Source organism: Sorex fumeus, unplaced genomic scaffold (genome assembly GCF_029834395.1).
Source record: "Sorex fumeus unplaced genomic scaffold, SorFum_2.1 ptg000047l, whole genome shotgun sequence".
NCBI classification, from domain to species: Eukaryota; Metazoa; Chordata; class Mammalia; order Eulipotyphla; family Soricidae; genus Sorex; species Sorex fumeus.
In genome coordinates, this window is record NW_026606104.1 from 43,677,384 (window position 1) to 43,817,275 (window position 139,892).

The 139,892-nt window shown below is 56.6% G+C and overlaps 2 protein-coding genes across 5 annotated transcripts; both read right to left on the bottom strand.

The window, feature by feature from the left end:
- Positions 1-18,813: 18,813 nt before the first annotated feature.
- AHDC1 (AT-hook DNA binding motif containing 1) lies at positions 18,814-84,236 on the bottom strand. 3 transcript variants are annotated; one of them, XM_056122580.1, is made up of 6 exons: positions 83,816-84,236; positions 83,412-83,578; positions 41,051-41,228; positions 35,502-35,610; positions 30,009-34,916; positions 18,814-18,943 (listed from the first exon to the last, which is right to left on the bottom strand). In XM_056122580.1, the coding sequence occupies exon 5, from the start codon at positions 34,840-34,842 to the stop codon at positions 30,052-30,054; it is 4,791 nt and encodes a 1,596-aa protein (XP_055978555.1). In that variant the 5' UTR covers positions 34,843-34,916; positions 35,502-35,610; positions 41,051-41,228; positions 83,412-83,578; positions 83,816-84,236; the 3' UTR covers positions 18,814-18,943; positions 30,009-30,051. The 3 variants fall into 3 exon arrangements, with proteins under 3 accessions (XP_055978555.1, XP_055978553.1, XP_055978552.1); XM_056122578.1 differs by having other exon boundaries at positions 83,412-83,581; XM_056122577.1 differs by lacking the exon at positions 83,816-84,236 and having other exon boundaries at positions 83,412-83,751.
- Positions 84,237-91,584: 7,348 nt separating this feature from the next.
- On the bottom strand, positions 91,585-112,360 carry FGR (FGR proto-oncogene, Src family tyrosine kinase). 2 transcript variants are annotated; one of them, XM_056122583.1, is made up of 13 exons: positions 112,301-112,360; positions 104,470-104,532; positions 102,930-103,159; positions 102,143-102,245; positions 100,991-101,089; positions 96,041-96,144; positions 95,669-95,818; positions 94,895-95,050; positions 94,626-94,805; positions 94,232-94,308; positions 93,888-94,041; positions 93,074-93,205; positions 91,585-92,983 (listed from the first exon to the last, which is right to left on the bottom strand). In XM_056122583.1, exons 3-13 carry the CDS (start codon positions 103,147-103,149, stop codon positions 92,775-92,777), a joined length of 1,584 nt encoding a protein of 527 aa, XP_055978558.1. In that variant the 5' UTR covers positions 103,150-103,159; positions 104,470-104,532; positions 112,301-112,360; the 3' UTR covers positions 91,585-92,774. The 2 variants fall into 2 exon arrangements, with proteins under 2 accessions (XP_055978558.1, XP_055978557.1); XM_056122582.1 differs by lacking the exon at positions 112,301-112,360 and adding an exon at positions 105,215-105,300.
- Positions 112,361-139,892: the final 27,532 nt, after the last annotated feature.

Here is a 139,892-nt window from a genome sequence, read left to right on the forward strand (position 1 = left end):
GCCTGGCGTTTGCTGCTACAGCTCCCACATACCTGTTTTTTTTCATTGAGTTCTGGAAGATGGAGGCTGCCGGGTTCCTAGGGGGCAGGTTGAGGGACAGCACCTGCTTCCGTCTGGAGTAGCCTGGTGAAAATGGCCTACTGCAAAGTCTGGAGGCATCTCTGCAGCAAACTTCTCTGTTCTGAGATTCTTTTGTGTGTCTATAGGACTCTTGCCTTGCACGAGGCCTTCTGGGTTATGATTCTTGGCATCCCATATGGTTCCCCAAACCTGCCAGGAGTGGTTCCTGACTGCAGAACCAGGATTAACCCCTGAATACCACCAGGTGAGTCCCAAAAATCCCAAACAAATAAACAAAAGAACTGTCAGATGTGACCCAAAGGCAAAAAATGTCTCAGGGCCAGGGAGACTGTTCAATGGTTAGAGGTGTATATCTTACAAGTGCAAAGACCTGAGTTTAGTCCCTGGTGCCACATAGCACCCCAGAACCTTTGGGTATGATCCTGATGGCCCTAACACTTCCAGATCCAAGCAGTATCACATTGCTGGGCTGAAGCATGTGGCCTGATTGGTGTTGACAGGCGTGGCCCCTGGGCCAACCCTCTGAACACTGCTTGTGAGGCTCCACTCTCTCCCCCGTCGCGTCCCCGTTCCCATCCCAAATTCTCAAAGCCAAGTGTGTATCTCTATCAAAAATTGCTTCCTTGGAGCTGGAGTGATAGCACAGCGGGTAGGGTGTTTGCCTTGAACGTGGCCGACCCGGGTTCGATTCCCAGCATCCCATATGGTCCCCTGAACACCGCCAGGAGTAATTCCTGAGTGCATGAGCCAAGAGTAACCCCTGTGCATTGCTGGGTGCGACCCCTCCCCCCCAAAATTGCCCTAGGTCAGCTTCCTCTATCCATAAATAACTCTGCGCCAGCTCCCCTTCCAGTTCCTTTCCAGCCTGTCAGGACTGAAATCTTGTACCCATTGCTCTGGGGTTTGTTTATAGCATCTCTTCCTGCTGGAGGGAAAGTTCTACCAAGGCAGACATCAGACTGGTTTCATTGACCGTATATACCTGGCAGCCTCCCTGAACACAGAAGAGGCTCAAGAAAAGATTCGTTGTTTGCTGCAAGGCCTGGAACCCACCCTCAGGAATTCCACTCAGCCTCAAAGGGATGGGGGGCCGCAGAGAGTGGCACAGGCATGCAGTGGAAGGGCTGCCGGCTTCTCCGCACACTCCCCCCGGGGCTGTGCAGAAGATGGATTGGGAAGGGAAGCAGGAGAACTGAGGAACTATTCCGGGAGACAAAGACACAGCACCTGGGGCCCTGCCTGGGAGCCCCCCTGCCAGTGGGGGCCCCGGAACCCCCTCCCTGCCCTTCCCCACCCCCAGCCAGGCCTGTTGTCTCCGAGCCCAGCAGCGGGCGCGGTGGGAAGAGCAGGGCTGGCAAAGCTGACACTCACTAATCACGGCCCTCACCCCGGAGCCGCACTGACTGTCTGGTCTCCATGGAGACACGGCAACCTCCGGCCACTTGTTAATGGCAGCTCAACAAGGCTGCAGCGACAGGGATGGCCTGACCAGTGGGCCCGGCCCTCCACCACCTGTCCCAGCTCCAGCCTCTGCGGCAAACCCCAGGGTTGGGGGAGACAGGCTTGGAGGTCTGCTGGCTGGGAGGCTCTTCCCCATCGCCACCCCGTGGCCCCACCCCCCTTGGCACTGCCAAGCCCTGAGAGGGCAGGGGCGGCTCTGCCCGGGCTGACTCCTCCGCGGGGCTGCTGGGAAGCTGAGCTCATGCGGGTCACCCAGGCAGGGCCAAAGGGCTGCGGGGGGATGGTGGGAGAGAGTGGAGGGGGCCGCCTGCATCCCACACAGGAGAGCAGGGGCGGGGGTGTGGGGCGCTCCGCCTGTCCTGACAACCCTCTGCTCTGCTAGCCTGAGGCAGGGCCCGGTTGGGAACCATCTGTCCAGAACCTCTTCTCTGTTTGCTGTCACTGCATTGGGAAGCTGAAATGCCACCATTAGTAATTCGCTCCTCGGGGAGGCAACGGGATGGAGCACAGAAACACGGGCGTGCTGGCGGCCTGGGTGGGAGGCTGGCTCCCTCGCTTTTCCTCTGGGCATTGATTTCCCCATCTGTAAAATGGGGGACTAATTGCGCCCCCGCAGACACATTCTGAGCACACCTCCCTAGGCTGCTTCCTCTGACTCACCTGGAGCCTGAGCTCAGTACCGAAGCCTCCTCCTCCCCGAGGCCTTTCTTCACCCCCACAGATGAGCTGGGGGCCTCCTACAGTGTCCCCAGGATGCCCTCTCCCTGCTCCTGCCTTCACTGCCCTCCCCACCCACTGCCCCGCACAGGCAGCTCAGAGAGGTCCGTGGCATCACCCAGAGGTGGGCAAGCAGAGATTCTCCTCCTGCCTTCTGTATCCTTCCTCCTCTTGGAGGCTGTGAACAAGAGCACTGACCAAGGAGTCTCTTTCCTGCTCGCCTTCACATTACTGTCTGTCCATCTGTCTGTCTATCCTTCCTATGAGCATTTGCAAGTGGGAACCCAGAGGGGGTCCAGAAGGAACCCCAACAGGTGAGGCAGGGGCCAGGGTGCCAGGGGGGGCTTCCAGCTGCTGTGGCACGGCTGTCCAGTCCACTGGGCTTGTGGGACAGCTGCCTCCCGCCCCGCATTTCTCCCTGGTCACTCCCTAGGCAACTGTCCAAGCTGAAAGGCCCTTGGAAATTGTCTAGTTCAATCTACTGCAGCCAGATGAAAACAACCCAGGCCCAGAGAGGACTGTGGCTGGCCCGAGATCCCCCAGCAGCCCCATTTGGAGCTGACAATGTACCAATTATGTGGTCCTGCTTGGGAGGCCGCTTGAGTTCTCTTGGCCCCGGTGACAGCTGTGTTCCCGGTGGCAGCTGGAATGCTAGTGGGAAGCCTGTCTGGCCTTTGCACCCTGACTCCCTGGGGCAGAACCAGGTGGCTCTGGGAGGGTCTGGGGTGGGGGTGGGGGTGGCGGGGAACTTCAGGGTGCAGCCAGGCTCCAAGTGTGGTCCTGGAAGAGCCAGGAGAGGAGCGAGGGCACATTGATTGGCGAGTCCCAATCAGAAGTCCTGAGCTCCTGGCACAGCTCCTGCCTTGGCTTGGCCACTTACTTGCTGGGTAACCTCGGGGCACCATTTGACCTCTCTGAACCTTTGTTTTCTCATCTCTAAAATGGGGCTAACGGTGCTCCCTTGGATGACTCTGGTTTGTGTGCTGGCTGCTGCTGGACAAAGGAGACGTTTCGCCAGTGGCCTGAAGGGGAAGGGCTGAGCCCAAGGCCACGGGGTGAGCCGCTGCTCCTGCCCACCCGCTCTTTGCCCAGAACTGGATACAGGTTTTAGATCTGGAAAGAGAAACCCGTCCGGACAACTCACTGACTGCAGGACGATAGAGGACCAGAGATGGGGAGCAAGTAGCCCAAGGTCACCCAGTGAATCTGGGCCCAGCGCCCAGGCTGGGCACAAGGTCCCCCTGCCCAGCTGCCTTGCTTGCTCATCCAGCCCTCTTGGTTTTGTCTCCCCCAGTGAGTGGGCGCAGAATGGGCCCAGCTTCCTTCCTGCCTCCCTGCCCGCCGTCTGCCACGTTGGCAGCCGCCTGCAGCCTTCTCGCCCCTGCTGCTGCTGCTGCTGCTGATGCGGCATCAGCCGAGACCAACCCGCCGAGAGCTTGCCCAGAACAGCCAGGGCTGCCGGAGCTGGGGCCCCGGCTGGGCCAGCTGGCTCTGCCGGGGTGGAGGGAGCAAGCCAGCCAACAGAGGGAGAGAACAAGGGCTGAGCCAGCCTCCAGCCTTTCTAGCTCTCCCCCCCCCCCCCCCCCCCCCCCGCCCCACCAGCCAAGCCAAGGCAGGGAGGTGGGGGCTGGTCCGGAGGCAAGGGGGTCAGGTTCAGATGGCTGGAGGAAGTGCCCTGGGAGCCCTTTGTGAGTCTGCGTTTGCCTCCACGTGCATGGGTGGTGCTACATAGTTAAGCGTGTGCTTGTGGACATGCAAGAGCAGGCTGGGTGTATTCTGAGCTTCACACGTGCCTGTGTGCCGTGTCTGGCCGCGGGTACACATGGGAAGGAAGCTGACTGTTGGAGACAAGGCAGCTACGCAGGCACAACAGGGTCAGTCTGCGCGGCTCTTTGTGTATGTCAGGTCTGGGCGCCTGGAGGCCCCTGGGAATCAGTCACTGTGCACAAGAGAATAACCCCAGCACTGTGTGTTTGAGCTCATCTGCGCGTGCCCCAGAGACCGTCACCGGGCTTGCCTGTGTGGTACGCGGTGTGCAGGAAGACACTGAGCAGCCACTCAGGCTGGTCCAAATGGCCAGGGAGTGGGTGTCTGTGCGCCCGGGGGGCCGTAGCTGTGGTTATCTGTGGCAATGCACAACCTCACCGCGTGTGGCTGCATCTGCTTGGCTGTGCGAAGAGGGGAACAGGCGGCATCGGCAGTGTGTGCCCGTGGCTGCCACGGCACGGGGTGGGGGGGAGCGGCGCAGGGAGACAATATGGTATGGGTTTGCACTTGTTTCTCTGCACGGCTAGGCCCTGTGTGTGACCATGTTTGTGCGTGTCTGTGAGCACCACGCACTGGAAACCGTGCTTCTGAGTCTGTGGTGAGCGGCTTGCAGGAGGGGGGGTACATGGCCCTGTTTGTACTTGTCTGCGAGCCCGGGGTCAGATGCGCTCCATGTGCTACCGCCTGTGTGCACAGGTGGCCGCTGTGTCCAACCGCGCCTTTGTGTGTTTCGGGTCGTCTGAATGTGCACGGGAGGAAGATGTGAAGGGGGGATTTGAGTGCGTGCCTGTGCAGGCCTCTTTAACGTGGCAAGTCTAAGAAATGTCGGCCTTCTTGGCAGCAAATCTGGGCTTGGTTCCACTGGGGGTGTCTGCAGAGAGGGGCTCTTAGAAGGGATGTGCTTGAGCGAGAGAGACAGGAAGGGAAGGGGGGGGCAGCCCCAGCTCGGGGTTTCCAGGAGGGAAAGCCAGACATTGGAACTTGTCAACGCTACCTCCTTCCCCACCCCCACCCCCCCTCCCCAACTGCTGGCTCCCCTCCTGGCGCCTGAAGGCTGCTGGCAGCCAGACAGACAGACAGACAGAGCACACATAGACTGGCTCACCGGCACAGAGCCCGAATGTGAGCCCCTAAATACACAAGCCTGGATGCCAAAGGTCCCCAGAGGGCAAAAAACATGCCTGAAGCTTGGGGAGGATGTGTGTTTATATATGTTGGGGAAGCAGCCGCTCTTGGGCGCTGCTATTTTAACCCAGACTAGAGTCCAGGCTTAGAAAGGGGAGCCGCTTGGGGGAGATCTCTGAGGAAGGGGCTCTTATTTCTCTGATCAGACTCCCAAGGTTCCCAGACCATCTCCCTGTTTATACAACTGCTGCAGTGTACTTGAGTGTCTCCCAGGCTCAGGGTTCACCCATGGCAACATCCTCTTTGTTCGAAAGCAGAAGTTCGATCCAGAGAGGGGCAGCAACACGTCCGGAGTCACACAGCAGAGCCAGGACTGGATCCCAGTCTGTTCTGCAGTCCTCGCCTCCCCTTGACCTGGTTCACTCTCTCTCCCACTCTGAGCGTGTCAGGATATGACAATGACCTCTGGGTTTTTATTGTTGCTGTATTTCTATTCGCCTTTGTCCGCAGTAATGTATCTGTCTGCTTGGATGTCTGTTTCAAGGGCTCCAGTGCCATTTCTGGCAGTAGACCCTGGAGGAAAAGAGGAGAGTTTAGTTCTGGGTCAGGGGCTACTGCGGTGGTGTGGGTGGATGGGGAGATGGAAGAGAGGGAAGGAAGGAGGGGAGGAGAGCAAAGGAAAGGAGCGGAACTCTCCTTTTTGTCCACCGCTAGCCTGGACACCAGGGAAAAGCTCTGAGCAGGAGAGAGGCTGCCCCAAGGATGGGACTCCATTTCTCAGGCAGTGGGAGCAATCCCCCAAGCCCCAGAGCAGCAAGACAGGGCTGGAGTCTTGGGGGCAGCTTTCTGGGTGCTTGGGGGTGGGTGTACCCCATTCACCCAATGAACAAAGGAGGCAGGGGTGTGCGTGGGAGGAGTGGAAATTGATTCAGGGTGCTGAGCCTCTTAGAGCATGGCAGTTGGTTGTGTACGTGAAGCTGTGTGTTAGGGCTGTACATACACATGATGTGTGACAACCAGGCTTGGACTTGACTGGGTTGGCTGTGGGGGAAAAGACTGTATAAGTGTGTGTGTGTAAGAGAGAGATTTTCTATTGAGGGGACCACTGTGTGCATGCGTGTGGGAGCAGGTTTATATGCTCTGTGTAGGTTGTGTAGGCTGGATTCTGTGGATGGAGGAAGACCAAATGTATAGCTCTGCACGTGTGTCTATGTGTATGAGAAGCTCTGCTCTGCACTGTGTGTGTGTGTGTGTGTGTGTGTGTGTGTGTATGGTGCTTGGATTGCACAAGTGCTTAGAGGTAACGAGTAGAATTGCAGGTGTTCGATGCATATACATGTCTGATTGCTTTTAGGAACACGGTGGAGCTGTCTGAATTTGGTTTGGGACTGTGGACAGTTGTGTATGTATGCGGGACAGAGAATGTTAGGAAGCTGTTCATATGTGTAGTATAGATTTTGAGGGACTGATTATATGTGTGGTTTTTGAAGGCAGACTTTGTTTATATTCTGTTTATTGTCAAACTTCCCTCACCAGAATGAATATAAGCTCCACAAAGGCTGGATTTTTGTCTCTTTGCGGGGAGGGCGTTCACACCGGCAGTACTTAAGACCTACTCCTGTGTTCTGAGATCACTCCTGGTGATACTCAAGAGACCATTTGTGGTGCCAAGGACTGAACGAAGGTCATCCAGGTGCAAGACAACTGTCTAGATCCCTGTCCTGTCTCTCCAGCCCCTGTGTATTTGTCTGTTTGTTCCCACAAATGCTAGTGTTTAGAACAATGTCCAACGCAGCAGGCACTAAATCAGATTTCTTGAATGAATGTGAATGAGTACACACATGAGCACACTTGGCCAGTTGTGGGAAGTATGCTACGTGTATGAATTCCACGTGATAAATGCTGGGTGTGTAAATGGATCCGTTTTGCGTGTACCTGTGTGGTGTGTGGTTTGTCATGAGATGCACGTGAACCAACTGAGTGCCCAGGTGTGTGTCTGAGTTTAGGTGTGTGACTGTGGACCTGAAGCTGTGTCACCTATGTGAGAATTGGGAGTGTTGGGGCCTGGCTGTGTGCGTGCACAGTTGTGTGTGCATGTGCACGGGGGCGGGAAGGCGCTGTCGGCTTCTCCCAGCCTTCAGCACTCACTCAGCTTCACCCCAGGTCGCCTGCTGCGAAATGTCAGTGGCAGAGAAGCTAAAAATACCCACTCTCCTCCTCCTGCTCTCTGCTTGGGCTGATGGGGCTGTGGGGCCCCAGCAGGCCCCTTGGGCCCTGGGGGGAGGAGGAACTGCTGGATAGGGGCGGGGTGTGGGGTAGGAAAAGAGGCCCCTTCAGCGCACTCCCTCTTCCCCTTTCTCTGGAGCTCCAAAGCCAGGCCCTAGGCTCACCTCTAGTCAGTCCTAGAGAACCCTAGGAGCTGTCATGGGTGTGTGTGTGTGTGTGTGTGTGTGTGTGTGTGTGTGTGTGTGTTGTACGCGTGCACATGTGTGCGTGTGTGCATGTGTGTATCTGTGTCTACTGGTCTGTGGTGTTCACAGTTGCTGTTTGGGTTTGAGGGCGGTGCTCCGGACTTAGTCCTGGCTCTGGGCTCAGAGATCACTCACTCCTGGAGGATCTTGGGAGACAATATGAGGTGTCAGGGATTGAACCGGGGTCAGACGTGTGCAAGGCAAGTGACTTAGCCCCAGTTCTGTCTCTCCAGCCCTGTCAGAGTTGCTGGGGAGACAAGCTCTGTGGACTGGGGCTCCTTGGGGCAGGACTGTGCCTGCTCTGTCCTTTGGGAGACTCCAGGGAACAGTCTCAGCCAGAGGGTGGGCTCCTGGCCATGGGTCTTTCCTCTCAGCCTGGGGGCTCCCAAGGAGAGTTGGTGGGGAGAAGCCTGGCAGGAGAAGTTTTACCTGGTACTGATATGGGCCCTCTGACTTCAGGGCTGCAGCTCAGGGCTTGTGGGGTAGGAGGTGCCTTGCCGGTGCCCACACCCAAGGCCACATGTGATTGTGTTACTGGTATTTGTGTGGGTGCTGGGGGGACATGTCAGGGCCCGTGGTCCTTTGGGACCTGAGCCTCTTCACACGTTGGGCTCCAGGGCGTGTCTCTTGCCTGTGTCAGTGGTGTTGGCTGCAGCCTGCCTCGAGCAGTGTGGGCCAGCACCCCAAGTGGAGGTTGTCACGTGCCACTCCGCAAGCATGCGGGCGACTCCGTGTGTGGGTGTGGGTTTCTCCCTCTCATAGGGCAGACCCGCACAGGCGGGCTGGCTTGGACTGCGCTGGTGTGGGGGTGCCCGTCCGTGGGCCCATGTGCTGGAGCACGGCTCTGTCAGCTGCTCTGCGCCTACTTGTCCTCTGTATGGAGATGTCTGTGGGTTGGGGTTTCCTCTCTCCAGCACTGTGCCTGTGTGTTTGTGTGTCTGTCTGCCCAGATGTCGTGAGGTCAGTGGGCACTGTGGTGCCTGTTTGCTTTGGAGGGTGTGTATGCTGTGTCCTTGTGAGTGTTGGTGTTCTGTGTGGACTAAAATCAGCACAAACTGGGCACCCCCTACTCGGCCATTTTTTTTTTGTTTTGTTTTTCAGTCATACCAGGTGGTGTTCAGGGGCTACACCCACCTCAGTGCTGGGGGGGAGCATGCAGTGCTGGGGATGGAACCCAGGCCTCTTGGCCTCCCATGTGCTTTGCCCAGCCCTTCGAGCCATCTCCCTGGCCCCCACCTCTGGAGTCTCCATGTCTGTTCCTGAAGTCTCAGGGAGGATGTGAGCACCCCCCCCCCCCCCAATCCCCTCAGCGGCCACATCAACTTTTTGTCAGCGCCAGCGCCTCCAGCTCTGAGATCTGTCCTCCTCCTCTCCCTGGGACTGGAGGTGCAAGCTACAGTGAAGAGGGCAGGCACAGAGCCCGCCACAGCCGGGGGGCACGGGCCAGGCTGCCACGAGGGCCCTGCCTCAGCTTTCCTCCAAGCAAGCGCTAAGCCAGAGCCTCGGTTACATGTAAACACCAGCTGTGTCAAGACGGCGCAGCTTCTTCTAGGTCAACAGACAGCTGTGGGGTTGCTAGGCAACCGCCTGGCTCCCCCCCACTGCCTCTACCTGCAAACCCGGGGCTGGCTCCCCCACCCCCACCCCAGGGTACCACCACGCCCCTCCATGCCAATTAAAACAGCAGGGATGAGGGGTAGGGGGTCAAGGCTGTGAAAGGGGGCCAAGGATCAAGGTATGTGGAGTTTTTAACCCTTCCCCTGCCGCTGCCCCCCCCCCTTCGCCGGCCCCCAGGCATCAGTGTACTTTCCACACCCCTACTTTCTGGGCTGGAGGTCAGGACTGACGCCCTCCCACCCAGGCCCCGCAGGTCAGAGAGGACTGGGGAGAAGCAGGAAGCAGACGGAGAGACCAGGGCCAGGGCGCGGACTGCATCGTGCTAGGTCCAATCTTCTGCTCCCCAGCCAAGTCTGGGGAGACAAGCTGGAGGGTCTCCCCGCAACCAAAGGGTTAAGTCCCCCCTTCAGCGGCCCCCTCCCAGGACCGCCACCCCCATTTCCAAGGCAGCACCTGCGCGCGCGCTCCCAGCTGCAGTGCCCCCTCGATGCCCGCGCCCAGGCCGGGCAGCCCCATGTGGCGCCCCAGACCCTCTGACCGCCAGGTCCCGGGGAAGGGGGGCGGGAAGTGCGTGGGGTCCGCGACCTCCGGCCGCCCTCGGGCTCAGACCCCTCGAGACGGGCCGGGGTGACTTGGAGAAGCGGCAGGAAAGAGTGGGAGGAGAGCGCGGCCGGCGGGGGGCCGCGCCCGTGGCCGCCCCATTAGTATGCGGCCGCCCTCCGCGCTCCATGGCAACGGCTCCCCCCGCGCCGGCCGCAGCCCGGGGCGCCGCGCGCTTCTCCTCCCACAGGTGGCGGCGCGGGGCGGGCACGCACGCTCGGGCACGCACCGGGGGCGCCCTTCCCGCCGCCCGTGGGCGTGTCCGGGTGCTGGGGGAGCCCCCGCCGGGGCCCCCGGTGGGCCCCTGGCACGCCGCGCGCGCGTCTGTCTGTCTCTGGTTGTCCTCGATGGGCTCGGCCTGTCTGTGCTCATCGGCCTCATCCCCGAATGTGTGACTCGAGGTCCCTGCCGCGGGGCAACAAGAGTGTCCTAGGGACCCCGCAGGATTATGCCTGGACCTCGAGATTGGGAACGCTGTCGAGTGCCGGTGTGTGCCCAGGGGTCCTTTACCACGCTCAAGGCCCTGGGGTTCCACTGGAGGAATGACTTGCGTGGGTCTGTGACTCTGTGTGTGTGTGTGTGTGTGTGTGTGTGTGTGTGTGTGAGAGAGAGAGAGAGAGAGAGAGAGAGAGAGAGAGAGAGAGAAGAGATCCCCTGCTATCTGCATGTGATTCTGCGTCTAGCATCCCAGTGTTGTCATCGGTGCTCAGCTGTGTGCAGAACTGTGTACCTGTGTGGATGTCCCTGTGTGTGTCTCTAGAAACCAAGCCTCAGTGATGGCACCGTGTGTTCCTGTGAGCGCCTGAACTGTGTGTCCTGGAGTGTGGCTGTGTGTCCAGGGGCTGCTGGCTCCGTGCCCTCCTCAGCTTCACTCCCTGCTGCCTGAGTGAGCTGACACCTGCTCCCTGAGCACTGGGCCCCTCCCCCCACCTGGCAAGGACAAGGAAGGACACGGAGATAGAGGCAGACATGATAGAGGCAGAGACAGAGACTTGGCTGGGGGGGGGGGACACAGAGAGCCAAGTGAGCTGGAGAGGTGGCGACCCAGAGTCATGTGACCGGCATCAGAGTCAGGGACCCAGAAGAGATGCCGAGGTTATCTGGACATTAGAGAGGAAGACCCAGAGTCACACAGAGCCCCAGAGCACAAGTCCGGAACTGCTGAAACAGACGGAGATCAAGGATGTGACTCCCCAGTCTCCCTCCCTCCCACTCCAGAGTTCCTAGCTCCAGCTGTGCCTCCCCCACACTCCCCCACATCCCCAAAGCAGAGTTCTGGGCCAGGCTCTGCCCTGGGAGTGGAAGCCCACCGCCTCCTCCAGGGCCTCTGTGTGTGTGTGTGTGCGCGCGCGCGCGCTGCATGTCAATGTATGTCTGTGTCTGTGTGACTACTCTGTGTGGGTGTGCCCCTGTGTGTGCGTGTATGACTGTGTGCCTGCAGAGCCACACACTACAATGTGTGTGTGTCTCTGTGTGTCAGCATGAGGGGATATGTTTGTGTGAGTGTGAGTGTGTTTGCCAGAGTTTGTTTGTGTATGCCTCTGTTACGTACGTCAGCATGTGGGTGTGTGTCTGTGTGTGAAAGTGTGAGACAGTGTGTGTGAGACAGTGTGAGATTGTGTTTGTGTGTCTTCTTTGCTTCTTTGTGACTGTGTGCGTCTCGGTGAGTCTGTGTGTGAGTGTGTATGCCTGTGTGTGAGTTTGTGTCAGTGTGTGCCTGTGTGTGTGTGTGTGTGTGTGTCTGGGCCACCATCTGTGAAATGTTGGGGCCCCCCTACCTGGCACACTGCCTACTCACCCTCACTTGTCCTCATTTTCACAGGCCCGGATTTTGCACAGTACCCCTTTACACTAACATGCTGCACAGCCCGTCACTCTCATCCAAACCGACCCTGGGGCTCCCGTCACACACACATGCACACAGAACCAGCAGCTCTGGCTTACCACCAAGTTAGTCTCACCTTCCTCAGCTCCTCAGGATCACTTGCCCTCAGAAAGTCCTTCCTCCCACCAGGAAACACAGGGACCAAACTTGTCAGTTTCGTCAGCCTATACCCAGGAGGACAGGAGAACCCTGCCTGTCTTCTTTTTCTTCTTCTTCATCTTTTTCTTTTCGGGTCACACCCTGCTACACCAGGGGTTACTCCTGGCTCTGCACTCAGGAATTATTCCTGGCAGTGGTTGGGGGTCCATATGGGATACCGAGGATGGAATCCAGTTCAGATGTGTGCAAGGCACCCTACCCTCTGTACTATTGCTCCAGCCTGACTCTGCGCCTGTCTTGTTCACTATTGTATCCCCAAGTGCCTAAGACAGTGCCTGGAATCTGTTGGTGCTTAAAAATATTGGTCAAAGAGGCCAGAGAGCTAGAACAGGGGTTAAGGTTGACCCAGATTCTAACCCCAGCACCGCATTTGGGTCCCTTAGTACCTCCAGGAGTGATCCCTGAGCACAAAGCCAGGGCTAAGTTCTGAGCACAGCTGAATGTGGTCCAAAACCCAAAAAAAAACAAAGAACAACAACAAAGTTGTTGAAGGCCAGAGCAATAGCACAGGGGGTTGGACGTTAAGCCTTGCAAACTGTGTCCCAGGATTCGATTGCTAGCACTGCATATAGTCCCCCAAAGTCACCAGGAGTGATCCCTGAGCGCAGCAGAAACAGGAGTAAGCCCTGAGCACTGCTAGGTGTGGCCCAAAAGAGAAAAAAAAATCTTGTTGAAGGCTAAGTACAGACTTTGATGCAGGAGCCCTGGGTCTACCAGGCACACTGAGAGTAGCCTCTGAGCACTTCCAGAAGAGTGCCCCCCCAAAAAAAATCCCTAAGAGAAATATTTGGGATTTGAGAGATATAATACAGGGGTTTAAGCACTTACCTTGCATGCAGGTGACCCTGGTTTAATTCCTAGCACCAAAGATTGTCCCCTGAGCACTGTTGGATATGGCCCCAAAGCAAAACAAAACAAAAAAAATACTTGTTGAATGTGGGGGAGGGGGCAGATAGTACAGCGACTACGGAGCTTACCTCGCACGCCCCAGGTCTGATCCCTGGCACCCCATATGGTCCCCTGAGTTCTCAAGGAGTGATCCCTCATACAAAGCCAGGGGTAAGCCTTGATCACCCCTGGGTGTGGCCCCCCCCCAACGAAACAAAACACCAAAACCAAACATGCTGAATTAATGTGTTTACACGGTGTCTCAGTTAAAGACTTAGAGAACTCATGGTCATTTTCAGCCACCAGCATAAAAAACACCAATGGAAACCACTCTGAACACAAAAGATGGCATCTGGCAAACACCTTGGACAAGGGTCAGAGAGTACAGATGCTTACCTTGCATGCAGTGACCTGGGTTCAATCCCTGGCACTATATATGGTCCCCCTAATCCCACCAGGAGTAAACCCTGAGCACAGAGCTAGGAGTAAGCCCAGGGCACCGACAAGTGAGGCTCAAAAACCAAATTAAGAACAAAGCAAAAGGGGGCTGGAGCGATAGCACAGCGGGTAGGGTATTTGCCTTGCACGCGGCCGACCTGGGTTCGATCCTGGGCATCCCAAGCACCACCAGGAGTAATTCCTGAGTGCAGAGCCAGGAATAACCCCTGAGCATCGCTGGGTATGACCCAAAAAAGCAAAAAAAAAAAAAAATAGAACAAAGCAAAAAACAGAAAACACCATGAACGACACATTAAACATAGGTATGTGTACATGTGGCTGCTTGTGTGTAAGCTGTCCATACAGTGACCAGATTAGTGATTCTCATTTGGTTGCGTGTTGGAACCAACCAGCTCTTGTTGTTTGTCATTGGGATCACATGTATTGGTGTTCAGGGGGCTACTCCTGGCTCTGTGCTCAGGGGGTTGCTCGTGGAGTGGTGGGGTCCAAAGTCAGGCCTTCTGCATACAAAGCATATGCTTTGTTATCCAGGGAGTTGTTTTTTTTTTTCGGTTGTTGTTCTTGAGTCCTACCTGGTGGGGTGCTCAGGGTTTACTGCTGGCTCTGTGCTCAGGGGTAACTCCTGGCGGGACTTGGGAGACCATCTGTGGTACTGGAAATCGAACTCTGGTCAGCCTCATGCAAGACTAGAGCCCTCCCTGCTGTACTATCTCTCCAGCTCCCTATCTGAGCAGTTTTGGTTTCTGTTAAATCCTGATCCACAGGCCCCACCAACCCAACATGATCAGAGTCTCTTGGTTGCTAACTACTGATCTAGAGGACTAGACTTGGAAATGTCGACCCTCAGGGCCTACCAGGAGTGATCCCTGAGTGAAGAGCCAGGAGTAAATCTTGAGCACTGCCGTGTGACCCAAAAATTAAAAAAAAAGGAAACCCCATAAAAATAGAAAATGTCAACCCAGGGGTGATTACAAGGGTGCATTTGGAATGTCATTGTTTCCTGGTGTAAGGGAGCAAACGAACGGTGTGTGAGGCAGGTGCTCTCCCATGGAGCTAGAGCCACAGTCCTGATTTTCACTTTTTGTATCGTTGATGGGTCACTCCTGAGTGCTCAGGGTCTTTCATGTGCCATGGGGACCACATGTGATGCTGGAGACAGAACCAGTCAGCCACTTGGAAGACAGACGATCTATACCCTGTACTCTCTCTCCAGACTTAGGTTGTCTGTGTGTGTAAACTGTACTGTGAAGTCCACTGGAACCAGATTATTCTGATTTAGACCTTGCCTCCATTTACTCAATGTTCCTAGGCAAAGACCTTTTCTTTATTAGTTTGTCTGTAAAATGGGGATAATGTTGGGGGCCAGAGAGATAGTACAGCGGGTAGGGCATTTGCTTGGCATGTGGCTGACCCAGGTTTGATTTCTGGCATCCATATGGTCTCCTGAGCACTGAAAGGAGCGATTCCTGAGAGCAGAACCAGGAGTAAACCCTGAACATCATCCCTGGGTGTGGCCCAAAAACAAAACAAAAAATGGGGATAATGTTACAACAAAGCCTTCAAGGATTGTGGAGACTGTTACTGTATATGTAGTGTTTAAGAGCCCTAGCTGGTAGTGTTATATAATTATTTTGGATCTTATCATTAAATTTTGCTTTGTTGTTTTGAGCCATACCTAGTGATGCACGGGGGCTACTCCTGGCTCAGTGCTCATGCAGTGCTGGGCATTGAAACCAGGACTCTTGCATGCCAAGCAAGTGCTGCAGCTCTCTTGGGCCCTCATTAAGCTTTCTTCTCCTTTTTTTCCCCTGTTGTTCTTGGGCCTATCGAATGTAGCCTGCCCACAGGGCAGAGTCTGGCAAACTCCCTGTGGCGTACCAAATATGCCAAATACCAGTAACAATGATGGGTCTCATTCTCCTAAAGAGCCGTGAATATAATCTCAGGGCTAGGATGAAAGAGACGTTACTGGGGCCTGCTCGAGGCAATCGACGATTAACAGGATGATGAAATGAAATGAAATGTTCTTGGGCCACACCCGGCAGTGATCAAAATCACGTGGCTCTGTGCTCAGGGGACCAAATGCAGTATCAGGGATTGAACCCGGGTCAGCTGTGTGCTAGGAAAATGCCTACCTGCTGTACTATCTCTCTGGCTCAGTTTTCTTCTTTTTTGGCTTTTTGGGTCACACCCTGGTGATGCTTAGGGGTTACTCCTGGCTCTGCACTCAGGGATCACTCCTGGTGGTGCTCGGGGGACCATATAGGATGCTGGGAATTGACCATGTGCAACGCAAGCACACTGGATTGTTTCTTACTTGGAGTCCCTAAACCTATCTTCTCATCTGTAAATGAGCTATCTTCCTCCAACTCAAGAACTGTTCTGAGGAATAAACACCTCAGGGAAGTGTTTCCTAAGAGGTGGCAATATTCAAACACCTAGGAGCCATGTTTGATGCATTCTGGGACTCGGTGTGTGAGTGTGGCGAAGCACCCATTTCTTCAAAGATTTCTTTTTACTAAAGATTTTACTTTTTACCTACTGGTGCTCAGGTCTTACTCTTGGCTCTGTGCTCAGGGATCACTCCTGGCAGTGCCTGAGGGACCTTATATGGTGCTGGGAATCCAAACCGGGTCTGTTACATGCAAAGTGAGCAACCTACCCACCAGCACCAATTCTTGAAAAGCCAGATCACCCACTCGGGCAGCGTCTCTGCTGCTTTCCATCTCAACACCCTAGGACACAGAGCATCTAGAACCTTCCAATCCAAAGACTGGGGCCCTCTGAGTCTCCTCTCTAAAACAGAGCCTGGGCCTCCTCCCCCAGTCTCAGGACTCTAGGCTGCTTCCTGGACAAAGTCTCATTCTCTTGCTGCTGACTCCTTCCTTTCCTCCCCAAGGAGCCCGTTCTCACTGAGCTTTCTTCCCCCCACGCCCCCCAAACTGCAGGCCTTCTATGGGCTCCCATCCTGCCCTCAGCAGGTACCCCATCCAGGTTGTCCCCATCCCTCGGATAAAGCCCTTTGCAAGACAGCAACCCTAATCACCCTCTAAACTCCCACTTCCTTCCTGGGTTGCCCCCATCCTTTCATTGTCTTTCGGCGCCTTTTCATGCAGTCCTAATCCCTTCTACTCCACAGCCGCCAGTGCCTCACTTCCACACTTAACTGTCTCCCCTTGCCCTCATTTCCATCTGCTAGTGGGGACCATGTCCCCAAGTCTCTTCTGCTTCCTCAGCCTCTTAAGTAAACTAATTTTCTCTCTGCAGGATTCAGATTTATTTTGGGAGCAGGGGTAGGGGTCACTACTCCCAGCACTAGGGTACCTTGTGGTGGCGGGATGGAATCCTGCACCCTGCATGCAAAGGGCCTGCTCCTGCCTTTTGAGCATCTCCCAGGATTCCTGGGGTCCCTCCCACCCCAGCCTCCTCCTCTATATTGTCTCTCCCCAACACACCTCCCCCACTGAGGGTCTGTGCACAAGTCTCTTCTCCAGGATCACCCCAGTTTTCTGCCTCGCACCCCAGCCCAGGCACCTGAAATGCTCTTTGGAAAGCCCTCTCCCAGGCTCTCCAAGGCTCCGGCTGCTGTGACACCATGTCACCTCCTTGTTCACTGTGTGGGTTTCGAGGGCAGTGTCTTCATTTGAATCTTGGGAACACACGGAGCAGGCTTGGTGAGTGATGGAGACTTCTCTTCCAACAACAGAGATTTCAGATGGTTTCTTTTCGGTCACACTTAGCAGAGTTCAGGGCTACTCCCAGCCCAGTGCTTGGGGGAACCATGTGGTGCTGGGAATCAGACCCAGGGCTCCGGCATAAGAAGCCTGCACTTAGCCTGTAAATTCAGGGCTCTGGTCCTTTTGGTTGTTTTTGCAGTGCCAGGGCCAAAACTTAGGACCTGACACACAAGGCCTGCACTACTGCTACACTCCACACCCACCACAGATGGCAGCTTTCAGGACTGTTACCGGCCAACCGTGAGGTCTCCTATTTCCGACAGGGTGGCCAGAGGCAGAGTCTGTCTCTCCTCTGGCCAACGGTTCCTTTGATTCTCCCTCGGCGTAAGCAGGTCTGAGTTCCGCGGGAGGAATGGGAGATGCATCTCTATACCTCTGACAAGGCTTTAACATGGCTGTGCATGCTGAGCTGGGGAAGGCGCTTGCTGAAGACCAGGGGGCCCAAAGTGTGCATGTGAGTAAGGGAGGGGCTCCCCAGCGTCAGGGAAGGGGAAACAACTTAAGTCATTCCAGGACCACCAGAAGGGAACACAGGACTAGGAGTTTCTTTTTTTCAGAGTTTATGAAAGCTGGGAAGAAACAGGCTTGGCATGTAGGGGGTCATGTGGTAAGCAAGGGAAGACAGAATCCATGGATGACTGGTCCAGCCACAGCCGGGGCTTTGCACAAGCAGTTGTGGGGGACACACCAAGCCAGAGGGTCAACAGAAGCTGCACACAAAGGGGAGACTCCGATCCCTGTGGGAAGGGAATGGGAGGGCCCCACAGGGTTCTTGGGAACTCAGGAGGGAAGGAGCATCTCAGAGACAGCTGTCCTTGAACCAGAGTCGAACTGTGGGGCCCAACGTCCAGGGAAGACCCAAATCTCATGGGGATTCCCGGGAAAAACTTACGGGAAACTGGCCACCGCTACAGTTTGGTTTGGAGACAACACCTGGAGAAGCTCAGAGGTTACTCCCAGCTCAGTGCTTGGGGAACCAGGTGGTGGTCGGGGGCTAAGCCTCGTCTGGGGTCCTGCATGCAAAACACATATTCCAGCCCCCTCCCCAGCCTGCACCATTACACCTCAGAAACAATGGTGGGGTCCAGGCAACAAAGACTGGGAACATATAAAAGAGGACCTGGGCTGAGGGCAAGATGAAGATGTGAAGGACAAAATCCCTGGACGGGGATCTTCAGGACCTTGGGGTAGAATAGGGCACCCAGCTGCAAAGGCAATTCAAATCTCGGGCATGTGGGACAGGACCAAGGGCTGGTGACAAAATCCTGAACCCGAACCCATCCGAGTCCCCTGCCACCACCACTCCACCCTCCCTCCCTCACAAGACACAGGTGGGTGTTTTTTTTTTTTTTTGCTTTTTTTCATTTCTTTTTAATACAAACTTGGATCTTTGGGTGTGTCCTGCCAACAGAAAACAACAACAACAACAGAAGAGAAAACCCAAGAGTGAAAAATAAAGGAAAAAAAAAAAAAGCTCCCGCAAGAGGTTCTTCTTCCCCCCACCCCCACCATGCGAATTTGCACACCACGGGACCACAGCAGGTTTACAGAATGCAATATACAATCCACGATTTATAATAAAACAGTATATACAATAAATAGGATATTGTTCATTTTTGTCAAACAACCTGTAGATAAATTTCTCAGTGCACACTTGCAGGGGCTCTGGACGCCGTGGGCCCCGCTCGCGACCTCTTGCACACGCTCTCTCGCTCGCTCTTTTTTTTTTTTTGTCTTTTCTAAAACTGTTTTGTTTTTAAGTTTTGTACATTTTTAAAAAGTATTTACAATTGCTGGTTTTGTGCAGAAAGGGCTCACCTTCGGCTTCTGCGTGGAGGAGATGGGCGGGTGGGGGGGAGGGGAGCCTGGGCTGGGGAGGGGGGTGCAGGTGGGGCGGGGGAAGAGGCAGAGGCAGGCGCTCCTGCCAGAGGATGGTGTGGACGCTGGGAGGGGTCTTGGCGTTGGTTTTCTGAAAGCTGCAAAGAAACACAAGAGAAGAGACAGCAGGGTCAGTGGCAGGCTCTGACCATGGGGAGACCTAGACCATGGCCCCCCCTTCCGCTCACTCGAAGTTCCGTCCCCCAGGAAGCTCCATGCAGCCCCTCAGACCTGGCCTGCCTCTGGCCTTCTCTGGGTGCAGCTCCCCCATCTGTAAAGTAGGTGTGAGCCCCAGCTCCGCGCCCCTCTACCCCTTGGTCTGCCCTGAGTGAAGAGCTGGAATTCTGGGACTCTAGGATTCAGGGGGGTGCTAAGAACCTGGGCTCCCATCAGACGCAGCTGGGTTCATATGCCAACATGACCAACCATTTTATCACTATGACCTTGGGCAAGTGAGGGGAACTTCTGCGAGCCTCAGTTTACTCAGCTGTAAAGAGAGCACAGAACTATCCCACAGGCTTGTTGGGAGGATTCTGAGGTTTAAGGCAGATTAAGCCTGGCACATAATGCATAATAAATTATACTAATTACTATTCGTTCTTTTCCCGGGGTCTGAGCCAGTCGGGCCCTCCGAGCAGAGCCTCGGTTTCCTCCTACAACAATGAGTTTCAGTAATTCACCCAACCCGGGCCGTTCTGGGAAATGACACAAAGGGGAAGAGATCGCCCCAGCACAACACAGGTGCGGATTGCTGCTTTCATTCCTTCTAAATCCACCCTCTGCCTGTCCCCACCACGCCATTCTGCTCCTCAGAGAGGTGAGATGAGGAGGAAGCCTGTCTGCATAAAGGAAGAAAGAAACAGCCGAACACAATACCATCTGTGTCTGCCTGCACCCCCTGCCTTCCTGGAGCTCAGACACTCCCCAGTCCCCCATCCCTGCGGTCACCAGGCACTGGAGAGCTGCAGAACCCCTTCCCGGTCCCAGTCCCGACTGCAGGGCCCCAGGCATCCCTCTCCAGAGCCTCTGCTTTGCTGGGGTGAGCAGGAAGGTGCTCAAGAGGACCGGGTGGGCTGGGCTGGCTCTCCGGACCTCACATCCAGTCAGGTCCTTCTGGAAGCTGACACGCAGCAACCTCCCACCCCTGGCAAGTGGCCACCCCAGCAAGACTGTGGGGGCACGGGGTGCCTTCCAAGGCCCCGGGCAGGCTCCCCACGCCACGGAGCCAGTGGCGGCCCAGACATCCCTTCCTCCCTGGTCCGTTCTTGGCTCCCCTTCCCGCAGGGCCACATTGAAATTCTGCTCAGCCCCACCGTGTCTGCTGGGCACTCCGCCCCGGGGAAGATTCTGGCCTGAGGCCGGCCTCGCCAAGACTCCCCCGGGGCCAGGGCACCCCACTCCGTGTCGGACCAGGTGGTGGGCGCAGGTGTGCTGGGAGGTGGGGATGCATCTCTGCCCAGTGTTGGGCATCCTGCAGGTGAGAGGACTGGGCAGAGTATGACGTGAGGGTGGCAGCTGGGCTGCCACAGGGGTGTGCTAGAAAAACAGCTTCTGGACAGCGGGTGTTGCTGGGGATGAGCCTCAATGCTCCCGGTTTGGGCAGGGCTGGAGGGCGCGCTTGCCACGTGTGGCTCGATCCCCAGCACACAGAGCTTGGAGCAGCCCCTCGAACGCCGCAAAACCCCCAAAGCCGAAACATCTGATCTGTGGGGGAGCAAATAGGAACAATGGCTGAGGCAAGAGGGGTGTTTGTTACGGCAAGGACGATTTTCCTGGGGTTCAGCTGGAGGTAGGGCAGCTTCACTGCAGCTGAGGAAAGCTGCCAAGCTAAGGAACCTCTGCTGGGCGACAGGTAAAGTTGTGCTGGGAGGACGAGCGAGGGAGCAATTTGGGAGGGTGTTCCAAAGCACCAGACAGACCAGCTGTGCCAACCCCCAGGCTCCCCTGCTCTAAGGGCCTCGGGGCAGGCTGGGAGCCTCTGCACAAATCCCTGTCCCCCACCCCCTCCAGCTCTTAGCCACTGCCAGTGACCCTCTCCAAGCCAGGTCTCCATGGTGATCGCAGCCCAGCAGGCAGCTCCTGGCAGTGGCCAGGCAGCAGGGCGGCTTTCTCAGCTCGGCTAAGCCAGGCCGGCTCACCTTCCTCCTCCCACCGCCCTCCCAGCGGCGTTCATAACTTGGCCAGAATCTGGGGGCTGCTGGGGGATGGGGAGGGAATCAAAACCAGAGGTTCTTGAGCCCGGGAGCGGGAAGGAAGCCGCCGCCACTCAGCACCCCTAGGCTCACCAGGCTGGACTCTCCACCACACAGGAGCAGCGCCGCATGGCCTGAGCCCCGTGCTGGGCACTGCAGACAAAGCTGAGGACACAGGAGCGGGTGCCACTCCCGAGGGGCTCACAGTGCAAACCCCCGGGCAGGCCATGGTGGCTGCATGGCGGGGAGGGACAGCAGCTCTTGGGCTCACTGCGGAGCACCGTGCCCTACGCCTGCTCAGGTCAAGGATGTGTGCGAGTGAGCGATGACTGCGTCCAGTTCTGGCCCTGCGAGGCTGGCAGATCCCTCCTTAGCCCACCTCGGGTTACCATAGCTACTGTGGTACTTGTCATTCCCTTCCATGCTCCTCCAGGGCAGAGACCTATGTGTGGTACCTCTGTCTCCCCAACGCCAGCAGGCGCCTGGGCCCCAGGACACAGGGTCGTTGTTCCTGAGACTTAACCTTTTCGTGCCTCTCTAATGAGGAACCACAGTCCCAGCCTGCCCATCCTTCCGTTCCCTGAGCCCTCGCCTCCAGCAGTTTGACATTCTCAGGTGCCAGGGCATTAAGGGGGCTCTTCCTGTCTGGGGCGCTGGCACCGGAAGCACCGAGATGGCTGCAGGTCATAGAAAAGCTCATCCAGAGAGAGCCGCATTCACCAAAGCCGCCAGCGAGCGTGTCTGTCCCCCGCATCTGTACCCAGCTAAACCTGAATCCCCACTGCAGTCTCTGCCCTCTGCAGGGGTGGTGGGGTGGGGTTTGCTCCCTATCAACCAACCTTGAGCGGGAGGCGCCCACTGAAGAGGCTGCCCATTCCACCCGCACACACTCCCAGGCAGGGCTGCCAGTTCAATGCAGCAGATGTGGCTTCCAGCTGGAGACACCCCAGTGGGCAGGACCTGCAGGTCACTGAGGGGAGATGGGGAGCTGCAGGGGTGTGTGTGGGGGTCTTCAACTCCAGAATTGTCTGTTCCACACCCAGCAGTGCTCAGGGCTTACTTCTGACTCTGTGCTCATTCTTGGAGGTGCTTGGGGGACTCTATGAGGTGCCGGGAATTGAACCAAGGTCAGCTAATATGCAAGGTATATTAGCATAACACATGTACTATTTTTTTGGTGGGGGCACACCTGGCAATGCTCAGGGGTTACTCCAGCCTCTGCACACAGAAATTCCTCTCTAGTGGTATTTGGGGGACCACATGGGATACAGGGGATCAAACCTGGTTGCTGGTGTGCAAGGCCAGCGGCTTAGGGCTTACTCCTGGCTCTGTGCTCAGGGACCACTCCCTGTGGTGCTTGGGGGACCATATGGGAATCAAACCCAGGTCAGCTATGTACAAGACAGGTATCTTATCTGTACAACTTCTGAACCTGTTTACCCAAGTACCACAGTTCTGCAGCCCCTAACTCCAGAATTTTTCAAACTGTGCACCAGTGCCCAGAGGTGCTGCTTAAACTCTTGCTCTCGGTCATTCCTTCTCAGGGAACTGGCCCGCCTCCCCCAAAGGGACGTTACTGGGACCAAAAAAAAAAAAAACTAAAAGGAACTGAGTGACCCCCCAGTCCCTACACAAGTCCTTCTTCTCAGTACACAGAACTCAGAGAGCCCAGTTAGCCCTGAGTGCTTCCATTTTACTTTATTTTTTGGTTGGATGGTTTCTGAGCTTCTCCTGGCCCCATTCTCAGTGGGGGGAGGGGAACCATCTCTGACCCATTCCCTAGCGCTGAACCTTCCCCCTCACTGTCCTCCCGAGCCCACATGCTCTTCTTTGACTCAGGGAACAAAATAAACCCTCAGCCCTGGCAGCTTCCAGGCAGATGCGACAGTGGGGAGGGAGACGGGGAGAGCAGAGACATGAGTAACCGGCCGAAAGGGGCTGACGGCCTGTGGAAAGGACATTCCCAGAAAGGGCTGTCATGGATGCATAAAGGGTTGAGAGATTAATTGGGCCTGGGAAGGATCCTGGAACACTTCTTGGAGGAGGTGCTGTCTGAGCGAAAAGATAGAAGCTGACAGGTGGGAGATGGATGCAGGAAGAGGCAGGGAAGGGCTAAAGGCACAGGGCTCGGGGGTGAGGGGAATGGGGATGACACAGCCCCTAGGCCAGAGCTGGGGAGGGAGGGTGGAGGCAGAGTCAGAGGTGCAAAGCAATCCTTAACACCCAGAATGCCAGGCTTCAAGGCAGGCCTCTCTTTCGTGGGCAAGAAGATATTCAGGATGGAGCCAGGGGAGTAGATGGGTTTTAATCCACCCAGCAAACCCCCCCCTTTTTTTTTTTTGCTTTTTTGGGTCATACCAGGCCTTGCTCAGGCTAACTCCTGGCTTTGCACTCAGAAATTACCCCTGGCGGTGCTCGGGGGACCATATGGGATGCTGGGAATCGAACCCGGGTCAGCCGCGTGCAAGGCAAACGCCCCATTTGCTGTTCTATCACTCCAGCCTCCCCGCCCCCCCCCCCCCCCCCGCCCAGCAAACTCTTGGGGGGCTTTAGCATGGTAAAAGCAGAGCGTGCTCCCTGGTGACAACAGCTGGGGGAACGGACTTGGGGAGGAGTAGATGGGGCCGTCCCAGCAGGGGTGCTGATGGAGGGAGGCTGCGGAAGGGCTAAGCTTTGGAAACCTCCAACATGCTTCATGCCTTTCCTGCACAGAATGCTCCCTGAGATTTCTGCTGTGAACATGTCAGTCTACTCCTGGGTCCTGCTGCCCACCAGGCTTGGGGTTGCCTGGGTGTGGCCAAAGGGACTGAGAAGGCCTCGGAGCCCCTCAGGGAGCAATCAGCCCAGCGTGGAAGAAAAGGAAGAGGCAGCTCTTCCCAGTGTCCTGGTCAAGGTCTCACCCCGCCCAGGAGGAGCAGTGGCTCCTCGCTGAGGCCGGCAGGGTAGGGCAGGGTTGCTCCAGAGCCCTGAGCATTGGGAGAGGGTCTGAGCCCCTCAAATCTTGGCTGTGTGGAAGTACTTTCTCATCTGCTTACTATGTGCCGGGGACTGCTGGGCGAGGTGCACCACGGAAATCACAATGAACTCTCGGGGGAGACCCAGCAAGGTGACATGACTCACCGGCTCACAAGGCTGCACCAAGGCCTCCCGGCACACAGGCCGGTTCTGGGCCACACCTCAACCAGGGCCAAGGTCCTCTGCCGTCCTCCGGCTCCACAAGTGTGTGCGGGGGAAGTTGGGAGAGCAGCATGAGCAGGCGTGTACGGGGAGAGATGCAGGCTCAGAACAAGGCCTGGCCTGAAAATGGCCACGGGACAGGCAAGAGACTGGCCGGGGGAGGTGCGCCCAGGAGAGGCAGGGCAGGGCGGGCTGACCCCTGACTGGAGGGCCCCTCACTCGGAGCCAGAGGCGAGATCAAGTGACCTCTCGAGGTTTCGAGACACGGAGAGACAAAGCCCAGAGCAGCCAGGGCTGGCCCAGGTCTGAACATGCCTGCTGACCCTGGCTGGCTGGTGGCCTTGGAAACCGCTTCCTGCTCCCGGCAGGCCCCAGCTGGCGTAACCTTGCAGGACCTGTGACATTTCTCTTGGCCTCGGGTCCAGGCCTGAGGGGGAACAGGGAAGTGGGGAGGGACTGGAGAGTCTCGGAGCCCTCAGAGGGTCCTTCCTCCCCTCCCAGACTGTCGTGCATTCTGGAAGGGCTGATCTTCAGTCCTGGGGTCCAGTTCTGGCTGGTTCTGCTCCACATCTATGCAGCCAGAGGAGTCTGCCTGGCCCCAGCACCCTACCCCACCCTCAACCATGGACCTCACACGGACTAGATTCCGTGTTTGCTGCTCTGGCTCCTCTGAGTGGCCCTTGTCTTCCTCTCACTGGGACGTGACCTGCCCTTGCCCACAGCCCACAGCCGCCTAGCCTGGAATGAGCAACCCCCGCCGCCTTCCCCCCACCCGCCTGACTCCTGCCCCTGTCAGTGTGTCCAAATCGTGCCTATTCAAGGTCAAGCTCAAAAGCAGCTTCTCCCACAGAACCTCAAAACCCACTTAGAATGTCAGCCTCTGAGAGCAGTTGGTGGAGGCTGTGTCCAACCAACCCATCATTAGGGGGATGGGAAACTGGGGTAGGGATGGAAAGAGAACCCGGGCTTGGGGCTGGGGGAGTGGACAGGGAGAGGAGGAGGCACCTTTGAACTCAGTCCCACCAAGGACTAACTATGGACATGCCTCACCCCTCCAGGCAGGGCCTGTCTTCCCATTTCTACGGTTCCCCGCTCCTCCCCCGGCTCACCTGGCAGTGGGGGTGTAGGCAGGGAAGCAAGACGGGAGATGGAGTTGGATGACCGCTGGAATGCAGCACCCAGGGCTCGCCAACCCCCCCGCCCCCCCCTCCCCCCCGCCTGGGTGAGTGAGCTGGTCACTGTCCTCTCCCAGTGCCTCTGTGTATGACACCCTCAGCTACTCTTCTTCTTCCGGTCACCTTCCCTGAGTCCTTCCTTGCCCAGAGTCCTTGGGGGTAAAGACCCCGCCTTCCCTGGGACCAAGCAGCTCACCCCCGACCTCCACCTAGCCCTGTCCCACTGGGACTGGGCTGGGCATTCTTAGTGGTTCCCGAAGACCTAAACTCCTTCTAGTGCTCTTCATGGCCTGTCCTGCCTATGTTCATGGGTTCGTGTGTGTGTGCGTGTGTGCGTGTGTGCGTGTGTATGTGTATGCATGTGTGCACAGGCGTGGTGGGGTGGGAAGCGCACCTCCCAAGCAGTGCTCAGGAGACCCAGAGCCACTCCTGGCGAATGCTGGGCTGGAGGGTTCAGTGTCCAGGCCTGGAAATGTGGTTCTACTCAGCCCTGTGGTGTGGGGGCCACACTCAGCAGTGCTGGGCCCAAGGGTCTATTTGGTGGTAGGGATCAAAGTTGGGATCTTGAGCCCCTTGAGCAATCTCCTCAGCCCCCTCACTTGGTACTTTTTCTTTCTTTTTTTTTTTTTTTTGGTGGAGGGACCACACTGGACAGTTCTCAGGGCTTATTCCTGGCTGAGCTCAGGGATCAGTCCTGGTGGACATCGGGGGAACCATATGGATGCCGGGGATGGAACCCAGGTCAGCTGCACTTAAGGCAAGCGCCCCACCTGCTGTGCTATTGCTCTGGCCCCTCCTGCACCCCACCTCAATCTCAGGTGTTCCTCAAAGCTGAGCAACTCAGGCCTTATGGCTCGCAACCCCTTGCAGCTCCCTCTGCCTAGATGCTCTCCCTACCACCCGACAGCCCCCCACTCAGAGCACCAACTTAAGGACCCGTCCTCGCTTCTTCCCATGCAGGCCTGCCTCGGGCCAGCTTAGCCAACGCCTCGTGTCACTCTGAGCACTGTCTCTCCCTTTAAGCTGGAAGCCCCCTGAGGATCAGGTCCACATCTGTGGTGTTCACTCTGCCCTCTCCTCCTCCCCCCCGGCCTGGCAATGGAATGGGGAGTGGACAGATGTTTCTGGAACAACCAAATGCATCAGCTGGAGGAGAAGCTGTCAGTTCCCGGCTCCAAATGCAGAGCAGGGATCCAGTGCGTGGGCCGGGCTGGCCGCCGAGTCAGTCCCTCCTCTGGGCAGGCCTCCCCGGGCGGTTCCATTATGGGGCTCACTGAGCTGTGACCTACCCCCATACCGTTGATTTTCCCACCCAGAGCCCGGGAGGAACAGTTTTGGGATTATTTCACATTTCTGGATTATCCGTGAGCCATCTCCCCTCCAGTGAGAAGGATCAAGAGTTTGACATTTTAAACCCTAAGCAGCTTCTCCCTGGCCGCCTTCAGATATGCGGCTCTGCTGCTGCAATGAGACGCACGGGGAATGGAAGGCCATTTTAATCTTGGCTTGGCTTCATTAGGAGAAAAACTCACTGCCAAAAAAAAAAAAAGTTTGGTCCATTGTCTATGCCATGCAGAGTTAGGGGCTGATGAAAGTCAGCTTCCCTTTACCGATGGGGGTTCAAGCTTGGGGTGGGGTGCAAAAGCTTGCTCTAGGGCATGCGGCAAATTGGTGGCTAACTTGGAAACAGTTCCCCTCAGGGCCTCCTGTGGACACCAGGGGACCTGGCGTGTCAGGCAGAGGTTTCCGCTGTCATGACTTTAGGACCCTGAGTCACCCTGGCCTGGAATGGCCTCCCGAAGCAGGACGGGGTTTTCCAGAAGCCCTGCTATTCCTTCTCCAGGAAGAGACACTCCCGGAGGCTGCGGTGGCAGCTGAATGCAGGGTGCGGCCCCCCCCCGCCCGCCCCCCACCATGTCCGAGTGAATTTTTGGGACAGGTCAAAAGCTCCAAAAGGGGACTGGGTGGGTTGGTGGTGGAGTCGGTTGGTCTCCAAGGAAATGATTCTGCTGCCTGATTCCCTTTTATCATTTTGGGGTCATTTCTTTTTTTTTTTTGGGTGGGGGGGCAATTTTTACATGGAGGCTCTTAGGGGCTGCTCCAAAGTGGTACTCAGAGCTCCTGCAATGCAAAATATGCACACCGCCCCTTTGAGCCATTTCATTGGTCCCAAGTGTTTCACTCGGCCTTCAGAACAGAATCTTAAGGGTGGGGTGTCACGCAGAGGTGTCAGAGGCTACTCCTGACTCTGTGCTACAGGGCTGAAACTGGCAGCGTTCAGGGGACCATGTGGCACTGGGACCAAACCTGGGTGCCTCTCACATGCAAAGCATGAGCTCAGTCCTTTGAGTTACAGGTCCCTGGACCCTCACTGTGCTTTCAATTTCTGTATCTTCTTGATAATTAGTAACATTGGCCACATTTTTATGTGTTTATTGGCCCTTTTTATTTTTTGAGAAATGTCAATTTGGGGGCTGGAGAGATAGCACAATGGGGAGGGCGCTTGCCTTGCACATGGCCAACCTGGGTTCGATTCCCAGCATCCCATATGTTCTCCCAAGCACCAATAGGAGTGATTCCGGAGTGCAAAGACAGAAATAATTGCTGGGTGTGACCCATAAACCAAAGAGAGAGAGAGAGAGGTCTATATCCAGATCCTTTGCCCATTTTAAAAATCAGGTCACCTCTCCTCTTTCAGTTTTAGAGATACCTCAGGTGGTGCTCAGGGGTTATTCCCAGCAGTGTTTTGGGGACCATATAGTGCTGGGGATTGAACCAGGGGTTCCTACATGCAGAGCATGCACTCCAGCCCATTAAGCTCTCTCTCTGGTCTTGCTTGCTTTCTTTCTTAAAATTTTTTTAAATTTTAATGAATCATTGTGAGACTGGAGAGCCCGGCAAGCTACCAATAGTATCCCGTCGGCACAGGCAGAGCCTGGCAAGCTCCCCATGGCGTATTCGATATGCCAAAACCAGTAACTATAACAGGTCTCATTCCCCTGACTCTGAAACAGCCTCCAATTGTTGGGAAAGATGAGTAAGGAGAGGCTGCTAAAATCTCAGGGCTGGGACGAACAGAGACGTTACTGGCACCCACCCAAGTAAACTGACGAACAACGGGACAACAGTGATACAGTGATTGTGAGATACAGTTGGCCTTGCTTGCTTTCTATTTTTTGCTGGTGAGTTGTTGGGTATTCCTTATATGTTATGAATATTAATCCATGATTTGCAAATATTTTCTCCCATTTCATGGGGTGCCTTCTCACTCTGTTAACAGTGTCCTTGCATGCACTGAAACGTCACATTTCAATAAAGTCCAGCTTATCTCTTTCTCTTGTTTACTGGGCCACATCCAGTGATGCTTGGGGGCTAGCCCCGGCCTGGTGCTCCGGGGTCTCTCCCGCCAGTGCTTGGAGGATGATCTGGCGCTGGGAATGACACGGGGCCTTCTGCATGCATGTGTGTGCGCCTGCCCTGTGAGCTGTCTCCCTGGCCCCCAGGTACAAAACCTTGAGAAAACTAAAACAGTGACTGAAACTAATGAGGTCACAGTGTCCAAATTCCTAACCAGATCTAACTAAACTCGGTAAAAGCGCTTGGCTTCAGGCAAAGAACTGTTTTCCCCAGGAGGAGAGGTCAGCTGGTGATCGGCATTCTGCCTACAGACTCCCTGGATCCCCTTCACCTCAGCGCCATGTTTTGTTTTGATTTTTGGGTAACCCACCTGGCAATGCTCAGGAATTACTTCTGGCTCTGCACTCAGGAATCACTCCCTGCAGTACCTGGAGGCCCATACAGGATGCTGAGGATTGAACCCGGGTCGCCTGTGTGCAAGGCAAGGGCCTGCCCGTTGTACTATTGCTCCGGCCCTACTCCTCAGCACTGAGTGTACCTCAGGGCAAAGATATTTTTCAACAGCATTTTGGGGGTGGGGTAGGATGGCCCTGAAAGAGACCAAAAAGGCTCCTTCAGGCCATTTTTAGTATCCTTGGAGAGTGCCACCAGAATCCAGGGCCATGTCCTCTGCCTTGGCCCCAACAAAGCAGCCCGGCTGGGTGGCCCCCAGTAGGTGACTTGCACAGGATCACATTCAGTCTCCTTCCTAAGAGGCCGAGTGCAAGTGTCTTAGGTACTCTGTGGTATCTGCAGTCCTGGAACCAGCAGAAATGAGGGAACAAACACCTGCTTTTGGGGGTTTGTTTAGTAGTTGTTTGGGGGCCACACCTGACTGTGCTCAGAGCTTACTCCTGGTTCTGTGCTCAGGGATCACTCCTGGATAGAGGCCAATATGGGATGCCGGGGAATAGAACCCAGGTCGGCCATGTGCAAGGCAAGCACCCTACCCGCTCCACCCTGGGGAAACATACTTGATGAACCGACCTTGATGGCCCCACACCCAGTGTCTGGTCCTCCTGCCATTTCAGCAGCAGGGACCCCACCCAAGTGCCCCTTCCTTCCCAGCCTCACTCCAGACTCCTTCCTGACTCCCAACGCCCTGTTGTCAGATCCTCACATTGTCCTGAAGTCCTCCTGCTCCTCACTGGCCCCCTTCCCCAAACCCGAGTGGCCCTTGCCCCCCAGCTCCCTGCGCCCAGCACCCGCATGCCCAGACTCACCCAGGAACAAAACCTCGAGGTCCAGTCGGCACTTCAGTTGGCACTACAGGGAGGTGACGGTGAATGTGTCCTCGGGATGAGGTTCCGCCATGGGCCCCAGGAAGCCGCTCTTGGGGCCTCCGCCAAGGCCAGGATGCGCCTGCGGCATGAAGCCCGGATACCTGTAGGCGGTATCCTGCAGGGGCAGCAGCGAGTCCCTGGGCACTGGGGACAGCGTCAAGTCACTAAGGAGCGGGCAGCCATAGCCAGCGGTGGCGACGGCAGGGCCTCGGGGTGGGCCGGACAGTCGGGCCATCTCCAGCGGCTCCTTGTCGGCCTTGGGCGTGGCCGGTGGGCTGCCCAGGTGTGGGGCACTGAGGCACGTGGCCTCCGTCCTGCCCAGGAAGTCAGCCAACAGCCCCGTGCCCACCTTGCCTTCGTAGGGCGGGCTGCGGGCAGCCGAGCCCGGTGGGTACCAGTAGGCTGTGCCCTTGCAGCTGGGGGAGTCGTAGTGGGGCTGGCCCAGGGGCAGGTCCCGGCAGCTCAGGTGAGCCTGGGCTGCAGCCGTGTGGCCTAGACTAGCCCCCGGGAGCCCGTGTTTGAGGGGCTCACAGGCCGTGAGCTTGGTGGGCGGCGGCCGCAGTTCTTCCTTGAAGCCCAGTGTGGGCGAGCAGGTGGGCGAGTAGGCCTTCTGCAGGCCGGCATCGAACACGGTGGGCGGGTGGGCCAGGGGCGGGAAATGTTTGCCATCTAGCTCCGGGGCACCCAGACTGGGCGAGTCGCAGTGGAAACCTTGGCCAAAGGTGCCGTCCGACGGTGTGGACGGGTTCATGGAGTAGGGTCCCATAAAGTCACAGGGGTCTCGCTCCCCCACGCCAAAGGCCCTCGACTGTGAGGGCAGCGGTGACATGCTGCTGTCCCCACTGTAATAGTCCAGGCCCAGGTCTGGGCTGTCCTGGAACAGCGGGTTCACCGGCTGGGGTTTGGGGATAAACTTGGCTTTGGCGGCCGCGCCACCCCGCTCCTTCTTGGCTGAGCAGGCCCCTCCTCCCCGGCCCCCCCTCGGCTGCCGGGGCCCTGTGCTCCGTTTGGAGGGGTAACCCGAGGCGGTGGCCGAAGTGGCTGACGGGAAGCCCAGGTGGGAGGCCTCGAACAGGTCCACCTTCTTCCGCCGTCCCCGGCCAGGCTTGGAGCTGCTCTGGAAGAGGACACTCTGGTTCCAGTTGTAGCCTGGGGCGGACGACGCCTCGTTCCAGTCCATCATCAGTTTCTCCAGGCTGGACAGGCTCGACTGGCCCTCACTGCTTGAGGCCTCGCTGTTGGCACGCCGGAAGCCACCGCCGACGGGCTGATTGAACTGGGTGCTGTCGGAGGAGGACTCGGAGAAGGTCTCAGACACGGCGGTCTGCTGCTTCACCTTCTGCGGCGTGTAGTTGGAGATATCCAGAATCACGTTGGGCTCGCTGACGTGGCAGTCGAACCCGGGATTGTAGAGCTGACTGAAGGCCTCTGAGGCCCAGTCCAGGCCTCCATAGCCCTGCCGGAAAGGCCACTGAGAAGCCCCCACAAACTGCCGACAGTTCTCAGGCGAGGGCTGGAAGGAGGAGGAGGAGGAGGAGGCGGCGGAGGTGGCGGAGGCGGTGGTGCCCTTGGGCACCATGTAGCCGCCAGGGGAGACGGTGCTGGCGCGGCTGTCACAGCGCAGGGGTGTGGGGGCTGAGCCGGAGAAGGGGGTCCCCTCGGAGCTGTTGAAGAAGGAGGCCTTGCTCGGTGGCAGGCAGGGGCCACCGGTGGGAGGTGGGGCATAGCCAGCGCTGTGGGCGCTGCTGGGGGAGGCAGGCAGGCTGTTGCCGCTGCCATAGGCAAAGCTGCAGTCTTTGCTGTTAGCGCAGTCCTGGCCCGAGAAGGGCTTAGCTGGGGCAAACACGCTTTGTCCGGCCCCGTAGCCACTGTACTGAGGCGGGTAGGTGCTGGCAGGCGGGTGGGTGGTTGGAGAGCGGGCCACAGCCGAAGGCGGGGGAGCCAGCTTCGGGAAGGTCTCTGCTGCCCGGCAGTCTGACGTGGCAGGGGTGATCCCATAGCTCGCCGCGCGGCCTGGTGGGAAGGTCTGGCGGGTGGGCAGCACAGGCTGGAAGGAGGGCTCTGTCCCTGTCCCACTGCTGCCCACGGCCACGGGGCTGGCCTTGGCTCCCCGGCTCGGGAAGCTGGGCAGGCCTCGCTGTGCGGGCAGGGCACTGGTGGGGGGCCCCGCGTAGGTGCCCGACGCCTTCCGGGACTCAGGGCGAGAGGCCGAGAGGGCGAAGTCCAGGAGGTCGGAGGAGTCATCCGAATCCAGCAGCGAGCGGAAGTAGCCGGTGAAGAGGCTTTGGCGCTCCTGGCTGAGCTCGGTCTGGCCCGCGGGGGCACCCGTGCTGTAGTAGCTGCCGCGGCCAGGGACTCCACTCTCCAGCCCAGTGGAGGCAAAGGCCCGGGCCTCGGTTCCCTGGAACCCGCAGTTTCGGCCAGCCTGCCCGCCTGGGTGCCCGTGGTGAGAGGCCCAGCCGCCACCCTTGTCCCCGGCCCAGTCCGCCCCTGCCTCCCCGAAGCCCGGGCCGCTGGCCACCTGCTCTGGGAACAGAGCCCCGTTTTTCCGGGACCGCCTCTTGCGCTTGGGCTTCCCAGTCAAGGCATCCACCTCCCCACGGCCCCGTTTGCGGGGGTGCCCCAACTCGGTGAGGCCGGGACCCCCGACGCCAGCAGCAGCCACGGCCACCACCTTCTTCTTCTTGCCGATGCCCTCAAAGAAGTCACTGAAGGAGCAGCGGGCCGCCTTGGCGGCATGGCCCCCTCCCCGGCCACCAAACCCGCCTGCCTTGCCACCTCGCCGCCGGAAGCCTTGCACACGGTGCAGGAAGTGGGAGATGCTCTGGGTGTCGGGCGCCTGGTGCACAGACTCGGGCTCGCTGGGCGTCCAGCAGCGGGGCGGGGAGCAGCGCCCGGCACACTGGCTCTGGCGGTTCAGGAAGGCCAGCTTGGCGAGGACATCGGAGTACTCGGCCTTGCTGTCGTTGGCGTCGGCGGCGTACGACGGCTGGGGAGACGCCAGCTTCTGCTTCCTCCGCCGCCGTTTCTTCACCTCGGGCACGGCCAGGGTGGCGGCCGCCACCGTGGCGGCCTCGGCGGCCACAACGGCCGGCTCCTTGGGCTTGCCGGGCCCCAGCAGCAGGTTCTTGGGAGGGCGGCCACGCTTCCGCTTGAGGATGATGGGCATCTCGCCCGGCGGGAAGACCACCACCACGTTCCGCCCGTTGTTCTTCATCTTCAGCAGCGGGGTGGGCTCAGCGGACACCCGCAGGCCCAGCTCCTTGCCCTCCACGCTCAGGCTGCTGCTCAAGGACGACACCTTGTACGTGGTCTTGTTCCGCCGCCCCAGCGAGACCGGGATCTTGGCCATCTTCACCACCATGCGCCGCACGCCCCGGCACTTGCTTTTGCGGGTGGGAACCACCGGGGTCTGGGAAGACTCCGGCTCTAGCTCTGGGACTGGGCCGGGGCCTGGCAGGGCAGGAGGCGGTGGCGGCGGCGGCGGCGGGGGCTCGGCCAGGGTGGCCGCCAGCCCCGTGGGCATAGGCAGGGGCAGCAGGCGGCCCTCGGGTCCGGCATCTGCCTTGCGCCCCCGTCCAGCTTTGCGCCGGCGACACAGGATCTTTGGCCTATCAGTGCGCCGCAAGGCGTACTTGGGGTGACCCTCTGGCCCTGGGGGGCCGTGGGGTGAACACAAGTCCAGACGCAAGGGCTCGGACAGTGGGCAGGGCCCCAGGGGCTGCTGGGGCTCCAGGCAGCGGCCGGAGACGTCGAGCAGCTTGGGCAGGGGGTCGAGGGCCTGAGGGTCCAGCAGCTGCGACTCCAGGGAGTCGGGCAGGGTGTCCAGGGCCTGCAGAGCCAGGCCCGGCAGCCCCAAGGGGTCGGCGAGGGGTTGCAGGGGCGGCAGCTCCAAAGCTTCCCCAAGCGGCTCTAGAGCCTGTGGGTCCAGAAAGCGGGGCTGGGGGTCCAGGAGCTGAGGCTCCGGCTCGGGAGACGGCGGCTCGAGCGACTGGGCCTCCAGCAGCTGGGCCTCGGGGCAGGTGAGGGAGGCCAGCTCGCTGAGGATGTCCGCTTCGGCCAGTTCTGAGTAATCGGGGCCATCGGGCTCCGGCTCTGGGGGCAGCCCGGCGGCCGCGGCCGTGGCTCCGGGACTGTGGCCTTGGCCGGGCTGGGGGCTGCCCCGGGGCTCCGGCTCGGGCTCGTAGAGCGGGTGGCTGGGCCGCTCGGACTTGGCGTGGGGGGTGGCCCGCTCCTCGGGGCTGCGGATGCTGTTGGCCAGGCTGGGGGAGGAGAAGAAACTGTACTGGAGGTCGCCGGGAGGCGGGGCCGGAGGGCGGCTGAGCCGCAGGCCCCCACAGTCCAGGTGCACGCCGCTGTGCTGCAGGTCTTGGGACAGCCGTGTCAGGTCCTTCATGATGTCGATGAGCTGCACCACTGGGCGCAGGTTCACCCGCCCGTTGTCCCAGCGGCGTCGGGTGCTACTGCCGTCTCCCGCAGGCGTGGGGCAGCGGGCCTGTGAGACCGGGCGGGCCGCCCTGGGGGGCAGCGGGTCGTCTCCTTTGGCAAGGACTGGCGGGCGCCGGGTGCTGGGGTCCCGGCGTGGGGGAGGGCGCGGGCTCTCGGAGAAGGTGTGGGCGAAGGCCTTATCGGGTGGGCTGGCGGGGGGCCGGGCAGGAAGCAGGGGCCGGGGGGTGGGGGGGCCGCCGGGGTAGTACTTGGGCTCCCGGAGGTAGTCAGGAGAGCTGTGCACGGCACTGGACGTCACCACCAGGCCCTGGGGCTTCACACGCATCCTGACCTTGTCCTCCGCGGGCCACCGGGCTGGGCCGGGGCTGACATGAGGGTGCGAGAAGCCGGGACCAAGACCTGCCGGCAGGACAAGGAGAGAGTTCCTCACTGAGCCCTCGGGCACCCTCCCCATCCTGTCCCCTCCCCTGGGGTCCCTCCTCAAGCCCAGCCCCCCTTCCCAAATCATCACACACACAATGACCCCCTCGTGGGGGGTTCGGGCTAAGTCCTCCTATTGCTTGTACCCACCCCCCACCTCACCGCCTCTCCCCACACCCCCTCCACGCCTCCACAGCTTGGCTGTGGGCTCAGGAAGTAGAACACCGGCCTTTGAGAAGGAAGCCCAGCTGCAGGCTTGGGGTGGGGGGGGCTTCCAGATGGAACTCGAGAGGGGCCAGTCCCGGCCCCAAGGCCATGTAATCAAGTTCCATCAAGGGTTTGGCCTCTGCTCTCTCGGCCCTCCCCAGGTCTCCAGGGGAAGCCTGGCCACTCACCCTCAGCTCTGCCACCAGGGCTGTCACAGTGGAGATGGCTGTGGGCAGTGAGACGGGAGACCAGAACGGTCTGTGCCACTGCCCCCGCCTTGACCCACCTACCCACTGGCCCATGTCCTCCTTCCTGGCTCGGGGTGCCCTCCAGTGCATGCACCCGCATCCTGCTGACCTGAGAGAGAGGGCCCCTGTGCTGGGGGCTCTGCCAGTCGCTGGCTGTCAGCTGGCGGTGGTGGGGACCAACTTCAGCTGGAGCCCAGGCGTCAGGGCGTGGACCGTGCCTGCAAAGGACCATCACAGCTCAGGTTCAGCAAGCACCTTCTGCGCACCAGGCCAGCGGGCAGGAAGCCATGCAGGCCACGTTCCATTCCACCCTTCGGTCTAGTCCTGCACAGCTGGGGCTGCGGATGCCCCCATTTTGCAGATAAAGAAACCGAGGGGCAGAAGAGGGAACATTACTCCTTCACCTGCTCACCGCTCACAGAGGCCCCCTTTACGCTCGGAATGGGTAGATAATATTGATCAGATAATCGCAGATGATTTCATTATGACTGGGCTAAGAGCTGCAAAGGAAAAGTGAAGCGTGCATGAGGTCAGGGGTCAACAATCACGCTAGGTGCCAACAACAGTAAAACCCCCAGTTCCCCAACACTTTTTCTGCTGCCATCACTGCACCAAGAAAGTACTTTCATATGGATTACCTAACTCCTTTGCAAAACTGAGGTCAATGAGAACCACCCCCAATCCACAGACTAGGAAGTGACCCAACTGGAGGGTGGAAAGCACCAGGAAGGCAAAATGCTCAATCCCTTACCTCTGCGTCTCTCCCAACACCCAAACTTACATGTGGCCGGCCCGTAGCTTGGGCCTACAGGTAATATTTACTGAAAAAGAGCAAGAGGGCTGGAACAATAGTAGGGAATGCAGGGCACTTGCCTTGCACACAGCCGACCCGGGGTTCGATCCCCGGTTCCTCGAGCACTGCCAGGAGTAATTCCTGAGTGCAGAGACAGGAGTAACCCCTGAGCATGGCTGGGTGTGGCTCCGAGACAAAGAAAGAAAATGAAGAAGAGAATGAATGAGGGCCAGGGTGCGGCGGGGCGGGAGAGCTCTTGCCTTGCATGGGTGAGGCCCCAGGTTCCTTCCCCGCCACTGCACACACACATATCAAACGGAGACAAAATAAGGCACACAGAGCAATCCACCACACCTCTCCCCATCAGCCTTCCTCTCATTCCTCTCCAGACCCAAATGTGACCCAACGAGGCTGTGGAGGGAGCAAGGAATGTGTAGAGGGACATGCTCTGACCCCTCTTCCACTTCTGTCAGGACGGCCCTCCCAGACACCCAGCCTCCCGCTGGCCTCGCTCCAGCCCCGGCTGCATCCTCACCGCCTCACTTGCCTTCACGGTATTTATCGCAACTGCGATCAATTACTCGAATGACTGGCTGTTCAGGGTGTCTCCCCAGACCCCTGCCCCAAGTGTGGGGTTCTCCAGGCGCACAGATGCATCTACCTTGTTTACCGCGCCAGTCCCTGACCCCAGGGCCTGGGCTCTGGGTGCTACATAAATATTTACCCACTGACTCCCTGAGCTGCTCAGGGCACAGCTGGGATTCAGGCGTGTCGGGTTCTCAAGGGAACCTGGGACATGGGCTTCTGGCTGATCCCCAGGAACTGGGATCCTGGGGAATGAGGTGCTCTATGGACCCTGCCCCCACACTCTCCCTGGGTGCCCTACTGCCCAGTGCTGTCACCCCGACCTACGGGAGGGTGGCAGGAAAGGACTTGGCTCAAGCCCTGTGTGCGTGTGGGGGGGGTTACCCAGTAATCCACAAAGCACCTCCACAGACATGACCACTCAGCCCAGGGCATGGCTGGCTGTCCCATGCCTCAGAGGCTGCAGGCGCAGACAGCTGGTATGACCAGCCTGAAGCCACGGGAGACAGGAGCCCTGCCCCAAGTCTCCCAGGCCCCCTCTGCCTCTGGCCTCTCGCCACTCCAGAAAGCGCTTCTTAGAGTCAGTGAACCCGCTGGACTCGCCCCCTGGGCTGGGGGAGCCGCGAAACATTCCAAGGCCCAGGCCCAAGTCCAGAGAGGGGTCTGGCTCACTCTCTGAGGAGAGGCCTGGGATTCTGTATTTTCCGTCAGCTCCCCAGTGCTGCTAAGGCCACCCGTGCCTCTCCCGTTTGCAGATGAGACCTCTTGAAGCTGCCCCAGGCAGGGCACTCCTCCGTCCACTGTCCCTTCTCTTAGCCACTCTGCTCTTCCCCAAGTGGCAGGACCCAGTGGCCGGGCCCTCTTCAGGCCAGGCTCTCTCTGCCTCAAGCATCTCGCTGCGGTGGGCGAGTGCACTGACAGCGCCCGCACAAAGCAGGGCAGGGCTGGGACTCTGGCAGCGCCCGAGCAAGCGCAGTCAGTCCATCAGGAGAGGGGCCTCGCGGCTCCCTGTGCGCCCCTGCAGATGCCCACCAGAAGCCACCATGGCCCTATCACCAAGGGTGGGACTGGCCCAGCCGCCCTGCTCCGGCGACCTCCCACTTGGGGCCTCCGGGTACGATCTTGGCAGAAGAGCAAAGCCTCCTCCCTGGTGCCTGCGTCTGTGCCACCCACCCGTGAAGACCTGTGGGCACGTCCTCCTGCAGCGCCTGGACTGGAGGGAAGCAGCTGGCTCCCTCCCCACCACACCCCGCAGCCATTCTCTTGGCCCCCTCCCAAGAGTGCCACCTAGCCTGGTCTGTGACAGTGGGCGGGCAGGCGGGCAGGGGAAAGGGTCCTTCCGCACCTCCGGCCCCTCTGTGGCAGGCTTCTGGGTCAGTGTGTCTGAGCCAGCCCGCAGGGACACCAGGCAGCTGGGAGGGGGCTGGGGGGCCCCAACCTGCTGTGTACTGTGCCGGGAAGCGCCAGCCCACATCCTTGAGTCCCCAGCCCCACCCTCCCGCTGTGGCTGTGACCACCCCACCCCTTCCCCAGCCTGCCTCCCCCTCCCCCACCCACAGCCTCCCCAGGGGAGCCGGCCTGCCAGCCCCAGCTCTCACTTCCGGCCTCATGACCCTCTCTCCAGCCTGCGTACTCCTCCCCCTCACACCATTTCCCTCCCAGCCAGGCCCAGGGATGTCCTCAAATGGAAAACGCTGCATCAAAGGGGCTGCTGCAGCGACGACAGCGCAGCCCCCTCCCCCTCCTGGGCCTTCTTCGTTCCGGAGCTGCCCCTCAGGAACTACTCATCACCCCTCCCGATCACCACCTCTCTCTCCAGCCCCCTCCACCCACCCAGCTGCACCTGAAGATCTTCCAACAAGCTTCCAGCCCCAAACTGCAACAAAAATACCCAGGCCAAAAGCGCTGGTGATAAGGGAGTCCTGGCAGAGCTGTGAATCTGGCTTCTAAACGGAGGCGCAGAGACGGTGTGCTATGCCCTTATGGACAAACAGCTGATGCCTGGATTTAAGTTACTCGGGTTCCTCTGAACCAAACTTCTTCTCCGACCAGAGACTCGGCTCCCGCCCCTGCAACCTCCTCCAACTGTCCCAGTTCCAGGCCCCAGTTCTAATTTTTGGCTTCTAATCTACCCTCTCCTGGCTGCGTCCCCCCCCCCCCCAACACCCCCCCTCAGTCATTGGATGCACTACTCTCCCTCGCCACTAGGTGTCCCCTTAGAGCCGCTGATGCCCCCAAGGGGAGCAAGCCCCGCCCCGCCCCCTGGAGCCTTCAGGCCCCCCCCATCCCACCAACACAGCACAACCCACCCCACCCTACCCCCAGTCACACAGAGCTCCTTTGTGCAGCCCTCGCCCACCCTCTTCCTGCCCAGAGTGGGGCACCTGGCAAGCAGGTCCGCCTAGAACCGCCCCCTGCCAGCCCCCTGCCCTGGGTGCCAGGTGTGCGGGCACCAGCGCCAGTTTTGGCTGAACCTGAGGGTCACCCTGTTGGGTGGCTCTCCCTTCCTCCCTCCGAGGTCACTCAGGGACTGTGCTTCCCGCCCTGCTCCGCCCCCATCCCCTCCTGCCCTTGGCCCTTCCAGACTCCTGTCCTTGTCTTTCCTCCGGGCTCCCCGACTCCCCTCCTCCAGCCCCACCAGGCCCTCCCCGCCAGCCTCCTTCCCCAGAGAGCTCCGAGTTCAGCCCCCTCCCTCCCCGCCCAGGTCTGCAGAACTCCTCCTCCTGGAAAGTTGCTGCTGGAAAGGAAGTGACTTCAGCGATTTGGCCACAAGGCTGGGCACTGCTGAGCCCAGCTCGCCTGTGGGCTTGCCCAGCCCACCTCCAGAGCACAAACAAGCCACGTGCACACACCCACCCCCAGTGGTCACCCAGAACCCGGAAGGCACTCTCCCCAGTCACAAGCACCACCTCATCCCAGAGCACCCTCTGGGACCCCCCACGCGTCCAACTTCTCTTCCCCACATACCTCGCAGTGCACCCGGGCGCCTAGCACATATCCACCACCCCGCGCGGGACACAGCGCTCCGGGATTCCCACACTTGTCCAGCACGCACCCTGAATCTGTGTACTCACCACTGCAAGGCGGCACGCGGGCCTGGAAAGCACCGCAGACAGACAGGTCCACTTACACACTGCCAGGGTGCAGACCCACACACCTCACGCGCCTGCCCGCAAACGCTTGCACACGGGATGCCCTGGACACTGAGGGTCGGGTACACACAGCCCTGCTCCCCACTCTCGCAATCCCAGGAGGCCCCACCCCCAGACCTCAGGCCCCAGGAATGCTCTTTTGGAAGGTGGGTGGGGTCCCCAGGCAGGCTGGGCTCTGGGGAGCTTCCTGGAGCCCCGAGGCTTGTGTGTCAGTTGAGGGAGTTGCCTCCGCAAGGCTGGGCGGCCCAACCTGCCCCACCTGGTCTCGGCTCTGCGCCTGGGTGGGCTCAGGGGAGCCTGGAGGAGGCGAGCAGGGGTCCCGCCCAGCAGGACAGCCTGGCAGACCAAGACTATAGGTCCACTCAGTCTTTCTCCTCGGCACCCCAGCTCCCATCAAGACAAATCTGGGGACACACTCAGGCGCTCTGGTTGCCGCCTGTGCTCTGAGTTCTGGTCGTGGTCACACGCCCCTTTCTCCTCCAGCTTGCTTAGGTAATTAAAAGCCCCGAAGGTCCTGCCCCATGAAGAGGCACGATGCTGAGACCTGCCGGCTCTGGTGTCCAGGGCCCTGCTGCCTTCTGGATCTGTGGAGCTGAGGGAAGCTGAGCTGATATATATATATATATGTATATAATTTTTGGTTCTGGAAGACACCCGGTGTTGTGCAGGGCTTACTTCTAGCTCCATGCTTAAGAATCACGCTTGGGGCCGGAGCAACAGCACAGCAGGTACGGTGTTTGCTTTGCACATGGCCAACACGGGTTCGATTCCCAGCATCCCACATGGTCCCCTGAGCATCGCCAGGGGTAATTCCCGAGTGCAGAGCCAGGAGTAACTCCTGTGCAGTGCTGGGTGTGACCCAGAAAGAAAAAAAAAAAAGAATCACTTCTGGCAGGGATTAGGGGACTATTTTGGGTGCTGGGATGAAACCTGGGTTTGCTGCATACAAGGCAAAGGCAAAAGCCTTTCCCACTGTACCATCTCTCGGGCCCCAAGGGCTGATGTCTTTTGACTTTATAAAGCCTCTTCTCGGTGAGAAGGGATTCCCGCTGAGGCTGGGGCTAGGTCCCTTGGGCTCCACCTCCAGGGGAAGTCCAAGCCCAGACGCGGGGCCCCTGACCCCCTTACCTGCACAAGCTGCGTAGAAAGGCCTGGCTTAACAGGATCACTGTGTCCTCGCCAGTGATTCCTGGGTGGTCTCCTCGGTGGCCTGAGAGTCGCCCCACACCCGAGGCCCTCTGCACGTGCTCAGCTGGGCAGGCTCTGGGGTCCGGGCTGAAAGGTAGACAGGCAGGCAAGCTCCCATCTGTGGAAGCAAACACAGTGCCCCCGGCGTCAGCATGGACCCAGAATGAGTCAGCCATGAGGACTGGGTGTAGAGGGACACAGGACGGGGAGGCCATCACAGGAGCACACAGGGAAAGGGCCCTCGCTGGCCTCAGCAGAGAGTGAGAGCCTCTCCCAAACCCCAGGGAAGTGCGCAAGCTGTGGGAACAACCCGGCCCTGGGGGTGCAGTTCCTTTGTGCAACTTTCAGAACTGTGGGCCTTTGGGCAAGTCACCTCTCTGGCTCTCCTCTCTCACTTACTGAACAGGGAGAACCGCGAATGGGAGATTGGGGGGGGGGACCTTCTAGGCCCTGGTTCCTTCAACCACCTTGGACCTTCTCTGTCCCCCATGGCTTCCTGCTCATTTGTCTGCCTGCAAGTCTGTCCTGATTGGGGCTGAAGTGATAGCACAAAGGGTAGGGCGCTTGTCTCACACATGGCTGACCCAGGTTCGATCCCCAGCACCCATATGGTTCCCCATGCACTGCCAGGAGTGATTCCTAGGTGCAGAGCCAGGGGTATGCCAGGTGTGGCCAAAAACACAAATGCAAAACAAAACAAAACAAAAATGTCTGTGCGGCTGGAGTGATAGCACGGCAGGTAGGGCATTTGTCTTGCACACAGGCGACCGGGGTTCAATTCCCAGCATCCCATATGGTCCCCCGAATATTGCCAGGAGTAATTCCTGAGTGCACGAGCCAGGAGTGACCCCTGTGCATCGCCGGGTGTGACCCAAAAAGCAAAAACAAACAAACAAACAAAAAACCCCAACAAATAAACAAACAAAACAGGTCTGTTCTGGAGCTCAGAGAGGTTCTCCGAACCAGGCCCAGGATTGCCCACAGCTCCTGGTCTCTGTGAGAGTCCCATGTCCAGAGAAAGGCGTGAATACACCTGTCTGTGAGATCGGAGGCCTGCCTGGCCTTCCGGGCCCTTCTCGGTGCATCTCTGTCAGTCTGTGTGGTATTATGTGTTTGCTTGGTTGTGGTCCCCATGCTGAGCTGTGTGTGTGTGAGGCTGATGTGAACCCTGGGTTGCAGGTTCTTGGTTTGGTGTGGTGGTGTGTGTGCCTGAATCCATTCAGGAGTGTGAGAGAGAGAGAGTGTGTGTGTGTGTGTGTGTGTGTGTGTGTGTGTATGTGCGCGCATGTGCGTGTGTGTGCCGGAGTCTGAAGACACAGAGCTGTCAGTAACTGTAGCCCCTCCCAATTTCCAGGTGTGTGTGTGTGTGTGTGTGTGTGTGTGTGTGTGCTGTAGTGGAGGGATGCGGGGGGGTGGGGGGTGGGGGGCGTGGGAGGGGCTGGCCCTTTGCTGGCCCTGCAGGTTTGCCACCAAGGGGCCTGAGTCTATGGGCACTTGTGTCATCTCCCCCCTCCTGTCTTTTTTAGGTGTTGAGGGTCGCAATGTTCCCGTGGCTCAGTCTCCCTGCAGCTCTGTATGTGCCTGTGTGTGTCCGTGGGCCTCGCAGCAGCTCCTGGCCTATCTGCGTCTGGAGAGCTGGGCAGTGCCAACACGTGTGAGTGGGCCCATGCGGTCTGCTGCGCCTGTCTCCATGTTTGTGTGGCAGCTTTGTGTAGTTCCTCAGTGTGTGTGAGTGTGCAGGGGGGCCCTTTGTGAGACAGTGTGGGTCTGTGTCACTGTGTGCGCCTGCCTCCCTCCTCCCTGTCTGCGCCCGCATGCTCTCTCTCTCTCTCTCTCTCTCTCTCTCTCTCTCTCTCTGTAGGAGCCAGACAACTCCCCAAGCCTGGATTAGGGACAATTTATCCACAGGCAGAGGAGAATTCCAACCTGCCAGAGCCTCCCTCCTCTGCTCCGTCCCCCCTTTCCCCGTGGTTGGGTGGGCACAGAAATGCAGCCCGGCAGCTCCTGAGCCCTCAGGGAGCCCCCACCTCTGCGGTTCCCCAGAGGCCCAGGAAGGTGGAAAAGATGGAAATCTGGGTGGCCCCGGAGCCTTCAGTGGGGGTGGACTGGCTCCCCCCATATGCTCATCTCCATACTGTTAGGCGGATGAGGAGGGGGCACTGCTGGGGTCTGCCTGGCCTGGGGGGCTGGGGGGACCTGAGGCGCAAAGCCTTTCCCAGCCCCCCCCACCACCTGATACTCCCCAACTGATAAACGTCAGCTTCCCTCACCCCCTGAAATGTAAATGACTGGGGAACTGGCAATTGTGCCCACACAGGCTGGGGGCGATGCTGGGAGGTGGGGGACAGTGTGTGGGGGGGATGCAGCGGTGGGGGGGGCAGGGGCTGAGCTGGGACTAAGGCTCCCTTCACGATGCTCCAGGCGCAAGGCAGCATCACATGTTTCCCATTAGCTGCTCTGGCCTCCTTGTTCAGGGGGTGTTGGCTGGGGGAGATTTGTTCTGGTTGCAGGCACCAGCCGAGACCACACAAGAGAGAGAGAGGGAAGATGGAGAGAGAGGGAGTGAGGGAGAGAGAGGCAGAGAGAGAGAGAGAGAGAGAGAGAACGTGCGAGCGATCGCCAGAGGGAAGGGGAAGAGACAGCGAGAGAGACCCAGAGACACACAGAGGGAGAGAAACAGAGGCAGAGACAGGAGGGGCAGAGAAGTGACAGACATGCTGTGAGAGACAGGCACACGCAGACACGACAGAGACGAGAGAGCGGAGTGGGGGGTGCTGAGGCGTGGTGGCAGGAGAGGGACAGGCACTCCGGCACACAGAGAGGCGCCAGGCCGGGGGAAGGGCTGGCCTGGCCGAGGGTGCTGGGGCGGCTGAGGGCGGGGGGGGGGGTGTGCGGGGAGCTGGGGGGTGCGGGAGGGGAGTGGACGCTCCGGCGCTGGCCAGGCGGGGGCGGCCCGCGTGCCCGGAGCCTCCCGCCTCCTGACCCCCGAGCCTCGGAGAGATAACAGGCCCGAATAGTGCTGACTTGCGGTTCAGAAATCCAATATCCTCCGCGGCGCACTAATCGACTACCTGAGCTCCCGGCCCGCGCAGAGCTGCCCCGATTAATCCTGCGGCTCCACAGCCTTAATTAGTTTAACAGTTTCAGGGGCAGAGGAGGCAGGGAATAGGGTCCCCCAGGCGTGCGAGAACCCAGTCCCCCATGCGAACGCTGCCAGGTGCCGCCCCCCAGTCACACCTGCCCCGGCCCCAGAGGCCCCTTCCACACCTCCTGACAAACACTGGGTCCTTCCTCCTGGGGACCAGTCCCGAGAGTTGGCACCTGGGCAGAAGGGGGGTCACACGGGACCGAGCCGCCCCCCCAGCCCACACTTGTCCCTGTGCCCGTGCCCCGGGGGCCTTGACTGCTTCCTCTGGCCCGCCTCCCTGGGGCCCCCTGAGGCGTGCAGGGAAGGCGGCCAGACCACGGGTCCCATGTTGTCGCCTGAGGGTGAGAGACAAGCTCCCAACAGCAGGAGAGAATCACATACATCACTCCCCACAACAGCAGAGACAGACACACAGTGACGTGTCACACGAACAACAGTCAGGCATCTCGGACGGCCTGACAATATGAGTTAGGAACCCTCACGACGGCGAAACACACAACCAACCAGTCCCCCCCATTGCCCACTAACAGGATACAAGATACACAGGGAACCTCTCTCTCTCTCTCTCTCTCTCTCTCACACTCACACACACGCGTGCGCGTTTCACCTTCTGGGTGTGAGGAAGGCACAGATACCCCCGTTCCCCGCCACAGTCCAGGTCAGAGACACAGTCATGCCCCATTCCCCACGTAGACCTCCCTCTAGACTGCAGGTAGGGCAAGCAACCTGTCACCCCCTGACTGCCTCAGACAGGTGACAGCCCAGCCCACCCCTCCCGGTCCCTGTCGCCAGCCAGGGTGGTGCTGTCCTCTGCCTGCAGAGGCGTCACAGCTCACAGGGCATGAATGTCACCCCAGTACTGCCAACACTGGGCACAGCCACACGTTGCCCCAGTGACAAACACCACTGGCCCCAGGAGGAGGTGGAGGCACCGGGGCTCTGGGCGTGACCTTGGTCCCTGGACACCGGCAGAGGAGGCACCATGGCCTCCCTCCCGGGGAATCTGGTGGCCCAATGCTGACTTGGAAAAGCCACCCTGTTTCTAGAAAAACGTGGGGGTCATGTAGGGCGGGGGCAGAATGAGCATGGAGCAGGGCTGGCGCTGAGGTCCAGGGGTCCCTGAGGGGCCCTCCCAACAGGATCCCCGGAGTCCAGCCACGAGGGGAGGTGGGGAGGGGGTGCTGGGAGCCTCAGACTCCCCGCTGCTGCCAGCAGACGCAGCCCCTCTTCCTGACAAAGGCCCCCCTCTCCAAACTTCAGGCCACAGAGCCTGACAAGGAGGCCAAAGTCCAGGGCCATGACTCACCCAGGGAACAGACCTCGCCTGCTGGCCAGAGAGAGGGAGGCCGGCAGCCAAGGGCCTGGGTTCCAGGGTGAGCTCCTCCCAGCCAAGGGAAGGGAGTGACTTGGGGGAGCAGCGTGGGCTCTGGCTTTGGGGGGAAAGGGCAGCCGCTGGGGAGGGGCTGGGGCCGGAAAGCAGAAAGGCTGGAAACCGCCATGACGGCTGGGAGGGTGTTCAGGGCGAAGCCCAGCTCCACCGCTTCCTCACAGGAAACATCCGCTTTCGTTCGGTACCTCAGTTTCCTCATCTGGAAAGCAGGGACCAGAACCTCAGTCGCATGCAACAACATGGCATGAGGTGTACAGGCACTGGGCTGGGCACACGGCTCAGAGGCAGAGCGCACACCTGGCACGCATGAGGCCTGCTCTCACACACACACACACACACACACACACACACACACGTGTGCGCGTGCGCGCAGCACAACTGAGCATCAGGTTAGGATGTGGCTTGGAGGCAGAGCACCGGTTCTGCATACAGGAGGCCCTGGGTTCAAACTGTGGCTGAAAAAGAGAAGGAAAGCAAGGCTCCTGGAGCCAGAGAGATAGTACAGGGGGCGGGGTGCTTACCTTGCACGTAGCAATCTGGGTTCCAACCCCAGCACCTCATAGGGTCCCCTGAGCTCTGCCAGGAATGGGCCCTGAGCACCGCTGGGTGTGGCCCCCAAAAAAACAAAAAGAAAAAAAAAGAGAAAGGTTCTTGCTCAAAAGTTAGAAAAGCAAAGACGGAGTAGGAAGCTCTCAAAGCCCTCGAACAACTCAGGATCTGTCGGGTTCACTAGCCGCCACGACTCAGCACCCCCCTCAGAGCTAGGACAGTGGTATGCTGTACGCGGAACACATGGTTGGGTGCTGTTGGCTACAGGGCTGCCCCGTGTCTGGTGTCAAACTGTGGGGACTGTCCTAGATGCCTGCCTTTGACCCTCAACTTGGCTGGGCCCACCTTTAGACCCTGAACCAGGCGGGCGACTCTGAGGGAGGAAGGTGAAGCACACCCCAGCCCCCCTATTTCCAAAACCAGCCTCTGGTGCGCAAGAGGACTGGGGGAACTCTGGGACGAAGAGACCCTGTCACTGTACTGGAGCTCAGAGAGGGACAGGCGTAGCCTGGGGTCACACAGCATGGCAAAGGCAGAGCTCAGAGTCCTGGCCGGGGATAGTCTCAGAGCAGAGTCCCTCTAGCCCCTGGAGGTGGCTGGAGCCGGGGGGCCTTGGGGGACTGAGCAAAACGTGGCGACAGATGGCCTGCCGAGGCAGCGGCGATCTGGGCGGCTGGCAGGCATGCTCGCTCCCGCGCAGGGAAGCGGCTAATTTTAGCTGAGGCCTCGATGCCAGCTTTGTTCCCCCCACCCACCCGCCGAGGGGGCCCAGCATGCCTTGCGTGCAACCCGCCTCCCCCGGCACCCCTACTCCCCCCTGCCTGGCTGGCCCCTTGGTAAGGAGTGCCCAGACCCCAGGGTCCTAGAACTGTCGGCCTGACCAGGCCCCATCATGGCCAGAGGCAAGAGCTGGGTCCTGGAGGCCTGGCCCCCGCGCCCCAGTGCCTGTCTTGTGGACACCGTGTGGCTCTGGGACGAGTGAAGAGCAGTGGCGGGGGCGGGGGGGGAGCTCTAGAGGCCGTGGCCCAGACGTAGGGAAGAGCCTGACAGCGGAGTCTGCCAGCCGGGGACCGTTGGGGTACGGGGCGCCTCCTCCATGGATACTTTAGGAAGCAGGACCCTATTCTGGGGGCAGGTGTTGGTGGGAACAAGGGGGTTCAAGCCACTCTCCCCACTCTCTGTTCTCCAAGGTTAGACTTGGTCCCAGGAATGCAAGACACTCCCCCTCCCCCCTTTTTGGGCCACACCTGGCAATGCTCAGGGGTTCCTCCCCACTCTGCCCTCAGAAATTAATCTTGGCGGTGCTACGGGACCATATGGGATACCAGGGATTGAATCTGGGGTGGCCACACGCAAGGCAAGTGCTCTATGCGCTGCACTATCTGGCCCCAACACAAAGCACTTAAAGAAATCAGAGCAAGGGGCGGGAGCGATAGTACAGTGGGGAGGGTGTTGGCCTTGTATGAGGCCAACCTGGGTTCGATCCCAGGCATCCTGTATGGTTCCCCGGAGCACTGCTAGGAGTAACTCCCTAGTACAGAACCAGGAGTAACCTTTGAGGATAGCTGGGTGTGCACACACACACACACACACACACACACCCCGGGGGGGGGGGGGCGGGCGGGGAAACAGAAAAGAGAAGTGAGATCAAGAATAAGAGCTATCAGGGAAACCGAGGCACAGACTGAGGCAGCCATGTGTCAGGAAGCAGTGAGACCTAGCACGTGCTCCTCTGAGTTCTTGGGCCACCATAACGCCAGACACGCCCACCATCTGGGCTGCCAACTTGGGTGGCTAGCATGGGAGGCTGGAGGCCAGCAGGTCTGTTCCTACCGCTGGGGGCTCTTCAACCCTTGAGCCCCTCCCTTGTCTCAGGTGCATAGGATGCCCGGCCCTCCGGGCCCTCGGTGAAAGGGGATTCTTGGGGAGGATTCTGGAGTGCCCCCTCGCCCAGCTCCAACCGGGGTGTGAGGGGGTGGGGGCCAGGAGGGAAACGAGCCAGTGGGGAACGGAGGAAACCTTGAGACCCCGCCATGTGTGTGGAGGAAGAAAGTCAGAGCACAAGAGGAGGAGACCAAAGCAGGGGCTGGGGAATTCGGGAAGGCCGGGGCTTAGGACAGAGAGATAAGAGAGGGGGGAGAGAGAGAGGGAGGAAGAAAGGCGAAGGGAGGTGGGGGAGAGAGAGAGAGAATGTCGAGGGAGGACAACTGCGAAAAAGAGACTCAGGAAGAGAGCAGGAAGAAGACAAAGAGACAGAGAGACAGGCAGGATGAGGCAGAGACAAAGAGAGAGCGAGGGAGAGAGTCCGCGACACATGGAGGGAAGTGGTGAGGAGGGGCCTGGCCGGGCAGGGCCAGCAGAGGACTGAGGCCACCATGGCCGGAGACCAGAGGCGGACAGGGGGACCCCACCCCCAGGGACCAGCAGAGACCCCCAGAGAGGGTGAGAGCCACTTGGATGGGGGGGGGGGCGGGAAGAGGGAGACAGGCAGAGATGGGGGGGCAGCAGGAGTAGACAGAGGCAAGGAGGGAGAGGGAGGGTGTGAGGAGGAGGGGGGGAATGTCGTCGCCAGAGCTGGGGGGACAAGAGGACAGAAATGGAATGTGGGTCTGGGCATGAGGCTCACAGATGCATCGGCTCCGGTTTCAGCTGGGGCAGTTGGCTGCTGGGGGGGGGGATGGGGGGGGAAAGAGCAGAGCTGGCGAAGGAGGGGAGCCTGTTGCCATGGCGGCGGGCACGGCAGGGCCACAGTCTGCTGGCACTTGGAGTTCTGGGCATGGTAGGGGGCTGGCGGAGGGGAAAGAGGGGGGCGATGAAGAAACCTGGCCCCTGCCCCTCGGGCTCTACCAGGAAGAAAGTTTCCAGGGCACAGCGGAGAGGAGAAGCTGGGAGCTGGGGCTGCTGCCAGGGGGCACAGCTCTCTGGGCTGCCCGAGGGCCTTCCAGGTGCCCGCCCGTGCCTGGGGCCAGACCCGCCTTGTCTGTCCCCGCCAGTCTAGCTGCAGCTCCCACATGCTGCTGCCGCTGCTTGCCGAGCGCCGCAGATTGTGAATTCAGGATCTGTAATCCTAACGCAGAGCCCAGGCCTACCGGCTCCAGTTGCCAAGGCGACGGCGGGTCAGAGGGCAGCGCAGGGCGCCCGCTCCTCCAAGTCAGAATCCCAATTGTTAAAGCCCAAGAATAAACAGCTGAAGCGGCCGTGGGGGGGCTGGGAGGGGGGCTGAGGTCTGCATCGGCTCAGTGTGGTGTTGTCAAGCGAGATGTCACTAATTGTCTGAAGGAACGGGCTGAGGCAGCTCTTAACTGCTTCTGTGCCACCGGAGACACCTTGGCTGCCTGGCCCCATCCCCCGGGCCTCCCAGCATTCCACCGGGCCAGTTTGTGGGTGGGGGGAGTGCCGGGCCAACATAATATCTGCCTTCCTTGCAGAGAACCCCCACATACTTTGGATCCCAACACTCCTTTGCCCAACTTGGAACCTCCCACTGCAAGCTCACTCCTTAGGTTCCCAGAACCAGTACTCACTCCTTCATCCCAAACTCTGGGCTCACAATACTCCCCGCAGCCCAGAACTGCATCATCAATTTTCTCCCCTTCTTCCTCGCAAAAGTCAGGGGTTCGGGTACAGGCAGATGTGTGGACACAAGACAGACTTCAGGGTTCCTTTGATTTGGGGGAGGGGGCAGGGAAGACCTAGCACTTCCTTCTGTGAAATTCACTCCTCAGCTGCCCCCCAGATAAGAAGCCCTGAACAGTGATGGGATGCCTGGGGTCCGGGTTTGATTGTTCTAACTACCTGCTATTTCGCTTCGGACAAGAAATTTTCTCTCCCGTCTGTTTCTTCATCTATCTCCTGCCGGATTAGTGCCTATTCTGACCTAGGCATTATCTGGAACCCCTACCCAGAGGAACTCCAATCCGGTCGGGGAGAAAGGCTCATAATACAAGGCAGAAAGCAATCAGAGATCCATCAGGTAAGATATTCCACAAAAACCAAGGAAGCAGCAGTCTGATACAGAGCGCATTGTCGGGTAGCTAGTGGCTGGCACTAATAGCAGCACTGGTTTCACCATTAGCACGCGGGGCCACTGAAAGGGTGCAGGTAATCAGGGGAAAGACTGGGGGAAATGTAGGTCGGTTCTGGAAGGCTTCCTGCATAAAGCGGTCCTAGGCAAGACTGGGCAGGCAGGCAAGAAGGTAGAACTCTCCAGGCAGGAGAGAGGAGGTCTTCCGAGGTTCTAGGGTCCGGGGCCGGCCCCTCCCTGGGCAGGAAGGGCGAGGCTTCAAAGTTCTCCTTAGCCCCTCCCCGCTGGCCAGACACCCGGGAGGGGGCGGGCGCTTGTGGGCAGCGCTCCTGGAGATTGGCAGTACCTGCAGTGACGTCACGGGGCGGGACCAGGGCTCCCGGCACGCCCCCAAGTCCATACCCGGGACCCACCCGCAACCGGCCCTGGAGTGGGCTCCACTAGAGCAGGGGTGAAGGCTGCCTTGCCGCCCCCTCGGGTGGCGGGCAGGGCCGGGGTGCTGCTCGTGGGCTGGGAGCTGGACGCGGAAACAGGGGATCCCCCAGAGAGGGCCCAGCCCAGCCCCGGGCTGGATGTGCACAAAAGGCGATTTGTTCTTTCTCGGGATGCCTGCGCCTTCTCAAACATACCTACAGCCGCACTCCGGGGACAGCTACACCCACACACGGCTGCACAGAGCCCACAAGGGTGGGGAATGGGGGGCTGGCGACAGCCCCCGGAGGTCAGCCTTTAAGAACAACCTTGTCTCAACTGTGCCTTGCCACATCCCATCTACATCACCCCACTTCACCCCAAGTGATGTGGACACCCCACCCCTAGCCTCATGCACAGCCATGGGAACACTAGTCTCATTCCCACAACCGCCCTCTCTCTCAGACCACGCATAACTCACCGAGTGGGGATCTCTGGTCACACAACCACTGGCTTCGCAGGGTGTGACCTTGAGGTGACTAGCCTCTGAGCACTTACTCTGTGCCCATCCTCCCCCCAGTGACCCTTTCTGGTGAATACCAATATCTCTCCTTTTGTGGCTGGGGGAACTGAGGCTTCGATTAAATGGTCTGTGTAAAAGCCAGGGCTTGAACCCAGGTTCATGCTCTGCTATGTGTGTGATTCCCCGCCCCCCAACACACCATCTCATCCCCGAACACCCCACATGTCACACAAAAGACAACAGAGCCATCTCTGCCCCCAACAAGGCTTCACTGTCACTGCCCAGTGTCACTGTGTCACTCAAGCGTGTGCTGAGGGGAGGGCCATCTCTGACCTCGGCCGGCCCCCTGGCTGTCTGGCCCACCTATTATCACGGGGCAGAGGCAGCCCAGACAGGCTACCTGGAGCCTTTCCAGCACCTCACCTCCACCTCCCTGGACGCCAGGATGACAAAGCACTGCCATACTGGCCACTGACCCCTTGGGCCAGGAGCCTTCCCTAGCCCCCAACCCCTGCTGAGAACAAGCAGAAACAAACTCCTTCCCGGGGATGTCAAAGCACCTTTCCTGGGGGAGGCGGCTCTGTGATCCCCAGAGCCAGGCTCGGCCGGTGGATCAGGTTACTCTTTCCCCAGCTGTGCCTGGACTCCTTGGGGCTGACCTTTCACCTCATCCAGGCCAGGACCCAAAGGGGGCCGGGAGTCCAGCCCTCACCTCCGGTTAACCCTGCGCATTCCTCCCTTTCCATTCCGGACCCCCTCCCCCAGGGCCTGGCGGTCTGGGGAGCCATAGGTAACGGGCAGGGGCGGCCAGCCTTTCTCTGCTCTGCGCTCCCATCCTGGGGTCCGGTTTCTCCTAGAGCTTTACAGAATGCTCCTCCCTGCCCCCTGCCCAAGCTGCCCTGCCCTGCTAGGATCAGATACCTCCGCCCAAGCAGCTGAAAATGACCTGGGCTATTTTCACCCTGGGATCGCGTTGCAAACTCCCCTTTGGGCTGGCCACTTCCCACATCCCTCCACACCACAGCTCCCCCACTCCTCGTCCCTCCGCCAGAGCCACTGACCCACAGGACAGGAGGCTCTTAGAGACCACTGGCCCAGGCCCCTAGGACAGGGAGACTGATGCACAAGGCTGGGCTCAGAACCAGGCTCCCTGGGGCCCCGCCCAGGCATCGCTCCTGTCGGGCAGTGCAGCATGGTCTGCTCTGTACCCGAGACCTCACAACCTCTGACCCAGCCCCAAACCCAGCCGACCGCGGCTCACAGGAGGCTGCTCACCCGTCCCCGTCCTGAAGGTGTCCCCAGGAACGAAACTGCTCCAGCCACACTCTTCTCTTGGATGACCATGGGGACCAGACCTGTGCCTAGACTCTGCCCGGGGAGCATGGATGGGAACTGGGGTGAGGGAGCATGAACTCAGGCCAGGGTGACTGAGGCCCAGGGCAGCAAGAGGGGGCTTCAGGCCGCCCGAGGTCTCCATGGCACACTGCTTCCTGTTCCCAGCTGTCCTGACCCCAGCCTCTCAGTATCCCCTCTTCCATTCCTACAAACCTGGCCCCAACCAGGCCTCCCTACCCCTGCCCCTGAAGCTGCAGCCCTCCTGGGCAGGAATGTGACTGGTCAGGTCTGAGCTGACCACATGAGTGGCTCTAAGGCAACAGACCCCCCATTCTCTCCCATCCCCCCCAGTCTGGGGAAGCTCACATACCACGGCAAGGTGGGGGGGGGGTGGGCACGAGAGGGGGAACGGCTTTAACCCTTTACAGGCTTGCAGGGAGAAAAGAAGAGGTCGACCTCTCCCTCCAACGACCACTCCCAAACTGCCAGGGAACTGTGGGCAGAGGTTCTCACAGGAGGGGGGAAGGGGGGAATTTGCCCTACTCACCCCCATTAAGAAAAATTATCCTTTGCCACTCGACTGCTTAATCTCACCTCCCCTGACATTTGGGAAAACAGGCATGAGGTGGTGCTGAGGGGAGGAAAGAGAAGGAGGCATCCTGAACCCCACCCTCAGGAGCCCCTAGTCAGATGGGAGAAATCCAACCCTGCCCTGGGGAGTCGGGGGGCGAGACCAGGCACTGAGGCTGGGACAAAGGGCTGGGAGCCGAGCTGAGCCGAAGAGGGAGGAAGCCAGGTGGGGTCAGATCGGGCAGGCTTCCCGGAGGCCCCTCGGCCCCACCCCTCCCCCAAGGCTCTGGAATCTCGGGGGTCAGGGATGAGGGACAGCCCCACCCCCTGCTCCCCTCAGGCTCAGGAATTCCACCAGCAGGGGGGGGTGCGGGTGGCTGCTTCGGCCTGAGTCCAAGTCGGCTCCCACTGGACCGGGAACTGCAGCCTCCTCGCCCCCGCCCCCACCCAGCCCCTGGGCTGGCCCCTGGCCCCCTCCCCTCCCCCTCCCTGGCTGGCACGGTGTGTGCCAGGCGCTGGCAGAAAACAAACCCGCCGGGGGTGGGTTTGCAGGGAGCGGGGTAACCTTGACACAGTTGCGGCAGTCGCTAATGGCAGACACACACTCCGCCTGTTCTGGGGGGACTGTTGCCGTTGCTAGGAAACCGGCAGCCGCGTGAATGGAAATGGGTCAGTAAACCTGGGGAGAGATAGTGTGACACTCGAACCACTGCAGCTGCTCCAGCCCACACCCAAATCCCTCCTCTTCAATATTTATCACTCCCGCCTGGGCCCTCAGCTCCTGCCAGACCCAGCACCAGCCTGGCCCTCAGGCCCCCTCCAGGCTCAACAGGGGATGGGGGCGAAGAAGAGAGGAGAGCTGCTTATCCGCTTCTTGGGGGCCCACCCCAGGCGGGATGGAACTGGTTCTGGAGGAGCTGGAACAGGAAACAGAGTCTAATCCCGTGGCAGGGAAGGGGTTAAAAGGTCAATTCCAGCCTGTTCCTGATTTAGGCACCGTGGTAAAATTCCTGCGAGTGGAGTGGAGTCCAGCAGGCCAGAGACTGCGGGCCTGCCTACCTGTGGCCAGAATGCCTGAGAGCAGGAAGTCGCTCCTGTGTCCGAGGGCTCCGGAGAAGGCTCCCAAAACATGACCAGGATTCACTCAGCCCAACAGTCCCTACGCCCGCGTGCATGCTCCTGATACACCCTAATGGTCCAAAGGGCCCGGAACTGCTGCCTTATAAGACCATCATCCCGGACAGGACCAGGACGAGCACTTGCCCTCCCCGCCCCCTTTCAGACAATGTTCTGAAGATCCCAGCAAAAAACATGACAACTGCAGTTTAGAACCATCAGTTCAACACTTAGAAGTGGGCTGGTCAACCTGCACTGTTTCAGACTGTTGAATCTGCTAACACTTGGCTAAAGGGCTGGCGCTAACCAAGCCCTGGTTCTCTGATCCCACCCCACACCGCCAGCTTTCTCCTCGTCTTGCACACACCCCAAACTACAGCTCCTGCAACTGCTTTCTGGATACACTATCCCGAGAGCTACCTGCCAAGTGTCCTGGTTTCCTTGTTACCTGCCAAGTGTCCCCAGCGTTTCTAAGAGAGGCGTGCACGGTGCTCCCCAGACTCTGGGGGTGGCTGGTCACCCACACACGTGCCCCTTCTCTAGAAGCGAGTCCGTCTCAGCCCTGGCACCCCGGAGTTCTTGTTCTTAGCACAGGTCTCTTGGCTGACAAAAGGGAGCTTGGGAACCAGAAAACCAATGACTTGGGTGACTGCCCCCCTCTGTAATCCCCACCACTAGCCCTCAGGAGTGGTGGGAAGGGAAGCAATCCAGATCTTGGGGAGGGGGCACCCAGAGAGGGGATACCTTGACAGGAATCTCCCAGCTGACTTGGCTCTGTGTGCCCCTATCTCCTAGGATACATCAGTCAACACGGGCTCTGCTTCTGTCAGAGCGGGGAAGGTGCCCAAGGGAAACACTTAATCCAGCTTCCTCCGCCTTGCAGGAGATGAGGCTCAGAGAGGGGAAGAGGCCTGTCCCAAGTCACACAGCTCAGCCCGTTCTCACTCACAGTCCTCGCTCACATCCCTCCATGGACTGCAGAGAAACAGGGGGCGGGAAATCAGCCCAGGCACACTTTCCAATGGCAGAGGGAGGCAGAGAATTTTGCAGTTCTGTGGAGGCTTGTGTGAGAACTGTGTGAGACATGGGCAGCTGGGAGCCCTGAAGTGGGGCTCAAATCTGGGCTTTGCCAAAATGACCTGGTGGACACTCGCCCCCCACTCCGTTCCTCCCCCTGAGCTCCGGAGTGGCGTCTGCCAGTCAGAGGTAAAGGAGGGTGGCTCTGCTGCCTGCCGCTGGCCTTGAAAACGCTTCCAGGGCATCTCTGCCCCTCTAGGACTGAAATAGGGCTCCTTGGCCAGGGCTGTGCCAGGAAGCCTGTGATACGCTAGGGGGAAAAAGGGGGTGTTCAGCTAAGTGGCCTGTTATTCCAACTCCACTCTGCACAAAAGCAAGCTGCGGCTCACGGAGGTGCAATAGTTAGCTCAGGTTCACAGAGAGAACAAATGGAGCCGTGAGTTCCTTCCAGCACATGAGGTAGGCCAACCCAACAGGAAACAGGGAGGAGTGAGGGGAGGGAAGAATGGGAGGTGAGAGGGATCCTGGCCCAGCTGAAGGCAGCCAACAGCATCTAAATTTGAATCTGAGTCTCTGGGTGTCCCCCCATCCCCACATTGGCAGCAGAGGAGTCAAAGGTCAGCATGGAGCTGGGAGAGGAAGCAGAATTCCACCATTTCACAGCTCACCTGGGTCACAAGGTCCCAGGGGGCTGGCCAAGAGCCAGTCCCCTCTTTGGGCCTCAGTTTCCCCACCTGTACTATGCTAGCCTAGCAGGAGGGACTTAACACCTTGTGAAGACCAGCACTAGTTCTCAGTCCCCAGGCCAAGTTCAGAAGTCTCTCCCTAGTCTGGAACTCGCTGTGGACATTTTGGACTGAATGTTCAACGCATAGACAGCACTCCCTAAAACCCACTGTGTTCCATCCTTTCCAGAGTGATGGCAAGACAACACTTACCTTGGGAAGCCAGTTCCACAGAGCTGTGGCGGGCGGGGTAAGGGCTGCGTGGTCCACAGAGCCTTTCACTGCCCAGCCTTACCGCGTACTGCAGGCGGCTGTCCACTCTGCTGACCGCTTTACAGAAGAGTGCAACTTGAAGTCCTGCCACAAGGCCACGGCCTTCCTACTGTTACCTACTTTTGTGGGTAAGGAAAGGGACTGAGGAGGGACTGGTTCACAGTTGCATTCAGTTGGCAGAATCAAAAGGAGCCCAGGGTGCCTGTCCCCACAGTGACTAACAGCAGCGGGTAGGACAGGAGATGAAAATGAGCAGGGACCACTGGCAAAGGGAGAGGGGCCCACCCCAGGTGGGGAGGTGCCTGCTGAGCGGCCAAACGGCTGCTCAGTCTGCTGAGCACCAAATGGTACTGAACAAGCCAAGTGGTGGCAAAGCATCCTTTCCCCTCCCCCACAAAGAACAAGGTAGTTCTCTCCTCCCCCAATCTGCAGAGAAAGTACCCCGGGAATCACCTACCTCCCTAGATCTTGGGGTTCTTCTAAAAGGGCTTCCCTACCCCCCGGGGGTCCTTTCCCAGACCTGGGACTCAGTAAGCTCAGAGCTGCCCCTGAAGCAAGCCACCACAGATGAAACTGTCCAGGTTTGCTTGGCACCTCTGCCTCCCCTCGACCCACCCCTCCTTGTCCCCTTCCAGAGTGTCGCCTCCCCTGGCTCCTGGACCCCCCTGAGACTCCGGCTCTGGTTCTCCTAGGAGGTTCGGAGCCGCGGGTCCAGCCCTTCGGACTCCGACCAGTCCGCTGCCACCGCCCCTCAAACTACCTGGAAAGTGCACGCTGCCCTCCCCCCACCCCCCCACCCCAGGCCTCGGAGCGCGACTCCAGGGGGAGGTGACAGGCCCCGGAGGGAAACCGGGGCGGCAGGGGAGGGGTCCCGCCTGCACCTGGCCGGGCCAGGCCGGGGCGGTCAGGGGGCGCAGGAGGGCGCTCTGCCCCCCGCAGCCCCGGCCGCCCGCCGCGGCGCCCCCGAGGGCAGGGCTGCGGGGCGCCCCTGGCCCGGCTCCCCCGGCCGGCCGCGCGCTGCAGCTGCAGGAAATTCCAGAAGCTCTCCATCATCCCCGCGCTGCGCGGCCCGGGCTGCCAAGGCTCCCCGAAGGAGAGCCACATGCCGGCCGGCCGCGCGGCCCGCCCTGGCCCCCTCCCCGCCCGGCCGGCCGGGCAGCCGGGTCGGGCCGCCCCTTCCCGCGCCCCGGGCCGGCGGAATGCGTGGCAGCCCCGGCCCGGGGTTATTTTGAGCGGGAGGGGAGCGGCCCAACTCGGTGTTTTTGGCTTTTTCCTGGCCCCCGGCCCGCCAGCACGGGCCCTGGGCTGCCCGCGGAGTGGAAGGGGGTCACGTGGCGGGCGGGGGGGCCGGGGGGTTGCAGGGCCGCCGCGATCCGGCTGCGGCTCCAGCTCCGGCCCGGCCGCCGCTACCTGCAAGCCCCTCCCCGGTGCGCACCCGCGGCCAGGGCACTCCCTCCCCAGCGGCGGACGCGGGCCTCACTGGATAGCGCCGCAGTGCCCCGGCGGCCAATCACCGGCCTCGATTTCCTTACCTGAGCATTGGGGCTGAGCTACGGGGCTTTAGGTGGCGGGTACAGAGAAAGAAAGGCACTGCTGGCTGTGTTGCCTCTGCTTGGGCACCAAACCAAGGGGGTGGGGGGCGGGGGGGGGCTACACCTCATTTTCTCATCTATAGAATGAAGCGATCCGGGTGACTCCTGGAGAAGGGCCCTTTCCAGGCGCTTTCGCTTAGGACCCATTTAAGCGACTTTCCCAATGCTAAGAGCCCACCCGAGCACTTGTCTTGGGTGATTCCCAAGCATGAAGTAGGCAAGATTATTTTTTACTTTGTGCTGATGAGGAAACCGAGGCTCACGCAGACGCAGAAACTCTGGGTCTGGAGCCTGAGCTAGCGGCTCAGGGGGGAGAGATAGTACAGCGGGTAAGGCACTTGCAGCTGACTAGGGTTCCAACCCAGCACCACCTATGGTGTCCCCCCTCCCCCCAGCACAGAGCCAGGAGTAAGGAGCAGACCCTAAGCACTGGTGGGTGTGGCACAAAAAGTTAAAAAAAAAAAAAGAAAGAAAAAACAAAGCAGTGCCTAAGATAAGCAGGAAAAACACTGTTCCTTTTTTTTTTTTTTAAGAGAGGAGACTCAGGTTGAAAACAAGATTTCCCAACACTCCTCTCACCAGTTAGGCACAGATGACCATCCAGCCTGGACCTAATACTTCTATCCAATACCCTGTGGCAGCCATCTGAATGTCTGGGTTCCAGGGCATATAGACACTATTCCCATGGGCACAAACCTGAGTGCAGTGACCAGGAAACCCTGTGCTTCAGGTCTAGACTCCTGGGTCCCCAAAGTTCAAAATCTCCCTAATTCTAGATGAAGCCAGGCCTCAGAGCCATGGGGTCAAGGGGCATCTGGAGGTGAGAGATGGCATGCAGAGTAACAGCCTGGGACACCGCCGGAGTTGCTTCCTGCCCCCCCCAACACCCCCCAGCAAGGAAGCACAAAGGCTGGCAGCCCCCCCATTCCGCCCCGGAAACCTGGCAGTTTATTTCTGTCTCTGGGCCCCCTGTTTCCACAGACTCAGTCCAGAAAGGCTGGCAGCAGCTGGCTTGGAGGGGTGGAGCGCCTACTCAGGGGTCCAGCTGCTGCCCTGGCCCATCCCCACCTGCCAGGCCAGACCAGCTCCAGAACCAGAGGTGACACTGGGATGAGGCAGGATGGTACTGCAGGCCAGCTGGTCAGGACCCCAAGGGCGAAAACTCCCACTTCCCAGCCCATGCACTAGACAGGTGTCCTCCCAGGGCAAGCCCCCTACAACCAGCACACAGCTTTGAAGAATACACCTCTGTGCGGCCAAGTCTGTTTCTTCCAAACCATTCTCGCTCATGCATCCTAAGGAAAAGCCCACTTCTACCTCTGTCCTGCCTGATATGGTAGAAAATACCGAGAATGTGGCTGAGTGGAACTAGGATGAGCCAGAAGAATAAAAAAAAAAGTACCAGATTTTGAATTTAAATACTAAAAATATTAATAATTTTATGATTATATATGGAAACAATGTGGGTTATACTGGATTATTATAAGAAATTAAGACTATTAACATTTATTCACTTCTTTTTACTTTGTATACTGTGACCACCAAGATGACTTAGGTAGGTTCCATGACATTTCTATTGGACACCGCTATCCTAGAACCCATGGTGCTCTGGCTTAGAACCAAGACTTTGCCTATCTAGTCACTCTACGGGCAGCTTCTGTCCACCTACTTCCCCATCCAGGCAGGCCTTTCATGTGGACCTAAACCTCACCCTCTCACTCTACCCCAGACAGCTTTCTGTGAATCTAGTCGCAACCAGTGCTGGTGGCTTAGTCAGCTTAAGCCGCTATCGAGGATATTTCTGTTCACCAATTCATAACATCTAGATCCCGGAGCTAAGGCTCGAGATCAGCAGATCACTTTCCATGTTGAGGAGCCTGACACCTAGCCTTGTTTCCTTAGACCACTTCTAGTGAAATCCAATTTTGAGATCTCTGAGGTGGAATGAGGTTCTAGATGAGGGATAGGAAACTATGGCCCAAGGGCCAAATCCAGCCAGCTGACTGATTTTGTAATTCAAGTGTAACTGGAGCAGAGCCTCTCTTTCACTTGTGTGTTATCTGTGACTGCACTCAAGGTAAAACTATGTGCTCGTGATTGAGACACCAAATGGTTAGAAAGACAGCATTTGTGTCCCCCCCCCCCCCGTTTTTCTTTTTACTATTTGGCTCTATATAGAAAGTTGCCGACTCCTATTCTAGATAACCAACCCATCCAACCCATCGCCAATCTAGACTGCAGCCCAAGATTATGATGTGACCGAATCTAGACCATCTTCACTCCGCTAGATGCTACTACCGATCAGAATCTACACCAGAGCTTAGCACAGACCCCCTGTTGCCTGGGCTCCAGATTTTAATCTCAGCAGGCAGACCCTAGGCCTGTTCTCTGGAATGCAAAGGGTCTCTCTACTTCAGACTCCACTGGAGATAAGGCCCGTTGACTGTTCTCACTGGCCTTGGGCAGATCCAAGATACAGCACTGGAGGCCGAGTCAGAGACAAGGGTAAGCCCTGCCCTGCCAAGGGGCAGAACAGAATCAGGCCAAGAGTTGCTCTATGCTCCACCCCGTCTCAGCAGATTCTGGAGAGATCACTTTGTTGGGGGTCAGTAGTGTGGGAAAACCCTTCCCCACAAAGCTAGAGCAAATGACTTCAAATACAACAGTCACCTCCAGTCCCTCACCTCCAATCACCTCATGCCCGTCACCCTAAAGCCCAGTGGGTACAGCTATTGCCCTTTCCCCCAGTTCGCTCCGAGAAATGCTTCTAACGGCTTTCTTTTCAGTTCCTCCCACCTCCGTCCCCGCATCCTGCCACTGTTCCTCTCTCCCAGAATCCTCGCCTTGGCCTCAGTGATCAAAATCACAGGCTCTGGCCCCAACAAACCAGCTTCAATTCCAGCTCTGACTCTGGACAGGGCCACTCTACCTCTCCAGGCATCCTCAGTGTCCTCACCTGTTAGAAGTGACAGAATGGCACCTACGTCACAGGGGTGGTATATGGTCTTAACACCATTGTGACGTCCCGCACCTTCCCCGGCACCTGGCCCTAGAGCATGTCATGATCCTTATTTTTATCACCAGTGATCATCTAGCCTAGTTTCACGGATGGATCTTGGCATACTGGTAGACCTCACAAAAATTTATTATTTATTTATTTGGCTTTTGGGGCCACACCCAGCTGTGCTTAGGGCTTATCTTGGCTCTGTATTCAGGAGTCTCTCCTCGTGGTGCTCAGGGGACAACCAGAACTGCCAGGGATCCAATCTGGTTCAACTGCATGTCGTGAAGTGCTTTACCCACCACTGTACCATCTCCCCCAGCCCCACAAAATTTTTTTATTTGGGATTTTTTGGGGGGAAGGTGGGGGCACACCCAGCTGTGCTCAAGACTTACTCCTGGCTCCATGCTCAGGATCACTCCTAGCGGTATTTGGTAGAGCATATTCAGTAATAGGGTCAAACAGGGGTTGACAGGATACAAGGCAAGCACCCTACCTGCGTATAGGGGCCCCGTCTCAGCAGATTCTGGAGAGATCACTTTGTTGGGGGTCAGTAGAGGGACTGGAGTGACACACACATATGTATATATACATGTGTATATCTACATACACACATATGTATATATACATGTGTATATCTATATATACATGTGTATATATAAATACATACATATATTGTTCCATGGGATATACCCAGCTGTGCTCAGGGTTTACTCCTGGCTCTGTGCTTAAAGGTTACTTCTAGGGAACCATATGTGGTGCAAGTGCCTTAATCTTTCATTATCACTCCAGTCCCTCTTATGAAATTTTGTTTACTTTTGTTTTGGGGCCACACTTAGTTGTGCTCAAGGCTCACTCCTGGCTCTGTGCTCAGGAATCTGTCCTGGCTGTGCTTGGGGGACCATATATGATGCTGGGGATTGAGTGCATGCAAGACAAGTGCCCTTCCTACCGTACTATCTCTCCGGCTGCCTCCTCAAAAATAAAACTCTCATCAGCTTCTCAAAAGATGTTTAAAGATAAACATCTTTATCTCAAATAGAAAAAAAAAAGAGCGGGGTAGAGCAGGGGCAGGGGTTTTAATCCAAGTTTAACCCAATTTAGGAAACACACAGAAAGGACCCAGACTGGGGTCCCTCAAAAAATCTGGGGAGGACCCAAGGTTAGCACCCTAGGGGACCATCCTCCAGGCCATCTTTTCACAAGTCTGAGCTGTCTCTGATCTGACCTCAACATTTCTCTCCTGCTCAGCTCCGATAACCTCACAACAGCCTTCTGGCCTCCAAATCCTCCCCTGAATCGCCTCCACCCGGTGCCAGATTCACCTCCCTCTGGTCGTTCTCAGGATGCCATGTCCCTGCTCCCCATCCTTTTCTAGCTGCCAGCTGCTGATAACATCGAGGCCCGAGGTCTTGGGCCTGGCACTGCAGAGCGTTCCCGTGTGTGCGAGGCTCATCACCTCCTCACTCTTGCCGCTCCCCTGGTCAGCGGAGCTTCTTCCTCTTCTCTCCCCGCTGGCTGGCCACGGTCTTCCACCCACACACGCACTCAGTTCTGCATAACTCCTACCCCATGGCTCAATCACAGTGTCTCAGGCTGAGCCCGCTGTCCCCGCTCTCTGCCCTTGGGGTTGCCCCAGGGTCTCGAAACTCAGTGCTCAATCTGGTGGGGCCAGGCTTGGGGATGCCAGGCACTGGCCCCAGGAGCAGCTTCTGTCCCTGCTCTCTGGCTCAGCCCACTTCCTCCTCCTGTCCTCCAAACTCGAAGGAGCAGCACTGCTCTGGTCACAGCGAGGCGGCGGGGAACCAAGGATGCTTCTGACACAGCCCAGTCCTCAGCATCCTAACCCTGGGGCCAGCATTTTCTCTAGGACCTTCAGTGTCTCCACTAAGGGACAACAACCTCCGTAACTTGAAGGGTAAGAGCTTTCCACATTAGCAGGTTCTTTCTCTATTAAACTTAACATACATGGGGCTAGAGCGATAATCCAGTGGGTAGGGCGTTTGCCTTGTTTGCCTTGCACAGGGCCAACCTGGGTTCAATCCCCAGCATACCATATGGTCCCCCCAAGCATTGCCAGGAGTGATCGCAGAGTACCGGTGGGCATAGTCCCCCCAAACAAACAAAAAAATAAATAAATAAAACCTAACATAAGTATAACACTAGTGACAACTGCCTCCCTTATTCACAATGCCAACAACTCAAAAATCTTGGCATACCCTCAGCCCTTTCCTGGTTTCATTTCTCCTGGCACTTATTAGCATGTAACAAGTGATACAAGTGACTTATTTTTGTCCTGACTGTCCATTTTGCCTCTGAGTGTAAGCTCCTTGAGGGCCGTGGGTTTTGATCTGCTCTGTTCTCTGCTCTGTGCCACTGAGGACATGAGCCCCATAAGCAGCCAGCAACTGAGAGGCAAGCCAGGCACCTTCTGGGTTTGGGCGCTGTGCTGAACCCATGGCTGGCAGTTGCTCTCGTCTCTGGAGATAGGTGCTTTCCGTGGCCCCTCATTTTCCAAAGGAGACTTCAAGTCACTAGCCCGGGTCACATGCTTGGAAGCAGCCTGGCTAGGATTGGACTCCAGTGCCTTCCCTCTTGATCACCATGCTCTATTTCCTGTCCAGATGGGAGGTTATTTCTATTTCTACATTAGCTAAGCCTCTTGAATCTGTCACCCTCCCTATCTCCCGGGGGCTGTCACTCCCCCTCTGCCCCTGAGGCCACCAGCCCTTCCAACCCTCACTCTGACCTCTCCGCCATTTCCTCCTACTTCTCAGCCTTCAGCCAGGCCTCTCCCTCTGGGCCTTTGCAGAAGCCATATGTCTTAAGCCTGCAAAGTGCTAGCTGCCTATCTTCTTCAACTCTGCCCCTTCCTCGAGACCCACCTCTGAAAGCCTTCCCGTCTCTGAATGAGTCTCTACTCACTACCTTTCCCTGTTCGCCGCTGGGGAAAATGGATACATATGCTGAATTCCCCCTGACTTTGCCCACTCAGTCCCTTTCCCGACCAGATCTCTCCCTCTGTTCCCTCTTGGATCAATACCCTGCATCCCACCCTTTCCTTAATTAATATGTTATTATCATTATTCTATTGTTTTTTGGGCCATGCCGCGCCTTACTCAGGGATCACTCCTGATGGACTCACAGGACCATATGGGGTGCTGGTGATTGTACCTAAGTCGGCCCTAGGCAAAGCAAATGCTCTACCCATTGTATTATCTCTCTGGCCCCAAATTTATTATATTTTTTGGTCTGGTGACCACACCCCACAGTACTCAGGAGCTACTCCCAGATCTGTGCTGGGGTTCATTTACAGTGGTACTGAGGGAGTTGGGGGAGGGTCCAAATGATCCTTGGGATCCAATTCGGGTCCCCCACATACAATGCATGCCCTCTGTCTGTTGAGCTATCCCTCCGGCCCATCGTGATCAAGTTTAAAGGATTGCGGTTAAGAGTCTGACTTTTGAGGAACCAGAGTAATAGTGAGTGGGGTGCTTACCCCGCATGCAGCTGACCCCGGTTTGATCCCCAACACCCCATATGGTTCCCTGAACCACCAGGAGTGATCCATGAATGCAGAGCCAGAAGTAAGCCCTGAGCAGAGCCATGTGTGGCCCCCAAACCAAAAAAAGACCAGAGAGAGAGAGAGAGAGAGAGAGAGAGAAAGAAAAGAGTCTGACTTTTGAGTAGCTCAAATTCCAGCTCCACCCATAGCTAGCCCTATTTTATTATTATTTTTTTTTTGGTTTTGTTTGGCATGTCACCCACCTAAGTCCATTTTCTCTCTACAAAATGGGAATCATATGAGGACTAAGCCCCTGAGCTAATGCGTGCGGCCCATAGTATGCACTCGACAAACAACAGACTGTTATTGCTTTAATAGTACTTTGGTGTCACTTATCCTCTTTCTAAAAGCCTCAACCATTTTCTCCCTCCTTCGCTCCAGAATATAATTGATAAAATAGTAGGATCATCAGGTATTGACTACTTGCTGTGGTCTACAAATATGTCTGCTACCTAGAATTGACTCACGGAATCCTCATACACCCTCCAGGGGTACACTTTTAGTACCCATTTTATAGATAAGAAAATGAAAAGTCCTAAGAGGACACATGACTCATCATGCTTAGAATTTAAACCCAAGCATTCTAACTCTAGATGTGAGAATTTAGGCCCTGGGCAGAAAAGACTAGGAGTTAGAATACATGCAAGTGTCTGCAAGAACCTTAGTTCAAAGCCTGGCACTACATACACCTCCCCCCCACGCCCACCCCATCCCCAGTACACAGGGTTTGGTCCCAGTGATCCCTGGCACCACAGGTCAGAGCATCAATGCGGTGGCGTATCCTCACATTGAACTGCCACCTTTGTTGTCCGTGAGAGAATCAGAGGGAGTGGCCCTTGAACACTGCCTCCAAGGCCCCAAAAATAAGTTGAACAAATAAATGACACTAGGGTGCTGAGACTTCCTCATCCTCACTACTCTGGACCATCTCCATCTTTCCAAGGCCAGTCCTAGGGGCAAGACACTTCCTTTCTGCAGATGCTGAACCCAACATCTAGACCAGAAGGTGCCCAAGTTTATTTGGTCTCATGCTCCCTAGTGGGGTGGGGGGGAACCCACACCACTATCCCCTCACTGGAAGTTTACCTTCTTTAAGTGAACAGCCGTTAAACACTGACCCCCCTATTGTACCCAAGGCCCCTGGATCTGTCCAGCACACACTCTCCCCTGGAGGTCAATGTCATTGCTTACTTCCAGTAACTGATCCAGATGTGTGGACTGAGCCCTGCTCTGTCTCTGTCTCTCTCTTTCTCCCACTCTCTCTTTTTTTGGGGGGGCGGTCACACCCGGCGATGCTCATGGGTTACTTCTGGCTCTGCGCTCTGGAATTACTGCTGATGTTGCTTGGGGGACCACATGGGATGCCAGGGATTGAACCCACATGCCTTGCGTTCAGAGCAAAGATCCTATCCGCTGCACTATCGCTTTAACCCCTATTTTCTCTCATTTGAGCCTCACAAACCCTATACTTAGTAGCAAGACTTCCCTTCGACAGGTGGGGAAACTGAGGCTTAGTGGAATGTCCAGTAATAGATCACACAGGATTCAAAGCCCAAACACTTTCAATTTTGTTTTATTTGGGACCTGGGGCTATTAGAGCATCTAGGGATCTGGGGTGACACCCAGTGATGCTCAAGGGTATTCTCAGCTCAGTACTCTGGGGTTTTTCTCTGGGCTGTGCTCAGGGGACCATGTGATCAATGGCAGGAACTGAACCCAGGCCTCCTGCATGCAAAGCATGCGTTCCAGCCCTTTGAGCCTTCTCTGTGGCTCTCTCCTATTGAGAGAACTGTCAATAACTCTTTCTTCATATCTGCCCTTTTCCCCAGCCAGCTAGAGGGCAAGCTCTCTGAGGGCACGAGTTGAGGCCAACCCTCCCTCACTCGGCCCATCCGCCAGCTCTCCGCCAGCTCTGTAGCATGTGGCTTTACTCCACAGAGGCTTCCTACTGCTGGTCTGTGCTCCAAACTGATCACCTCGATGCACTTCCTGTGCCCCACAAAGTGGTCCTGATGTGGGCTGTGCCTGCTCTGTCAGGCTCAATGTTGGTGCGGGCTGGGGCAGGAGCATCCCTTCAACCCATAAGACTCTGAACCACACCTCCTCCTTAGAGCTTCAAGGGGGCAAAGCCTGTGGGCTAGTCTCAGGACCTTAGCGTTCAAGTTCAAGTGTCGGCTCTTCCAAGTACTGGTTACATGACCTTGGGTAGAACACTTAACCTGTGCCTCAGTTTTCTTTTCTTTCTTTTTTGTAGATTTTGTGCCACATCTAGCTCTAAGCTTACTCCTGGGCTCAGGGATCACTCCTCGTGGGGATCGGAGGTTCACGGGGGGTGCCAGGGATCAAACCTAGGTCAGCTACATGCAAGGTAAGCACCCTACCCACTGTACTATCTCTCTTGCCCCAACCTCAGTCTTCTGCCATGCAAAATGGGGCGCCAGTAGGGCTGCTATGATGATGAAATAAATGTCCGTTTACAAAGTTAGAGAACTGCCATGCTGCATGTTACAATAAAAACTAGGGTTCTATTTTGCTACAGAGCAGAAGGGCCCCCAGTGGGGTACAGTTCGAGTCCCGAAGCCAGCCCCAGGCCAGAGAGACAGTGCAGAAACGCAGGTGATAAAAACCTCACGCCTCAGCAGCCCCTGGTGGCAAAGACCCTCCTCACTCCACCCAGAGACGAGTTCTCACAGTAAAACCAAACCTCCTCCTTGGCGCTCCCAGCCCCTGTCCATATGTCCACAGAGCTGGCTTACTACCCAAGTCCCAGCTTCAGGGCTGCTGTGGGGGCATGGGTGCCTCACTGTCTCTTCTCTATGAGGCTAATCGTCCCCTGGAGGTGGACATAACTTGCTGCCGTCCTGCCTATGGACGCGGCTACAGCGACAGGACATGTTAAGGCCTGAGCTGCCTTCACCGGAGGATGAGCTGTGTGGGGAAGGGCAGCGGTTCTTCACAACCCACCTTTGAGTTTCCCCCGACAGGTGCAGGCAAGGCCTGGGGGTCCTCAACACCAGACCCTTATGACCCTGAAATATTGGGGTGGGTATAGGCCTCGGCTCAAGCCTCTCTTCACTAAATCCTTATCTCTGAGCACAGAAGAGGCCTGGGGGAGAGATAAGGGGAGGAGGTGGGCCCACAGGAGATGGGGGAAGATGCCACTCTTTTGGGGGGATCTAGGGAGAGTGGAGAAGACGCTGGGATTAAGAGGGACAGAGCAGAAGACGGCCCAGGTCCTCTGTTGCACCCACAGCTAACTCAGCAATCGCCTGGTCTTCTGCCCCTCTAAAAGGGGAGAGGAGAGCCAGCAGCCGCAAGTTAGGCTAGATGATTACCCGCCGTTAATTAATTAAAATAAACAGCAAATTAAATACAGCAAAATTAAAATAGCACAGGAAATTAATTCTCTCGCAGCCCCACCTCACAGGTGAGATGCTTAAAGGTCCCTTTGCAGCCAGGATCCAGGGCAGCTGGGAGGTCACCAGAACCTGTCTGACTCTGCAGCTCCTGACACCCCCCCAAACATCAGTGGCAGAACCTGCTACCCAAGGGCATTTTTTTTGTTTTGCCTTTTTGGGTCACACCCAGCGATGCACAGGTTCATGTACACAGGAATTACTCCTGGCCATGCTCGGGGGAACATATGGGATGCTGGGAATCGAACCCAGGTCGGGCCGCATGCAAGGCAAACGCCCTACCCACTGTGCTATCACTCCAGCCCATGCCTTTGGGCATTTACCTGGATCTGCCCCCTTTGGAATGATGGCCTCCGCCTCTTGAACCAGGGGCCACATGCCTGAACCCAAGTCCTGCACCCCTGTCAGTGGACAGGAAGAGCCCAAACATCCCCTGAGTAAGGGGCTGGGGTCCACCGCCTCCTGGGCACCTAGTGCTGCAACGGGGTGGGGGGGGCTTGGCTTCTCACCCCAGGTCCCCAGAGAGGGTCGTAGGCAGATGTGAGCAGAGACCTCTCCCAGGCAAAAGTTCTAGCCTTTCCTTTGGAGAGCCCCATGTGCATCTCTAAGGAACCTCTCAAGTGCTCCCAGAAAAACATCAGGGCCAGAATCCCAGGCCAGAAGATGGCCAGTACCGCCCCAACTCCTGGACTGTGGCACCAGAATTTCCTTCAACACGAGGCTTGTCAAATAAGCATACAGAGGGGGAAATCGAGGCCAAGGACAGCAAGGTATGTCTGTGGTCACACCACAATTCAGGGGCAGGAGTTGGAGCTGCACCTAGAACGGACATGCTCCACAGGCTACAGACATTCAGTTTTCTCAATGCTCTCAGCCTGGCCACTAGGGCCCCAGTGACCCACACAACAGCCAGACCCTTGACCTTTGCGGGGGGGAGGTTGTGCATGATCCCCTCTACCTGAAGCTCCTCCCCCGCCCCTGCCTGGGGTCTTATGTGACTTTTTATTGGGGGGGTCACACCCAGCGATGCACAGGGGTTACTCCTGGCTCTACACTCAGGAATTACTCCTGGCAGTTCTCAGGGGACCATATGGGATGCTGGGAATCAAACCCGGGTCGGCCACATACAAGGCAAACGCCCTACCCACTATGCTATTGCTCCAGCCCCTTATGTGACTTTTTAGGGCCACCCAGAGCTCTGATACAGGTCACTCCATCCTCGTTCACCCCCATGCCCGCCCCTGGGTGGTCAGTATGAGCTGGGACTGTCTGCACCCACTCTGGGCATAGCATCCAACACACACTGGCACTCAGTAAGTTGTCCTGCACTTTGCTGTCCTTCAAGTCCAGCTGGCGTCTGACCATGATGACAGTCACTGCCTGAGCCTCTCCTGTGCGCCTGCTCTGCTCCTTGTCTGTCCCTCTTCCAGTGAAGGCCCCGCTTGGAAGGTGACTTTCCTGAGGTCACAGCTCAGGAACTGGAGCCCACCAGCCCGCACTCTGGTGCATCTCCACATCTGTTCCTCTGCCATGTCAAACCACCGTCATGCCCACACCCTGCAACCGACCGGCCTCCCTTCCCCAGGCTCTTCCCCATGACTCCTTATGGGCCACTGGGCAGAGCCCCACCCAGTCTCTAGGCATGGCACCGAGGGCAGCGCCCACTTCTCTGCTCCAGGCTGTCTGGGAGGCGCACTCCCCTTCCCCACATGCACGGTTGTGATTCACTTCCAGCCTTTGCAGACGTTGTTCCCTCTGCCGGCCACACCTTTCCCACACTTTTCCCTCTCACAAATTCCTACATCTCCCTCCTCAATGACCAAGCTCAAGGGTTATCTTCCAATCTACGCAGACAAGACAAGCAACAAACAAGCCAGTCACAAAATGGAGCGTGCTCTGGAAAGGACCTGTGTCACGATGTCCCTGAGCCTGGCCCCCAGTCTGGGTGCCATCACCATTTGCGGAATCCGTGAATGTCCCATATGTCACTGTTGACCAAGCGGAGGAACAACCAGGCCAGAGTGCGCGGGGCCGACCGAGGTGCAGGGGAAGAGACAGAGGCTGGGAAGGCCAAGGACGAGGTGGAGAACAGTGACAAATCCTATCAGGGCCGCTCTGCATCACAGCTCTAGTCTTGGCAGAGGGAGTGTTTATGAGAGACAGAGGAAGGGAAGTGATGGTATGAGGGAGGTTCTGAGAGAGAGAGAGAGAGAGAGAGAGAGAGAGAAAGAGGGAGAGCGCTGTGTGCAAGCGCGCACGCGTGTGTGAAAGTGGTGAGGTTCGGCGTGGGGAGTGCATGTGTGCGTTGCATCTGTGAATTAGCCTGGGAGAGGTGAGGAGGCATGTAAAGGTGGGTGTGCATGTGTGTTTGCGAGGGCGCCTGAGAGGGAGGCGTGGAGGGGAGAGAGCCCCTGGGAGAGATCAGGGCGGGGGGCTGAGGGAAGGCTGTTTGTGGGGGGTCCCGGCTGTGAGGACAACAAGGGCTCAGCCAGGGGCCATGTGAGGGGGGGCGCTGTACAAAAATGGGGTGTGTGGGTGTGTCTGACGGGCAGGGAAAAGAAGTGTCAGCACTGTGCGGTGGGTGTGGCCGCCCTGGCCTTGGCCACAGGTCAGGTGCCAGAGGTGGGGGTGGCCGCCGGGGCCCAGGACCAGGGGCTCTGACTAAGTGGAAGATTCCTCAGCCTTCTCCCTGGAGCCGCGGCACCAGATTACCAAGTCCCCAGGCAGGGAGGCGGAGGCGGAGGCCCAGATGTGTGCATGCCTTACATCTGTCCACAGCAAAACCTCTGGGCATTTATTTGTCTTTGTCTGTGTCCGGGTGTGCACGCCTGTGCTCGTGTGTGCTGCTGGCTGTGTGTCTGCGCCTGCCTTTGTCTCTGTATCTGGCCTTTGTCTCGGGGTGAGGCTGGTCTGTGCCCAGCCACATGGCGGTGGGCCTGTGCGTGTCTCAGGGGGCAGTGCGTGTCCCTGCCATGTACCTGTCTCAGCAGGGCTGCGGGCACAGCAGAGCAGAATGTTGGGTGGGTCACTGTGGCCTTGTGGCGAGGGAACATACTCTGGAGGCTGTGGGTCTCCACCTCGGGGGGTGGAAGCGAGTGTGTGTGCTGAAGCTTTCTGCGTCAAGACACCGCCATGTGTTGTGGCCTGGAAAGGCCAGTCTGTGGCACGAGCACTCGTGAGACCAAGGATACGTGTGTGTCTGTGCCTGTGCATGTGTGTGCGTGTGTGTGTGTGTGTGCGCGCGCGTGTGTGTTGGGTGTGAGGGGTTTGTCACAGACTGGTGAGCAAGTTAATCTCAGACTCCGTGACACGTGGAATAAAATCACGCTCCCATAATGGGATCATTCGTCTTCCTGTCCAAGGAGAGAACCAACTCTTCACCCTCCGCCCTGGGGGAGCCAGTGGGGCCAGGGCCAGGCACGGGCCCCCATCCAGGCCCCTTCTGGCCTCAGCACCCCACCCCCACCCTCCCCCTGCTGCATCAGGCCCATTCTGCCTCCAGTGCCCTGGTGCCCAGTGTGGGCTGGGCTGGGCTCCAGGACATGTGACTGAGCCTCAGAGGCCTGTCTTGGGCCCCCAGCCCCACCCACTGGCAAGGAGGGCCCTGCCCCAGATGGGGGGGCTGGGGGGGTTGCAGGAAGGAATCTTTGGGCCCCTCCTCCTCCCGGAGGGGAGGGATGAGCTGCAGGCCTGGCCGGGATTTTCCATCTCTCAGCAACAAGATTCCTGGTGAACAGGCTGCGGGGTTTGGCAGGGCGCCTGCTGGAGACCCGCCCTCACCCGCCAGGATGCCTGGGTCCCCAGGGCCAGGCAGCAGCGGGTTCCCTGGGGAGCTGGGAGGGCCCCAGAACTCCAGCCGACTGCTGCCTGGCTCTGTGGGAAAGCCAGACCCTTCCGGGCTCCAAGCCCCCCACCCAGCCAAGATGGCTCCCAGTCCTGGTCTGCCCTCCCCCTCAGCCACACCAGTCCCCCTTCTCCGCACCCCCCCAGCCCCAGTCTTGGCTCCCCAAAGCCCTCCAGCTAGCCAGCCCCACCCTCTCCCTCCCCACCCTCACAAGCATGCAGCCTGCGGCTGGGTCCTGGGACCTCCACCTTTGGGCTGGAGGCTCCCAAGTGGGGGGGGGGGGGGACAGGAGGGTGGGTAGGGCTGGGCTCCCCACCTCTGATAGGGCTTCTGAGGACAGAGCCCAGGGCCCTGCAGCTACAAATTCTTTCTGGGTCTTGGCACTCTTTTCTGACTGAATGAACAGACTGGCACCAGGAGAGGGTATCAAGCTGGAGAAACTGAGGCACCGGAGTCCTCTGCCTTGCCTGACCACTGTGAACCGGGCCATTATCTCAGACACTAGACACACACAACCTCCATCCCGCCCATGGGAGAGCATGTTCAGGAGGGGGAGTCTCTAGGAGAATAAGCAGGGACAGGTGGGTGGACTCACTCCTACCACCCCCCACCACCAGGGATGAGGAGCAGGTGTGGTGAACCAAGGAGGAGTGCTCACTAGTACGACTGATCCTTCTCCCTTAAATTCCCCTCCAAGGACCCCGACCCTACTCGGGACCTGCAAGGTCAGCTGTGCAGTCCCTGTTGGTGTCACGGACCCAATCCACCCATCAGCTGGTGCCAGGAACCCATCCCAGTGGGCTCCAAAGGAAGGGGCTCTATCAGCCCAGTCAGATAGGGAGAGGGCTGAGTCCTACAGAAGCAGCCAGCAGCACTCCCCCCCCGAACCCTCCAGAAGTTGGGGGCTCACAGCCATGAGGAAGAAGCTAAGCTGGTCAGTGTGCCCAGGAGGGGGTGACCTGCCCTCAACCCCACTTCTGGAAGCCATGAGTGGGCGACTGCTTGTCTCAAGGCCCTGCCTCCCACGACACAGTACAGAAAGTGGCTCAGACATCGGGGGCGGGGGCCTCCAGCCTGGGGGTATCCCCCACATCAGAATCAAAGAGGGCGGGACTGAGGCAGCTACCTGGAGGAGGCCTGGGAGCACCAGAAGCAGAGGCAAAGGGCTGGCGACTGCACCCCACTCAGACCACTCACCAGCGGGTGAGACTGTTCCTGGGGGAGGATGGGGGGGGGTACTGGGATGTGCGCCTTACTGGAGGGGGGCACTTCAAGGGCCCTGGGCCAGGGGAGAGGGATGATGAGCTGCCACAGACTCTCCTCGTGAAGGCTCTGGCCTCGCCGAGTCTCAGACCCCTCATCTGTGGGATGGGGTAGGATGGATCCCATCCCAGCATGGACCCTGGACGGGGTGGGGATTTGTGGGTGAAGTGCTTCACCGGCGGTGGCCTTCAGGGATGGGGATGGCCGAGGCCTGAGGGGCTGGGCCGGGGGAAGAGGGCTTGTCCCCCTGCTCCCGAGTACCCTTGCCCCTAGCTCCGAGCTGAGTCGACATGCACATGCGAAAGGGTGGGGGCTGCAACAGGCCACCAGCCAGGAGACAGCAACCCCGCCAACCACACCCCCTGCCTGTCATCGGCGGGGCCCGTCACCACCCAGCTTGTCACCTGCCTGCCTTGCACCCGCACCACCTGTCACCCACCCAGCTCGTCACCTGCGCCACCTGTCACCCACCCAACCTGTCACCGGGGCTGCCTGACAGGCATCTGGGTGGGGTACCAGAGACGGGGGAAGACCACAGGGTGTGGAGCTGGGGGCCCCAGAGACCCTGGAGGACCCCCACTTCAGCTCGGCATCCTGCAGCATCGCCATGGCAACCTCTCAGCCGCAACCACTTTCCCAAACATCCCCCGCCCGCCCACCCCACCCCCCCACCCAGGCCCTGCTCTTAGCTGAGCTAAGGCTGGGAAGAGCCTGAGTGACAGCAGGCTGGGACAGGAAGGTGGGGTTCATCAGCTGGCCGCCCCTGGTCTTCCCTCCCTCTTTGGACTCAGTTAACCCATCTGCGAAATGGAGGAACACAAATGGATGAGGTTCCCTCCCCCCACGCCCGCCCTCTCCAGCCAGGATTGGCTGAACCAGCTGCCATTCACCTGTGAGGGTTGGAGGGTGGGCCTAAAGCACAGGGGTTCTGGCCTCTCCGCCCTACTCTGCCCAGGGCCTGGGGCCCAAGCTCCCAGCAAAGCGGAAGAGGCAGACTGGAAGGCAGAGGGGCTCGGCCCCCGAAGTGCCAGCTGGAGACGCCACCTTGGGTGACCCAGAGTGACCGGGGGCTGAGCTGGCCCCCACCTCCGAGCTGCATTATTTATAAAGCCCCAAGCCCAGCACCGAGCAACAGCTGCGGCGCTGCCCCTCCGGGGCACACATGCCACAGCAGGAAGGAGAAGACAAGGTGCCTCCTCAGGGGAGGTCTCTGGGGTCCCTGGGGTCCCCGGGGCCCTCCCCAGCCCCTGCCTCCCCTCCTCCGGGCAGGCGGGATAGGATTACTTCTGCATGACTGCCCACTCTGCGGGTGCTGGAGACCCTCCTGCCTGCAGCGATCTTTAAAATTCCTCCAGCCCAACCTGGCTCCCTTTCTCCCGCAGTGACTGAGGCGCCCGCGTCTACTGCAGTGTGCCCGTGCTGCCACCGCGGACCCTGGGGCCCTGGGCAAAGGATGGCGGTCCTCAGAGTGGAGTCCAGGGCCCCTCGGAGCCCGCTGAGGCCCACCCTCAGGGGCCCCTGTGCCCGCTGGTCCTGCAGAGCCTGTCAAATAGGAGGGGGTGGGGGAGGCCAGCTCAAGTGGGAGGCCAGGCATGCCAGTGGCACCCAGGAGACACCTGGTGGGCAGGGGGGGCTTGGCCTGCCTGCCAGGGCCTCCGCTGCTGGAATCTGGTTGCCTCCACCTCTGCCCTTACTCCCTTTCTCTCTGACTCCCACTCCCCTGGGGGCGGGCAGAGAGCTGGGCAGGGCTGGGGGCTCCCCAGGGCCCAAGGGGCAGGCAGGCAGGCAGGAGATCGATGTGCTGAATGTTTTCAGGCTCTAATGGAGCCTGCATCCCAGGACTGGGGGCGATGTTGGGGGACCCCTCCCTGAGCACTGCAGCGGCATCCTCTTTCAGGCTTTGTGGGGGGGGGGGGGTCAGGGAACCTTTCAGGGAGTCTTCCTCCAACAAGAGAAGAGGCCCCAGGGATCTCTGGGAAAGAGGGGGGCAATACCCAGAGTCCCCCCATCTCCCCGGCCCTAATGCAGGCAGAAGCAGCTCAGCCTCTAAATCACTCCCCTCACTCTGCCCTCTGAGGCGGATTCTGTGCATCTGTAATTAGGGGGTGGAACAGATGGCGGAGATTCCGTTTAAAATCATGCATCTAGTAAAGTAACCTTCACTGTCGGAGCTGACTCCCAGGGAGACCAAGCCCTGAAGCCCAGCTTGGGGGGTGGGGGGTGCGCAGAAGCATGTCAAGCCAGCTCCTTCCCCAACTCTCTCCCCGAGGGCCCCCCAGTGTCACTCAGGTGGGCTGAGTGGGGAGGGGCTGGCAAGCACCTGAGAGAGTGTGGGCTGGGGATAAACCCCCAGCTCCTGCTTCCCCTACACACTCACACACACACAAACTCACAAACACACTCACATACACACTCACGCACACACATCAGAGCTGGGCACTCCAACTTCCTGGCTAAGAAACTAGGGTCACGGGGTGCCAGGAGCCCCCCAAAGAGGCCCCAAACCCCCAAAACCCAGACCAGGGTGCCCGGAGCTCAGGGTCTCAGCGGGGCAGCTTTGAGCCAGATGTACAGTCTCACTGTCCAGGAATGAGAGGCCGGGGCGCGGGGGTGGAGATACGCCCCAGGGAGAGGAGGTGCTGGGGTGTGGGGGAGGACCCGGGCAGAAAGAGAGAAAGAGAAGCTCCCGGGAGAGAGCCAGTGTGCTGTGCACACCAGGCTGGGGCTGTCGGGGGAGGGGAGCCAGGTGGGGGGGCGAGGGACGGAGTCTGGAGGGAGGGTGTGCAGGAATGTGTGATGGTGGGAGTGAGGGTGGTGGGGGAACCGAGGCGGGGTGTGTGACAGGGTGAGGTGGGGGTGCAGGCAGGAGCTGCTGGCGCGCTCAGGGCTGAACGGAAGCTGGGCTGCGCCTGAGCTCAGGCTGGGGGTGGGGGGTGGGGGGGCAGGGTGGGTGTTTGGAGGGGCTGCCCCTTGGAGGGCTAAGGAAGAGCAGGAGCTCGTGGGAGACACCTGAGGGGCCTGGAGGAGGGCTGGGGTGTGTGCGGGCGCTCTCAGGCACGCATGCCTGGGAAGACAGGAGGGGCTGGGGGACGGATTTCCAGAACTACTAGAACTGACGCGTTCAGGGGGTGGGGTGGGGTGCAAGCAGCGCTGTGTGAGTGGGGCTGAGGCGAGGCGGCGTGTCTGTGCCATGTCGAGGTGAAGCTGTAAGTTTGGGGAGGTGGAGGAGCTGTGCGGTGTTTGGGGAGACGTGGCCTTAGCAAGTAGGGTCCTGGGTGTACTGGGAAGGTGTTGGGGTAAGCGAGGGAACTGACATATAAAAAGGTCTGTGTGTGTGTGTGTGTGTGTGTGTGTGTATGTGTGCGTGCACGTGCACGTGCATGTGTGCAAGTGTGTGTGCTGGGGTGTTTGGGGTGTGTGGTCAGGTAGGTGGGGCACATGCGTGTCGGCCTGGGCAGGTATGTGGTAGCTGTGTTTGGGGCCTGCTGGGGTCTGTACATCCATGGGGCAGAGAGACAGTGCGGTGTGGGCATGCAGAAGGCTATGTTGTAGAAGGGTTAGAGCACCAGCTGGCGTTTAGGGACGATGGAGCTGGGGGGGGGGGGGTGCATTACAGGCCAGACACTTGCACCCTCCACTAGGAGGCGACAGGGGTGTGGTTGGGTCCCTGTGCCCGTCAGATGGGGGCACTCGCCTCTCCTGTAGGAAGGGGAAGGGTATCGCCCTGCCCTGGCCTTTACCCAGGGGCCCACCTGGGACCCGCCAAGTCCCCTCCAACCCCTCTGCCAGGGGGTGCCTGCCCACTCCCAGACCCTCTGTGGGGGTGTCAGGACAGGCAGTCCATCTGGCTCAGCCTGTGCCCAGGCCTGAGGAGCAGTGCCGCCTCCTCGCTCCCTGGGGGGCGGCAGCGAGTCCCAGCCCACCCATCTGCCTTCAGATGAGGAGGCAGGAGCCTCTACAAAGCTGCCTGGAGGGCATCGTGTGTTTGAAGAGCCCGGGCAGAGGGTGGGGGAGCAGCGAGGCCCACAGTCCTCACCCAGGCTCCTTTGAAAATCACTGATGCCAGGAGCAGAGGCAGAGGGAGGACGAGGGGCGGGGGGGAGGGATGTCTGTCCTTGTGTGCACGAGGGTCAGGGACCGGTGGGGAGCCGAGCCCCCTCCCAGTGTCTGTGTGGATGGGCTCATTCCCGCTGGAAACCCGCCCTCCAACCCAGGCTGCCAGCTCCCCACCTGCGTGCACACAGTCCACTGCACCCCCACGCATGGACGCCCTCACCCCCCACCCCGGGCAAGAGCTTCATATGTGCACTTCCGGGATACCCCCAACACACACACGCTCCACAAAACCAGGGACAATCACACACACCTGCCACACACCCACGCATCCCGACAAGGAGCTGCCACACAGACAACCCCCCAACTTCCCTCTTCTCCCAGGCATTCTGCCCCTTCCCTGGGTAGAGGCGCACACAGGCCTTCAGCCCCTCTCAGCTCGAACACCCAACCTTCTGCCAATTCACAGGACCCAGCCCAGGCCCCCCATTTTTGCTTCCCAGGAAGGCTCAGCCAGGCTAACAGGGTGTCCTGCACCGCACCCTACCGGCCCAGATGCGGGTGCTCCCCAGAACCCCAGTCTTCCTCCATGCCAGAACACAGACCCTCCTTCTACTGTGTGTGTGAGACACAACCTGAGACTCCCGACCAGGCTGTGTGCCCCTCCGCCAGCCACCCCCATGGAGTCCGGGTGTGGAGGGTGCAGGTCTGTGTCTCAGAGCCCATGAGGTGTGGTCTGGGGCAGGTGTGTGAGGACGGGGGCGCCCTGGCAGCAGCCTCGCCTGGAGAAGGCCTGGAGAGGGGGCTGCAGTGTCCTCCGGGAGGGGAGAGCAGAGGCTAGGGACATCTGCAACCAGGGGTCAGGGCCAGGAGAGCGCCCCACGCCTCCCTCCCCTTGCGGAAGGAGCAGGGAGGAGGGGGTCTCTGGAAGCTTCTCTCCGGCTTTCTCCCTGACCTCTTTAGCAGCTGGGAAAAAGGAGCCGGGGGTGGAAGGAATGGAGACTTGGCTGGCCTGGGGGTTTGGGGAGGGAGGCGGGAGGAAACACCTTCCAGATTCTCCGCGAATCCCTGCTCATGGTTCACAGCCTGCAGTCTCTGCGCCTGCTCCTGCGGCCTGTCTGGGTTTCCCCCTTTCTTTCTCTTCCTGTCTCTCAGAGCACCCCTGCCCAGGCACCCGTCGCCCTCCTTCCATCTCCCCATCTCCGAGTCTCTCTCTCCCTCTACAGACCCTAACCCTTTTCCTTCCTCCTCTGCCTGCACCTCTGTCCATCCGTCTCTCCCTGTCCTGGTCCATCTGTCCGTCTCTGCGTCGGCCTGTGCGTGGGTGTCTCTGTCCATCTGTTCCACACCCATCTGTCTGTGCTAGTCCTTCTGAGGGTGCCCACTCGCTCACCGAGGCACCCTCCTCCAGGTCAGCAAAGGCCTCTCCCGGCTCAGGGGTGGGGACAGGGTGCAGAACTGCAGCTTCTGGAAGCTTCAGTAGGAGCTGGGCTGAGCTAGGAGTTCAGGGGCCAGCCAGCTGCTGAAGCAGCCCCTCCCCTGGGCTCCCAGCCCAAGGACCCCAGAGCAGAAAGAGGAGCAGGACCTCCCTTTACCCGACCCCACCCTCCGCAAGGCCAGCAGGCTGGAGGGGTCCTCAGTGCCCACCTTCCTTCCCCCACCCCCAGGAGAAAGCCAGTGGGGAGCCAGGAGGGAGGGGCAGGGCTGTCAGGCCCTGGGGAGAAAGGGGCTGGGAGCCACAGCTTCCTGTCCAAGGGCTGGGGGCTCCACCCCTCCTCTCCCAGCCAGTCTCTGGGGAGCCCACCTAAGGGTCACATCTCCAGGCTTGGGGAGCTGCCCAGGCGGTTCTGGAAGCCCCTGACCTACAGAGACACAGAGATTCACCCCCCTGTCTCCCCCTCCCCAGGTGGAGATTCTGGACTGGACATGTAAGGACTGGACCTTTGTCCCGTGTCTATGCATCAGTCACCAACCATGGCCACAGAACCCCAGGAAGGCCCACATGTGCGCGCACACACACACACAGACACACAAACACACAGCACCCCGCACTCACAGCACCCCCATGCAGAGGGAGCCCACTGCAGAGACCTGCCCTCTTCCATCCAGGGACGAGTGGCTCGGCAGGGCTCCCAGCACAAAGCTAGCCGCTGCCCACTTTGCTCCCTGTGCACATCCCCTGGTTGGGGAAACTGAGGAAGGAATGGGCACACGCGGTCCTCCCTGCCCAGAAGTGCAGTCAAGAAGCATGAGGGAGGACGGGACAGAAAGGGGTGCTGCAGGGGCAGAGGCTGGCTCCTTCCCGACCTGCCGCGGGCAAAGTCCGTGTATTGACTGCACCTCCCCACAGCCCTGCGCTGGGCCGGGGCCAGGGGCTGGCTCCCTCCCTCGGAGCTGCCTCTCGCTGGCCGGGCCCCCTCCCGCCCGGCACAGCAGCCCTCCCTGCCCTCTCCCTCCCGGCGCTGGCGCGCTCATCCTCAGCTCTTGGAAGCCTGACTCACTGTTTCCCTCCTCTCTCTCCTCCCTCCCTCTCTCTCCCGGCAGCGGCACCTCCCCCTCCCCTGGGGGGGCTCTGGCCACAAGGGTGCCTGCCTGCTCCTTTCCCCAGCCCCTGGGCCCCCTCTGCACCCAGAAGGCCCCCAGCAGCTGTTCCAGTTCTCCGACTACCGTGACTGGGGCGCCAAGAGCCTGGGTCCCAGGGCAAGTGGCGCCCCTGGCTAGGCTGGACTTCAAGTGGGGCAAGGGGGCTCAGCGGAGTGACTCCCTGCCGCCTCTGAAACCTAAAGCCCCCTCCCCCAGTACCACTTGGCCCTGACCACCCAGAGCCTGGGGGGCCTGGTACCTGGCTCAAGCCCTCCCCCAGGTCCACCTCTGTAAGGTGAGGCAGGGCCCTGGGGTCCCATCAAGGGCCAGGGAGCAGAAGTGGAGTGACCGCAGCAGGAACTGCCCTCTCCCGGGCCCCCCTCCCCTAACTTTCCTTCCCTCGCTCTTCTCTCACACACCTGTCCTCCCTCTTCCCAGAGACATTTGTTTGTCTCTCCTCCAAAAAAACAATCCCAGCATTTGATTTGGGGTGAGAGGCCAGCGCCGGCTCTGCTGAGGCTGTGGGGTGCCAAGCCCTTCCTGGGCTCAGGACCCACCTCCTCTCCGCCCTGCATCCCTGGCTGGTGACCATCCTCCCGCCCTCCCTCCCTCCACCTAGCATGTGGCTGACTGAGGTTCTCCCCGCCCCCCCTACCTCTCCGCCCCCCCCCCCCCAGCTCTCTCCCTGGGGGGGCCCATCTGCTGGCATTAGCAACAAAGTCACCCTTGCTCCCTCCCGCAGTCCCCAGCTCCACCCCATCCTGGCTTCCTACCCTCCTCCTCGAGTCCCAAGAGACCCAGGAGACCCAATGACAGAGCTGGGTCCCATCCCATAATAGCAAGTCTGTTTGACCTCACCCAAGCAGACCAGCAGGACCTGGGCGTCTGGTAGGAAGGCATGACACCCCTTGGTGGCTGGCATGAGACACAGAGCTCAGCTAACTACAGACCAAAAGGAAAGCAAGCAGCTGACCTGCTGCGGGCTGGGGGGGGGGGGTCTGGGGGGAGGGAAAGGGGGGAGGTCTGGCTTGCCCCCAGGAAGCCCCTGCCCAAAGGGAAGGAGGGGAAAGGAGGCAGCAGTGGCTATAAAGCAAAGCTGATCTGGCTGATCTGAGAACAAGCTGTGTCCCTCTGAGGCCCTGCCAGGCCAGAGCAGCAGCCCCCCCCCCAATAAATCTGCCAGGAGCAGTTGCCCCTCAAACCTCCAGGACAGCCCCCAGAATGAGAGCCCATCCTCTCCTCCCCCTTAGAGTCCAAGCCCAGTCTCCCCAAAGCACGCTTCCACTTAGCTCAGCAGGGGGGCAGAAGCAGCCCTGCCAGGATCTAAGCAGGTGGGGGGGTAGGACAAAGCCCCCCAGCTCCAAGACCCTTCACCAAAGGCCTCATCCAGGGCTGGGGGCAATGCAAAATAGTCATTTCTCCCCAATAATCATTTCTCCCAAAGCAGAAAGCTCTGTTGTCCATCCACAGCACCTGGGGGTTTAGGGGTTCCCTGCCCTGGTGACCCCCTTCCAGACCCCCCAGCCCCACGACCGGAATCCACCGTCAACTCCACCTCTTTATGACACCAAATTTCTCCAAGTCCAACAGCTCCTTCCATCACCGCCTCAGCCATAGATCACATTAAAAACTCACAGAGGGCAACTTAAACACATCACATTTGTTTCTCTCTATATTATTTCAAAAGTAACGGCATTAAAAATGGATTTTACTACAGAAAATAAATATCAGCACGTGGGCCAGGAGCCCAGGAGGGGGGAGAAGAGCCCACCAAGAGAATGTCCCTGAGGGCTTGAGCAATTCAGGCGCTGACCGAGGGGGGTGGCTGAGAAACCAGACTGCACTGGGGGGGGTCACCCAGGGTGGGGGCAAGACCCACCCACCCGCCTCCGTGACAGGTAAAGAGGGACCAAACCCCTGTTCTGGACGGGTGCCCACAATGTGCCCAGCTCATGCCCTCTCTGATCTTAGCCACCTCTAAGGGGTGGGCGCTGTGGGGCAAGAAGTTCAGCAGCCTCTGGGGGTTACTCCAACTATTGACACAGCGGGAGAAAAAAAATGAATTCAACTTACTATTCAGTTTGATTTTCCATTACTATAAAAATAAATATACATCTGCTCAAAGGAGGGAGCCGGCAAGCAGCATGCACATGCCACCTGGGGGGGTCCCCCACAGCTCCCCCCCCAGCCGGCAGTGGGGTTGGGGAGGGGCTGGACTACTGGGAGCTGGGGCTTGCAGTTCCCCCGCGCCGCCCCACACCTGGCCACACGGAACAGGAACCAGCCAACAATAGAAACACCCCCGTGCTCCTGGCAGGACTCTGCCCAGGCGCAGGCACATGCCCCGGCCCCACCGGCAGCGGCAGCGGCAGCAGACAAATGTGGCCACCCTGACCCGGAGGCAAAGCTTGTCCTCACACCCTGAGCTCTGCCCTGGGAGCCGGGGCCAAGTCCCGCCTGACACCAACTGGTCCGGCGGGAAACGCCTGCCCAGCCAGACAGGCACAGGCCCCCCAAGGGTCCCTCCTGGTGCTCCGGGTCCCGACGGTGCCGCCGGCCCTGCCTCCCAGGGTGACGCCAGGGCCCCCATTCAGCTGGCCTTGCCAGTCAGGCGCTGGTGCAGAACGGAGGGCACCCGGCGCAGCCCCTCCCAGCCCAGCCCCAGGGCCCCCAAGCTCGGAGGGAGGGGGGCCTGCTCACCCCTCCACATCTGGCCCTGGCCCCCAGGGTCTGCGGTAGAGAATTCCCGCCCCCGCTTCTCTCCCTCCTCCCAGCCCACTCGGTGCCCGCTGCCCGCCTCGGGGACAGCCCCAGCTCCCGCCTCCGGCCAGCAAGGCCCACATCCTTCCTCCCCTGGCTGGCCCCCGCGCCCGGCGGGAGGCTGGGGGGTCAGGCTGCCGGGGAACCCCTCCAGCTCCCATCAGTCCTCACCCCCAGCCCCCAAACTCTGGGTTGCTGTCCCTTTTCCTGTCAAACAGGAAACAAGGTTATTTCCTAGACGCGCAGCCAGCCCCCTGCCCCTCTGGCTCTGCCCGGCGACCAGGACCCAGCAGGGAAGGCGCCCTCCACCAGAAAGCAGAAGGATTTGGCGTTTCACCCCCAGCTCCCGGCCCAGGGGGCTGACAGCTGTCACTCAGCACCCCACCCCCTGGGGAAGAGGGGGGCCGATTCAATCAGAGCCCCAGAGGAAACGCATTGATAGGAGATTATTTATTTATTTATGCAAAAGTGAGCCGACTTTGTTCGCCAGGTAACCGGGCACGCGGCCCAACCCCTCCGGCCCCGGCCGCCCCCAAACCCCTCCTCCGCCCCACACCCCCTCCGGGTCAGGAGGTCCCCGCCCCTCAACTCCCAGAGCACCAGCGGAACCTTGGGATTTGGGGGCTGGAGGGGAGGGGCTCCTCCGCAGTCTCCCCCTTTCCCAGCGCCGTTCCTAAAATCCAGCCTTGTTCTCCGCTCCCACGGTCCCCCCTTCATCCCCCCACCCCCCCACATTCCCAGCAAGCTGGAGAGCAAATTGCAGTTTTAAATCCAAAGACGGAGGGAGGGGGAAGGAGGAGAGGGCGCGCGGCAGAGCTGGGCGCGCACCTCGCCCCCGAGCCGGGGGAGCCGCGGGGCGGCCAGGAAACCCGAGAACCCCCCCTCCCCGCCCCCCCCTCCCGTCCACCTCCCCCTCCCCCTTCCCGGCGCTGCCTGCCAGGCTTCGAGCCGAGCCCAGCCGAGCCGCGGGCCCCGGTGGAAACAAAGACCGATCGCACCGCGGGCACCGCAGCCAAGGGGTCCGGCGGACCGGACCCCGGCACGCAGAGGGGGCGCCGGGGCCCCCCTGGCGCGCCGCACAAAAGAGCCCGGGCGGCCGGTCCCCAGCGGGGGGTCTAGGTGTGGGAAGGAGGCGCCACTCACCGGAGTGCTGGGCTGCCGGCTCCGTGGGTCCGAGCCAGGCGAGGGGCTTCGGGGGGCGTCTGTCTTCCGGCGGCGGCGGCGGCGGCGGCGGCGGCAGCAGCAGCAGCAGCGGCGGCAGCAGCAGCAGCAGCAGCAGCGGCGGCAGCAGCAGCGACGCGGGCGCCCGGCTGCTGGGGAGAGGAGTCGCGGAGGAGCCCTGAGCCGCCCGCCGTGGCTGACAGCATGGCTCGCGCCTCGGCTCACATTCTCCGCCGCTAACTCCGCTGGACACGGCCCCCCGCGCCCGCGGCGCCCCCCGCCGCGATCACCCCGGGGCTCTCTCTGCGCCCTCCGCGCTCCCCCCTGCCGCGCGCACACTCTCCCAGCCCTGGACACCCCCGCCCCCACCTCCCCAAATTGCAAACCTGGGAGGGAACGCGCCCCGCGTAGTCCTCCTCCTGCTCCTCCTCCTCCTCCTCCGCCCTCCTCCCTCCCGCTCGCCCTGGCTGTCTGTCTGTCTCCCTGACCGTCTCTGTCTCTCGCTCCCTCTGCCTTTCTATGCGCTCCGGGCTGGGTGGGAAAAGGAAATGAGGACAGAAAGCAGACGCTGGCTTTGGGTGGTGGTAGCTGGATTCCCTCTCTCCCTCCCTCCCCCTCCTCCCCTCCCTCCTCCTGCCTTCTGCTCTCTCCGCTGCGAGCGGGGCTGAGCGCAGCCTGGCGGGTGGCTCGCTCTGCCCGCCCGCCTGTCTGTCTGTCTGGTCTGCCTCGCTCGCTCCCTCCCTCCGTCTCTCGCCCTCGCCCTGCCTGCCTGCCTCTCTCCGTCTCCGCCGCCGCCGCCGCTGCCTCTGCGAGCTCGCCTTACCTTCGCCGCTCACCATCCGGAACCCCAGGGGGGAGCGCGCGCGCGGCACGCCGGGACTTGTAGTCCCCGCCGCGGCCGCTCGGCGCGCGGGGCGGGCGGGGCCGAGCCCGCGGCTCCGACGGTGCGGCCGCGAGCCGCGGGGACCGTGCGCCCCGGGACCCCTCGGGCGGGAGCGCGGGCCCCTGCGGCGCGGGCGCCGGCCTGCCCGGGGACTGGGACTCTCCCGCGTGTTCCTTGCCCCCGTGCGGGAGGAGCGCGGGCGGGGGGGCCTCCGGCTCGAACGGAGGTTGCGGGTGGGAGCGAAGGGGCGGGGTCTGAGAATGGAATGAGAGTCGAATAGGGAATCAAGGGGTTAGCCAAAGGGTCTGCGACTTTCTGGGGCGCCCCGATTAAATAGGAGAGGAAGTGGAGGGGGGGAGAGAGAGAGAAAGAGGAAAAGAGAAAGACTGGGTCTCTGAATTTGGGGACGTTTTCCCTTCGGAAAAGGTTTTCAAGGAAAAAAGGAAGCTTTTATTTTTTTTTAATTGTGGGAAGGCAGCTCCTGAAACCCTGAATCCCCCCCCCCCCGCCCCCCAGCACCGCGTGACTCCGAACCCGAGCCCCAAACGCCGAGCTTTGGGTTAATCGCCTTTCCAAGCCTAGTTCTTCGCGAAGTCAAGGGCGGCGGGGCACAAAAGTCCTAGATAATTCACACCCCCGCCCGCCCCCCGCCCCCACCCCAACACGCACATTCCCACCTTCCCGAATCAACCGAGCATTTTCCTTGTGTCAGGAAGCAAGATTCAGATTCAACAGTTCAGCGCTCCTGCTGCGGCCGGGGGGCTGGGCTCAGCACTTTCACCTACCTCCCTGGCAGGTCACATCTGTTATGCAGCCCCTAGCTCCGGGCCCCCTGCCTGGCCTATCCCCACAGATGGGAATGTGCTAGGCCAGGGCCTGGTTACCAAGGGGAGGTAGCTGGACAGCTCAGGAACCACTGCTGCCACCATTTACTGAACACTGCAGGGCTCTTGAGTCCTGCGAAGCCCTGATAAAATGGCACTGTCTCATTTCCATTTAGAGACGAGGGCACTGAGTGAGGCCAAGTCCTTCATTAGGAAGTGGGAGAGCCCAGTCAGTCGAGCTGATACGGCGACTCAGAAGCTCTCGCGGCTTCATCCTTGGGCTCTGGCAGGGACTTGCAACTCCTCAGGTTTCTACCCGTCTCTCCCAGTGTCTGTGTGTCCCCCCTTGGCACTCATTTGACAAAGGTTCACTGAGAAGTGGGGGACTCGCAGGGGACAAAGTTGAATAACACGCGGTTGCCATACTGTCCTCCATGTGTCCAACACCAGCCTGATGGTGTTCTGTCCTAGTCTCTCTTCTGGGTGTCTGCAATTTTTCCACCCATGCTGTGTGCTGGCTGTGTCTCTCCCGCCCCAGGGCTGAAGTCTCTCTGACAGTGCCTTTGCCCTCTGTCCACCTGTTTCAGACTCCTTGGGCCCTGTGGAGTGATAGCCAGCGTGTAACAAAGGCAAGAGGTGACCTTTTTTGCTGCATGCAGCGTCCTGCCTAACCTTCCCTACGCCTCCACGCCTCCCAGGCCTCTCCTCTATGGCATTCTTAAGCCCCCAGAGGGCAAGAGAGGGCACCTGGGGGGCTCTCCATTGTCCCTTCCCTGAGAGTGGGGTGGTGTTGGCAGTGGGAGAGGTCAAGGGCTTTGAACAGTGCTCCTATTGATCCGGCGTGGTGGGGGGCTGGCTAAGCTAGCTGGAAAGGCCTCCATGTGGGAGCAGTTTTTCCTTGCAGGCAAAGATGTACTCATTGGATGGGAAGAATCATAAGGTCAGATATTGATGGGAGCTCTCGTTCCAGTTGCTGGGTGCCCTCTGCGGTACCAAAACCTGAGACTGAGGTTATTACACATACACGTGGCTTTGACTGGCATCTTCATGGTCCCCACAGAGGAGACGCTAGCACCGGAGAGCGCAGAAGCTCCCTTTTTCCAGTTCAGGCAATATTCTTATCTGACCCTCTCAGGCCTGAATCAAATTTGAGAAAGGACAGGGTAGTACAGGGTGACTTCCGGGAGACAGGGAGCCCCAGGTAGATGGAGATGAAAAGCGTGGTTAGGAAAGTCCATGGGTCCGTGAGTAAGAGGAATAAAATTTAGGCAGGAATTTCCGAGCATGCCCCTCCCAGGCCCAACTGCCTCAGCTCCGTTCTTTCCAGAAGCAGCGGGTGTTATGATCAGCCCCCAAGGGGTTAGGAATTTCTGGAAACCAGGTATTCCAGGACTTCTCTATTATTTGGGGGCTCCTCTTTTTCTGGAATCCTCTTCAAAATTGTGAGGAGGGGGCACTCCCCAAACTCAAGCAAACCATTTTATGGACTTCTGCTGCCACCTAGTGTCTGCTCTCTGCATCTGCCGCGGCAGCTCTAAGAGAAGGTAACCTCCTGGGGTCCTCTGGAATGACGGCTATAAACTCCGAGGGATGTGGAAGGGGCTGCATTGGTCCCTCCTCAGACTCAGGAGACAGTCGAACTAGGTCCTAGGAAATGCAAGTGATGGTAGAGACAAAGTCTCGGGCCTTGGGGGGCTGACTGGGAACGGAAGCGACAGACCTGCTTCTGCCTGGGACATCTCAGCCCAGGCCTTCCTGGGAATACAGCAGAGGAGGAATCCCTTCCCGGGTACAGGGAGAGTTGTGAGAAGATGTGCTTTGAGCACACAGAAGTGGAGACGCTTTGAAAACTGACCAGGACATGCTGAGGGGTTACTGAGTCACGCCGTGACCAAGAGAGACAGGGCTCTGGGGCTCTTGGGCAGGGCAGAGCGAAGTGAGCTTTGGGCTGGGACACCACTGCCTACAAAAGTTCTAGCTTGGGCCCCTCATGAGGCTGCCTCAGGAGAAGTGCAGATTGCTTACAAGTAGTTCAACCCACTTCACAGAAGGGGAAATTGAGTCCAAGAGAGTTTGGGTGCCTATCCTAAGTCATGGAACTGTAACCTAGGAAGGAGGTTCATGGACAGAGCCGTTATGGCCTCAGTGGTCCCCTTCTGTGAAAGAGACTGTCTCAGGGCTGGGGCCCCATAGATCAGGAAGACAGGAAGCGCCCCCCCCCCCTTCGCTGTGGTACAGTGGAAACTAAGGCCCCTAGGCCCCCATTATCCTGCCTCTAGGCCGGCCCCTCTCCCCTCCCCCCCCCACCCCTGCAAGTCCTCCCACATTCCTCTAGGCAACAGGAAACCCCAGCTGCAGCCCAGACTTCAAACAGCTCCTCCCTCTGGGTAGGGGGTGTGGGAGGAGAGGCCAGAGGCCAGAGGGCAAAGGTCAGCTTTGTTCCTGCCGGAGGTGCTGAGGGACCCTGGGAGACCGAGGGGGCAGGGTAGGGCCCTTGACAGCCACACTGCATGTATGTGAATTCCTGTGTCCATCAGGCTAGCCTCATTCTCTGCCAGTCTATGTTTAGGGATCCGTGTGTGTCCTCGGCTTCCTTTCAGTTTGTGGACCTGCGTTGGGTGTCTGAGTATGTGTCAGTACAGTACGTGCCTATCCATGGGTGCTTGCCACTGACATGTCTACAGGTGACGTCACATGTATTGACCTGTGTGGTTCATAGGCCTGCTCAAGGTTTGTATCCTATGAACGTGACCTGAGGGGTGTCCCTCTCCCACCCTTTCTCTTCCCCTCTTTTCTCCTTGTCTTAGGTTGGTCATCAGGACGTTCCCACAGAGAAGTGACTTTGTTACTCTTCAGCTTAATTGCCTCCAGGATCCCAAGGCCCAAGGCTTAAATCCCAGCCCTAGTGCATGGCCAGCAAGTCCCACCTCAGAATCCATCTTCAGCCACCAATCCCCTTCAGACTGTACACCCAGTCACAGCCACCTAGTTGGAACGCGCAGCACAGTCCTATTTCTGGTGTCTGAGCTCTCTTGGTTCTGTGAGTCCTGAAAGCCCTTGTCTTGCTTCTTCTCCAAGCCAACTCTTCCTCCTACCCCTTTTCTAAGTCTCTAGGGAAGAAGCTCTTTTAATCTCCCCTTGCCGGATCAATTTATCACCCTGTTCTCCCCATACATGTGCTATTGTCATTTTCCGTCTGCCCCCTTCATCCTCATCCTCTCTGAAGAGGAACAGGGCTACCTCCTGCCGGGTGGAAGGACAGTTCTGAAAGGTCTTGGAGTCCTGGTGCAAATTTCCTGCAGCTTTTGATGTAATACACAGAGCAACCACTAGAGAGAGTGTGGACCTCACTGCAGGACCATTCAGTGTACATTTGGGGAGTGTGTGTGAAGGGGGGGCAGGGAGGGAAGGAGAGGAGAGAAGGAGTCTAGAGACCCACAGACAGACACAGGGAGAGAGGAGGGAGTGTAGGGGTATATTTCTTCTCTGACTTCTCCAATTCAGGGGCCTTTATCCCCTTGGTTCTTCAACCTCTTACCTCCTACCTCCAACCTTCCAGTCTTTTATTCATCATCTGTCCCCTCTGACCTCTCATACATAATTATTTGCACTTGACTGACTTGAACTTGCTCTATACCTCTGGGCCTTTGCACATGCTGTTCCTTCAGTAGAAAAGCAGCTCTGCCTGCATCAGAAAGCACTATTTGGTGGTGATGGCATATTTTGGGCCATGCCCAGTTGTCCTCAGGGGTCACTCATAGTTGTGCTCAAAGAACCATATGTAGTACCATGGATCGAACCAGGGTCAGCCATATGCAAGGTAAGTGCTTTAACCCCTGTACTATTTCTTTGGTCCTAGACTTTGTTCTCCCTTCACTTTCTCTTTGAGGTCTCCAGACTGATCTTGTCCCTAAGTGTTATAGATCTTTACTACTGGGCAAGCCCAACCTACAAGAGCCATCAGCAAATGCATGTGAAGTTACCAGCTTAGTTCTCTGAGAGCAAGAATCTTCGCATCCCCTTTTGCACTGGGCCCTCCCTGGGCCTGACTCCAGGACAGTCTTCTTTCCCAGGTTGCGGGGTCCAAAGGCTGCACACGGGAGAGTGAGGTCACACAGAACTGTGCCCAGGTTCGCCACTCTCTGACCTTGGGCAGCCCAGCAGCTGCCCAAGTGTTTCCTCTCTCTCCACTTGGGAACACCACACTTGGGCCCTGCCTCCTGGCGAGGATCAAATGAGATGATGGCTGTGAACCCCCTCCAGCATTAATCAATTAGGTGTCCTCCCCTCCCATGAACTTGGAAATAAAATTGCCCTCTGAGTCTTAAGCCAGTAAAATCCACGCATCACAGAGAAGAGCCAGGTGGGGGAGCGAATGAGGCGAGAGATGGTTTTGTAAACGACTGAAGAGTTTGTGAACAGTGGAAGCCGCAATCAAGGTGACCCGCCTGTAATCTCAGGGAGGCAGGGCGAGGAGGATGTGATTGAAACGGAGAAAACACAGGCCTAATCAATTGCATTGTGCTCTATCTGAAGGGAACAGAAGGATGCTCAGAAACAGGGTAGAGGGAGAATTCATCCAGCTGCACCAGGGGGTACACGGGAGCCAGGGATGCAGGTGCTCCGAGGGGCTGTGAGGGTGCTGGTCTTTGCTGAGAAGCTGTGGACCCCTGGGGCCTTCCAGGCAGCTCCCTGTGTTTGGAGGCCTTTCCTTAAACCAGGGGGTGACCAGGTGGCAGGCTGAGCCACAAACGCCAGACAAGAAGGCTCTTTGTACCACAGAGACTCTAATTAGACTTAGAGACTTAGAGATTTTGGATTCAGTCACCGGGTTCAAGCCCCTGCTCTGACACTTGTCCAATAACCTATTTTTAAATTTTTTTTTTTGCTTTGCCTCTATCCCTGACCCTTATCCGGTAGATGAGGCTTCAGGAGCCTTCTTGCAGGGTTCTGTGAAGACAGGGTGGCAGCATCAGGCACTGATCAGGACGCCTGGCACAAAGTTACCTCTATATGATAACGACCAAGAGGGCTAGCATTTTCTTGGAGCCTTTTGTTGCCATTTCACAGATAAGAAGCTGGAGGTTTCAAGCAATGAACTCTTTGCACAAGACCACACTGGCAGTGAGTGGAGGTGCAAGATTCGTACCAGGAACTGTAGCTTCAGGACTGTGCCTTATCTCATTACCCCATGCCAGGTGGAAGCGCCAAGCCTCTGGCTTTTGTGAGTTGGGTTGGCACGCTGAATGAACACAACTGACCCTCTGTAGACTTTTTGTTTTTGCCCCACACCCAGGGCTGCTCTCGGGCAACACATGACACTGTGCTGGGGGTTACTCCTAGTGGTGCTCAGGGAGCCGGTGGGGGTGGGGGGGTTGAGTGCTGGGGATTAAAACCAGGTCTCCTACCTACAAAGCATGTTCTCAGCTGGTTGAGCTACTGCTCCAGCCCATCAGCAGAGATCTAATAAGCGGGTTATTGATATTAATATTCCTTCTCCCCAGCCTGAATGAGAACTGCTCCAGGGTGGGGACAAACAAACACAGGCCTTGTCTGTCTGTGCGTGTGATTCTGGTGTTCTGCCTGTTAACAGTCCCTCACGGAATTCACCTTTGGGAATGTTTGCCAGTCACAGCCATTCCTGGCTCTGGGCCCTGTGGTCAGTCAGGGGCCTGGATCTTCCGGAGGGAGAGGTTCTAATTCCAGGTTCCTCTGATTTACCCAAGGAAGCATGTCCACTGCTGAGCTGTGTGGGGGTGGGCAGGAGAAGGGAAGCTATTGTCAAGCCCCCCCCACCCCCTGCCCACCATACACCCATATGCGTCTCCAGGTGTGACCACACAGGAAACTGCCTCTGAGGTAGACATTTGTGAATGTGTGAGGGCGTGGATCTGACCCCCGGCCCTGCCTTCCTCCCCACCTCCCACTGCCAGGAAAAGGCAGGCCCAAAGAAACTGCCTCAAACTTCTGCCCAAGACTCATGCAGGTTGTCTCTGCCCTGAGTGATATCTACTGGGTCAAGCTAATTCTCAGGCCTCTTCTTCCCCTCCCTTTGCCTCTTTGGGGGTGCTACTCAGGGTCTGTGGGGTCTTCTTCCCTGGGCGGAGGCTTTGGGTGATGCTGGTACATGTGCTGAGGGGTGGAACTGTTGACATGCAGAGAAGGGGCAGCGGGCCTCAAAACATGACTGAAAGCCACAGAATGAGACCTGGGCATCCTGATCTAGGGGCTGCTTTCCGGGGCCCTCTCACGACAAGTCCTAAAGCCATGTGGGGATGAAAACCAGGACTCTGGGTTGTCTTGAAGCACACTGTGTGCCCGGTGCTAAGGAGGCCCCTCGGGACTTCCATCCCCCCTCCTGCTCCCAAAAGCCAAAAGCAGTTCCAATGCCCACCCTTTGCCCCCAAGGGAGGGAACTTTATGGCACAAGAGTCATACTGTCATTTTTCTTATTTACAAACTCAATAACCACACATGACTCAGAGAGGTGGTGAGCCCTCAGCAAGGTACCCCCAAATCTTGGACCCTCACCTGCCCACACACAGCAAGAAAGCAACAGAGTACCCTGGCTGGAACGGCAGACACGGGAGTGTTGGGCTGGAGGGGAACTCCAGGAGGGTCTGGACAGGGAGGATGATGGGGTAGGAAAGAAGGTATTGGAGACAGTGAAGGAGAAGAGACAGCATGTGTTTGAGGCCCACACTTGGCAGTACTCAGGGTTTACTCCTGGATCTGCGCTCAGGGATCTCTCCTGGAGGGTTTGGGGGATCCTATGTGGTGCCGGGGATCGAACCAGGGTCGGTTGTGTACAGGCAAAGCACCCTACCCACTGTACTATCATTCCAGCCCCCAAAGAGATATTGGAGTGATAGCACAGCGGTAGCGCGTTCGCCTTACAAGCAGCCAACATGGCCGACCCGAGTTCGATTCCTCCGCCCCTCTCGGAGAGCCCGGCAAGCTACCGAGAGTATTCGATATGCCAGACACAGTAACAACAAAGTCTCCAATGGAGACGTTACTGGGCCCGCTCGAGCAAATCGACGATCAATGGGAGGGCCTTTACCTTTTTATTTTATAAATAAGTGAAAAAAATTTGAGCATCTCTCTCTCTCTCTCTCTCTCTCTCTCTCTCTCTCTCTCTCTCTCTTTCTCTCTCTCTTTCTCTCTCTGTTTTGGGGTAAGGAGAGAGAGCCATGGAGAAGGAAGGCAAGAGGATGGGGCAGGAAGGCAGGAAGCATATAGAGGCTTAAGTAGGAGGGAGAGAGACAGTGTTTGGGGTTGGAATAGAGAAGAGATGGTCTCTGGATCTTGGTTTGCTTCATCTTTAAAGTGAGTGGGTTGGGAGGGAGAAACAGTCTTATGTGCCAGAGTGCAGGCTTTGCAGGGGTGAGACCTGGGTTTGATCCCGGGGCTGCTTGGTCCTTTGACAACTATCAGGAGCAACCCCTGAGTACAGAGCCAGGAGTACCCCTGAGCACTGTGGAAAATGCCCCCCCCAAAAAAAAAAAAGAGTGGGTTGCCTTTGATTCATTCTAGCCAAGATGCTATAGGGTTCTAAGCCTGAGGACCTGGGATCAGAGCCTGGAGAATGGAGAGGGCTCCAGGGAGGCCCTAGAGAGGTGGTTGGTGCCAGACAAGCTATGTCTGGTCCCCAGGCTGGTACTGGGGTTCTGTGGAGGTGAAGTAGTCCTCCAGGAAGGACTGCAGGTAGTCAAAGGTTGGCCTCTCCTCAGGGTCCAGACGCCACGTCTGCTCCATGACCTCGTAGAGGGATTCCGGGCAGCCGGGGGGACACGGCATATGGTAGCCGTGCTCTACCTGTTCCAGCACTTCGCGGTTATTCATGCCTGCAAGATGGGGCTCTGTCAGTCGGGGGGAACCAGTCTTGATGCCAGAGACCCAGACCCCCGCCACCACCTCTTCATCATCCGGCAAACCTGGGTAAGGGACTCGGCCCTTGCTGATGAGCTCAGTGAGCAGAATCCCAAAGGACCACACATCCGACTTGATGGTAAATCTGCCGAAGAGGGCAGCCTCTGGGGCCGTCCACTTAATGGGGAACTTGGCACCTGGAGAGAGGGAGAAAGAAGGAAACTTCAGCGGTGGGGGCGGAGGGGGATTTCTCAGAGAATAACCGGATGAAGACATTGGGGGCATTAGCATTGGGAATCCTGAGCACAGAGGTCTCTGGGGTAAGACAGGCCCTTGTATCTTTCCAGCCCTTTCTATGTGTCTAGTATAGTGTTGGTTTTTTTGCAAACATTGTTAATATTTCTCACCATAGTAACAGTAACACTTGCAAAAACACTGTTTGGAGAGATGTACTTGCTTTTATTCAGGTAACCTTTCACGAGGTAGATATCCCAGCTATAAAGATGAGGTTCAGGGGACTATAAGAGGCTGGGATATCTATCCTGACTGGTGTGTGGATTTCACACCTTTACATTCTATTGTTTCACTAGAGAATGGGGACAATGGCTGACCCATAGCTGGTGTTTGGTAACGGTCAAAGTATTTTCCTCTTACCCATGAAAAATAGGGCAGTTCACAGAGATTAGGTGACTCACCCAAGACCATATAGCTAATAAGTGAATAAATGGACAGCTGACCTCAGAGTTGCCTCTTATATACCATCAGGATGGGCCTATCCCCAAAGATCTGGCACTGGGAAAGTTTTCCTAATTGGTGGGGTCCCAGAGCCACCTTCTAGTGCATTGGGGGGTTCTTGGAAGGTGGGGTGAGTCAGGGCACCTTGTCGTGGGTTGTATTCATCATCCTCAATGAGACGGGCCAGCCCAAAATCCGCGATCTTGCACACCAGCCGCTCGCCCACCAGGATGTTGGCAGCCCTCAGATCTCGGTGGATGTAGTTCATGCGTTCCATGTAGGCCATGCCCTCTGCTACCTGGGGCCAGAGGCGGAGAGATGGGAACGCCTTTGAACAACTCCTCCTTTTCAGATGAGGAGACTGCGGTTCAGGTCACAGAGGTGCAGCGGACGGGGCAGCTGGCACCAGGCTCTGAGGGCCCAGGGGTTAGGGAAGGGGTTAGGAAGGAGGCAGAGGTCTGCAAGAAATAGCTGCAGTCCCCGATTACCTGGGCTGCCATGTCCACCAGGTGGGGCAGGCTCAAAGCCTGGCCTCCCTGGTCCTTGAGGAAATCCAGCAGGCTACCTGCAATGAGGAAGCCAGAGAATCAGCAGCAAGACCCTCCCCCAGCCTTCAGCCTTCTCACTTCCGCCTGCCCCACTCAGGGCCCCACCAGTGCCGCAAGCCCTCCCACAGTTTGCGCAAACCCTCGACATCTAGATTGGATTTAGCTCTTTTTTCCTCTTTCTCCCCCTCTCTCTTAACGCCCCCCCCCAAAGTCATGCAGACACCTTTAGACCCTTCCCACCTCCCAGATCCAGGGCCCAAGCCAGAACCCGCCTTGCCGGTTGGCCCCGCCCTGCGGCGCTCAGCCCTGGGACCCCCTCCCCCTCGACCCGCACCGTTGCACATGAACTCGGTCACGATGTAGATGGGCTCCTCGGATACCACTGCGTACAGCTGCACCAGCTTGTCATGACGCAGCAGCTTCATGATCTGCGCCTCTTCCAGGAAGGCCTTCGGAGCCATGGTGCCCGGCTTCAGCGTCTTCACGGCCACCTTCGTGGTACCATTCCATAAACCTGTCAGAGGGGCAGCCGCAGCTGGTCAGGACCCCACCCCCTGCTCCGCCCGGACTCCCGGCCCTGCACCCCCTCCCCAGCCCCCATACCCAGCCACACGTCCCCGAAGCAGCCGGTGCCCAGCCGTTGCTCCAGCGTAATGGAATCGCGGCTGATTTCCCAGGCGTCCTTCGCCAGGCCCAGCATCTGTGGCTTCATGGTGGTGCAGGGGGCCGTGAGCAGGTGACACAGGCCGTCATTCACCTCTGAGGAGAGAGGGCGGGTTAGGGGTGGGGGGTCACTGATGAGCCAGGACACCCCAGCATTCCTCATCCCACCGGGGCCCCCTAAGACCAGGGGCCACAGGTGAGGTTATTATAGTCCAGGAGAGAAGGCAGGTGAACATATTGGTGCCCAGGGAAGTAGATGGTCAGTCCTAGAGGAAGAGATGGACCCTGGAAAGACCATGGCCATCCTAGGAGGTGAGTTCCAGGTGGACCTCTGAGGATAGGGTGAGATTCAGACAGGTAGGGGGTATGGATTCCAGACAAAGATGTAGACACCAGGTCCACATACTTCTCTGGCCCTCATCCTTGGCATGATCAACTAAACTAAAACGTGGCATCTCTACCACCCTCCCTCTGCCCCCACAGCCCCTCCTCCAAGTCAGGCCTATTCTGTCTCAGGTGCAACCAACTCAATGCGCTGGGGCCACCCTTTGGTCACACACAGCCTCACATCCCAGTTTTCCCGGGAATCCTCCAGAGCGGGGACCTGGGCTGGGAGCTTTGGGTTCTAGTCCAGGCCAGGACACCCTCCCCGCCCCACTCCTCTTCCGGGCTGGGTCTTGGGAGTAGGGGTGGGGGCCCTGCAGACCGCCTCACCCATGTAGTGCTGCACCAGCTCCTGCACGGTGTCGAACTGCGCCCGCGTGGTGATGTAGTAGCCTCCCACGTCCAGCTTGCGGATCTTGTAATGCTTCACGTGCTCGCCCCTGGTCTCGTCCCAATCCAGGATAGACAGCGAGTAGGCGCCTGTGGGATGGCACACCTCAGGCCTGCTTTCCTCCTGTCCCACAGACCCCCCCCCCAACCATCGGGGAGCCAGGAGACGCCCCCAAAGCTAGAACAAAGCAGCTGCACAGCTACTTCCTTTGAGCCCACGGGGAGTCTGAGGCCTTCAGCCCTGGCCAAGTTCCACCCTAATGGGTGGTCTTCCCAGCACCCCTCCCAACCATGGGGCCCTGACAGTCTCACCTTTGGTGGTCTCGCTCTCCCGGATGAGAAAGGCCCCCTGGGGGTTGCCTGAGCTGAGCAGCTGCCTCTCAGCATCCTTCCTGCCGATCTTTCCAAAGTACCACCTGTCGGGAAGGGCCAGAAAATGTTAGACCCCGGACAACCCCCCCATCTCCGCCTCCTGGGAAAAGTCAGCCCAGAAGCCAAGATTCAATGTCCTCATGTGAGGAAAGGGGTCTGGGCCAATCATCGTGCAGGGGATTGGGGACCGTGGATGCCTGGTACACAGTAGCTGCCCATATCAATGCTCCTTTCCACTTTCTGGGTTGTTCTTAAGTGAAAATTTCTAGACCCGCCCCCAGTCACCAGCACCTTCTTGGAGTCCCTCGGTCCACCTCACCTCCACCTTCCATGGGCTCATTTCACAGGCGAGCCTCAGTGAGGATCAGTGGCTTGCCCACAGGGTCTGCTTAGTTCAGACTCAAGTCTTTGGGAAGGGGTTGTTGGGGCCACACCCAACAGTGCTTGGGGGCTGGGTAGTGCTGGGGATGGAACCCAGACAGGCACTCCAGCCCTGTGATCTGCCACACCATCCCTTCACCCGAAATCTTTCACACCTGTCTAATTTTTTTTTTTTTTTTTGCTTTTTGGGTCACACCCGGTGATGCACAGGGGTTACTCCTGGCTCATGCCCTCAGGAATTACTCCTGGCAGTGCTTGGCGGACCATATGGGATGCTGGGAATCGCACCCGGGTTGACCGCATGCAAGGCAAACGCGCTACCCACTGTGCTATCACTCCGGTTCCACCTGTCTAATTCTTTCCCCACCACCCCAGCAACCCCAGAGATCCCTCCCCACACCCATCCCCTTTGGCTTCCAGATTCACCCCCAGTTCTGTCTCTCTCTTCCCCTCTTCCCACAGCTCCTGCCTGGCTCTGACTACTTCACTCTTATTTGTTTTGAATTTATTTATGTGTATGTGTGTGGGGGGGGGGGGGGGCGTTGGGGCTGCATCCAGCAGTGTTCAGGGCTAACTCCTGGCTCTGAGCCCAGGGATCACTCCTGATGGGGTTCAGGGAACTATATGTAGTGCCAGGGGTTGAACCCAGGTTGGATGAGTGCAAGGCACACTCCTTACCCACTGTACTATCTCTCCAGCCTCTTGTTGTTAGAAGTCATGATTATTTTAAAATCCCCCCTCTCCTTTGTTATCGCTACTCTTGCTGGGGTGACTACAATGACTTGCACAAGTGCTCACCTACAGTTCAGGTGTGGTGTCACACATTTGGGCTGAAGTGCTCACTCGGTGCAACACAGTTGGTTGCAGTGTCCCACACATCTGACTGTGCCATGCCAGGGACCATAGGCTCTGTTGTGGCACCAGAGACCCCAAACAGCTGAGCTGCGGGGTTCACGTCTGGACATGTGGGACAAACCTCACGGTTTTGCAAAAAAAGTGATCCCCAGGCCCACTTCACTATTTATTTATTGGTTTGGGGGCCACACCCAATGATGCTCAGGGGTTACCTCTGGCTCTGTACTCATTAATTACTTCTGGCAGTGCTCAGGGGACCATATGGGATGCCGGGAACTGAATCTGTGTCGGCTGTGAGCAAGGCAAATGCCCAACCCTCTCTGCTAGTCCAACCCCCAGTGCTTTATACTTTCCTCTTTTAGATGTGGATATTGTTTCAGTTTATAAGTTTAGTCAATCTTAGTCTCAAGATTCCTGTTCTCTCTCTCTCTTTCTTTCTCTCTCTCACTCTCGTCCTTATTTCCTCTCCCCACCTATCTCTCTCTCTCTCTCTCTCTCTCTCTCTCTCTCTCTCTCTCTTTGGAGGGAATATCAGGCAGTTCTCTCTTCCTTGCTCTGTGCTCAGGAATGACTTCTGGCAGTTCTTGAGGAACTATATACAGCATCAGGGATTGAACAAGGCTCAGCTGTATTGCCAAGCAATACCTATACTTCTTCTCCAGATCCCTGCTCTTGAATATTCTTCCTGGGACTGAACTATAGCCTTAAAACCAACAGTAAAGTGTAGCACTGTAGCACTGTCCTCCCGTTGTTCATCGATTTGCTCAAGCGGGCCCAGTAACGTCTCCATTCTGAGACTTGTTGTTACTGTGGCATATCAAATATGTCACGGGGAGCTTGCCAGGCTTTGCTGTGCGGGCGAGATACTCTCAGTAGCTTGCCGAGCTCTCCAAGACGGGTGGAGGAATCGAACTCAGGTTGGCCTGGCTGGCCATGTGCAAGGCAAACGCCCTACCCACTATGCTATCACTCCACAGTATATTATTAAAGTGGGAGAGATGGATGATGTGATCACACATGCCATAGTAGAATTATCACTGAATTGGCCTGTGATACTTTGGGGCTGAAGTAAGAGAAGCACAGCCTTCAAAGCAAAGGAGGTGGAAATCTCAGAGAAGCTTGGACGGTCAATCAATGTCTGAGTACCAGGCACAAAATGGAGGAAAGCAGTGGCAGGAGCAGTTCCCAGGAGAGCTGGCAGGACTGGGGGAGGCACTATTGAAGGACTATAGAAAGAGCACACATTCTCAAATTTTTCGAAGTCCTGTCCTCACCCACACCCATGACTTTAGGTACTTCCTTAAAAATTAATATAGGAAAGAGCAACAGCACAGCGATATGGTGTTTGCCTTGCATGCGGCCGACCTGGGTTCGATCCCTGGCATCCCTGATGGTCCCCTAAGCCCCACCAGGGGTGATCCCTGAGTGCAGAGCCAGGAAAAGGCCCTGAGCACAGCTGGATATGGCCCCCAAACAAAAACAAAATATATAATAACAACACCTATTTTGTGTCAGGCTTTGCTTGAATGCACCTGAGTATTCACTTAATTCTTAGAGCACTGTTGTGAGGTAAAGTACTATTATTAGACGGATGGGGACATTGAGATGCCTAGCGGAGTACCATTAGACGGATGAGGAAATTGAGGTCCCGAGCAGTTCTGAGCGGTGCAGCTGCAATAGAAGCCGCGCTGTCTGCTGAGCGTCTCCCCATGCACAGCCCTGTTCTTCGCCACCACCCTCAGCTGATTCGGGCTCCACATCCTGCTCCCAATGTGGACACCAGCAAGGACTCCTAACCGCCCGTGCTCTGCATCCTCCCCACCCCTCCCCACCTCCATGCCGCCCACCTGCGCTCCAGGCCCCCTCCCCTCCTCTCTGCTCGAAGACCCGGCTCCCCGCACCGAGAGCCTCCATCTGCAGCCTCTCCAATGCCACCAACCTCTACATCTGCCCCGTTTCGCTCCTCCCCGGAGGAAGCCGTGGCAAGCCTAGCTTGCCATCAACATTCTGCTCCATCTCTCACCTTCTCTTCACTCGAAAAAGCGCTTCACACTTGGTCCCCACTTCCTCACCTCCTCCTCCCTCCCAGGCTCCGCTGTCTGCCCTCCACCTCCACTTCTCAAGGAGAGCTCTCTCACCAAGGTCACCCCATTGCCAAATTCAGTGACAGCCTCTGCCGCACGCCCCCCTTCTTCCCCGAAGCCGCTTCTCCCCGCTCTTGGCGGCTCTCTCTCGCCGGGCCTGGTCTGTTCAGCCTTGCCCTGCCACCAGCTTCCTTTCCTGCCTGGGTGCATGGCTCGCCCCCAGGTTGGCGACGCAGCCAGCCTCTCTCTCTCACCCTCTTCTCTGCCCTGAAGAGTCCCAAGTGCCCCCTGGTGTGCCCACTGCAGAGCCACAGCTACAAGCCTGGAACCCCAGTGTCCTTCAGGAAAAGGCGCCTCATCCTCCAGGCCCAGTTTGGCCTTGGACAGAGCACCTCCTGCACGAAAACACAGCCTGCTCAGAGGACAGGCGGTCTCTCCTGCACCCCAGCTCAGCCCAGGGTTCCTCTCCACGAACCTCGACTCGAAGCCTTTCCCCTGAGCCCCCATTTTTGGACCTGCTTCTGTGTTCCCTGCTTTAGCACACGGCACCATCACCCACTCAATTTCTCAAGAAGACGTGGGGTCACCCGAGGTCCTCGCACTCCCTGAGCTCCCTGACAGACCAGCCAGCCAATGTGGTGACCCCCGCTCGCGGTCTCTGGGATCTTCATTTCCTCGCACATGTAGAGGCTTGAGGATACGCAGAAACGGTCACCTCAAGCTGACGCTGCCCCGTACAGCAGTGTGGCAGGATTTGAGGGAGAGAGGGCCCATGGTCATATCTCACATAAAAATACTTTGAATGGTGTTTCCCTCTCCTTAAGAGAGTGCATTTTATTTATTTATTTATTTATTTATTTATTATTTTAGCTTTTTGAGTCACGCCCTGTGATGCTGAGGGCTTACTCCTTGGCTCTCACTCAGGGAATACTCCTGGCAGTGCTCGGGGGACCATATGGGATGCTGGGGATCCAACCCTGGTCAGCCACGTGCAAACACCCTACCCGCTGCACTGTTGCTCCAGCCCCAAGAGAGTCCATTTTAGTGGTCCCTGTGGTACTCACTTAGCGCTTGATTATTTGGTTTGGGGGTGGCTACACCCAGCAGTGCTCAGGGGCTATTCCTGGCTCGGTACTTGGAGGGTCACTCCCAGAGGTGCTTGGGCCCAAGAGGTGATGAGAATTGAAACCTAGGCTCAGCCCATTGAACTCTCTCTATGACCCTTACACTTAAAGTCCATACACCTTTGTTGTTTAGCAAATGTAGCCCAGCTGTCTGGATTCAAACACCAGCTCTTCCTACTTACTACCCGTGAAGTCAGGCAGGATAGTTTATTCCTCGGTGCCTCAGTCACCTCATTTATAAAACAGGGTACTCTTTGTTTCTCCTTTAATACACAGAATAATGCCCAGGACAGATATGCCAGAGAAGTGTGCTGTGCTCTGATTCATACTGTGACTTCACTAAGCGACAGATTCAGAGTGGGGCTGTGACTTGCCCAAGAGGTAGCCTGGAATTGGGGATTTCGGCGCCCTATCCATCAGGCTGTCCGCCCCCTGCCCCTACTCACTCTTCAGCCTGGATGGAGTCCACAGGGGCCACGTAGTTGCTGGGAATGAAGCCAGTCTCTCCGGAGCTGAGGGATCGGGCCTCCCACCAGTCACCCTCGCTGCAGAAAAAGGGGGTGGGGAAAGGGAAAAAGAAAGAGGAGGAGGGAGAGGGGGAAGAGAGGGAGAGAGAGAGACAGAGAGAGAGAAAGGGGGGGAGAAAGAGAAAGGAGGGAGAGAGAGAGAAAGAGAGAGAGAGAGAGAGAGAGAGAGAGAGAAGAAAATCGTCTTCCACCCATATGCTGGGAGTGGGTGGAAAACCGAGGATATTGGTTTGGTGGCGGGAAATAACGTACACTGGTGAAGGGATGGGTGTTACACAGTGTACGACTGAAACTCAATCATGAATAACTTGGTAACTGCGTGTCTCATGGTGATTCATTTGAAAAAATAAAAATAAGGAGGGAGGTTGGGGAGTGTCATGACAACTCGGTCCCTGGGGTACCTCGGAGCCAGATCACAGGGGGGACCAGGTAGAGGTGGCCCAGCTGTGCACACCCCAGGCTGCATCTGCTCTGTCCCAGGCTGTCAGGTCACATCCTGCAGAAGTCCTGTGTCTGGGCACTTGGGGCCCCTCGGCTTTCTCTCGAGCCCCTCAGCAGGACTGGCCAGCAAACTAGGTCACTTCCCTCCCCAAAATTCCCTAATGGTTGCACATTTCCTTCTGAGTAAAAGCCAGACTCCTCGATTCCTTAAAAAGCTCTGTAGTCTGTTCCCACCCACCCCTCCAGCTTCTAGTCCCCGTGCTGTACCTCACGCTTTCGAACACACCTGGGCTGAGCCACTCGGTGGTTTCCAGACGTGTCGTTATTTATTTTCATTTTCTCTTCCCCTCTTCTCATCTTTTCCTTCAATGCCAATTCATTTTATAGTCTTAGCTTAGAAATCACCTCTTCCAGGAAGCCTGCCCTCATTGCCACTACCCTGGGAACCCTGTTTGGTGCTCTTTCTGGGCCCACAGTTTGTTGTGTGCTCCCTCCACTGAGTAGCGTTCCCCGGAGTAGTTATTGCCCTGTGTCTGGGTCCCCCAGTGAGGCGGAACTGTCTGGAAACAGAGCCCAGTTAGGATTCCCCTCTGCGGCTGCACCAGCCCCGACTGCCAGCTTGTCACTTACATGTTGTTGAGGATGTGGAACTTTTCACCTTTAGTGAAAGTGAGGTCATCGCCTGTCCGGGCATTGTAGTCATAGAGGGCGATGAACAGGGTCACTCCAGTCCCTGCAAAGTCGGGATGCACAGCTGAGCAGGGCTTGGGACAGAGGGCGCTACGGTGGTCACGCCCTCGGGGAATCTAGTCCTGGCTTGGTGCCGGGCCGCCCCCAGGCTGAAATCTTGGTTCCCAGGGGCCTTTGCAGTCAGGTAGTAATAAGGCCCTCCCGTTGATCGTCGATTTGCTCGAGCGGGCCCAGTAACGTCTCCATTGGAGACTTTGTTGTTACTGTGTCTGGCATATCGAATACTCTCGGTAGCTTGCCGGGCTCTCTGAGAGGGGCGGAGGAATCGAACTCGGGTCAGCCATGTTGGCCGCTTGTAAGGCAAACGCCCTACCGCTGTGCTATCGCTCCAGATTCAGACTTAGTCTTCACTGCTCGGCCCCTTTTGTCCTTCCTCCCATAGGAGTCCCCGGATCACCCACTCCTCCCCCCATCCAGCCGAGTGCCAAGCTAGGAGTGGGGGTGCCAGGGGTTCTCCTGGCCACCTGCCCCTGGCATCAGGGTCATCCCTAAAAATGGCGCTGTCTGCCCCTCAGCCTGGGAATTTGAGGGGTGCCCACATCAACTCCCTCAAGCCGCATGCGAAACAGGCCTTTCTCCCACGTCCTAAGGATGAGCCCAAGCCTCCCCCCTTCCCTCTGATTCGACAGGGTCTGGGCAGCACCTGCCCCCACCCTGCTGGACTCACCTGAGATGCCCCTGAGGTTGCCCCCATCGAGGAAGGGGGTCCCGGCAGACTGAGGGGAGAAGCTGTTCTGGTTGTGGGTGTGGGTAAAGGAGGACACAGGCTTGGCCTGAGTCGGGTCGGGACCATAGCGGTCAGCAGCCCCCGAGTCCCTGAAGTCCCCTTCCAGGTCAGCATCCTGCTTGGATTCCGTCTCCGACTTCTTGCAGAACACACAGCCCATTCCGGGTGCCCTGTTACAGAACGGGGTGTGCCTCACTGGGAGCCCAGCAGAGGCACTACCCTCCGCACACCTGCACTCACACACAGCCCCTCAGCCTTGCGGGGTTGGGGGGACGCGCCCTAGAGAAAGGGCGGGCAGGGCCCTGTGCTGCCTCTGGAGAGAGACGTCCTATCTTCCGGGGCTCTTTCCTGCTCAGGACAGTGCTCTGGTTCTCCACATATTTCCATCTGTTGCTTCGCTAAGCTGCCCCATGGCACTCTAGGTGTGACCGTGTGTGTGTCTTTTGCAGGTTTCAAAGTATTTGCTTGTGTGTGAGGAGGAACGTGCAGAGTCCTCTCTGTGAACATCTGTGTGTGTGCATGGGAATATGTGTGCTCCCCCAAGTGAAGGCTGTGTGTGTGCTCAGGTTTGTGTGGGTGTGTGCTGCAGCGTGGGTTTCTGTGTGTGTGTGTGTGTGTGTGTGTGTGTGTGTGTGTGCCTGTCTCCCTGTGCTCCTCTGAACATGCAGGTTTTGTGAGTCGTGATCATATGATACCCCTATATGGGTGCACATAAGCCTGTCCATATGTGTCTGTGTGTACCTACATCTGTGTGCATGTACCTGGTATCTGTGTATATCCACATATATCTCTCTATGTGTATGTAATGTGTCTGTGTATATCCGTGTGTATCTGTATCCCTGTGTACCCATGTGTTGTATTCGTGTGTGTCTGTCTGTGATTGTATCAGTTAGTATCCGTGTGATGTGTTTGTGTGTCTGTGTGTGATGTATTAGTATCAGCGTGATGTATCTGTGTGTGATGTGTCTGTATGTATCTCTGTGATGTGTCTCTGTCTACCTGTATCTGTGTACATCTGTGTGATGTATCCCTAATGTATTCATGTGTGATGCGTCTGTGTGATGGGTCTGTGTGTGTCTGCATCCCTGTGCATCTGTATGATGGATCTGTGTTTCTGTGTATGCTGTATCAGTTAGTATCTGTGTGATGTGTCTGTGTGATGGGTCCCTGTGAATCTGTGAGATGCACATGTGTATGTGTATATCCATCCGTGTCTGTGCATCCGTGTGCATCTGTGTGCAGTGAATAGATGTGAGTCTGCACATTAGCGCTAGGGAGTGAGTGCTGGAGATTCCCTGCAGAGGGGGATCAAGGCCATTTCCTGTCATGGGTCCAGCCTCTGGCCTCTCAAGCTGCCTCATTCTGGCTCCCCCATCTGTTACCTAGCAACAAGGCCCTTGGAGGAGGAGGGGGCTGTGAAGAGTTGTGGGAAGGCCACCCCCCTCGTTTCCTGACCCTGAAAGAAACATTCACCACTCACCCCTCAGGCCCCTACTCCTGGGTCAGTGGGGCTGTGGCATGGTCCTTGGGAGGCGCCTGAGACCTGAGAGGCGACAGGAGGATGGAGATGAGGCTCTGCCTGCTGCCCAGCTGCCCGGCTCCTGCCCTCGCCAGGAAGCCAGACGCCCACGCTTTGTCCAGCACACCCTCTGCCTTCGATTTCCTCCCAGCACCCCTGGAACACATACATGTCCCCCACCAGCTGTCTCCACCAGATCCCTCACGCGCATACACACCGACACCCCAACAGTCAAGAACACACCCCAGCACACTCACAACACTGAGCATGCTCGCCAGCACCACTCCACACCAACACAAATTGAGTCCCAGCACGATGGCACGCAGATATGCGTGCACACGCACACACATATGCACGCACGTGCACACACATGCAGCACACATGTGGGCACGGGCGCAAGCACGCGCGTGCGCGCGCACACACACACACACATACACACACACATACACACACACATACACACACACACACACACAAGTGTACTCCAGCTGCCTCTCCCATTAGCGACCACTCACGTTCTCCTTACACCATCTCCCTAATTGAATTTCTCTCCTGCTGTGCTCAGCCCACTCACAGGCAGCCAGTGACTGGCTCCTAATGGGCCCTTCACCAGCCTCAGCCTCTGCTCCCAGCCTGAGAGGAGACCCCCCCCATCACCCTGCAGCAGCTCCGGGGGTATATTTCCAGCAAAGCTGACAACACCTACCGCCAGAACAGGCTCCGAGTTCCACCTCAGGGGAAAGCTCAAGTCAGAAGGTAACCTGGGGGAGACCCCCTGTAAGACTCCCTGTGAGCCCAGCTTTTCTGAACAACAAGGCAGGGGATCATTGAGCAAGGCTTCCCCACGCCCAGCCAGAAATTCTGTCATTGCAACATTCAGAGAGGAACTGCTGGGGAGAGGGCTTGGTTTCCTGAGATGTGAGCAGAATGTTACCAGGTGGGGTCAGTGAACCCCAGTTCTCCAATGGTCCGAGCGTTCTTGGGGAACCACTCCTTGTACTGCCTTCCACCTATGGTGCTGGGGACCAAATCCTCGGCCTCACACACACAGGGCAAGTGCTCGACCGCTGAGCTACATCTCTGACCCTTGCGCTGCCTTTCTCAACCCCCAAGTTCCCTTAGAAAGAAGATTCTTCTCTTTTTTCTGCTCCCACCCCCGCCCATGCAACCCCACTCACCTCTTCCAGGAAGTCTTCCTGGATCCCCAATGGCTGTGTGTGGATCCTGAATCTGCTGTAGCCCCACTAGCACCTCTCAGGGGTCACTGTAACTATGCTCCCATGTGTGTTGGCGGGGTAGGTGATACCCCTGTGGCAAGTCATGAGGCGGGCTGTGGTGAGAGGCCTGCCTGAAAATAGCCACGGCAAGCGGAGAGCTGCACCCAGGACCTCTCCCCGGGGGCTAAAACCACATGTCTGAAATTAGGGCCAGGGGAGGGGGTGGGGAGGCTGCGGGGAGCAGGGAAGGGGCTTCAGGTACTGAGGGGCGGGAGGGGGAAGATGACAACAAAGACAGCATCTGAGACTGGAGGGCTCTCCACAGCCCCCCAACATACTGCTAGGCCCCACACAGCACCTCTCACAGACGCTGAGCTCCTTAGCACACATCTCAAGAAGAGCACCCCCCCCTCTGTGTGCAGAGGCAAGCATGCTCCCGTGCACACATGCACACATAGATAGGCACACAAGTTCTCCACAGCACTCACGGAAATAGTAGTACTGACGTGCACTAAACACTTTACGTATATCATTTCGTTCCATTTCAACCCCATGGGGTAAGTTAGCTAGCTATTTAGTGAATTTGCTTTGGAGACTACGCCCAGTGGTGCTTGGGGGTGACTCCCAGCTCTGTTCTCGGGGGACGGTTTGGTGCCAGGATCAACCAGGCTTCTGGATGCAATGTGCTCTGGCTGTTGAGCTATCTTTCGACCCTGTAATAAAGATTAACAATAATAATAATAATACATGTGAGACACAGAGAGGTTTAGAAACTTGCCCGAGGTCAGAGATGATGTACCCTGGTGTTTGGTTCCGCAATCTGAGCCGTTTCTCTCTATACCTTGTCACAGACACGAGTAATGACAGTCATCCCTTCAAGCATGCCCAGATGCTCCGAGCCCCGTGGGGACAGAGATATGCACAGCAGCCTCTCTCCTCCCCACCCCATCACAGACCCAAGCAAATCTCCCCTGTATAAAAGGACACAGACATCGCCAAGCCTTGGACCCCATGTTTTTATAATGCTGCCACTGCCAGTAACACCTGGGCTCATTTCTGCAATGTTTCCAGATACGTCTACAGGGAATAGTGTGTGTGTGTATGTGTGTGTGTGTGTGTGTGTGTGTGTGGGATTGGGGGGCAGGGGGGCAGCCTCTGGGAAGGAGGCAGAGAGCTGTGCCAGCAGAGGAGGAGCTGGCAGGCTGGTGGCGGTGGGCGGTTCCCAGGCCTGATGTGAACTACAGCCCTGGGCGAAGCCTGACTCTCTGGCACCAGGATGCTGGGAAGGGGGAGGGAAGCTGGAGGGGTGGGATGTGAGTGTGAGACACGGGGTCTGGCATCAGCAACGAGGGGCCCACCGTGCATGTGGCTTTAATCAGAGGAAGAGATGAGCGAGAAAAAAAAAAAGAGGCAGAGACAGAGATGGAGAGATAGAGAGACAAGAGCAAAGACAGGCAGAGAGAAGCATCACGTGGTTTGCTGGGACACGGGCTGACTCTGGGAAAGGGACAAAGGAAAAGCCCTGATTGGTGGCACTTGCCATTTCCTCGGTGTAAAGATTCCCACCATGGAACATTTCAAGTCACAGAAGGAAGCGACTGTTTGACACCGGGCTGGGAGGAGATTCACGGAATCAGTTCCCCAGAGCTTGCTGCGCCAGCGCACCATGGCCAGAAAGAACAGAGGCAGAAACGGGAAGTAAAAAGACAAAACAGAGAGACAGAGACAGGAAAGGAGAAAGGCAGAGAAAGGCAGAGGAAAAGACAGACCCAGCGCCAAAGAGACAAGAGGAAGACAGCAAAGGAGAGGCGTCTGGGTGGTGTCGGCTGGAACCGGCTGGAAGGGCCCTCGGGACGCCTGTCTCAGCCTCCCGAGCTCTGATCCCAAATGCCTTCAGGGAGTGGTTTGACTTTCTAGAAGTCTGGGTAGCAAGAACTATTAGGACAAAAATCTGCTCATTTATTAAGTCCCTATTCAGTTTTCCTGACACTGCACCTAGCAATTTCCACACACAATCTCATTTAGAGACCCTATGAGGTGGTTTTAGGCTTACCTCCGATTTACAAATAAGAAAACAGAACCATAGAGATGTTAAACAACATCCCCCAAATGGCAAGGCAAGTAAGGGGAAACTGAAATGGAGCTATAATTACCTTGGCTTGAAGGCACTGCATTTTGGGGTGGTTGGGGGTGGGGTAGGGGTATGGACATGGGGGGGGGGGGCGCACATCTGGCTATGCACTCAGGGATCTCTCCTGGCACAGCTCAAGGAACCATACAGGGTGCTGGAGATCAAACCCTGGGTCAACCACAAGCAAAGCAAATGCCCTGTCCACTGTACTACCACTCTGGCCCCAGCACTGCATTTTTAACGCTGTTGTTCTACAGAAACAATAACAGATGTCTTGTATTGAACAGTTACCTGTGCTACATGCCCTAAATCTTGAATTAAGTCCTCAGAGGAAAATGACTTGCCCATAGTCTCTCAGGCAATGACTGACTTTCATAACCCTTACAATCAAAATTTCTTTTTTTTTTTTTTACGGGGGTGAGGGATGCGCTGGGCCATCCTCAGGGCCTCCTCCCAGCTCTGCTCAAGGCTCACTCCTGGAAGTACTCAGGCGACCATATGTACTGGGGATCCAAACCAACCTGGGTTGGCTTCATGCAAGGCACACACCTCACCCCTGCACTATCTCTCTGGCCCCATGAGTGCTCTTCCCCCATCCCTCCCAAAAGAGTGAGTGGTAAGCAAAATAATTGTGAGAAAGTCCGTGTAGGAACCTGGGCCTGTAAGGACCACCTCTCCATCAGCTGGCAGGTGGGAACTGATAACAGACTCTCCTCCAGGTCAAAATCAAGCGGAAAGTCTCAGGGCTGAGGTCTGCCCCTTGGCCGCAGGGCTCCATCCTCTCAGCTCAGCCCTCTGTGTGGTACTGTCCAACCCTGAGATCCTGGCTTACGCCCGCTGAGCCTCACTTTCACACTTGTACCTTCTGAGCTGTTTGGGCGGAAGGCTTGATAAACTGTGGCTTCTGCCCAGTGTGCAGTGACCAAGTACGGCTGAGAACCACAGGCAGAAAAACCAGATGGGCCCCAGACACCATTTCTCATCCTCCCACCTCCCCCGGCAGTGTAGAGCGGAAATGACTGTCCGGAGAGCCGGACAGCAGATTGGAAGCCAGAACCCTTTCATTCAGGTCCAGGAAAGTGTCCCCAAACTGTGGCTGTGTTCTCCAAAGCCAGAGGAGGAGGTCAGGCTGTCCCTGGTGGTGAACGTCATATTTCCTACCCAGCCCTGGGCCAACTGAACACATCATTCTTGCTATGGCCACACCTCGGGCCGCCCACCACACCCATCCCTGCTCTCGGATGGGGGAGCCCCAGGTCCCACCCATCCCTTCTTAAGGTCCACACTGGCCGAAGCCAGGTCAGGGCTTTGATGGAAACCCAGGGTTTCCTGTCCCCCTCATCCTTCCAAGCACCCGTGGGCTCTGAAGGCTGAGCTCCAGGTTCTACTTGACCTGCCAGCTAGCCTGAGTCCTGGGTTAGTCGGATCATCTCTCTGAGCGGCCGCTTCTTCTTATGTTCATAGTAGCCATTGTCGGCAGTGTAGGGGGACCACGGGCCAGAGACTGAACAGGGCCTCACACGTGCTAGCCGTGTGCTCTGCCACTTGAGCCACCTACCTAGTCCTGAGCACCAGTGTATTTTTGCCTAGAAAACAGAAACACTGACAACGATGCCAAGGAGTTGCTTCTGGGCTGCAAATACACCAAGACCTGAAGAGCACTTGCAAGGAAGATTTCGCTTTTCCTTTTCCCCGAGAAAGGCTCAGGAGGTGTGGGTGGCAGGTCTGGGCAGGGTTAAGAGGAAGAACTTCCCAGGGTGAGGTGGGAGGGCTGGGCCTGCAGAAGGGGATGTCTTAAAGGGAAGTGGACTTCGGACAGCAGCAGGAAACCACCATTCTGCAAGACTTCGGGCTTTCCCTCAGGCCGAAGATGACGGGGCAGAGCACCGGTCTCAGTCCCCAGCACCCCATCCCTCATCAAGCCCCGCCTCTGACAGAAAACTTCTACTGCCGCTCCACACTCCTCCGGGCTCCTCTCTGAGCCCACCACTTCACACTACCCAGTCCATCCTTTGTTTTTGGGGACTCCCAACAAATGCTTAGTGGGCCCAGTGCCACTCCCCACAATATGCCGCCAAATGGCCTTAGGAGTCGGGGCAGTGGCACATGTCACCTGTTACCAGGGAGGCTGGGGTCACCAGGGTTGCACCAGTGGTGCTCGGGGATCCATGCAATGCTGGGGTTTGAACTTGGGGTCTTGCTATGTGCTCCAGCCCTTTGAGCCATCTCCCAGCTGCCCCCAACAGCTTTCTTTTCTTTTTTAAAGGGGGTTCTTTATTTCTGAGCCACACCCTGCTACCCTCAGGGGTTACTCCTGGCTCTGCACTGCAGGGTCACTCCTGGCAGTGCTCAGGGGACAATAAGGGATATGGATTTTGCTGCATACAACAAGACAAGCACCCTACTGACTGTGCTATCTCTCTGCCCACCCACCCCTCCCCAGCTTTCCCTGAAGCCTTATCACTCCCCACCCTGAACACCCAAGGGCTAAAGTTGACCCTAGTGGGATTTCCATGTCCTGGTGGGGTGCTGCATGGGTATGGGCAAGTGAGTGAAGGGAACCCGGTGTGCATGTGAGTGAGTGGGGGGAAGGGATGCGCATGTGAGTGGGGGGAGGGGTGTGTATGTGAGTGAGTGGGGGGTGTACATGTGAGGGGGGCTGTGCATGATGTGAGTGGGGGGAGAGGGTGTGCAAGTGAGTGAGTGGGGGGAGGGGATGTGCATGTGAGTGGGGGAGGGGTGTACATGTGAAGGGGGTGTGCATGATATGAGTGGGGGGGTGTGCATGTGGGTGGAGGGGGAGGGGCAGAATGGGGGAGGTGCCTATCTCTGTCAATTTACTTTAGCTTCCACAAGATCCTGAGAGGTCAATGGGATTGTTTTCTTCTCCTGTGGGTGTTTTCTGATCTGTTACAAAATTACCGGGGCTAGAGATGAGGCTGTGTGGTAGGTCTCATGCCTTACTTATATCAGGTCCTTAGTTTGATCCCGTCTGCACCACAGAAGAAACAAAATCCCTCACCAGCCTCTAAAACAGGGGCTCTGGGCCCTTGGGAGCCATGGGAGGTCCTAGGGTGAGCAGAGGGAACAGGAGTTGATTTATTCTTGTATTTATTGAAGGAAAAGGGAAAGGACAGTTGCCAGGGCTGGCGTGTGGAGGCCTCAGGGATCAGACAGGAAGATTTTCCTTAAGCCAACCCAGCCGGTCAGTGCACGAAAGACCCTGGCTCCTCTTTCTTCAATTCCGGGGTCCCCCAGGTGTCCTTAGTAGGGGTCCCCTGTCTCAGTCTCCCAACGTCTGGCCCATTCTTGCCACATCAGCCCCAGGTTGCTTAAGAAAACACACACAAACACACGGGCACACACACAAGACTCACACAGACAGGTGCCCACAGAAACACATAGATATGGACACACACACAGACAAACACACAGAGACACACAGACAGAATCACACAGAGACACAGGCACACAGACACAAACACACAGACAGGCACACACCCAGACTCACACAGACACACAGAGAAATACAGACACACAGACACAAGCACAGACACAGGCACACCGACAGACAGACAGACAGACAGACACACACACACACACACACACACACACACTCATTTACCCATAGCCCGAAGCTACTGACAAACCCGGTCACTCACAGCTTCACCCCTGACTGGTCCCAGCTGCCCTGACCGGTCCCTTCCTCGCCTTGCCTCTCCGAGGGCCGCATGGGTGAGGGAAAGTGAGGGGCTGGGGCCTCAGCTCCCGACCTTCCTCACCTGTCGGGGTCCGGACTGTGCCCCCAGTCCCTCACGGGGTGGAGGGGAAGGGGCGCGCCGCCCGCGTCGCCGTGGACGCAGGCCCGGTGGCCGCTCAAAGGCCGGATTTCCGTCGGGGCGGGCGGCAATTCCCGGCCGGGGCGCGGGCAGGGCGGGACCCCGGGGGCTGGGGGCGCGGGCGCGCGGACCCCAGGCCGGCCCGAGAAGGGCGGGGACTTCCCCAGGATGCGGGACCCGCCTGCGCGCCCCGCTGCCCGCTCAGGAGTGGGGGCTGGATCCCGCCACTGCGCCCCGCGCTCTGCGCCCCCCAGAAACGGGTCTCGCCGACCGCGTCCGAACCCCGCACCCAGAGTCTCTTCTCCCGAACCCGAAGGCTAAGGTCCGCCGCGCTTCCCCCCCCCACCCCCCGTCGTGCTCCCCATTTTGGCCCCGCCCCCGCCCCCTGCCCCATCCCAACAAACTTGCTCCACAGGTTCCTGTCTCCCACTTTCTCCGACTCGCCCAAATTCTAGCATCTTCCAGGTCTCCCAGAGGTGTGGTCGGGCCGGGGCTCTTGGGACCTCAACCCCGACTCCAGTTCCCAAGTCCAGGTTGCCCCCGCCTCACCCCGGGCCGGGCAGCGCTGTCCCCGGGTCGGGTGCACCTGCCCATCACCTACCTACCTGGCCCCAGGTGAGGCATCCGTGCTCCCAGCCGCCGCGAGTGTCAGGGGTGGGGTTGGGGGTACAGAAACCTGGGGTGCAGCCGCCCCCACCCCTGCCCAGGGTGGAGCGAGCCGCCGGCACGCACTCAGGAGCGCGGCGGCGCAGCGCGGGGAGGACTAGAACTCCCCGATCCGCGATCCCTCGCAGTCACGCCCTGGCCCCAGGCCAACTGCCCCCAGCGGGGAGGGGCCCTTAGATCCCGCCTGCTCGCTCCCGCCCCCCTCCCCTGGAGTGCCACTCTCCACACCCTCTCCCTGCGCCCCAGCTCCTCCCAGCACCTGAACCCCCCCATCCCAGCTGGCTTTCTTGCTGTCCCCCGACAGGGGTGACTTTCTGCCCAGGCAGTGCCCTGAAGGCAGGAGGACCTTCTCTGGTCACTGGGAGGGTCATCTGGCACTATTGCCACTTTGGGTCAGAACAATAGGGCAGGGCCCCATGGTGGGGAGCTGCAAAGACCCTACCCTTAGGAAACTGCTTCTCAGACCACCTAGCCACTGGGGAAGGAAGGACTGGGGCTGCCTCCCACACCACCTGTTTTCTGTCTTATTTGGGGACTCCCAAGCAGTGATCAGGAGGCACCCTTCCCTCCATGTAGGCCATCCAGGCAGGACCATCCAAATGGGAAGTGCAGGGTCACACTCTGAAGTCCTGGGAGTGAGCGTTTTCGGAAAGCTGAGTTAGCATCCTCCCTCTGCCTTTTTGACCCCCTGAGCCCTCTAGCCATGGGTTTGGCTTGCCCCACCAATCTGACCTCATCAAAGCCCAGGAAAAGCCACCCCTCCTAGGGATAGCCAGGTGGGGGCGTGCATGTGTGTGTCTGTGTCTCTGTGTGTCTGTGTCTGTGTGTGTCTGTGTCTTATGTGTGTGTGTGTGTCTCTGTGTGTGTTACACCTGTCAAAGCAAATGCTCCACCACTGAGCTTCTCCCTACTGTCCCAGTGACTGCAATTTTGGAATCAGCTTCTGAGACAGCTTGTAAATGTATATTTCTCTGTATATTTCCATAAGCAGAAGTAGGGAGGGCAAATGCCTTTGCTTGTGAATGACTCTGTGTGTGTGTGTGTGTGTGTGTGTGTGTGTGTGTGTGAGGGTGGGGTGCCTGCTTATATTTGTCGCCATGTCATTGTGTCAGATTGATCTCAATCTGATTTGGGGGTGGCAGAGAAGAGTGTGATGCCCTTTTCCCCTTAGGAAAGTGGGAGGGGATGGAGTGCAGGGACTCTGGGAGGATGGCCTTGCCCTGGTGAGGCACCATGGCCCCCACCATCAGGCTCTCTCTGATTGGCCCGTGGCGCACTTTTCCAATTAACAAGCAAACAAACATCTATCATGGTCTGTCAGGTGCCAGCCACTGGGAAGAAAGAAATGAAGGAGACAGGTCGCTGCTCCCAGGGCCTCCAATCTCTCAGGCTCTGCCATCCTCAAGGTCTGGCTTCTCAGAAGGCCTTTGCAGATTGTGCCTCGTTCCTGGCAGAGCATTCAGCCCCTCACCTGGTGTTGCCTGGTTCCTGGGACTTGGCGGTGTGGAACATATTTTCTTCAAGGCCAAGGACAGTGCCTAGCTGTTGTTAATGTCCCCACACAGGATATATCTCAGAGCAGCCTATGGAAACAGGAATCAACAGGGGAGAAAAGAATCAACAGATGGACACTTGAAAAGCCAATGTGGGAAAAATAATTAAAGTTAAGAATTAAAGAATAAGTCAATTCTAGAAGCCAAGAAGAAGCAAAATATAACACCGTGTTAGCTATTTTTGTTTGTTTGTTTGTTTTTAGGTCACACCCAGCAGTACTCAGGGGTTACTCCTGGTGACACTCCAGGACCACTTCTTGTGGCATGCTGGGGTTCCAGCCCAGGTTGTCTGCATGCAAGGCATGCAAGGCATATACCCTGCCTGCTGTACTATTGTTCCATCCTCTGCTTCTGCTATTTTGTTGTTTTTGGTTTTTGGTTTTGAGCCACGCTTGGTGCTCAGGGACTACTCCCAGTTCTGTGCTCCAGGATGCTCCTTGGGGGCGCTGGGGGATTATGTGGTGCCAGGAATAAACCTGGGCCTCTTGTGTGCAATTCTCAGCCTCACAAACAATCTCTCCAGCTTTGTTTCTGAGTTTTAAAATATAAAGTGAGGGCTGGAGAGATAGCACAGCGGGTAGGGCATTTGCCTTGCACGCGGCCGACCCGGTTTCGATTCCCACCATTCCATATGGTCCCCCAAACACCGCCAGGAGTAATTCCTGAGTGAAGAGCCAGGAGTAACCCCTGTGCATCGCTGGGTGGGACCCAAAAAGAATATATATATGTGTATATATGTATATATATAATGAACCAAGTAAATTCTTTATTTAAAACCTCTTAACAGCTTGCCTCCCTTTTCACTCAGAATAATTAAAGTAAAATTAAATGAAGGGCCAGAGGGATATAGCAAGTAAGGCATGTACCTTGCAGACAGTTGACCTGCGTTTGATCTCCAGTACCCCATATGGCCCCCGACTCCCTCTGGGAGTGATCCCTAAGCACAAAGTCAGTAGTAAGCCCTGAGTGCTGCTGGGTATGTCCTCAAAACAAAGCAACAAAATAGTAATACATAAAATAAAAATAAAGGTAATAAATTAAAAACCAGGTGTCTTCTCCTGGTTTCTGGGTCTGGCTTCTCTGCAGTTCTATCTTGGTCCTTTCTCTTTGGTCACACCAGAATCCTTTTCAATTATTACAATCTTTTAAGTTTGGGCTTCAGGGCCTTCTCAGATACTATTCCCTCTTCTTAGGATACCCATCTTGCTCCTCAGCATACTGGCTCCTTTTTCTCGTGGACCTGAAGTACTGCCTCCTCTGAGAAGTCCTCCCAGGTCTCCCTTCTGAGGGAACCCTTTCATGCTTGTCTCCTTGGTGGAAATTGTCACAATCTAGAACTGTGTTTGTCTCAGTGCATTGTCTTTTGTATCAGGCTTTCTCTTCCCCAACTCAGGATTCTGGCCTCAAGAGTTAGCTGGCCTTACTCAGCCCAGAGCTTGGTACCTCCCATTCATTGCCTGAGAGTATCCTATTGGTCAGAAACATAGACTCACGGCCCAGATTGGCAGCAACCCAGCTCTGTCTTTGCTAATTCCACGACCTTGGACATATTCGTTTACCTTTCTGAGCCTCAGTTTCCTCATCTGTAAAATGGGGAGAGCAATGGGGGCCTGGACAGGTGACTGAACAGGCTGAGCACTTGCTTTGCACACAGGAGGTGTGGTTCACTTCTGGGTATACCATGGGCCCCGAGCAAGACCAGGAATGATCCCAAGCACAGAGCAGGGAGAAGACCCCGAGTGCTGGCCCCTAAACCCAAAGAAAAGCACCCAAAAAATGGAGAGAAGAGTAAATTCCACTTTATAGGGGTCTGGAGAGAAATTCATAAACTCTTAGACTAGTGCCTGGCAAGTGATACAGAAGTGTTTGCTATGATTCATTCATTCAATCAAACCTTGAGCCTTTCACACCACTAATCCGTGCCAGGCCAGCTGCTGGAGGAACTGGGAGGCGGTCAGCTGAAGGGCCCCCCATCCATTTCTCATGCAGCCATCATTCCTGTTCTCACTTCTGTTTTCAACCAATTTGGCATCTGTGGCAGGTCTCAGCCCGCCTCTGCTGCACCCAATACTGCCTTGCCCCTGCTCCCTCCACACTCGCCTGGAAAGGCCAGGCCTGCGGGAGCCCAGCCAGACACCTTCTCTGGAAAGGGAGCAGGCAGCCACCTGCCATGCAGCAGGCTCCCTGCCTCAGCAGGATGCCAGCCAGGTCCACTCTGAGACTCTGGGCACCTTTCAGTTAGCTAGCCTTAGCTCCAGCTAGATAACCCATTTGTACCCTTTCTTCTGTTCTCCAACTCCCCGGGCCTCTAAATCCTCCCTCCTCCCGGGGATTTCATTCCTCTTCTTCCTGGAGCCCCATCTCCTGCACCATCCATCATCACAGAACTAATCTCTCTGCCTACCAACAGATCTTAGAATTTCCCGTTTAAAAAGTAAAAACAAAACCTTCCCTTGGAGAATTAAGTACTTATCCTGCTTTTTAGGAGGAACTACTGTTCATTTCTAGCTGATTGAGCAAACAGTTTTTCTTTGTTGAGAAAAAATGCTAGCATACTAGAAAGAACTAGAAAACCCCCATTTGCAACCCCATTGTAAGATCATCGATTTAGGCAAGACTCATCAATGATGCATTACTCTGCTTGGGCAGCCATAACAACAAAATCTAGACAGGTGGTTTCAACAATAAACAGTTATTTCTCATTGTCCCAGCAGCAACACATCCCAGATCACAGCAGGGTTGGGTTCTGGTGAAGACTCCCTTCCTGGCTTGCAGATGAACTTCTGGAAGCATCCTCCTAAGGCAGAGAAAGAATGAATTCTCTTTTGTCACTTTTTTTTTTCAGGCAGGGGGCAGGGGAACACACATACAGAAGAGCTCAGAAGAACTTACACCTAGTTCTGTGCTCAGGGGTTAATCCTGGTAGATTTTGGTGGACTATATAGTGCCAGGGATTCAAATTATGTTTGGAATTGGTGGTATGCCTTCACCCCTGTACTATCTCTCTGGCCCCAGTGTTGCTTCTTATAAGAACACTAGTCTCCTTCCCAAAGCATCATACATATTCAGTTCAATATCCATTAAAATTCTAAGATGTTTTTCAAAGACCTGGAACAAACGCTACTAAAATCTGTATGGAACCATAAGACTTTCCAAATAACTGAAGCAATACTAAGGAAGGAAAAAAAGAATATGGGATGTATTGCATTTTCCAACCTGAATTGTACTGTAAAGCTATAAGAATCAAAACTGTAATACTGGAATATAGATAGTCTCACAGACCAATGGGACAGGACTGATAATCCAAATTAAATTCCCAAATTTACAAATTGTTGTAGTGGTTGATCTACAACAAAGATGCTAAGTACATAAATCAGAGAAATAAAGTCTCTTCAACAAATAGCGCTAGGGAAACTGGATGGCCACATGTAAGAAAATGGAATCTTCTTACCTTACACCATGGACAAAAGTAAATTTAAAGACCTCAACATTATATCAGAATACATTAGATACATTGAATAAAACAGGCAAAACTCTCCAGGAAATGGACCTCGGGGTGTCTTCAACAAGAGACATGTACAAAGAGGCAAAGACAATAAAACCAAAAATAAACAAATAGGACTACATCAAATTTAAAAACTTCTGCACACCAAAAGAAACTCAAGCTAAAGTAAAAAGACACCCTACCGAATGAGAAAAAAAAATTACACACAATGTAGCAGATAAAGGACTAATATCCAATGTCTATAAGGCACTCACAAAACTCAGCAACAATAAAAATATCCAGCAACCCTATTTAAAAATGGGAGAAGCAGGTCAGAGAGATAGTACAATGGGTAGAGAATTTACCTTACATGTGGTTGACCTGCATTTGATCTCTGGCATCCTATATGGTCCCCTGAGCACCACCAGGAGTAATTCCTGAGTGCAGGACCAGAAGTAATCCCTGACCAAAAAGAAGGAAAAAACTCAAAAAAACTGAGAGAAGAGATGAACACACACATCCCCAAAGAAGACAGATGGATACCAATAGGCATATGAAAAATGCTCACATCACTTGTGATTAGGGGATTTCAAATCAAAACGACAATGAGATAGCATCCCACACTAGTAATAATGGCACATATCAAAATGTCTGGATACAGCCAGTGTTGGAGGGATTGTGATGAGAAAGGAATCCTCTTATTAGTGGAATGTCATTCAGTACAACCTCTATGGAAAGCAATATGAAGCTCTCTGTCTTTCAAAAAATAAAATAGAAAGAGGACTCCATACAACTCAACAACACAACATCGTGGCATCTAAACACAAAAACATTAATTTAAAAGGACATATACACACCTCTATTTGCTGCAGAACTTAATGCAAAATCCAAGATAGGGAAACAACTCAAATGCCCAACTATGATTGAATGTATAGTTGCATTCAAAAAAATGTGGTATATATACACACAATGGAATACTATGCAGCTATAAGAAAGAATAAAATCATGCAATTTACCACTACATGAATGTAATTAGAGGGTATCATGCTGAGTGAAGTCAGAAGGAAGTGGAGATATAGAGAATTATTTCTCTCATGTGGGATTTAAAGACACACATTAAGGAAGCAACAAATAGCCAAAGGAAACAGAACTGGAGTATTGATCCACAGAAATGATTTTTCAGGAAAGTGGGGGCAGGGGGCATAGAACAGGAGAGGCCTTTGGTGAAGAGAAGTGAGCAGGTACTGCCATAATGGTGAGTATGGTGTTGAAATGATGTATATATGAAGCCATAACTAACAGTATTGTGACTCCCACATCCTTAAAGAAAAATTAAAAATTATATATATATATTTAATTGAATCACTATGAGATATACCTTTACCAAGTTGTTCATGATTGGGCTTCAGTCATACAGTGTTCCAACACCTGTCCCTTCACCAGTGCACATTTCCCAGTTTCCCTCTTGTGTCCCAGCCTGCCTTTATGACAGACATCTCTCTCTCTCTCTGTCTCTCTCTCTGTCTCTCTCTCTCCCCCTTAGGGAATTGTGGTCCTAATACAGTACAGGTATTAAACGGTTACCATGTATATCACTTTTCCTCCTTTCAGCACTCAATGCTTGCCTAGAGTGATCATTTCCAATTATTGTAGTGGTCCCTTCTCTATCTTAACTACACTCCCCCACAACTTCTGGCATGCTTCTAACCATGGACCAGTCCTCTTGGCTCTCATTTCTACTGTCTTTGGGTATTATCCTCATACTCTTTTTTGGGGTTACACCCGGCTATGTATAGGGGTTACTCCTGGCTTTGCACTCAGGAATTACTCCTGGCGGTGCTCAGGGGACCATATAGGATGCTGGGAGTCGAATCCCGGTTGGCCGGCCACGTGCAAGGCAAAATCTCTACCCGCTGTGCTATCCAGCCCCTAGTGCTGCAATTCTATGTCTGTCCCTCTCCTTCCGACTCATTTCACTCAGCATGGTACTCCCCATGTCCATCCATGCATAAGCAAATTTCATGGCTTTATTTCTCCTAGTAGCTGCATAGTATTCCATTTTGTAGATGCACCTTGGTTTCTTTACTCAATCATCTGTTTTTGGGCACTCAGGTTGTTTCTAGATCCTGGCTCTTGTGAATAGTGCTGCAATGAACACAGGAGCACAGATGCCTTTCTGCACTGTTTTTGGTCCCTATAATACATTCCCAGGAGCAGTATTCCAGGAGCAGTATTTCTGGGTCCTATGAAAGCTCAACTTCTAGTTTTTTGAGGAATTCCCACATTGTTTTCCAGAAAGGCTGAACCAGTTGGCATTCCTACCAGCAATGAATGAGAGTCCCTTTCTCTCTGCATCTGCACCTGCTTTGGTTTCTCTTCTTTTTGATGTGTGCCAGTGTGTGTGTGTGTGTATTTATATATATATATATATATATATATATATATATATTAAAAACAGAGCACTGGTCCACTGGAATGAGGTTCTGTCCTTATGGTCTCACAGCCCATGACTCATGAGGGCCCTGTCTAGAGACATGGAAAGGGAGGGATTCAATTTAGGAATCCCAGGATGTGAGGATACATGATTCTGTCCACGGCAGATGCCAAAACCACCAGCGGGGAGATTTTTAAGGACAAAATGCCCACACGTAGTACAGATGGGGCACTGCACAGCTGCTTCCTATTTGCAAAGAGGATCTCTCCCCTCTCCTCTGCCATGGAGGGGCTGATGGGCACCAGGAAGCCGCTGCTTGGCTGGCGGCACGCACATCCTCCAAAAATGACGAGTGTCTGCCACCACCATGAAGACTTCTTGCTACAGAGGCCTGAGCTGATCCCAATCGAAGAGTTAACAAAGGCTGAGGGGGTGGGGGTTCAGCGCAGGCAGGCAGGGCTCTCAGCCTGCTTGTGAATGACATGCACTAAGAACGGCTTTTTCACTTTTGAATGGCTCAAAACACCAGAGGAAGAACAACATTGCATAACATATGAAAACGACGCCAAATGCAAATCTCAATGTCCATAAATAAAGTTGTATAGAAACATAGTCACGCTCCATTTGTGCATCGTGTATGGCAGCTTACATGCCACAGTGAGAGAGCTGAGTGACTGCAACAGCGACTGTATGATCTTTAAAGGCAAAAAGATGTGCTGGTCCTTTCCGGAAAGTTTGCTAACCCCTGTTTGCTGCCTAACTCCCTAAGCTACAAGAGGAACGGAATTCAGAGGAATTGGGGAGTGGCTTGAGAGACAGGACACAGGTTAACGCCCTGTCTTATAGGCAGCTGATCCAGACTCCATATCCAGTACCACGGTACCATATATGGTGCCCTGAGCATCACCAGGCCACTCCTGAGCACAGAGCCAGGAATAGGACCTCGGCAGGACTGGAAACGACCCAATGCCTACCCTCTACCCACCCCCTCCACACACACAAAACAAAGACTAAACATTTAAACTATAAAAATAAAGGAGTCGTTACTATAAAGAAGGGGAGTGAGTAAATTATATAAAGCCAGTAGATTACATGGGGCTGGGGAGAAACTCGTATTCATTCAAGTGATGAACATAAGGCAACTGATAAAGTGATTTGAAGGGCCGAATACCTGAAACGTATATCATGTTATCATCAAATATTATTCCAAAGAAAAGTGACAGGAAGGTTGGGGGTAACTGTTCTATGATCAAAGAGACAAAGCTATCCTTGCCAAATGTAGCATGTTATCTCTTTGGGTTTCTTTATTCGGAGGCCATGGTCAGTGGTACTGTGATCATTCATGGTATGGTGCTCAGGGGTCACTCCTGGAGGTGTTTGGGTGATAGTGCGGTGCTGGGGGTTGAACCCGTGCCCCCCTGCAAACAAAGCGTGTATCATTCTTCTATGCATTCTCTCTCCAGACCTGATGTATCATTCTTATTTCAAAAATTTTCGAGAAAGAAAACAGGTAATATTGTGTTTACCAAGGAAACAGTTTCTCTCTACCATGGAGACTTTAAGCTCCACTAGGGCTAGAGTCTGTTTCTTAATCTGCACAGCACCTTTTAAGTCCCTCAAACCGAGAAGGTGCTTGATCAGTACCACATATAAAGAAGAATCAGTGCCGGAGCAATAGTACAGCAGGTAGGGCGCTTGCTTTGCACGCGGCCAACCTGGGTTTGATCCCCAGAATCCCGTATGGTTCCCCAAGCTCCACCAAGAGTAATTCCTGAATCAGACTTGAGCACTGCTGGGTGTGGCCCCAAAACTGAAAAAAAAAAAACACCAAGAATGAAGGGCTGAAGAGATAGTATGGCAGGTAGGGTGCTTGCTTGTGTTCAATGCCCCATATCCCATATGCTCCCCCGACCACCATCAAAAGTAATTCTGGGTAGAGAACCAGAATTCACCCCAGTGCATCATCGAGTGTGGCCCAAAAGCCAAAATAAATAAGCAAAAACAAGAATGAGGGCTGGGGAGATAAGCCAATGGGATGAGTCCCGAGCTGTGCATGCAGGAGGCTGAACTTGATCATAGTCCTCTGGGCACTGCTGGGAGTGACTACTGAGCATTGAGCTGGGAGTACACCCTGAGCATCACCAGTTGTGCTCCCTCCTCCAAAAAAATAAAATTCAAAAACAAGAATGAGGATTTGGAGAGACAGTACAACTAGGTTCCATCCCTGGTACCCCATATGGTCCCCTGAGTCCTGTCAGGAGTGATCCCTGAATACAGATCCAGGAGTAAGTCCTGAGCATCGCCGGGTGTGGTCCAAAAACAAAACAAAAAAATCAGGGGCTAAAGCGATAGTACAGCAGATAGACACTTGCTGTGCGTGCATCCGACTGGGTTTAGTGGTACCTCGAGCCCAGGGAGTGATCCCTGAACAAAGCCAGGTATGGGTCCAGAACAAAAAACAAACAGGAAAACACACACACACACACACACACACACACTAATGAAAGCAGGAATAAATTGTTGTATGTCAGAGGGGAAAGGCCTGACTTCCAGAGGAGGGAGAGAATGAGTGGCTGTTGAAGAATAATGAGGAGATGACCCATAGGTGAAACCACTGCAGCCCAGAGAGGGAAAGTGATGTGGTGAAAGGTAACACAGCAGAGCAGGGTTTGGACCCTACTTCTCCCACTTTCAGAGTCCGTGACTGCAGATCTCCATCCATACATTGGAGTCAGGGACTTGTTAGGCAGCAGGTGCCCCCTGGTCAGCTCCTCTCCCACCAGTTAGTCATAGCAGTTCTTCTGGGTGGACAACACGGGGAGGCAACTGACCAGGCCTTAGGGGCCAACATCTGCTGCCTACTCATCAGCAGAGCCAAGGAGAAGCCAGCCTCTGTAGCACCCTGCTGAGGACGGGGCTGCCCAGGCAGGGCTCTCACTTGCTCTGCAGCCTCTCCAGAGTGGAGGGGGCAGCCCACGGTGGCCTCAGGCTGAACCAGGCAGCACTGCAGGGGCAGAGCTACTGGTTCCCTGCAGTTTCCCGGCTCCCCCCATGCCCCAGCCCACTGTCTACCTCCTGTGAAGCCCCAGCTGACTTATTTCCTGAATGGGAACCCAGCTGGGCTGGGGGCGGCTCCTCTGTGCTCTCCTGCAGCCTGTGAGATCACTGGGGTTCCTTGGGGCTGGCACTGCTCTGGGCTAGAGAGGGTGGCAACCAGGGCTGGGGGGTGGGGGAGAAGGCGTGTGCCAGCTTTGGGTAGTTTCTGGCTCCAAGGAGGCAGTGTCTGTTTGTGCCACATACCTTCTGGGCTCTCCACGCCAAGACACGAGGCAGATTATGGTAGCATACCAGTCCCTTTGCTCAGGGTTAGCCCAGCTACTCACCTGGTTGCCAAGCTTCTAGCCCGGGCCTTGCCCCAGCCACAGTCCTGTGCAATGAGGTGGCACAAGGCTGAGGCTTCTCACTTGGCAGCTGTGTCAGGCCTGAGCGGACCCCACCCCAACCTACCCCCGTCTTTCCGATCTACCTGGGCTGTGTCCTAATCAACTGGAAGCTGTCCCCTCAGTTGCCCACAGATTCAGGCTCCCCGGGAAGGGAGAGACCACCCTCCCCCCCCCCACAGTTGGATGAGGCTCCCAGAAGTCCTGCAGGCTTTAAGAATGTGGGAGGAGAGTCCCTGAGATGAGGTCAGCCTGTCTGGCTGAGCCCAGGCCTGGAGGCCAGAGGAGAACAGGAGAGAGCACTTTCATTGAGCAGTGATTGTAGGCCCAGACTGGTTCTAGAGCTGCTGCCTGCATGCTCTCCCTGTGAAGGATCTACTCTTCCTCTGTGGGGACCGCAGATTTCCAAGACTGGCTCCACCAGCAAACGAGTGGAACAGAAATCCTAACCTCACCTACTAGCTTGGTGACCTTGAAAAATGGCTCAGCTGCCTTAAGCTCAGTCTTTTCATCTGGAAAATGGTCATACAGTGTATCTGTTATTCGATGCGTGTCACAATCCCAGCATCTTCTATGATTGTGCCCAGTTCATGCTGGATAGTAGTCACAGTTGGAACATGTGGAAGAGGCCCAGTCCTGCTCCTAGTTTGCAGGAAAAGACAAAGATCCTAGAGGGAGCCCCCCAGTTCTGAAAACCACATTAAGACAAATGGCAGAAGTCACCCCATTTAGAAGTTCACCAGAGCCAGCAGAAGGAGAGGGCACTAGGGAATGGAGAACAGCAAAGGTGAATCTTGAAACACTTCTGGTGGGGGCACTCTCCCCTACAGATGGGGAAACTGAGGCCCAGAGAGAATGGCTTACTTGTCCAAGAATGTAGCGACTGTTGTGGAGCCAAGTCAGCACTCACTAGCAGAGCCCTCTGCCTGGACAGGACTGATGGGACACCCTGGGGTGTCCTTGCACCTCACCTGGAGACATAGTCTCCAAGAGGCAGCATCGTGTCCTGGGGACCCCATGACTGACTTCAGAGGGGAGGGCGGGGTCTCCAGCCCCAGCAGGGGAGAGGCTCATAGGAAGAGGAACCAACCAGCTTCCGCTGACGGTTAAAGTCAGGCTCTTGCTGAGAAGGAGAACCCCTCAGTCTCCTGTGTGCTGTGGCCGTCACTATGCCCTGCAAGGGCTCTCCTCCCCAGTCTGCTTCTTCCTGCCCTTCACAATCACTCTGATGCCTAATGTGATAACCCTTCAGCATCCTGTTCCAAAGGGAAGACAGGTTCAGAGGGAGAGAGGATGCCTGAGATCAGGGCCTGCAGAGGTGAGATTTGAGGCGGGGCCAGCAGCTCACCCCCAAAGTTCTTATTTTTTTCCTTAGTGGTTTTGGACCATATCTAGTGTTGCTCGGGGATTAGTTCTGGCTCTGCATTCAGAAATCACTCCTGGTGGTACTCAGGAGACAATATGGGGTTCCAGGGATTGAACCTGGGTCAGTCATGTATAAAACAACTGTTCTACCCACTGTACTATTGCTCCAGCCCCCCAAGTTCTTATTTTTACCCTGCATTACTTTCAGGCTTTAGTCTGCAATCTAACTCCAATCTCCCCTTCTTCTCCAGGACCAGAGAGACTTGCACATCCTCACGCACCCCAGCAGACTTCCGGAAGTGGGCACACAGCTCTACTTTTCCAAGAACGTGCCTGGACTTTATTTCATAAACGCTTCCCGATAAGCCTTTTCCATGGGAGCCTTTTCCCCCGAGAGAATGGTGCAGAGCTGGCATCTCTCGGTGCTGATTAAATTGAAAGCCAGGGCTAAAGAAATGGTTCAATGGGCTGGAGCATATGCTTTGCATGCAGGAGGCTAGGGTTCAGTTCCTGGCACCACAGGCACCATCAGGAGCGGCCCCAAGCAACAAGCCAGAAGTAACCTCTGAGCACCACCAAAAGAGAAGAAAGAAAATCGCATTTTATTGAATATTATGTTAAGGGCAGTTTACCCATTAGATTATTATTTATTTCAATTTATTTATTTTATTTTATTTTTTGGGGAGGGCATGGCCATGCTCAGGGCTTATTCCTGGCTCTGTATTCAAGGATCACTCCTGGCAGTGCTCAAGGGACCACATGGGGTCCCAGAGGTCAAACTCAGGGCAGCTGCATGCAAGGCAAGTGTCCTAGCTACTGAACTACCATTCTGGCTCCATATTATTTATTTATTTATTTAATTTATTTTATTCATTTATTTATTTTATTTTTTGTGTGGGGTAACTCTGGAAAGGCTACTCCTAGCAGTGTTGGTGTCCACATCTGGTAGTATTCAGGGGACTTCTCCTAGCTTGGTGCTTAGAAGTCATTCCTGCTGCTGCTTAGGGGCCCCTGCCATGACACCTAGAGCTCCCAGACGCAAAGCCTGGACCCTGCCCATTGAGCATCTCCCTGGCCCCACATTAGTGCAACTTCACTGGTGCCCACATATGCCAGGGCCCTTAGCGGCACCATTTGACAGATGGGGCCAAGTGAGGCTTAGAGGAAGAAAGAGGCCCCATAGTAGGCGCCCTTGATCTGCCCTTGGCCCAGGGGGTGGATGGGTGAATTGAGAAAGGGCCTGAGCGTTACTCTCTCCTCTCCTCCGAGTGTGTAACCGCTGCAGCTGGAAGGCACCTCCGGCCCCCAGCAATCCTGACTCTGGCTCTGACAGGCCACAGGCTAGATTGCTGGCAGCCTGAAGGCTGCAGAGCTCTCAGCTAAACAAAGGCAAAGCCTCTCAGGCTGAGCAGCTGGTCAGTGAGTGCCTGAGAGCCTGGGCTGGGGCCTCCCAGGCAAGGGCCCACCCCCAAACCCCTGACAACCAACAAAAGGCACCAGGTGGGGAGACCGGCCCAGCTGCTCTCTCCAGAGCCTGGGGAGCGTGCCCGCTGCCGAGCAAACTCCCGCCTTGCAGCGAGCATGATTTCAGTTCCACCACAGAGGGGACTTGCCGACAGGGAACTGGGCTGGAATTCCTGACGAGTCAGGAAATGACACAGTGGTCCCTGTGGGTAGCTCTGCGTTCACTCGGAGCCCTGGGAAAGGAGGGAGCTGGAGCCAGGCGGAACCCCGGTTCCCACAGCCTGCGCACAGGGGAGCCATTGTCTGCTGGAGGAGCCCAGTCACACCTCCAGGTCAACCACTGAATGTGAGGGCTGCCGAGAGAGGAGGGGGTTGGGGGAAGGGGCCCCCAACATATGGTCACACGGGAAGCTGGGGTGGGGGAGCATTGCAGAGAAGGGAGTGGAGGTGTTCATCAGAAGGCACCCTCTCGGGGTGCCAGGCACCATGCTGAGCTCTTTATATTGGAAGTCTTGTCTCATCCATTCATCCAACAAATATTTACATGTGTGCCAGGCCATGCTAGGGACCGGGATCCAGCTGTGAGCGGACCCACACAGGCCCACCCTCTGACTGGAAGTAGCCAATCAGCATCCCTGGAATGTCAGGGGGAGAACGGCTTGGATGGAAAGCAGGTCTGGAGATCCAGCCTGAGGGCCACTGGGAGTTAGGGGAACGTTTTTTTGTTATTAAACTTTTTTTTTCCAGGCAAGAGAAGACTTCTCTGCAGAGGTGACATTTAGCAGAGACCAGAAGGAGGCGAGGGAACAGCCAGGGCACAGGCTCTGAGGTGGGAGTGGGCTTGGCAGACCCTGAGAACAGACCAGAAGAGAGTGAAGGAGGGGGGAACTGGCAGAGAGAGGGGTTCACATTCTGGTGGCATTTGTCAGCCCGAGGATATTTGATTTTGATAGAAACGTGGTGGGAAGCCACTGAGCTGGAGAGTAATAGGATGTGTGTTTTAAGATAATTTTTAATTTAATTTTTAAATAGATAATACATCCATATGGTTCAAAAGAAAAATATATAAAAAGCCTGCAACATGCAGAGACTCTGCAAAGTCTTGATTCCATCTGTGCCTCGTCTATTCCCCACTCCTCCCAGACACTCGTATTAGTTTCTTGGTTGTCCTTCCAAGATTTCTTTGTGCAAAGACAATCACATATTTAGTTAACATTTATATAGCACTTACTATGTGTCAGACCTTATTCTTTGAAAGATTCACCCAATTTGGTCCTCGGAACACAAACCTCTGCTCTGGGTGAGAATGACGATGCCCAGGGCTGAGGGGGAGAGCTAAAGTGTTGCTCTGCGCATGGCTGACCCTGGTGGAATCCCCATCAGCTCCCCACGAATGGTTTCTTTTTTTTCTTTTTTGCTTTTTGGGTCACACCCGGCGATGCACAGGGGTTACTCCTGGCTCTGCACTCAGGAATTACTCCTGGCGGTGCTCAGGGGACCATATGGGATGCTGGGAATCGAACTCAGGTCAGTCGCGTGCAAGGCAAATGCCCTACCCACTGTGCTATTGCTCCAGCTCCATGAATGGTTTCTTGAGCTCTGCTGGAAGTGATCCCCAATACAAGAGGAAGCCCTGAGCAGCGCCAGGTCTGGTCCCAAAACAACAACAAAAGAATCAAACAGGAAGAACGAGTACCTCTGGTTCTGTGGATAAGGAGACAGCTGAGAGCTGGATGACGGGCTCCAGACTGCACAGCTGCTAGGTGGTGAGACTGATGCCCAGGGCTGACTCTGTAAATTTCCCAAACCAGGTCACTTCAGAAATGTGTATGCATCTTCTCACAGCTCAGAGGGTCAGAAGTCCCAAACTGAGGGGTCGGAGCAGTTGGTTCCCCCCACCCCCACCCCAGGGCTCTCCAGAGAGTTCGCTGTTGCCACAGTCCCTGCCCCCCCCCCCCCCCCCCCCCCCGCCTTCCCTCCTGTGTGTCTCTCAGTCTGGCTTCTGCTTCGGAGCTAGCTGTAGCTGCAAGCACCCTCTTTCCAAAGAGAGTCACATCCACAGGTTCTAGGGGGACATGTATCTCAGGGGGACCTTCTTCAACACCATATTGCACCAGAATGTGTATTGGAATTCGGGCAGACTGGCTTTTTTTTTTTTTGTTGGGTCACACCCAGCAATGCACAGGGGTTACTCCTGGCTTTGCACTCAGGAATTATTCCTGGTGGTGCTCAGGGGACTCTATGAGATGCTGGGAATCAAACCCGGGTCGGCTGCATGCAAGACAAACACGCTACCCGCTGTGCTACCACTCTAGCCCCCAGACTGGCTTCTAACTGTGCTCTTAATCACTGATGATTCTGCCTCTTTGTAAGGTTGTGGATCTAGATTTGGAGAGATGATTCGAAGGGCCAAAGCACATTTGGGAACCCTGGGTTTGGTCCCCAGCACTTCCTGGCCCACTGAACATTTTAGGAACTGTCAAGCAAGGGGCCAGGAGTGGCTCCTGGGCACTGCTGGGTGTGATCACATACACACACACACACACACACACACACACACACACAGATTGTCTCTACAAAATCCTCTCCTTTTCCTATAAAAGTTGGGGTATCCTCTGTGCTACTCTGCACCTAGAAAGTGGAACCTAATATACCTCACAACTTCCCCAGAAGCACACCTCACTGTCCCTCATCTTTTAGCATAGGTGCATGGTCGAATGGATGGACAAGATGTTATTTCACCTAACCCCTTACTACTGGACAGCAGCTTGCAGTCCCTCCCTCCCTTGTTCCTTCCTTCCCTCCCTCCCTCCCTACTTCCTTCCTCCCTCCCTACTTCCTTCCTTCCTCCCTTCCTCCCTCCCTCCCTCCTTCCCTTTCTTCCTCCTTCCCTCCCTCCCTTCCTGCCTTCCTGCCTTCCTGCCTTCCATCCTTCTTGACAGGAGAACCATACCAGGTGGTACTCAGGGCTTGCTCCAGCTCTGCACTTGGGAATGACTCCTAGCGGGGCTTGTGGAACATATGGAATGCCAGGGATCAAACCCAGATGGGCCCCATGCACGGCAAATACCCTATCTGCTGTACTATCACTCCGGCCTGGTTTGTAGTTTTTGGCTAAGGCAAATAGAGATGCAGAAAATAACTTTAAACACACATCATTTCTTACTTGTACAACTATATCTAAAGGATAAAAAGTAGAATATCTGGACGCATTTGTAATTTTGAAAGATTTTGCCAAAATGCTCTTTGGGGAGCTGGTACCACTTTTTATTCACATGTGTGAGTAGTCTCTGAGAACATGTGTGAAAATGCTGTTTCCTTACTGAATTGCCCACAGAGAATATTATTAAACGTTTGGATTTTTTGCCAGACTGATAAGAAATGGTACTCCAACGTGGTTTTCCTTTATTTAAAAAAAAAATGTTTTGGGCCATACCTTGCAGTGCTCAGAGATCATTCCTAACAGTGCTCAGGGAACTCTGCAGTATTAGGGATCAAACCTGAACCTCCAGCTTGCAAAACATGCACACTCACCCTTTGAGCTATCTCATGGACCCTGATAGTCATTTCTTTCCAGTGACTGAGCTTCTTTTTATATGTTTAAAAGTCATTTGTGGGGCCAGAGCAATAGTACAGCGGAGAGGGAATTTGCCCTGCACGCAGCTGATCTGGGTTCAATTCCCGGCATCCCATATAGTCCTCCAACCACCACCATGAGTAATTACTGAACGTAGAGCCAGGAGTAACCCCTGAGCATCACCAGGTGTGACCAAAAAAAAAAATCTGAGGACAGGTCTGAAATGATACAGCAGGGAGTAGTCTAGCCTTGCATGCGGCAGACCTGGATTCATATGGTCCCCCAAGCAGCACCAGGAGTGATCTGTGAGCACAGAGCCAGGAGAAACCCCTGAGCATTGCCAGGTATGACTGAAAAAGAAAAAAAAAGGAGTCATTTGTACTTAGTAATTGTCAGCTCATGCTATGCTTGTTTCCATTAGATCATGGTTCTCTTAATGAACTTCCAGAAATTCTCTCTCTCTCTCTCTCTCTCTCTCTCTCTCTGCGTGTGTGTGTGTGTGTGTGTGTGTGTGTGTGTGTGTGTGTGTGAAGAGAGCGGGCTGTTTGGCTGCATCTAGCAGTGCTCAGAGACTCTTCCTGGCTCTGTGCTGAGGGATGACCTGAAGGTACTTTGGGGACCATATGTGGTACTGAGTATTCAAACCAGGGTCTGTGGGATGCTCGATTTGCTCGAGCGGGCCCAGTAACGTCTCCATTGGAGACTTTGTTGTTACTGTGTCTGGCATATCGAATACTCTCGGTAGCTTGCCGGGCTCTCCGAGAGGGGCGGAGGAATCGAACTCGGGTCGGCCATGTTGGCTGCTTGTAAGGCGAACGCCCTAACCGCTGTGCTATCGCTCCAGCCCTAATTACTCTCTCTCTCTCTCTGAGTAATTATGAATTAGGTAGATGAACCTTCAACTGTGATGTGCATTGAAAATACTTTCCCTTCAGTCTGTCCTTATCTTATGACTTGGCTTAGTGTGTTTCTTTGTAATAGTTTTCAATTTGGGAAGCCAGGGAAAGCACTCGAGCACGCCTCGCATGAGGGAGGCCCTGGGTTCATCCTCACACCCAGGGGTCACCTGGGCACTGATAGGTGTTGCCCTGGTGACTCCCAATGCAGTACTCATGGCCTTAGAGTGCCTCAGCACCACTGGGTACAACCCCCATGACAACAGAAAATAAAACATAAACATTTTTATATTTATGTAGTGGACTTTCTCATTCTTTTATCAAAATGGCATTTTGGGGGTTGGGGAAATAGTTTAAGTGGCCTAGCAGATACCTGCTGGCATGCTCTGAGGCCCTGAATTCAATCTCCAGCACCCAGGGCACTTGTGAGCCCGCCTGGTGTGGCCCATACATTAGAAAGAAAAACAAAAAAAAGCAAAAATCTTTTTTGGGTTTTGAGTCATAGTTAGACTTTCCCCTCTATGAGATCATAGGTTCTCCCATCTTCTCCTCTAGCGTTCTAATTTTCATTTTTCAAGAATTTGCAATTTTTTATTCTTATGGCTCTTTTTCTGATGCAAAGGATAGTTCCATTTCTCCCTCAGGGGGCTTCCTAGTGGTTCTGAGTCTGTCTACTGAGAAGCCCATTCTGCTCTTTGAGATGCCCCTTGATCAAATACTCAGGCCTTCTGGGTAACCGGCTCTGCCACTGCACTTTCTTCATGGTCCATGGTCCTCCCTCTCTACCTGCATCTGAATCCAGTTGTTCAGTTACTGAGGCTTTACACGAGACTCTCGAGGCGCTGTCAGCTCAGTGCTGCCTTTTCCCTTTTTCCTAGCTTGCTGGCATTCTTTCTCTCCTCTTCCTGAGGGTTGGAACGACAGGGGATCTTACAGGACTTGTGGCCGCTGTAGGGGGCAGACAGGAAACACATAATTCCATGTTACTTGCTAGTGAAAAGAAAAAGAAAGCAGATTAAAGGACAGATGCGAGCAGAGAGGGGAATTTAGGGGGCAGACAGGAAAGCGCTGGGATGAGGTGGAGACCCGTGGGTGAAGGGAGGGAGGTTACGTGCAGGCCTGGGGGAAGATGTTCTCATACGGACCAAGGGCAAATGCAAAGGTTGGAGGCAGGCACATGCCTGGCATGTTGAGAGCCAGCACGGCTGCTGGTGCAGCTGGCTGGAGTGTTCCGAGGAGAGTGGGAGGCAATGAGGTAGACAGAGCAGGCCCACAGGTCACAGCAAGGCCACTGGCTTCTCCTCCCTGATGGGGAGCCCGGCGGGGGCTGAGCAGGAGGAGTGAGGCGCTCTGACCTCTCTTTATCAGGATGGACCAGACTGCAGGCCCTGGATGAGGGCAGTGGGAGGGCTCCGGAACTGGGGAATGAATTGTAACCTGGTTTCCTAGTCTGTCTCCCTGCTGAGCAGTGAGCTTTGCAAGGACAGACACAGAAATGCTGCAGAGAGCGGGCCTGGATAGACATTTGTGGGAGGCAGACAGGCAGGCAGGCAGGGTCCTCTGGGAAGGACTCAGCAAAGGCCAGGGGCACAGACAATGGCGGGGAGGCGCTGTCTCCAACTGAGCAAAGCCCCGAGGGCTTACACTGGAGGAGCTGTCCCCATGCCCACTCACAATTGCCCAACTGCAATTGCCATTAAGGATCTGGCTTGTGTCACCATAGTTTAGCCCGGGGTGGGGCTCAAGGTAAGAGGGTTGAAGGGAGAGAGAAGGGCGCTCTCTTGAGTTCCAGCACGCGGAAGTCCTGCAAGGGGCATGTTGTTCCCCCCTCACCCCTCCTTGCCCCCCACCCCCATCGCTCCGGCAGGGAGGATCAACAGAGACTGCAGGAAGGAAAGGAGCCACTAAGGTCACGCAACAGTGAGTGACGGCCCAGTTTCCGGGGCTGTGTGTGCACAGGATGGCTTCTGAGCCATGGCCCATTTTGGTCAATAGTTTTGGGGAGAGAAGTATGAGCAGGAAAAGATCTCCTTGTTCCAACTAGCCCTTAGCTGCTCTGCCAGCTCAGGCCCCTGTAATGGTGAGACCCAGGGCTGAGGAACGGAGCCAGGGCACCCCTCATGGGGCTTCAGGTATAATGAAGCCAGGAGCAAGGAGGCAGACCAGAGACCCTAAGCTGGGGTGTGAAGGAAGAGGGTCTTTGAAGCGTGGCCTGGTTATGCCAGTCTCACGGGATTCCTAGGTAACAAACATCCACATTGAAACCTCAGTGTGTGCCGGAGCGACAGCACAGCGGGTGGAGTGTTTGCCCTGCACAAGGCCAACCGAGTTCAATCCTCGGCATCCCAGATGGTCCCCCAAGCACCATCAGGAATAATTCCTGAGTGCAGAGCCAGGAGTAACCCCTGAACATCGTTGGGTGTGACCCAAAAAGAAAAAAAACCTCAGTGTCCAATGAAAAAATCTTCTTTCTAGGGCTACCTAGAAGGTGAGGGTGGCAATAGGAGTCCAGGGCTACCTGAAAGTGCTTCATTCCTGACCCCTCAACCCACACTAGGTTGTGGGTGGCTGCAGGTTGTCTGTCTCCAGCAAAGGCTCATCAGCTGCTTCCAGGAAAAGAGGGGCTTGAGTTGAGAGGGGACTCAAGTTCCATCATACACATACCTCCTCTTCCTTAACCTAGCACCCCCTTTTCAGAGAAAAAATATCACTCAGTGCCCCCAGTGTCCCCCATCCAACCCTCTGCCCTTGCAATCTACTTTAAGTGAACAAACAGAAAACACCCCCTAGTTGGACCCAAGTATCATCACTCCTCTGGGGAGTTCCAGCACTCTCCAGCATCATCCACGTGGGGAAACACTGCTCATTTGTGATCTGCTCCTGCTAGTGCCCATGGGCACCTGTCAGGGCCAGATGAGCCTGCAAGAGCTTCAGGACAGGGGGATGGGTCATGGCACTGAATGAAGCACCTCACTCAGGGACTCACTGAAGAGTATTGTTATGCGGGGCATGGGGGGGGGGGTGGTTGGAGACCTTCCTGGCAGGACTTGCAGAAGGCACAAGCTGCTTCCTGCCTCTGAGGCATGTGAGCAAAGACCAAGGCAGACAAAGATTCTCTCAATCAATTTCCGCTGAAAAAATTTCTTTAGGCCAGGCCTATGCCTACCATTGGGGATACAGGGCAAGTCCTTGCACCCCTGACTTACATGTTAACAGGTGAGAGAGACATTAAATAAAGGCAAAAGGGGCTGGGAAATGCACCTGTCCTCGGTTTGATTTCCAGCACCACATGGTTCCTGAGCATCCCTGGGTACAGCCCTGTAGGGCCTGAGCAGTATCATAGCCTCAGGACCTTGCATTAAACCAACCAGCCCAATGGCTCAGAATTGCTATTAGGGCTCCCAGGTCTCCTGAGTACTGCTTTTTTTTTGGGGGGGGTTGTTTTTTGTTTGGGGGCAACACTAGCAGTGCTCAGAGATCACACATGGTGGGGCTCAGGGGACCATATGTGGTGGGGCTCAGGGGACCATATGTGACCAATGATATCGCTGTATCATTGTGTCAGTCCCTGGATACTGCTTGGGAGCCTCCCCTCACCCTGTGAAATATAGTAGCAAGAAAGTGTATATTTGATACAGTAGAAACTGGTCAAGGAGATACCCTGGGCTCCAAAGGAAGTGACTTCTGAGATGGAAGGACTAGTATGAGTTAAGAAGTGAAGAGAATAGGAGAGAGTGCAGTGAATAGAATGCCTGCCTTGTGTGCAGAGGACCCGGTTAGAATCTGGCATCCCATATGGTTCCTGAAGCATCCCTGAGTGCAGAGCCAGGAGTAACCTCTGAGTACAGCCAGGTGTGACACCCACCTCCCCCCCTCTAAAAATGAAGGGAAGAGAATCTTGGTCTGAGAGAACAGCAAGGCACAAAGGCTCCGAGAGGAGAGCCCGGTATTTCCACTGCAAGTTCAACGAGGCTAGAGGGCAGGAAGTGAGAAGGGGCAGAGAGAAAGCGGGGGAGTCAGCAGCCACTCACCAGTCCACTGCCCCAGGGACTCCTCGGAGTCAGGATGCACCCTGTCCCAGGACGGTCAAGGATGAAGAGTCAACCAAGTGAAAGAGGATCAGGCAAGAAGGGAACTATCTGTACAAACACAGGAGGAAACGGAAGGGCTAAAAGCAGGTCAGTCTTGTGAGAGCCTGCCCTGGAGACGGGAGATACAGGGGCTGAGAACAGGCTCCAGTCAGTCTGGTAGGTCTTGTTGAGTGTCCTCAAGGATGACAGGAGCCACCGAGTGTTAACACAGGGAAGGGACCCAACCTTAGTAGAACTAGCAGGAAAGAAATATTCTGAGTCTGAGTAAAGAACCCTTAAGTGGAAATGGGTCAGAGGGCTGCCATTGCCTGCTCTGCATATGGGAAACCTGCGCTCCCACTTCGTCCCTGGCACCAAATGGTTCTCCAGCACTGCTGGGAACCATCTCTAAGCACTGTGCCAGGAGTAGTTCACCCCCTTTCCCAGTACCTGCAGGTGTGGTCCGAAAATTTAAAAAAACAAAACAAAACAAACAACAAAAAAACCGCCACTGTAAGTTCCTGCAATCGGGGAAAACCCAGCAGAATTGGAGGTGGGGCAGCCTTCTAAGGCACCACCTCATTCGGGCGGATTGAGGGAGGACCAGGAATCTCAACTGTCAGCACAAGTCAAGTGACACAACTGAGGGCCCTAAGGGGGTAGCTGTGGGGAGCTGGTGGGGAAAGAAGGTGAGGGTTCAGTAAAGAGACATGGATGTCCCTGAAGCCAGGGGGCATATCGGGTCAGGCTGTGTGACTCAAGAAATCTTTGTTCCCAGGACCTCTGGGCTAGAAGCACGATTCTCTTTCATCCCAGGATGAGGAAACTGAGGCTCCCAGAGAGTTGGTGAAATAGTTGCAGGCCGCAGATGCCACCAGGGTCGGGGTCAGCGCGGGAGCGGAGCCCCTAGCATGTGCCTGTCCCGCGGACACGTCACAGCTCATCGGTGAAGGCGGATATGGCTTCACTGTGCAGAGGAGCGCGCCGCGGGCCTCGAGGCAGGGCGGAGGGCTAGAAACCAGGTTTGCAGCCCCCTCCTCCGGCCCCCAGTCGTTGGGGTCTGAATCTGGAGTGGGGGGAAGGGGCGGGGAGCGTCCAGGAGCGTGAGACGGGCAATGCTTCTGGGACTTTCCTCGCTGAGGTCAGAAGCTAGAAATAGCCGCGCTCGGGTGAGGGCCCCGGGTTGGTCACACTCAGCGGTTCCGCTTCCACGTCGTCGGGGGCCCCTGCGGACCCTCAGCCCAACCCTCTCGCCTTCCAGTCCTGCCGCCGGGTCCGCTCCGACGGCAGCGGCGGTGGGCGTGGCCGCCGCCCGCGCGCGCCAATCAAGAAGCGGGGACAGACTTAAGCCCCGCCCCGGTGACGTCACTCGCGGGTCCCGGAAGCTCCACCCCATGGCCTTGCCTGGGAAAGGCCACGGTGGGGGCCAGTCGTTGCGGGGTTTTCTGGAAGGGTGGAAATAACTCCCTGGTGAATCACGCACATTATAGCTGCTCTGGAGAAATACAGGCAGGGTGAATAGGTTCCTAATTTTAAAGAATATTTATTCCCTTAATCGCTCCTCATGCACCCATTCACCTGTCTGCCCGTCCACGCAGCCAGGGCAAAAGGGCGGCCCCAGGTGTGCCCGGTGCTGGCCCAGGCCGGAGAAATACTAATGAAGCCCGCGCTTGCACCCAGGGAGCTCACAGTCTAGTGAGGAAGTCTGACAGTAACAAATGCTTACACCAATCCTGCTTTTATTACAATCGTGATCAATTCTGGGAACATAAGGTACAGGCTGCTGGAAAAACCGAGTGTTTAATTTAGATTGGGGGCTCAGGTCTCCGGAGCAGTAGTTCCATATGAGCTGACTCCTGAAGCAACAAAAGTGTTCCAGGCAGAGGGAAGAGGTTGTGGAAAGGCCTTGAGGTTGGCAGGCGCTGGAGGGTTCTGAGAAGGAAAAAGAGGCCAGTGTGGGGGTGGGAAGAGCTGGGGGAGGGGAGGCGAGGCTAGATGACTCTGGAGGTTTAGCGAGGCAGATTATTTCAGACCTTGAAGGCCAGAACAAGGAAGATTTTTGTTTTGTTTTTGGGCCACACCCGGCTGTGCTCAGAAGCTTCTGGCTCTCTGCTCAGGGGTCGACCCTGGTGGTGCTCCAGGAGCTGTGTGTGGTGCTGAGGATGATTGAACTGGGTCAGTGCTGGGTCGGTGCTGACAAATGAACGGGGTCAGCTGTATACCAGGCAAGAGCCTTAGCCCCTGTGCTATCTCTCTGGCCCAGGAAAAAGAATTTTATTCTGGTTGCAGTGGGCAGCCTCTGAGGGACTTGGGGGTGTTACTTGATCTATTTTATTTAAAAATCGTTCTGGCTCTGTGTGGGGTATAAACACAGGTGAACACAGGAGCCCTTTCGGAGGATCTCAGTAGGTACCGGCCAGGCCTGAGGGTAGAGAGCTGAATGATGAGAAGAGGGCTGATGGCTGGAAAGATGTTAACAGCCTCCCAAAAATCAGGAGAAGATTCTAAAGAATGGCTGGTTTCGTGGGGGCGGATGATGATGCTGGAGGGTGAGATGAGGCTCTCTTGTTGGGCCGTAATTTAGAGACCCCTCAGAGCGCCAGGTACTGTTCTAGAAAGTATAGATTTAAATTCTGGTCCTGTCATTTGCTGTTTCCCTTAGGGAAATAATTTAATCTCTACCCTGATTGCTCCATCTGTAAAATGGATAGATCATTTAGACTAAGAGGATAGTCATAAGGATGAAATGAGTTCATGTATTTAAGGGGCTGTAGTGATAGTACAGCAGTTAGGTTATTTGCCTTGCACGTGGCCCATCAGGGTTTGATCCTTGGTACCCCACATGGTCCCCTGAGCCCTGCCAGGAATGATTCCTGAATGCTAAGGCAGGTGTAAGCCCTGAACAACATTGGGTGTGGCCCCAAAGCAACAAAAAGGAATTAATGTATTTAAAATCTTGGATCTGAGCATTTGAACTTGGGAGCTTCGAGCTGGGCTCCCAGATCCGCTTCTTAGAGTGACCTTGGCCTCATCGCTCTACAGGCCCTACCCAGGAAATGAGCATGATGTGCCCGCGCCGTGGCTACCACACTTGTCTGAACACTAGAATCATCTGGACATATTTTTATTTTTATTATTTTTTTCTGGACATATTTTTAAAATGACATTCCAAAGCCCAGGCTGCACCCCACACCAATTAAACCGTAATCTCCACAGGTGAGAGTCAGATCTATCTGTTTTGAAGCCCCAGACAATTTCCAGGTGCAGGTAAGCTTGGGGACCATTGCAATCAAGAGGAGCAAGAAGGTTACTTGGGGATGGGGGGCCAGGGATGGGGGAGGCTCCTCTGAGGTGGGGGACTTATGAGTAGTGACCCAAGAGGGGAGAAGGCATGGTCACTGGAATGCTAGGCGGTGGGGATCTGCCTGTCTCCCTGCATGCTCAGGGTGCCTTTGCCCTATGGGGAAGACTGAGGCTGGCACTGCAGAGTCCCAGGAAATTCAGGAGTATCAGCTGCATGAAGACAGCCCTTTCAGGCTCAACACATGAGGTCTGGGGGCTACAGGTGCTCTGTACTTCCACACCATCTCTTCCCCCTCAAAAAAGGGGCGAACCAGTTTTCCACTCCCCCAGCAGAGATGAGGCAGAGCCAGGCAGAATAGTGCTCAGGAGCAGGGTTTCACCCTGACCTTCTGCTCAGGCCCTGCCTCCGGGGATCTGGTCCTTCACTGGGCGAGACAAGTAAATGTATATGAATAAAACAAAAGCAGTAAATTTGCAGCACTTTGGGTCTTGTCATGATTCATCACGGTGAGTCTGACGGTGCCTTTGTCTGGCTATAGGGGAAGGGTCAGTCCAGTAAATTGATCCTGGGAGAGTGATTTGAGATGAACTTTCCCATGGAACCCTTCCTGCGCACAGCTGGGTCCCTTCCAGCCTCTGTCGGGGCATTGACCACCCTGCCAGGATCTGGTGCCTGGAGCTGGGAACAAGGGGAAGATATTTGAGGCCCAGTCCCTGGGGAAGCATCTTTGAGGAGAAATACTGGACTTGTGGGCTTGGGGCTAGGTGCTTGGGTTTGCTTCTCAGAGGCAAATGCAGGAGCTCCTGAGGCTCACAGGAGCTGCCAGTCCCGAGAATCCCTGGCCCTTCCCCTCCACTCCTCGGTCCAGCAGTGCTGGGATCACAAGACCCCTGAGCACAGCACTCAGGACTCTGCACTCAGGTCTCACCTCCAGGATCCAGGCATTTCCGGAAATGAGCTCTGCTTAGGATTTTAGGAAATGAGACGATGACTCCACATGCTCACTTCTAGCCTGAGTACCAAGGCTCCTTTCTGTTTGTTTGTTTGTGATGCTGGGATTCAACCCAGACCTCCAGTGCTAAGGCACCTGCTTTACCACTGAGCCACATTCCCAACCCTGAGGCTCCATTTCTTTCCTGACCTGACACGGTTCAGCCGGCCAGAGCGTGACTCTCCTCCCGCGGCCTCACAGAACCCGGGAAGGGGATGACCCACCTGATCACGCTGGCAGCTCCATGGACACCCGGGAGGGAAGGGAAGGAGAAGGCTGGGGCATCCTCCGCATGGGTGCTTCCTGGGGCCCCCCTCCCCCTCCTCCTAAACAGGAAGCCCATGTTCCCTAATCTCCTGCCCCTCCCCCCAGCCATCTGCTTAAAGGAAGTGGCTCTTCAGTTCTTCACAGGAAGCCACAGGCCCATCAGCCTCATCTCCCTGCAGCTACTGCTTACCCAGGCCCTCCTCTGCGGGCCAGGGCCCCCCTTCCGGGCTGGGTCCAGGGATGCTCTGTTCCTACCGTCACGCTCTGCCACTCAGCCCAGAAGTGAGCGTGTGGAGTCATCGTCTCATTTCCTAAAACCCTAAGCAGAGCTCATTTCCGGAAATGCCTGGATCCTGGAGGTGAGACCTGAGTGCAGAGTCCTGAGTGCTGTGCTCAGGGGTCTTGTGATCCCAGCACTGCTGGACCGAGGAGTGGAGGGGAAGGGCCAGGGATTCTCGGGACTGGCGGCTCCCGTGAGCCTCAGGAGCTCCTGCATTTGCCTCTAGCTTCTTGGCAGTTCCTGCCCCAGGGAGGGCTCTGCGGAGCTGGGAAGCAACTCTTAGGATGTGGCTGATTCTAGTGTGGGACTAGCCTGCCACCTGGTGGCCATACTCGTGTATAGCACCATGGACGAGTCCAGCAAGGCCTGATAGAGACTTGTGGGACTGGGAGGTCCTTACAGAGAA

Excerpts from the sequence above, each read along its gene's own strand:
- AHDC1 (XM_056122580.1), bottom strand. The coding sequence starts at position 34,842 with ATGCGTGTGAAGCCCCAGGGCCTGGTGGTGACGTCCAGTGCCGTGCAC.
- FGR (XM_056122583.1), bottom strand. The coding sequence starts at position 103,149 with ATGGGCTGTGTGTTCTGCAAGAAGTCGGAGACGGAATCCAAGCAGGAT. Across the intron at positions 102,246-102,929 it reads CAACCTCAGGGGCATCTCAG|GGACTGGAGTGACCCTGTTC; the intron begins GTGAGTCCAGCA and ends CCGACTTTGCAG. Across the intron at positions 96,145-100,990 it reads GACTCCATCCAGGCTGAAGA|GTGGTACTTTGGAAAGATCG; the intron begins GTGAGTAGGGGC and ends CCTTCCCGACAG.